Source organism: Mchenga conophoros, linkage group LG9 (assembly GCF_057382185.1).
Source record: "Mchenga conophoros isolate Kocher_MC1m ecotype Shallow Benthic linkage group LG9, M_conophoros_male_GT1.1, whole genome shotgun sequence".
NCBI lineage: Eukaryota > Metazoa > Chordata > Actinopteri > Cichliformes > Cichlidae > Mchenga > Mchenga conophoros.
Genome location: NC_140534.1, coordinates 35543015 through 35665248, shown reverse-complemented (window position 1 = coordinate 35665248; position 122234 = coordinate 35543015). Strand labels below are relative to the sequence as shown.

At 45.4% G+C, this 122234-nt stretch overlaps 5 protein-coding genes, 1 long non-coding RNA gene and 1 pseudogene across 16 annotated transcripts in view; 4 read left to right on the top strand and 3 right to left on the bottom strand.

The window, feature by feature from the left end:
• Positions 1-20163: 20163 nt before the first annotated feature.
• On the bottom strand, positions 20164-37280 carry eci2 (enoyl-CoA delta isomerase 2). Its single transcript, XM_085285770.1, has 11 exons — positions 37099-37280; positions 28407-28465; positions 26589-26692; positions 24856-24954; positions 24457-24648; positions 24304-24373; positions 23918-24020; positions 23531-23651; positions 21628-21717; positions 21131-21274; positions 20164-20684 (listed from the first exon to the last, which is right to left on the bottom strand). The coding sequence occupies exons 1-11, from the start codon at positions 37152-37154 to the stop codon at positions 20529-20531; spliced, it is 1194 nt and encodes a 397-aa protein (XP_085141896.1). The 5' UTR covers positions 37155-37280; the 3' UTR covers positions 20164-20528.
• LOC146567805 (E3 SUMO-protein ligase ZBED1-like) lies at positions 30191-32086 on the top strand (annotated as a pseudogene).
• An 8456-nt stretch (positions 37281-45736) lies between the features above and the next one.
• crygn2 (crystallin, gamma N2) lies at positions 45737-49047 on the top strand. The gene is made up of 5 exons (XM_085285796.1): positions 45737-45885; positions 46486-46577; positions 47530-47686; positions 47997-48142; positions 48799-49047. The coding sequence occupies exons 1-5, from the start codon at positions 45865-45867 to the stop codon at positions 48932-48934; spliced, it is 552 nt and encodes a 183-aa protein (XP_085141922.1). The 5' UTR covers positions 45737-45864; the 3' UTR covers positions 48935-49047.
• Positions 49048-54512: 5465 nt separating this feature from the next.
• nub1 (negative regulator of ubiquitin-like proteins 1) lies at positions 54513-62067 on the bottom strand. Of its 5 annotated transcripts, XM_085285730.1 has the most exons (16): positions 61773-62067; positions 61616-61674; positions 61267-61388; positions 60108-60275; positions 59907-59971; positions 58250-58314; positions 58017-58184; positions 57778-57866; positions 57586-57692; positions 57133-57319; positions 56553-56660; positions 56318-56470; positions 56090-56236; positions 55929-56009; positions 55485-55791; positions 54513-54953 (listed from the first exon to the last, which is right to left on the bottom strand). In XM_085285730.1, the coding sequence occupies exons 3-16, from the start codon at positions 61381-61383 to the stop codon at positions 54814-54816; spliced, it is 1902 nt and encodes a 633-aa protein (XP_085141856.1). In that variant the 5' UTR covers positions 61384-61388; positions 61616-61674; positions 61773-62067; the 3' UTR covers positions 54513-54813. The 5 variants fall into 5 exon arrangements, with proteins under 5 accessions (XP_085141856.1, XP_085141854.1, XP_085141855.1 ...); XM_085285728.1 differs by having other exon boundaries at positions 61616-62067; XM_085285729.1 differs by lacking the exon at positions 61616-61674.
• Positions 62068-63828: 1761 nt separating this feature from the next.
• On the top strand, positions 63829-106226 carry LOC146567800 (NACHT, LRR and PYD domains-containing protein 12-like). 7 transcript variants are annotated; one of them, XM_085285670.1, is made up of 15 exons: positions 63829-63889; positions 65244-65379; positions 65663-65767; positions 67309-67413; positions 68689-68930; positions 69031-70927; positions 81429-81602; positions 82863-83039; positions 90701-90880; positions 93467-93643; positions 96092-96268; positions 98717-98893; positions 100994-101167; positions 104166-104339; positions 105015-106226. In XM_085285670.1, exons 2-15 carry the CDS (start codon positions 65270-65272, stop codon positions 105031-105033), a joined length of 3888 nt encoding a protein of 1295 aa, XP_085141796.1. In that variant the 5' UTR covers positions 63829-63889; positions 65244-65269; the 3' UTR covers positions 105034-106226. The 7 variants fall into 7 exon arrangements, with proteins under 7 accessions (XP_085141796.1, XP_085141795.1, XP_085141798.1 ...); XM_085285669.1 differs by having other exon boundaries at positions 69028-70927; XM_085285672.1 differs by lacking the exon at positions 90701-90880 and having other exon boundaries at positions 69028-70927.
• LOC146567801 (uncharacterized) lies at positions 85906-88918 on the bottom strand. The gene is made up of 2 exons (XR_014893721.1): positions 86345-88918; positions 85906-86174 (listed from the first exon to the last, which is right to left on the bottom strand). It is a non-coding gene; the product is annotated as an uncharacterized LOC146567801 (long non-coding RNA).
• A 14553-nt stretch (positions 106227-120779) lies between the features above and the next one.
• Positions 120780-122234, top strand: part of dnah5l (dynein, axonemal, heavy chain 5 like) — a 56614-nt gene continuing 55159 nt past the window's right edge. Inside the window, exons 1-5 of the mRNA XM_085285800.1 lie at positions 120780-120873; positions 120940-121126; positions 121342-121507; positions 122056-122149; position 122234. The exon at position 122234 is cut by the window's right edge and continues 98 nt beyond it. Of these exons, the coding sequence (XP_085141926.1) occupies positions 120811-120873; positions 120940-121126; positions 121342-121507; positions 122056-122149; position 122234 (511 nt within the window). The 5' untranslated portion in view covers positions 120780-120810. The remainder of the gene's footprint in view (positions 120874-120939; positions 121127-121341; positions 121508-122055; positions 122150-122233) is intronic.

Here is a 122234-nt window from a genome sequence, read left to right as displayed (position 1 = left end):
ACCTGGTCTCAGCGAGCTGTCGACTGCGCTCACTTTCTTCGCTGACTCAGCAGAGATCAAACACTCGCTCTCAGCAGCGTCACACATGTGCCGCACGCTTTGATGACTCGACATCTCCACACTGCAGCACGCACACATGACATCACTTCCTGCCTCACATTATGAGGTCTTTCATGTCCACTTCTGAAAAAGTGAAAGCCCAGAGTGGATCTGACACGAAGCAAAGACGGTGTTTCTACAACCCTAAGACCACAGCAGACAGACCCACACTGAGTGAAACTCCAGCGACACGCCCACCTTCATAAAGGCACAAACCCAGAGGATGAGGAACAACGCCAACGATCAGCGTACAGAGGTGCTGACATCATCACAGAGACTTTCCTACCAGAGTGTGTGTGTGTGTGTGTGTGTGTGTGTGTGTGTGTGTGTGTGTGTGTGTGTGATGCAAACAGGTCCAACAACACCTCAGCAACAAAGACACAAATAAAAGCACCGAGTTCGTCCTCAGCTGACGGCAGAAACTCGACACTATTTTGAGATTTTACGTTTAAAAGATTTTTACAAATGATAAAAACGAATAAAGCTCAGGAAGAGCAGACATCACAATAACACACAGACAGAAAGGCTGATTCACAACGACTGAAACACATCGCACAATTCATGCAACAGGATGTAAACCGGCTTCTTCACTTCCTGGCTGACGGTTGCTCCGTCCTCCTCGCGCCTGTGTGGAGGTTAGCCTGACGCTGACCTGCTGTTGACCCCACTCAGGAAAGTCTCTGGTCTCAGTTTCACGGTGAGGTCGGTCACACACAGGCTGCTGCACCAAAATCCTCCATGCGCTCATTTAGGCAGATTTCAAAATAAAAGCTCTGTACTTTGAAATGTGCTGATGTAGCAGTTAGCACTTTTACTTTGAAGGCGAGTGTTCTCTGTTTCCTGCTGCGGCACACTTTGTTTAGCTGTACGCTTGGAGCAGGTGGCTCCACGGAAACTCTGTGGCAACCAGCAGGAGTCTGCAGTCCAGCAGCCTCCAGCAAACACCGTCCAATCAGCTGCCAGGGGTGACCTCAGCCCCCCACCCCCACCCCCCACAGGCAGACACAGCAGAGGTCTGCAGGACGTGACTCAGCAGATGCTTCTGTCTGATGTGGGCTGCTTCACCACAACACACACACATCTGGACACACACTCATTACCAGCACAGTCACACGCTTAGATAAGCGTCACACACCCACTCATGGGAGCACACACGCACACACACCTGTCCCAGCTGTGGTGGTGTGTGAAGCTCACCCAGCTCCCAGAGCTGCTCGTGAACCAAAGTGGCTGATGGAGACGCTTCGTCCTGCTCTGACCTGCAGCTCTGAGAGTGAAGCAGGTGAAGCGTGTGTGTAAATAAAGTCAGCTACACTTACACATCAGTAACACCTGCATGTGCTGAGGATGTGATCAGGACCTTTAAACGCGCCACAAACAACCATCTGCTTCCCTCCCAGGAGCTCAGGAAGCCCTCGACCCTCCAGAGCCTCCACGATCACCTGTGTGTGTGACAGTGTCACCTGTGAGACGCCCAACGTGTCCTCAGTGACAGGACAGACCATCAGACCATCCCTCAGCTCAACAATCCAGCAGATCTCTGTTACCTCACCAGTTACTGTTACTGACCTTTGACCTTTGAACAGGCAGAATGACCTCTCGCAGTAACCTCACAGGATAAAACATAACAACATGGATGGGAATGTTAGCTCCAGGCTCCGTCTTATTGAATCGTGGCAGGTTTGGAGAAGCAGCTGAACTGTAAAGACAAAAGGCTGCAGTTCCTCAGGACACCTCCACCCCCACAGAGGAGGATAAACATCTCGTATCTGTGTTTTTTTCTTGTCCAGCCTGTAATCACCACAGAGCGGCTGAAGTTAGCTAAAACACAAACTGACCCTCTGAAAGTCAAACAGACCAATCAGAGCCTTTAAATGAGACTGAATCGTCCACACTGAGACAAGAACACAGCAGTGATGCTCGGCTCGGTCGGAGACTCGTGACGTTCCCAAAAACTACAGAACAACAACGAGCTCACAGGGATGTTTGTGAGGAGATCCAGCAGAGCCAGACCCACAACAGAGACACACAATCACACAGACAGACACACACAGTGGAGACGTGCATGCATTAAACTAGCTCAGCATCACAGACAGAAACTCTCTAACGAGCAGCAACATAATGTTTCTCCTACTGAAAACATCCAGATGAACAGACTCGACGTTTGGGGATTTCCTCTCCTGGATGATGGAGCATCAGGACACTTCACTGCAGACCTTTGAGACTCTTTCTGGTTCTGATGGTTCCTGGTGGTTCTGGGTCTCCCTGAGTCTCTGTGGTCTTCAGCTTCTTTTCGATAGGTGGGAGAAGCTCTGAGGAGGAGTGTGACGGGTCTGCAGGTCTCCAGGTTTCATTCGGTTTCTCTTGGCTGACCTTCTCAGTCCTGGTCACTGTGGTCCTGAGCTGCTGACGCTCTGACAGGTTAGTGCTGCTGTTTGCTGAGACCTGTAAGCAGCTCCGCCCAGGTGTAGCTCGTCCTTCTTCAGCTGTCACAGTGTTTCGTTTACAGGGTTTTCCAGGCCATCACTCATCCTCTGAGCCTTTACTTCCTGCGTGGATCAGAGCTCTGAACATGCAGGTAAAGATGGACGCTCAGGTGTTCCAAAGCATTGGTCCGCCTCCTTTGGTTTTACCAGCAGGTGTAAAAGTTTGTGGTGTTGTTGCTTCACATGGTTCATGAAGCACTTTACGTTCCTCCACCTGTCCATATGTCTAACCTTGCTGCACAAGATCGCTTGTGATTGGATCACTTCTAAACTGCCCCGCCTTTCTACACAGCTTGATGATCTCTGATTGGACCTCGTCTCCCGGATGTATTTTTGTCTCTTTTTCATTTGTTGATGAAAGTGTTGATGTGTTTCTGTCCTCCTGCATCACGTTTTATTCAGTTATTGTCTCATTTTCATCAGAAAACAAACGTCATCCATGAAAACTGTGATGGAAGCTACAGGTGATAGAAACGAGCTCTGCTTGAGTGAAAGGACGAATCCAGTCTAAGAGCAGAGACGTCCTTCAAAAACAACTGACTGAGCTGCTTTTGGACTGCAGGACCAGAACCAGGACTGCTGCAGGTCTGAGCAGAGACCCAGAGCTGCCGATGGACGCCATGACCAGCAGGTTCACAGCCTTCACGCCATCACAGCGGCGAACATTTTAAACAAACGGCTCATTGAAGAGTTCTCGTGGTGTTTTTGTGCCTCTCATAAACACGTAACAGCAGCCTCAGTGTTATTGAAATCATCCTCAGCACTGTGCTCTGTACTGTAACCACACTCAGGACCTTCATCGATGAAGACCCCTCATCTGCACCTGCCTCCATCAGTGCTGCCTCAGACAGAAGCAGATGTGTAACCAGATGTGTGTGTGATCAGATAAGTAGGAGAGCACAGTTTTAACATTCCCCTCATTCCTTCCCCAAACTCAGAGGCAGCGGTCCGGGAGCTTTTATGAAGATGAATAATGGAAATGAGGCAGCTCTGTGACCCTCTGCCTCGCTTTAACGCACTTCCTGTGGCCAGCAGAGACAGCTGGAATGCATTATGGAGATGAAGCCAATGTTTTTGGATGTCATCCTCCCGCAGTTTGACTTTTATGTGCTTTTACCTCAATCAGGCAGGTCTGAGAGCTGCCGGGCGACCCGTGCAGGGCAGAGAGCAAACGAGCCGGTGGGCTTAAAAGCAGCTTCATTTGCATGTTCTCATCACGGCGCTGAATTAATCCTCAGTGACGCAGCGTGACTGAGAGCACAGCTCGCTCTCCACGCACCTGCCGATTGATCTGGACGGTTTATTGGTGACTTTCCACTTCCTAAACTTTTAAACGACTGCATGAAAAGCTGATTTTGTTTCATTTCACAGCAAGCAATTGACTCACATCCACCAGTAACAGACGCCTCATGAGTCCAGCTTTACTCATCTTTAGAAGCCTCTTTCTACAAGCATGAAACATCCAAACCATCAATGCACAGATTCAAGTTTGAAGCCGTGCACTGGCCTAAAGTTACCTCAGCTTTAGTACCTACATCCCCAAATGATTTGACCCTAATTTATTGCCTCGCCTGTCCTGACAGGGCGCCACTGCCGCACTGCGCCCAAAACACACAAGACTGAATGAATCTCCACCTGTGAGCTTTCTCTGCAGCTCTCTGTCTTCTGGGGTGGAGCTCGCTGGTCATCATGTGACCTGAGGACCCTGACCCTGTAGAGGCAAAAAACTAAACCATCAAGGAGTACGAGCGGCGAGGGAGGAGCAGAAGTCTTAAACGGAGGAGGCACCACCTTCAATAAAGTATGAGTCTGCTTATCCGGGGCTAGGTCACAGGGGCAGCAGCCTCTCCTCAGCCACCTCCTCCAGGGGAACTCTGAGGAGTTCTCCAGTGTGTCCTGGTCTGCCCCGGGGCCTCCACCTGCGACAACATGCCCAGAACACCTCCCTCTAAGGCTGTGTGATATGACCAAAGTCTCATATCCCGATATAAGACATCGTCCCGATAACGATATAAATCACACTGTCACGGTCCTGGGTCTCCTGACCCAGCGTTTTTAGTTCTTTGTGATTTTCGTATTATTGTACTTGTGTGATTCATTCTATGGCTTCTAGTTTTGATCCCTTGCCCTTCATGTCTCCCTGTGTGCCCCTCTATGTATTTATGAGCCCTCGTCCCCTTTCGTGTTTATTCCGTGTCTCCCCTGCCTGTTATGTTGGTGTTCTACTCGTGCTCTCTCTCCTCCTGTCTGAACCTCTGTGCTCCCTGTTTCACCTCTCCCGTCAGTGTTCAGTTCACCCCGCCCTGTCTCGTTATGGTTATCAGTGTCACCTGTGTTCCCCGTGTGTTCCCACTCCCCTCGTTAACCCTCTGTGTATTTCTGTCTGCGTCTCCCTCTGTTCAGCGTGACGTCGTCCCTCATGTTGTGTGGATCTCCCTGTGTCTCTGCGTATGTTAGTTTACTTTTCCCAGTTTAGTTTTGTATTTCCTATGTTCTGCCACTCCAGCATTAAAGCTGTGATTTTGAGTTCATCTCCGTGTCTGTGAGTTTTGCGTTTGGGTCCTCCTCCTGCCTGCCACACAGCCGCGCCTTGACAGTACGACGTCAACAGTAATGGACCCAGCAACTCACAACCCCTCCGCTGAGCTCCGGGAGGATTTGATCTATACGGTGGAGTACCACTGTCAGGAGTGGGAGGCGCTGCCAGGAGACGAACACCGGGAGGTCGTAGCCGCCCGTCTACAGCGGATGGTGTCCGGACTCCCGTGGCTGTTCGGCGCGCTGCACCCCCACATCCGGGACTTCCTTGTTTCCACCGTAGGCGTCCGCCCGGAGCTGCCTCTCCAGTGTGAGGGGTCGGAGGACGTTCGGCCCGGTCCGCTGGAGGATTCGCGGCCCGGCTCATCTCCTCCCCCCTCTCGGCGAAAACGGCGCTCACGCCGCCGCCGCCCTAACGTTTCTGAGCAAACTCCGGTGCCGCCTGTAGCCCAGACACCAACTCCACCACCACCATTTTCGCCCGAAGCTCTGTTAGCCGCCCGGCCCGAAGCTCTGTCAGCCGCCCGGCCCGAAGCTCTGTCAGCCGCCCGGCCCGAAGCTCAGTCGCCACCTCCACCACCTTCAGCCTCGCTTCCCATAGCACAGTCACATCCACAGCCTGACTTACTACAAACCTTATTTCAATCCTTAGCCCAATCAATAGCTCAGTTGGTAGAGGAATCATCAGCCTTATCGACAGCTCAGTTAGCTCCCTCGCAGCCCTTCACAGCTCAGTTAGCTCCCTCGCAGCCCTTCACAGCTCAGTTAGCTCCCTCGCCGCCACCCGCAGCTCAGTTAGCTCCCTCGCCGCCACCCGCAGCGCAGTCTCCAGTGTCCCCAGTGCAGTCTCCAGTGTCCCCAGTGCAGTCTCCAGTGTCCCCAGTGCAGTCTCCTGCAGCCCTGCTGTCCCCAGTGCAGCCTCCTTTAGCACAGTCACCCACTCAACCACCAGCACCACAACCGTCACTACCTCTAGTTCATTCCCCTGTGAAGTCAGTAACTCCACCACCTACTCCACTCTCACCACCACCGTTACTACAGACATCAGTTCAGTCCCCTGTGCAGTCATTTACTTCTCCACCGTTAGCAGCTCAGGTCCCCGTGTGTCCAGCAGCTCAGGTCCCCGTGTGTCCAGCAGCTCAGGTCCCCGTGTGTCCAGCAGCTCAGGTCCCCGTGTGTCCAGCAGCTCAGGTCCCCGTGTGTCCAGCAGCTCAGCTCGCACCCGAACCTTTGGCCCAGTTCCCCGTAGCAGTGCGGTTTTTTAGCCAGCTTAACATTGAGCCCGGGGTCCCTGTCCTCTCTGGCTCTACTTCAGCTCCTGCTGGAAGCTCGGATGAGCTCATCCAGGACTCCGCGGCTCCCACGCCGCCATCTACCTCGTCCGCTGGGGGTTCCAGTGAGCCCGGCCAGCACCTCCCTGTCTCCGCTGGAGGGTCCGAGAGGCCCGTTCAGCCTCCTGTCTCCGCTGGAGGGTCCGAGAGGCCCGTTCAGCCTCCTGTCTCCGCTGGAGGGTCCGAGGGGCCCGTTCAGCCTCCTGTCTCCGCTGGAGGGTCCGAGGGGCCCGTTCAGCCTCCTGTCTCCGCTGGAGGGTCCGAGGGGCCCGTTCAGCCTCACGCCGCATCAGCTGGAGGGCCCGAGGAGCCTGTCCAGCCGCCATCTGCGACCGCCTCGTCATCGCCTGGCCCGGCCTCCGAGTCTTCGTCTGCCGCAGCCTCCTCTTCAGAGCCTTCGTCTGCCGCAGCCTCCTCTTCAGAGCCTTCGTCTGCCGCAGCCTCCTCTTCAGAGCCTTCGTCTGCCGCAGCCTCCTCTTCAGCTGCCTCGTCTGGTCCAGCATCCTCATCAGCTGCCTCGTCTGGTCCAGCATCCTCATCAGCTGCCTCGTCTGGTCCAGCATCCTCATCAGCTGCCTCGTCTGGTCCAGCATCCTCATCAGCTGCCTCGTCTGGTCCAGCATCCTCATCAGCTGCCTCGTCTGGTCCAGCATCCTCATCAGCTGCCTCGTCTGGTCCAGCATCCTCATCAGCTGCCTCGTCTGGTCCAGCATCCTCATCAGCTGCCTCGTCTGGTCCAGCATCCTCATCAGCTGCCTCGTCTGGTCCAGCATCCTCATCAGCTGCCTCGTCTGGTCCAGCATCCTCATCAGCTGCCTCGTCTGGTCCAGCATCCTCATCAGCTGCCTCGTCTGGTCCAGCATCCTCATCAGCTGCCTCGTCTGGTCCAGCATCCTCATCAGCTGCCTCGTCTGGTCCAGCATCCTCATCAGCTGCCTCGTCTGGTCCAGCATCCTCATCAGCTGCCTCGTCTGGTCCAGCATCCTCATCAGCTGCCTCGTCTGGCCCAGCATCCTCATCAGCTGCCTCGTCTGGCCCAGCATCCTCATCAGCTGCCTCGTCTGGCCCAGCATCCTCATCAGCTGCCTCGTCTGGCCCAGCATCCTCATCAGCTGCCTCGTCTGGCCCAGCATCCTCATCAGCTGCCTCGTCTGGCCCAGCATCCTCATCAGCTGCCTCGTCTGGCCCAGCATCCTCATCAGCTGCCTCGTCTGGCCCTGCGCCCACCGGGCCATGGCCGGCACGCCTGGGACTGGAGGGCCGCCGCTGCCTTCCGCGCGGTCGGCCTCCTGAACTGCTCCGTCGTCTCCTTCGCCGCCGCCGCTGCCTTCCGCGCGGTCGGCCTCCTGAACTGCTCCGTCGTCTCCTTCGCCGCCGCCGCTGCCTTCCGCGCGGTCGGCCCCCTGAACTGCACCGTCATCGCCTGAGTGGCCGCCGTCGCCTTCCGCACGGCCGGCCCCCGGACCGCCTTCGCCTGAGTGGCCGCCGTCGCCTTCCGCACGGCCGGCCCCCGGACCGCCTTCGCCTGAGTGGCCGCCGTCGCCTTCCGCACGGCCGGCCCCCGGACCAGCGCTGTCATCGTCGCCGCCGCCTCCCGCGCGGTCGGCCTCCTGAACTGCTCCGTCGTCTCCTTCGTCGCCGCCGTTGCCTTGCGCACGGCCGGCCTCCTGAACTGTTTCCGCGTCGCCGCCGTTGCCTTGCGCACGGCCGGCCTCCTGAACTGTTTCCGCGTCGCCGCCGTTGCCTTGCGCACGGCCGGCCTCCTGAACTGCTCTGTGTTTGAGTTATTTTCTTGGGCTCCGGTGTTTGCTGTGCTCTTTGTTTTCTGTTCCGAGCCCTCCGTCCTGGGCCCCCGCCGCCCGCCCTGGGTTGTTTTCTGTTTGGTTTTGTTTTTCTGTGTTTGGGCTGTCTGGAGCCAGCCCTTGAGGGGGGGGGTACTGTCACGGTCCTGGGTCTCCTGACCCAGCGTTTTTAGTTCTTTGTGATTTTCGTATTATTGTACTTGTGTGATTCATTCTATGGCTTCTAGTTTTGATCCCTTGCCCTTCATGTCTCCCTGTGTGCCCCTCTATGTATTTATGAGCCCTCGTCCCCTTTCGTGTTTATTCCGTGTCTCCCCTGCCTGTTATGTTGGTGTTCTACTCGTGCTCTCTCTCCTCCTGTCTGAACCTCTGTGCTCCCTGTTTCACCTCTCCCGTCAGTGTTCAGTTCACCCCGCCCTGTCTCGTTATGGTTATCAGTGTCACCTGTGTTCCCCGTGTGTTCCCACTCCCCTCGTTAACCCTCTGTGTATTTCTGTCTGCGTCTCCCTCTGTTCAGCGTGACGTCGTCCCTCATGTTGTGTGGATCTCCCTGTGTCTCTGCGTATGTTAGTTTACTTTTCCCAGTTTAGTTTTGTATTTCCTATGTTCTGCCACTCCAGCATTAAAGCTGTGATTTTGAGTTCATCTCCGTGTCTGTGAGTTTTGCGTTTGGGTCCTCCTCCTGCCTGCCACACAGCCGCGCCTTGACACACACAAATGTAACATTTTCTGTAAAGTCTGTGAATCTCGGGCAGCTCGACTTGTGTGAAGTGTTTCCAGCTGAGCGTCGTGTAGCTGGAGTCGAGTGTTTTAACTGATGCATGAAACGACACATTTTTAGACACAAGTTGTAACGGCGCCGTTTTCTTTGTATTTATCACACGGCGTGCTGCGGGGAGAAGCCTGCTCTAACGTTTGAGTCTAAGGTTTATTTTTTAGCACCTGGCGTCTTTTTTACTTCTCATCTGTAAACACTCTGCATCTTTCACGTGATTCAGTTTATTTTGAAAAGTCTCAACAGGATCTTGAGCTTTATTGTGAAAGGTTTATGTGGAAAATAAATAAGCGGACACGCGGTGGTTTTACCGTCGTTGTTGCTAACGACAACGCATAAAAACAGGCGCTTGTCCGTCCGTAGTGTGGTTATATTAAATATAAGAGAAAGAGAGAACTTTAAGAAATTAATAATAACTACAGTGACATCAGAACATGAACAAATATTGCCGTAAACAGTTTATTTTGCGACATAACGAAACAAACGATAGCGTAAAATGAAACGACAGATGTTTTTATATCGTCATCCGATATATATCGTTATATCGAGCAGCCCTACCTCCCTAATGTTAATGTTTCAGAGGGAGAGAGACGCCCTTCAGACAAAACTCCTGGAGCCTGACTGCATTCATTAAGAGTCATAGAGTCAGTCGTTACATCACACACTCCAGGTGTACACAAGCATAGCAATGCTATAACGCCACGCCCACAGAGGGAAGAACAGCTGCTATAATGTTAGCTAAATGTTAGCAAGCTGCCGTTGTTATACGTAATAACGTTACAGCTTTGTGAGTTGTATAAATTCACCTCCAACACCACGATGCCTAAAAGCCACGTGAACATACAGGTAAACGATGTTTGAGAAGCTCTTTGGGTTTACAAACGTTGTCATCTTGTAACAAAGTGCTGCTAGAAACATCTTCACCATCTTCAGATGGACGCGTATCCATGCAGCTATTTTAAACCATCAGCTTAGTCAGATCTCAAACACTGGACTGACAGTTCATCAGCCAATCAGCTGTTAGCCTTTGTTGTTGTACTGACTCACAGTACGAAGATGATCAGGAGACAACAACGATCACACAAACCACAGCGTATGATCTCACAACAGCTCGGCTGTAATTCACCTTCTATTGACCAATCACGTTCCACCATGCAGGTAAACATTATGTTTGTACCTGCTGAAACATGACATCAGCCACACCCACAGCAGCAGTGGGTGGAGCTTCACTGTCGTCCCGAGTGTGAAAGCTGAAAACTGTAAACTCAGGAAGTGTTTCTGCTTTTGTGTCACAGAGCAGACGAGGGAGCGAGGAGGCTCAGATGGATGCTGCACGCCGCCCTGCTCGTGCTGCACCTACACGCTGCAGTACAGCAGCGCATTAATGTTTCACAGTCAGCCTACAGCGAGCTCCATCCATTACATTCAGTTTTCCTTTCTTTGCTTGTTTCAGCTTCCATCTCCTCCTCTGTGGCGTTCACACACCTCCCTCTCTCTGCAGTCTGTATGTAGGTCATGTAAATGTCGCTCACACGCTCAGAGCGGCGTCCCCGTGATGCAGGGACTGACTGACAGATAAAACGAAACTCCTCCGTCCTCTTCAAACGCTCAGAGAGAGTTCGTCTCCCGGGCGACCCCGCGAAGCTGCAGCCGCCCGCAGAGTCCACGTGAACTCGCTGAAGCCGCTTTGATGAAGGAGTCTGGGGGCGGGGTCACATCTGCACAGGTCAGTCAGGTCCACCTCGGCACAGGCGTCAGCGCTGGGACCGGAAAATGAAACAACCAGAATGAGCTTAACTGAGCCGAGTGGACGAACCACAGAGTCCACGAGCCGTGAAACGAACTGTCTCAGGTACAGCACGCTCCATCAGCGCTCTATCAGCCCTCCATCAGCGCTCCATCAGCCCTCCATCAGTGCTCCATCAGTGCTCCAACAGCCCTCCATCAGCGCTCCATCAGCCCTCCATCAGCGCTCCATCAGCACACTCCAACAGCCCTCCATCAGTGCTCCAACAGCCCTCCATCAGCGCTCCATCAGCCCTCCATCAGCGCGCCATCAGCCCTCCATCAGCGCTCCATCAGCGCTCCATCAGCCCTCCATCAGCGCTCCATCAGCCCTCCATCAGCGCTCCATCAGCTGACCACAGGAACATATTCATCACATACTCTGGATCCTTAAACTAAAGATGAGACCTCACTGGCCTCTCTGACACAGGTGGAATATTATCTGAGTGAAGGATCTGATCACTCAGGTGTCTCCTGTTCCTGCCACTACCTTTAATTAACCAGAGTCATAAACCTCAGTGGGAGTGGATCCTCCTCAGGTGGCAGCACACTCTCCCACTGTGGGACTGTGAGGAAGTGTGGAACGTCTGCCGGCAACAATTCAGTCACTTTGATCCGACACCAGGAAGGCAGCGAGTCCTTGTGATCTGTGGGCGGGACAGGAAGCACTCAGGTGTCACATGTGTAAAACGTTCAGGTTTCCGTGGTTACCTCGGGCGGTGACGGTCACAGCTGGAGGCTCATTGATGAGTGCGTCTCAGAGAGGAAGTGATCAGGAGGTTTATCTGTGTCGCAACAAGATTAGATTAATTTATTTCCATTCAGATGTGGGTCAGAGGGTCAGTGGCACAGGTCAAAGGTCATCGGGTGAATCAGCAGCATTTGCAGGATGTAGTGCTGAGCGGGAGTTTAACAGTGTGGAAAAGGAGCAGCAGTGAAAACGCCTCCAGCTCCTCCAGATTCTGAGTAACAGCTTTGATGCTGCGCCGCCAACCAAACCACAGCACAATGAAGCCAGCCAACCAGAAGAGCCGCCTCCCCCGCACGCCAGGGAGGAGGAGAATCCGTCGCTGCAGCGGGTCAGTGGGTTTGATCGCTGAGAGGAGTCACTCCGGGGCAAGCCGCGCCTCCTCCTGAATCTTAATGAGGGTCTGCACACAGAGCGAGCTCACACCTGCCGCCCTCACACAGTGAACTTCCTCCCGCCCTCTTACAGGCCTTATAGACACACCTGCTCAGGCTCATGTGCGACTGTGATGTGTTGCAGAGACATCAGCTGAAGCTCTACACAGCTGGCTGTACTCTCATGTAATACCTCTTTGAACCACACGATGGTGCAGCGAGTCGGTGCACTCGGGGAGGATGCTTTGATAAGTCACCTGTCTAAATCGTACTTAAAGTTTGCTTTATTAGGGGCGTGGCCTCTGTGACTGACAGGTGGCTGTAGCTGCTAGCTTCATCTGAACTGGACTCTCGTGTTTGTGCTGTTGGAGCCTTTTAATGATATCATGTGACCACTGATAAGAATGTGGCGACCAGGTCATCCTGTGTCCCGCCCACATGTTGGCTCTAAAAGTCTCACAAGCACAGAGCTGTGCCTGGATTTAAACCCAGAGAATAGATAAACAGGTTTAAAGGTAGCGAGCCATAAGAATAAACTTTATGTTCTATGTCTTTACTCAGCTGGAGCAGGAGAAAACTTACGTCAGACCTGGATCCTGAATCCTTTTATGAGTTATAGATCTGAGAGCTCGGGTCTCACAGTCATCAGGCTTTAATATCCTGTTAGTTTGCACTAATTAACAGACACACAAAGTGAAAACAAGCAGATATAAAATCAGTCATGTTGATGGTCAACATGGGATCCACAGAGGGTTTCAGGTCTTCTCTGGTCATTTGATTAAGAGCACACAGCTCAGCCCGTTAAACCAATAATAATGACACACAGAGAGCAGAGCTCCAGATGTTTGCACAGCAGCAGGAGCTGCAGCCTGATGCTATCCTGGAGAAAGGTCAGCAGGTCAGGAGATGACATCTATTTCCATCAGCTCACACTGCAGAGCTGCATGAATATTTAGATTTCCACACGGAGCAGATGTGATTAAATCCTGCTGATTAGACTTTCAGGCCAACTTGGAAATGTCATGTGAGGACAGGTGTGAGGCGGCGCTGTCACGTCCTCCCCCTCCCACCCGCACGAGTCCCCAGCTGATCTCTGAGGAAATTTTCATTCCAGCGGCTCGGCGCAGTCATCTGAATGTAAATGCTGAGCTGATTGCAGAGCGCGGCGAGGATCTCCGGCGGGAGGAGGCTCTCTGATGCGAGAACGCAGCCGGCGTGTCCTCGGCGAGGTCGCCGAAAACCTGTCTGACACCGAGACCCCAATCAGGTCTGCGAGGGAGGACGACGTGACGGGAATAATCAGGTGCTCCCGTCACAGACTCACAGAGCTGGATCACTGAAACACTCACAGACATGATGGGGACAGATTCATGAACCAATCACACACCTCCAAACACGCCCGTGTTAGAAACTGCACGAACAGTTCGTTTGTTATAAACGTTTGTTTTTCTTTCTCTATCGACGTGTTTGAGGCTCTCCTGGTAAAACGATGAGCTGAGACGCTCAGCTGGGAGCAGATACAGGAGACCCCGACTCCTCCTGAGGTTTCAGGTCCCCGAGCTGCTGAGTCCACGTTAACCGGGACACACTGCTTCACGTCCTTTGGTGGACGGGTTCCTCGTGGACGTGTTTATTATTATTTTTTATTATTTGATTGTAGTTTACTGTTGTTATTGTTTATCAGTGAAGCTCACGTCTGTTTAAACCTTTGAGAAGAAAATCTTTGATTTATTAGTTTTATGCCTCGTGACAACCTCGCCTCTCATTTTGTTTTCTTCCCTCCACCAAAACCATCTCTGCTTTCCCAGCTCGTTACCCCTCCCCCACCCTTTCTCTCGCTCTTCATCAATGGCTCTGTGTTATCTCCTCCTCTTCCTCCTCTCTGTCCTGACTTGATGCTCGGAGGTCACATCAGGTAAATCCAGCTCTGTCTTCGTTCGTCAGCTGTCAAGTTTAATCCTCTGCTCCATTAAACTCAACCTAGAAATGCATCGATCTGATTGGTTCAGTGAGCGAGCTCATGCTATAGACTCTGTGTGAGTCTCCGTGGATCAAACTTCCACCATCCTGTGGATGTGGACAGATTCAGAGTTAGGTCAGCACAGCAGAGGAGAAGCATCACAAAGTCTCACAGAGAGCAGCCGAGCACCTTCACTCTGCTGATGCTGAGGTCAAAGGTCAGGGAGATCAGCTGCCTTCTGCAGCAGTTTAACTTCATCTTCACATTTCTCTTTCAGACTGGCCGTGTTGTACTGTAACAGTTGGTAACAGACGGCGCTCAGGAGACCACGGCGCTTTTTATTTGTCTGTTACTGCACAGCTACAGCACACGCCTGCCCTCTGCTGGTGGAGGAGTCAACAGCACCCCAGCACAACAGTATATTACACCATCCATCCATCCATCCATCATCCATCCATCATCCATCCATCCATCATCCATCCATCCATCCATCCATCCATCATCCATCCATCCATCCAGCCATCATCCATCCATCCATCCATCATCCATCCATCCATCATCCATCCATCCATCCATCATCCATCCATCATCCATCCATCCATCCATCATCCATCCATCCATCCATCCATCCATCCATCCATCCATCCATCCATCATCCATCCATCCATCCATCATACATCCATCCATCCATCCATCCATCATCCATCCATCATCCATCCATCATCCATCCATCCATCCATCCATCATCCATCCATCATCCATCATCCATCCATCCATCATCCATCCATCATCCATCCATCATCCATCCATCCATCATCCATCCATCATCCATCATCCATCCATCATCCATCCATCCATCCACTCACAAACAACATTTTGGTATTTTGTCTAACTAAGGATTGTTACACAGACTGAAAAGTCTGCTTTCATGCTCTTTAACTATCAGTGCTGACTGAGCTCAGGTGGTTTCATCACTTCTGTCATTATCATTGAAGAACGTGGGTTCAGTCGACCTTCAGAGGTCGTCGTTTGTTTCAGAGCTGGTTTTGGAGAAAGTGTGAACAGTTTATGACGTTTGTCATCATAAACCTCCCTGATCCTCCCCCTCAACTCCAATGATGTGGGCTCAGACTTGGAGGTACAAACATCACCTCAGTGTAAGTCTGAGGTTATGAAGCCAACGTGATCACATGATCTAAACGGACACACTCTGCCCTGTGATTGGCCCAGAAAGCCCGTGACCTTACAGCCTCTGTGACATCATCGCTGTGCTTCTTGTTTTCAGCCCTCTGTGCTCGTGTATGTCTGTGTTTGCTGCTCCAGAAATGTGACTTCACTGATCCACCGAGTGAAACGTGGAGGAGGACGACTGTGGGTGAATGTGAGCTGAGTGGGAGACAAGCCGAGGGAAACCTGACCGGGTGGAGCTGCAGCCGGAGAACAAGAAGGGAAACACAAGACGTGGAAGGGAGGAGATGAGCGGATGCTGAAAGTGCAGACTGGCAGCTGGTTTTCCACCCGTCTTGTATTTCATGTGAAGGAAGTGTCCAAACCCTCAGCAGGCCACACACCGGCCGCTCCACGAGCACCAGCCCGTCTGCAGGAAGATTTAAAGGATCTGAGGTGCACATGATCAGATCCTGATGGAGTAAATGTTCCCAAACTATGATCTCACTCCAGCGTCCTCCCAGAATGAAAATGCTGTTGTGCAGGATTACATTACTTCCTGGATTCAATCAGCAGTTTGAGAAGCTCATTAAATCGAGTTTGACCAACTTTAGGTTAATAAATCTGACAAAAGATTAAAAATTAACATCTTTCCTGTGTTTTTACTCTCACTGCCGTTAACCTCCAGGCTCCAGTACTTCAATTCAATTCAATTCAATTCAATTTTATTTATATAGCGCCAAATCACAACAAAAGTCGCCTCAAGGCGCTTCATAGATACAGAGAAAAACCCAACAATCATATGACCCCCTATGAGCAAGCACTTTGGCGACAGTGGGAAGGAAAAACTCCCTTTTAACAGGAAGAAACCTCCGGCAGAACCAGGCTCAGGGAGGGGCAGCCATCTGCTGCGACCGGTTGGGGTGAGAGAAGGAAGACAGGATAAAGACATGCTGTGGAAGAGAGACAGAGGTTAATAACAGATATGATTCAATGCAGAGAGGTCTGTTAACACATAGTGAGTGAGAAAGGTGACTGGAAAGGAAAAACTCAATGCATCATGGGAATCCCCCGGCAGCCTACATCTATTGCAGCATAACAAAGGGAGGATTCAGGGTCACCTGGTCCAGCCCTAACTATATGCTTTAGAAAAAAGGAAAGTTTTAAGCCTAATCTTAAAAGTAGAGATAGTGTCTGTCTCCCGAATCCAAACTGGAAGCTGGTTCCACAGAAGAGGGGCCTGAAAACTGAAGGCTCTGCCTCCCATTCTACTTTTAAATACTCTAGGAACAACAAGTAGGCCTGCAGAGCGAGAGCGGAGCGCTCTAATAGGGTGATATGGTACTACAAGGTCATTAAGATAAGATGGGGCCTGATTATTTAAGACCTTGTATGTGAGGAGCAGGATTTTGAATTCAATTCTGGATTTAACAGGAAGCCAATGAAGGGAAGCCAAAACAGGAGAAATCTGCTCTCTCTTTCTAGTCCCTGTCAGGACTCTTGCTGCAGCATTTTGGATTAGCTGAAGGCTTTTCAGTGAGTTTTTAGGACTTCCTGATAATAATGAATTACAGTAGTCCAGCCTGGAAGTAATAAATGCATGAACTAGTTTTTCAGCGTCACTCTGAGACAGGATATTTCTAACTTTAGAGATGTTGCACAAATGGAAGAACGCAGTCTTACATATTTGTTTAATATGTGCGTTGAAGGACATGTCCTGGTCAAAAATGACTCCAAGGTTCCTCACAGCGTTACTGGAGGCCAAGGTAATGCCATCCAGGGTAAGAATCTGATTAGATACCATATTTCTAAGATTTTCAGGGCCGAGTACAATAACCTCAGTTTTATCTGAATTAAGAAGCAGAAAGTTAGCGGCCATCCAGGTCTTTATGTCTTTAAGACATTCCTGCAGTTTAACTCATTGGTGTGTGTTATCTGGCTTCATGGACAGATAGAGCTGGGTGTCATCAGCATAGCAGTGTAAATGTATGCTATGTCTTCTAATGATGCTGCCTAAGGGAAGCATGTATAATGTAAACAGAATTGGTCCTAGCACTGAACCCTGTGGAACTCCATAATTAACCTCATTGATGAAGACCTCAGTGACCACTCTGCTTCTTTAGCTAAGGGTTAGCCACCTCCCTCAGCACGAGGCCTTTAACACACCGTGGACGCTCTGTTACCACAGTGACCTCACAGCAGCCGTGTTATTGGTCACATGACGTCATTAAAAGGCTCCACCAGCACAAACACGTGCAGAGGTCCAGTTCAGGTGAAGCTAGCAGACAGCTAGCAGCTACAGCACACCTGTGTCACCATCCACCTGTCACTCACAGAGGCCACGCCCCTAATAAAGCTAACTTTAAGCCTGGTTATGATTTAATGTTGGACACAGGTTTATCTTCATGCTTTATGGGACAGATATCTGCTGAGTGTGACGCCTGTAACATTTCAGAACAAATAACGGACCAAAAACAATCAAAGTAAAACCATGTGAGGGATTTTTATTGCTTCTGTTAGAAACGAACAGCTCTGCGAGATTTCTGCACATTTTCATCCTCTGAGGCTCCGACAGTCCGATGATGATGTCTTCTTCTCCTGCATGCATCACTGAGGGAAATCAGTCACACCTGTGCAGCACAGGTGCAGCACCTGTGCAGCACTCTCATGGTCCCTCACATTATTATGTAAATGGACTCGACACAGTGAAAGTGATTCTGCAGAGAAGCTGCACTTGTGGACGTGGTTTCCTCCTCCTGCCCCGGTGCCATAGTTAAACACGACAACAACAGAATTTAAGCCACAGCTCAGAGAGATGGACCCCGCTTCCTGCTCAGGCTTCAGAGCAGAGCGGGGTTAAACGTGCGCCCAGATGTTCCAGATGCTCCACTTTTACTTTCACACAATCTGAAAGCCAAGCTCACCGACGACATCACAGCTGCTGCTGCCCACACAAGCACACTGCACTGTGGGCGCTGAGGTCACAGCTCGTGACCACCTGACTGCTCCATCAAACATCCGCCCGTCTGTCCGTCCAGCCTCTGCTCAAAGACCTGCTCCAGACTCACCTCCATGTGCCGGTCAAACCCGTGTCCACACTCTACACTCTGTAACTCTCATGTACACAATCACACACTTTAGTTTGCAGCAGGTGCATTGATTTGTAGGCGCACACATTTAGTTTACTTATGTATTTGTGACTGATCCTTGTTTCTTTTATGAGCCTGACATTTGTTATTTTTTAAATATAACTTCTTGGGTTAAATAAAGGAAAAGCCTTTTCTTCTAATAATTCCTGTGACTTGTCCTGCTGTTCAGCTCCATCGAGGTGTCCCAGAGCCAGTGAGGGATCTAATCTTCACAGCAGAACATTCATGAAACACTCAGATCCTGAACGTTGACTCTTTTGATGTGGAGGAGCAGCAGCTCTGCTCTGAGCTTCTCCTGAATGACCGTCGCCCTCTGTAGTGGAGAGCCCAGAGTTGGGCAGCCTACAAGAACAAAGAACCACAGCATGTTGTCCAGGCTGAGGATACTGGGGCTCTGCTCTGGAGATAGGTGATGTGGTTTGGTTGGAGGTCTGACCTCAGTCACAGTGACTCATGTGGGTCTGGGATCCTGGCGACCACAGAAGGGGCCGTAGGGGTCCAGAGGTTTGTGGGGGGGCGGGTCAAGGGGAACGATTCGGTCCAATCTCAAAGACGATGCTTTCACCGAGCAGCTCCATGAAGGAGACGGATCACTCCTGTGCTATCTGCTGAAAGTGACAGAGTGGGAGGACTTCCTGTCAGGTCACCGAGTGTACGACCTGTCCTCTGCTGTGGGATGAAGTCGCACCATTATCCAGTGAAGCGGCCCGTAAACATCACAGCTGAGGAACAATCAGACTTCCTGTTTGCTCCTCAGCATGAATCAGTGAAGCTGCAGGATCACCTGCTGCCCTCACAGCTGCTTCATGTGCAGGTGAGTGCTGCCACCTGCTGGACCGTCTCACCACCAAACAGCACAGAACCTTTCAAATCTCTCATTTCTAACAGCGTCTCATCTAAAACCAGCCCGATTCTGTCTGATGTTTAACTCCTGCTGCTTCTCATCAGCTGATGCAGTGTCCAGTGTATTACGTACAGCTGCTAAACTCTTCATTAAACTCACAGTCCAGCTGTTCTGACATTTACAGTAAATTATATAGAATAGAATCAGAGTCAATGGGCGGGGCTTAACCCACATTTTAGCCGTCACTGACAGGATGGCGGTGCAGACAGGAAATGACCGTTCGTCTTCAGCATCCCGCCTCCATTTGGTCCGAACCACAGGAGCGTGTCATGGGTCAAAGTCTGGGCTCATGTTTCTCATTTATGAATATCTGTACGAGTCTGGCTTCAGACAGCGCCCTCTGTTGGCAGTTAGAAGCACAGGGTCAGTCTCGTCCTGAACGAGTGAAAACTGGAGGATCCTGTTAGTCTGGTCTGTTTGTTGGAGTTCAGGTTTCCAGGCCTGGAGTCCTGCGTTAATATAAAACCTCTGGCAGAACAGCTGGATGAACTCCGGTGTACACAGGTGTTCATAGACAGCTACACCTTTCTTACCTCAAAGCACACCGTGTGCTGCACAACATTCAATATTTACTGTTATTTACATTTATTTAGGTTATTGCAGTGGTGCTGTGTTATTGTGTTGCTCTTGTTTTTCTCTCAACAGGTAACCAAGGAAATTTGTTATCTTTTTTTAGTGTCCTCTCTCACTGTCCCTCTTCCTGTCTTTCTTCCCCTCCCTTTTTTCTCCCTGTCCTATCCCCCACTCACGTCTGTCCCATCTGTGATAACTTGAAATGAAATAAATAAATAAATGAATAATAAAGGTCAATCAAATGGACCAATACGACAAGGCCGTGATGAAGTAAATCCGTTGGGCGTCTTTGTTGACCTTCACAGATCAACTCTGACGGCTAAAGAACCAAACAGGCAAAAACAAAGACGTTTGATTTAAAGAATAAAGGGTAGAGAAAATTATGACTGTCAGACAGATTTGATATTTTCGTAGATTATAAAGTGTCCTTTATAACACAAACACAGACTGAATATTTACAGAGAAGACGACCTCATCGAGTGATTGTGAATTTATTGGACAAACAGACGTCGGAGAACGCTGAGCAGCAGTTAGAGTGTTTAAGGCACTTTACCAGCAGTGAGCACACTGAAAGCATCACGGTGTGAAAACTGAAGCTCAGACTCACACGGACTCCTAAAGGATCAGCTGAGGACAGAAGCTCTGTGAGCTTTAAGCCTGCGAACATTCACTGAGACCTGCTGCCACAGCCTCAGAGCCTCTGCACCTCCCTACCCCGCCCACCAGGTGGCGCTCACACTACAGATTGGTCACGAAACATCCTACAGTCTGCTCTAAGTCACTCTACAACATTTACAATTAATAACCATCATCTTCATCATACACGCCTCCTCTTCCTCAGAGCTTGGCCTTGGCCTGGAAGAAGCTCATGACGGCGTTGAAACACTCGTCTGACATCCAGCGCTCCATCAGGCGCTCCACCTCGGCGTCGTTCACGGCGTGCAGGCGCTCCTTCTCCACCGAGCGGATCAGCTGTTTGGACAGAGCCAGAGACTGAAAGAGGGGCGGAGACAGAGAGGTCAGAGGTCAGATTAAGCTGATTCGGGGCCTGGACTCGTTTCCCTGCAGACACAGCCGTCAGCATCACTCTGAAGTCCTTCATACACAGAGACCAGTTTCACCTCAGAGCTAACAGGACAGTAAGTATTCAGTTCAGTTTTATTTATATAGCGCCAAATCACAACAAAAGTCGCCTCAAGGCGCTTCATAGATACAGAGAAAAGCCCAACAATCATATGACCCCCTATGAGCAGCACTTTGGCGACAGTGGGAAGGAAAAACTCCCTTTTAACAGGAAGAAACCTCCGGCAGAACCAGGCTCAGGGAGGGGCGGGGCCATCTGCTGTGATTGGTTGGGGTGAGAGAAGAAGACAGGATAAAGACATGCTGTGGGAGACTGTAAAGCAGTAGAGTACTCGAGTAAGTCTGTGTGTGATTACGTTGCGGGGCAGCTTGGCGTAGGCCTTCAGCCGAGTCCAGACCTCCGACTGGAAGCTGCTGTCGGGGAAAACCTCGGTGACCAGGCCGAGCTCACAGGCCTGAACCGCCGTCAGCTTCTTGTTGAACAGCAGCATCTCGCTGGCCTGAAGACAGGAGACAGTCAGAGAGCTCATGTCCTCTATGTCCAACCAGCAGATACTCATGTCACAGCAGTGTTACCATGGTTACAGTCATGTTTACTAACTGTGATGGTTTTAGGGACGATGGTTTAAATGCTGTGAAATGTAACTAAAAATGAGGCAGCTTGAAATCAAAGAGATGAACTCAGTGTTTTCCTTTCATGTCATCCACAGAGGAACACTGTCACCGTACGACCTCACACATACACACAGAACGAAAGGAAACGTCAGTCCTAACAGCTGCCTGCAGTGTGCACAGGTTACCAGCAGGGGGCAGCGTTCATATGAGCACTGCCTCTGTGACAGTGTGTGTGTACCTTAGCAGCACCCATGAGTTTAGGGAAGGTGTAGGAGGAGCATCCCTCGGCGCTCTGACCCAGCTGACTGAACGGAGTGTGGAAGGTGGCCTGAGACACACAGAGGCACAGCGTCACCACCTGGAGCAGGTCGCTGTCACGTGACCTGAAAAGGTGTCTTTCATGGAAACTGGACGTTAAATTGTTCATTAACAATAACAATGAAGCTCTGCATCAACACCCAGCATCAGATAAATGAGGATAACACAGGTCTCTTATTTTTACTCACTGAAACCAGGAAAAACATTAAATAAAAGGTTTTCTCGTAACTCTTTTTAGTTTAATTACGTGTAGTTTCCCTTTTAAACTGAGATCTGCTGTCCTATACCTGAGTCAAGACACATATCAATCATATCCTGATGCACGCTCGACCGTCCAGGTAAGTAAATCTCCAAAAGTTGATTCTGTTCATCTGGACGTGTTCAGTGGGAGAAACGTTTCGTCATCATCCAGGCGACGTCTTCAGTCTCAGCTGACTGCAGGTTTGCAGCCCACTGAAGGAACAATGGGCTGGGAGGTCAGTTCACTGATCATGGAAGCCTACATCCACATGAACAGACTCCAGAGAAATACAGATAGGAAATGGGAGCAATTGTGGGAGTCAGTAGGAGGGGGGAGGGCACGGTCAGATGATCGTGTCTCACAACAGTTATGCATAGTTAGTGTAAGAAAATGGCTGTTGTGCATTTCTAATGGCACTGTCCAAGAAATCACAGCAGCGTCTCTTCTTTCTCCGCAAACTAAGAAGAGCAGGAGCACCAGCCCCCATCATGTACACTTTCTACAGAGGCACCATCGAGAGCATCCTGTCGAGCTGCATCACTGTGTGGTTTGGAGCCTGCAATGCGTCCTGTCATAGAACCCTCCAACGCACAGTGAGAGCTGCAGAGAGGATCATTGGTGTCTCTCTCCCCTCCCTCCAGGACATTTACAGCACCCGTCTCACTAAAAAAGCCCTTTGCATAGCGGCTGATCCCACGCACCCAATGCAAAGCTTCTTCAAGCTGCTGCCGTCAGGGAGGAGACTGCGGAGTCTCCAGGCCAGGACCAGCAGGCTGAAGGACAGCTTCATCCATCAGGCTGTCAGGAAGCTTAACTCCCTCCCGATTCTGCCCCCTCTCCCCTCTCTCCTCCATGGTCTCACTGAACTCTGTCACACACACACACACACACACACACACACACACACACACACACACACACGCACACGCACACGCACACACACACGCACACGCACGCACACACACACTGGCCTGCACCAGTTACCAGTCACTTTGTGGAGCATTGGACTGCCATTACCTCATAAGACTTTGCTGTTACACTATCTCTTACCACATACTACTAAATCTCCATTTGCACTATCTGCCTATTTGCACTACTCTGCCTCCTTACTTGAATATTGTATATTGTATATTGCATAGCTTTTTTTTGTTATACGTAAAATTGTATTGTATTTATTTAAATTTTTTTAATTATTTTATTTGCATTTTTTAATCACTAGGGTTTGAGAGTAACGAAATTTCTATTCTCTGTATGTCCTGTACATGTGGCAGAATTGACAAATAAAGTTGACTTGACTTGTCTTTCAGCAAAAACCCTGTAGGTGATGGAGGGAGATGGTGTTTGCAGCACTGATAATCATGCTGCGCTGCAGCGCAGTCAGAATAAACACGCACAGCAGGTCCAGCTGTGACCACAGAGCCAAGATCATCATCCAGGTGAGGAAACACACCTGAGTCTGCACTCAAACATCCTGAGCCTACGAGTCAAAGGTTTCATCATCATCATGTGACGTCTTCTCTGTGTGTGTGTGTGTGTGTGTGTGTGTGTGTGTGTGTGTGTGTGTGTGTGTGTGTGCGCGCACCCTCTCTGTGGCGTAGACCAGGTCAAAGAGGCCCAGCACAGTGACAGACACGCCCACAGCCGGTCCGTTCACCACGGCAACCAGCGGCTTGGGGAAGTCTATGTAAGCGTTCACGTACTTCCTGCAGAGAGACAGAGGAGAGCTCAGGGTTTCAGGTTTGGCACCAAATAAAACATCCTGACTGTGCGAGGCGGGAATGATTCAGGCTGATCTCTCCTTCAGGTCAGTTTGAGGTTCAGAGGTCAACAAGGAGACGACCTCACATGATGCAGATGACGGCGTGCATGCAGAGCCACTGTGATCCACGCTATACTTAAGGACATGAATACTTTGGTACTTTTACTCGAGTACAGTGGGTTTCCTGCTGCTTCCATCATGAACACTCACCTGAGCAGATCTGCACCCCGTCTGGCCATCTCCTCCACCCCGTTCTCCGGGATCTTGGTGAAGTTGGTGAGGTCGTTTCCACTGCAGTAGAAATCGCCGGCGCCTGAAACGTGAGAACGAAGAGAACACGCGTTCACTTCAACACGAGCCTGAAGGTTTCAGTCGGAGTTTAGTCCCAGCGAGGACGGACCGCCGCGTTTCCTCAGACTCATTCTCACCACGAACAGCAACAATCATTCATGATGTTCAGTAACATCTGCAGGCCTGATGATGAACCAGAAACGTTCACACAGCAGCACAACTTTATTCATTTGACTCTTCTTCCTGTCAGTGGTTTGTTCTGGAAGCTCACAGGACCTGACACACAGCCCTGTGTGTGTGTGTACCTGTAACGACGGTGATGACAGAGTCGTCCGTGGCCGCCTGCTCCAGAGCGGCGATGATCTCGTTGTACATCTGACAGGAAACACAGATATAAGAAGAAAAGCAGGTGTACATGTTTTTGTTTCAGAGTAGCTTCAGTCTGAAGCGTGGCTGACCTCGGTCGTGATGGCGTTCTTCTTGGCCGGTCGGTTCAGTTTGATGGTGGTGATGTCATCCTCCTTGGTGACCAACAGCGTCTCGTAGGTCGCACCGCTCCCAGCTGGCTGTGCGCTCACCTGGGCGGAGCTTCCAGTCTCTTCCTCCACCAGGGAGCCAATCAGGTCGCAGTACTTCTGTCGGGCTTCATCCTAACAGATTCAAACCAAAGAGGAAAGAACACAGCAGAGCGGCCCGTTAGCATCAAGAAGCTAAAGGAGGAGCAGATCTGTGAGCTCCGAGCGCAGCGACGCTCTTTCAGGAAAGAGCGTTAACCTGAAGTCCCGAGAGAATAAAAGACTTCCTACAGACAGCTGAGCAACGACCCTTCATCATTTATCTCCCTGCTGTGTTTGTACCTGTGAGATGGAGCCCAGAGACTTCCACGCGTCCCACTTGGCCTTGTTGACAAAGTCCAGCATGCCGGGTTTGGGAGCGTTGCAGGGACCCTGGGTGGCCTGAGCGAGGAGGAAAAGGAGGAAGAGGAGCAGGTGAACTTATACTGAAGTCCTTCATGAACCCACACACCAGGAACATTTACACCGGGGCAGAGTTTTGAGCATCTCTGTCATATGTGTCGAGCTCGGCTTCATGTTAGCACTCCGACGAGACGAAGTCAAGTCAAGTCAAGTCAACTTTATTTGTCAATTCTGCCACATGTACAGGACATACAGAGAATAGAAATTTCGTTACTCTCAAACCCTAGTGATTAAAAAATGCAAATAAAATAATTAAAAAGTAAAAATTTAAATAAATACAATACAATTTTACGTATAACAAAAAAAAGCTATGCAATATACAATATTCAAGTAAGGAGGCAGAGTAGTGCAAATAGGCAGATAGTGCAAATGGAGATTTAGTAGTATGTGGTAAGAGATAGTGTAACAACAAAGTCTTATGAGGTAATGGCAGTCCAATGCTCCACAAAGTGACTGGTAACTGGTGCAGGCCAGTGTGTGTGTGCGTGCGTGTGCGTGTGTGTGAGACAGAGTTCAGTGAGACCGTGGAGGAGAGAGGGGAGAGGGGGCAGAATCGGGAGGGAGTTTAGCTTCCTGACAGCCTGATGGATGAAGCTGTCCTTCAGCCTGCTGGTCCTGGCCTGGAGACTCCGCAGTCTCCTCCCTGACGGCAGCAGCTTGAAGAAGCTTTGCATTGGGTGCGTGGGATCAGCCGCTATGCAAAGGGCTTTTTTTAGTGAGACGGGTGCTGTAAATGTCCTGGAGGGAGGGGAGAGAGACACCAATGATCCTCTCTGCAGCTCTCACTATGCGTTGGAGGGTTCTATGACAGGACGCATTGCAGGCTCCAAACCACACAGTGATGCAGCTCGACAGGATGCTCTCGATGGTGCCTCTGTAGAAAGTGTACATGATGGGGGCTGGTGCTCCTGCTCTTCTTAGTTTGCGGAGAAAGCAGCTGTTAGCGGCACACGCAAGACTCCAGCCAATGACAGGAGATCAGCACGCTCCCACATCTGAACGCTGAGCACAGTTTTACTCACGTCTCAAACCGGGACGACAGATTGCTGAAGAAGGAGCAGAAGCAGCTGCTGACCCCACAGCTGACCCCACAGCTGGCCTCTCAGCTGACCCCACAGCTGACCCCACAGCTGGCCCCACAGCTGGCCCCACAGCTGGCGTAAAAATCTGGCAGGTGGCAGCAGTGAAGCTCAGTAACAAGATGGAGCGACTTATATTTTCCTTCACTACCAAATCTAATCAGTCCCACAGTAACACCAATTAAATTAGTTTTTTTACACTGAGGTTACTGAAAATTAGACTCAGTTTTATGAAGTTTTCATAAGTATCATTTTTTTAAGCCAATACTTTTTTTTAAAGGAGGACATGATTTTTTTTTTTTTTTTTTTTTTTAAAAGGTTTGACAAATCTGGATTAACCAATTAAAAACCTGCTTTGAAAAGCTCCACGTGAGAAATTTCCAGAACACCAAATGTCTGAATGTGGAACATCTAGAACGTGTGGAACATCTAGAACGTGTGGAACATCTAGAACGTGTGGAACATCTAGAACGTGTGGAACATCTAGAACGTGTGGAACATGTGGAACATCTAGAACGTGTGGGGAACTGGCACCTGTTTGAAGAGAGCGTAGATCTTCAGTTTGACCTCGTTGCCCGGGTCGTCCTTCAGCGTCGACAGTTTGCTCTTCGCCTGCTCAAACTGCTCCACTGTCACACCTGAAAACACGCAATGACATCATCACCAAGAGTCCCCGATCATCATCATCATCATCATCAGTAGAGCAGGGCGATATGGCCAAAAATATTTATCACGATATATATTTGAAAATTTGCGATAACGATATAACTGACGATATAATTGATGCGAGACAAAATACAACTCCACAACATTACTAGCACAAAAAGACAACCTTCCATTTATTTTCACTTAAACAAGAAGCTGGTTTTTATGTACATTAAAGCTTTATAAAAATTTAACAGTGCGAATACAAATTCCTTGCTGAAAGTTTAACCAAAAGGCATTTCCAGTAGAAATGGGCTGACATATACTGAGCATAACCATGTATAATATCCACTGAAGTTAAAAAGAGGTGCTTTGCAACATTAAACTGCAGTGTGCAGTACGCATTTTTCGGACCATAAGGTGCACGGGATTATAAGGCACATTAAGCGAAACAAAGCAGTCAGATAAATCAAACTTTATTAAACTCATTCTTCTTGCTTCCTCCACTTCTGTACCATTGATTCATTAATGTTGAATTCTCTGGCAGCTGCTCTATTCCCATGTTGTTGCAGTATATTAATGACTAACCTCGTATTGTGGATGGATTATCTCAGTTGTTCTCATGACTGAAGTTTGGTCCGTTTACAGCATCCTGCCATGCGATTGCATTTGTCTCTAACCATGAGGAACCTTAACGTTAACTTTTATAAGTGGAAAAGTGTTAGTGTTCGTCCTCCAGCTTCACTGTTTATGTTATGCTAACATAGCTGTGTCGCTAGCAATCACGTAGCACATCATTATATACCAGCTAGCCCAACTTCAGTAACCCTACAAACGTCACTGCTGTTTAGTTTCCTGTCTTCATTTATGTTGGAAGTGATAGCAGAGCTGTACGTTTGAATTTATTCAGAAATCTCTCAGTCAGAACATGCTATATCATGCTTGGGTAACTAGCGAAACTAGCGAGCTAACTTCCGCTAGCTTCCTGCTAACTTCTAACTCCGTTAAATGTAATAACTTTTGTTTTCATGGATGCCTGGAAGCTAAACTTCATAGTTACACCTGGTAAAGCAGCAATGCTGATCGTTTTATTAAAGATGAAAGAATTTAGACAGTTTTTAACTCTCAGTGATGCTGCAGTGTTCGTTTGACCTGAAGGTACGGAGTTTAGGACCCAGATTACTCCCAGATTTAAGAGCATCTTAGCCCGACAAATACGACAATAACGATGGCCGCTTGCATGTTCTGCAAAAAAATGTGCTTTGTCGTGTATCTGACGGACAAACGCCAAACCAGTTCCACATCACGGAAGTTGCACCATTTTTACAAACCAATTCTGGTTCATCTGTTTCACTCAACAATCGGCCATGTGCGTATGAAAACAAAGGCACTGCGCATGCGCATTTTACTCCCATTCTATCGGGATATTTCATTTTCCTATCGTTGCCTAACATTATACCGGTATTACCGTGAACGGTATAATATGGCCCAGCCCTAATCATCAGTACATGTGCTGTTTGAGCTCCTCAGAGAACTTACTGTGAGATTCTAAAATCCCAGCAGAAATAAACATGATACAAACCTGTTCTGGGCTCTGTCCTCTCCGTCCCCATAATAACACCTGTTTATAACTCACTGTGCTTTGAAGGCTCTCCTGCTGCTGTGAACATCATGGATGATGATGATGATGATGATGATGATACTCACCCATCATGGGAGACGCTGTGGTGTGAAACTTCAGGCTGGGAATGTTGGATCGGACTGAGCTGGAAACAGAAGCACACACAGTGTTTACAGAGCCAATCATGACTAACCTGACTCACACTTTCACTACAGCTTCACCCAAACAGGCGCAGCTCAGTGATGAAGACTATTGCTGTGGCTTCTTCGTCATTTAAGAGCAGAACCTCCATCTTCAGTGTGAATATGAGCTATAACATGCTAGCCCACCTGTCTGCTCACCTGTGACTAGGGTTGCCAACTGTCCCTTAAAAAACGGAATCGTCCCGTATTGAGCTAATAAGGGACGCACTTTGTCCCGTAATACAGTGAGAATCAAAAGTAGTCTATAAATGTTAATGGAATTAACGCTTTGTTTGAAAACATAATTCCCAGCCCCTCTCCTGCTTTGTGACCAATGAGCTGACAGCACACTTATGACAATTCAGATTACCGCTCATCTCATTGGTCGAGGAAAGGTCGCTTACGGAGAAAATACCGGAAGACAACAGATGACCACAACAACAAGCATGGCCAACAGGGAAACAAACGCCGACACTGCGGTGCAAGTCTCGGACGACAGTACACCTAAAGCTGGGCAGACACTGTGCGATTTTTTCAGTCACGTTATTCAGCTCCTGCTCAAACTGCACGATTGACTCGCAGGGGTTAGAAGTTCGTAGGTCACGATGCTCTGATGCGACCTGAGTCAGGGCTCGCAAAATCGCTAGCCCGACGTCCCGGGGCTAGCGATTTTTCCAGTCGGGCTACCAAAACCTCTCTCTGCTCTGCCCGTCAGGCTATTGTAGGAAGGAAAAATATATGTCAATGCTTTTGCATTCTTTCGGAAATGTAGCTCGGTAATTATGTCATTGGCATCGGTGAGTAGGGCTGCCACGATTAGTCGACTAGTCACGATTACGTCGACTATCAAAATCGTCGACGCCTAATTTAATAGCCGACACATCGTTTAAATGCCGTAAAATCCTGAAAGGTGCAGGAATAACAGTAGGATTTAAGAGTGTAATAACGGACTGAAACAGAAGATGGCGGAAATGCACCTACAAGGATACCGTTAAACGCCAAAGATGAAGAAGAAGAAGAAGCAGCAGTCTCCGTTATCATGGCTACTCGGCAACGGAACTCGAAAGTCTGGGAGCATTTTGACCAAACAAAAGAAAAGAAAGTCCAATGCAAAATCTGCAAAATGGAACTTGCCTTCCATGGCAGTACAACGGCGATGCACGAGCATCTAAAAAGGAAGCACGTCGTGGCATCCGACGTCGAAGTGGTACAGTCGTCTCGGTAAGCTAATTGGCTAGTTAGCTGCTAACATTATTGTAAACAGCAAGCTGCTAATTATTTGTGCTGTCAGTGTTAATCTCGTTAGTATGATGTTAACGCCATAACCGCATTAACGCGGCAAATCCCCGTTAGTCAGTGCCATGCAGCCCTCGCACCGCGTTTTCGCGCTAACGGGGATTTGCCGCCTTAACATCGTATTGACGAGATTAACGCTGAGAGCACTACTTATTATTGCTTATGTTAATAGCTGTTAACATTACAGGACTGCTAAAAAAATACGTTCGTCTTCAATGGACGACTTTGTCACCAAGCCAACAACATGTACACCTCGGCAAGCAGATGTTCAAGATTGATTCAGTCAGGACATGTTGGTGACGGACATGAGACCCCTGTCTATGGTTGATGATCAAGGTTTCAAAGAGATGATCAAGCAGTTCAACCCACATTACCATGATAACTACCTACCAGGCCGATCCCACTTCACCAAATTGATGGAAAAGAAATATGATGCTACCTTTGAGAAGGTTGGTCTCTCTTTCTCTCCACTCTCTCACACCACAAACACAAAATAGCAATTTGTATTAGAATTTAATAAATTTCATGATGAAATAATATAGAGCTTGCTGACTGAGGAACCAATAAATTAATCTTGGTTAAAGCATGTAATGGAAAGTTGTTGTTGTTGTTTTTTTTTACTGATATGTTGAATGTTTATTGTTTAACATACGTAAGTGTATTTGATGTAACTGAATTATTTAATTGGTAAATTCAAATCTTAATGCATAAACTGACAAGCATTATTAATAATGAAAAAATATACTGTAATATATTTCCCTAATGCTTACTATTGTTCCAAATCATCTCATATCTTTAGGTAAAGCAGACCCTTGGTGGTGTCAAAGGTTTCTTCACCCTGACTGCTGATGTCTGGACCAGTCGTGCAACAGAGGCCTACCTTGGTGTCTTGCCATTTCCTGAGTGAAGATTGGAAGATGAAGAGCTTCATCCTTGATACCATGCCTCTTGAGGAGAGGCATACTGGTGCCAATATAATGACATGGATGGAAGAGGTGCTAACAAAGTTTGACATCTTGCCTGCCAAAATAAAAGCAGTAGTACATGACAGTGGTTCCAATATGGTGGCAGCAATGCGACTGCTTGAAGAAAAACATGGATGGGCCTCTATCCGCTGTGCTGGACACACACTCCAGCTCATAGTCAATACTGCTCTCAAAGAAACCACCATCAGCAGAGCACTAGGTGCTGCTAGGCAGCTAGTGGAGCACTTTAAGAGAAGCGAGCTGGCTAGTACAAGACTAAAAATGAAACAGGAGCAAATGAATGTGAAGAAAAATACACTGATCCAAGATGTCAGTACAAGATGGAATAGTACATTCCACATGATAGAAAGACTCCTCGAACAGCGCTGGCCTCTCACTGCCACTCTTTCAGATCCCGAGGTAACGCCAAGGGGGAAACACTTACTTCGACTTGAAGCCAGAGCAGTGGGTGCTGCTTGAAGAACTGAAGCAAGGTTTGGCACCTTTTGAGACTGCTACTGTTTACCTTAGTGGACAGAAGTACACAACGGTTTCAGGTCTTCCACAGGTGGTCAAAGGGCTGACACGGGCTGTACACCAAAGCCAACTGGAGACGAGCTCAGGAAAATCTTTCATTGCCAGTGCAGAAAAAGGCATAACACAGAGATGGGGGAGTATATGTACTTTCTCAGCAGACAAAGAAAACTCTGTTATTCTCGCAGCTGCCTTGGACACCAGATACAGAAAGTTGAAGTTTTTGGCTCCTGAAGATGTCATCAGAGTGCAGGGGACTGTTGAAGTGCTTGCTGTCAAAGAAGCAAATGCTGGGACACATGAGCATGCAAAAGTGCAGACAGCCAATGGTTCAGGGAGAACTGAAAAGACTGCTCTGGACAACCTCCTTGAGTCTGACACAGACAGTCAGGGTGACAATGAGGAAGAAGCATCTAAGGAGGACCAAGATGTCCAAGTTGTGAGAAGTGAAGTTCAGCTGTACTTTAAAGAAGCCACAGTTTCTAAAAAGGATGATCCTCTTAAATGGTGGAGCGAAAATGAGGGACGTTTCCCCACACTATCAAAGCTAGCTAAATCTTTTCTGTGCATTCCTGCAACCTCCACCCCATCGGAGCGGATCTTCTCCACAGCAGGGAACATCTGCTCTCAAAAGAGAGCAAGCCTTTCTGCAGAACATGTAGAAAAGCTAACTTTCCTGGCTATGAACAATAATCTCGTGTAGATTGCTATACTGACTATATAGTCCCAAAGTTCAATATAGTTGTGAGGACTGAGCACAAAATGCTATTTTGTTATATTTGTTTTCGGGTGGCTTCAAACTTGAAATTTCATTAAAAGTTTAATAAACTATCATCTTGTCTTTATTTTTAGTTTCACATACCTTAAACACTTAAAGCTGTAAGCTAATGATAGTTGTATATAGGGCTGCCACGATTAGTCGACTAGTCACGATTACGTCGACTATCAAAATAATCGTTTGTGGCAGCCCTAGTTGTATAAGAGCAGATGCTGCTGCTGCAATAATCTGTACGTTTTACGTCCAATGGATGCATAATCTGATTAGTCGACTAATCGCAAGAATAATCGGTGACTAGTCGACTATCAAAATAATCGTTTGTGGCAGCCCTATCGGTGAGCCACTGTCAATATGTGACATATTGAAATCGCGTTTGAATTTGCGCTTGTTTTTTTGCTTTCACTTTGCAATCGTGCGAACTGTGTATAGAGAGCGACAGCACTGATCTGTGAGTGATGATAATTTGCGCACCAATTCCTCTGACATCGTCTTATTAATCGTTAGCTTACTATGCAAACATGACAAGTGAAATCTCCCGCAGCTTAAACATGTGAGAGGTTGATCGCAGAGAATCGCTGAACTTATGTGAGTGCATGTGTAAAAGCAGCAGGATATATATTTTAGTTCTGCTGAGCCAAATAAGACAGGTCAGGGTGAAGAAGTGACAGCCAAAGAAAAGCTTACCACAAAACGGAAAAGTTATGACAAATCAGACTATAAGGCAAAAAGAAAGTGCAGCTTTACAAATGTCAGAAGGAGTCCGAACCACAAAAGAAGCGCGTATTCTCGGAAAAGTGGTTGCAGGAGGTGAGCTGGCTTCAAACAAATGATGAACGCACAGAGATGTGGTGCAGAATGTGCCGTGAAAATCCCACTCTAGGACAAAAACAGCTTTTTATATGGACGCAAACGCGCGCTGCAACTTCTTATCTGGTGCGTCTTTTATTTTGACAGCGAATGCGCACATGTGGACCACTTATATGCAGCCATGTAAATAACATAATGTTCTGCCGGGTGTGTTGTTGGTTTTCTCTCGATTTCTGAGTCGACAAGCGCCTTTGTTACTGGGACCAGTCATTTTAAGAAAGGCCCCCATTAGAAGCCATGAGAAATGCAAGAAATGCATTATTGCTCAGTCTGCAATATCTTTCCCAGAACAAACACCAATTGCAAATAACATACTAAAAATAAACCTGAAAAATCTGTTTAGAACAGCTACTATGTTGCAAAGAGTGAACTACCACTGGCACAATGTAGCAGTCTTTGCAAACTTCAAAAAGCAAACGGCCTCGATCTTGGTTCCACTCGTCTCTTACCGTGACTTCAGCGGAAATTTCAAAGTCAGGATCTGACACAGACTGATTCATGTCCTACACAGTTCTTACAAGTTCATAGACATTTCTGTTCAATTAGAACCAAGTATTTGAGTTGATGATTGTAATTTTTATACAATGTTGTAATTTGTGTTTCAACAATTTTTTGATTAATGTTTTGTTTCCTTTACAATATTATACTTTAATGTATAATATTGTAACAGAAACAAAACAGGAAACAAAAAATTGCTCTCTTTTTTATTCGGGCTACTTAAATTTATTTTGGGCTACCAAAAACTGAAGAGTCCCTGCCCGAAGGGCTACCAGGGATTTTGAAATTTTGCGAGCCCTGTGAGTGCTCACACTGTGCCTCCATAAAATGAAGGTTATAACAGAAAATCTGTCGCTCTCTCTGTCTTTCACTCACACAGACACACCACCATCAACTTTGCTAAATTGCTAATGAAAGACATGATCAGGCAGCTGTGATTGAGCAGCAGTGTAAATCCAACTATTTTCACGGTTGTTGTGGTCGTGATAATTTTGTGATGCCACATCGAAAAGGCTCGGATGAGCCAAAGTTCTACAAGTTGTGCCTCCATCGCTTGTGTCCAGATCACACGCTGCACAGCTGTGCTGCTCCGTCTTTTTCACTGACGTTTACGTGTTTGTGCGTGAGCAGTGTGAGCGGCTGTGGTGACACCCTCACGAGCGATTGATGATCGGGAGCTGGTCGTGAGGTGTTAATCGCTTCTCGTTACCCCACGTATACTACACGATGCACGATGAAGGCCAAAATCGGGCCGATCACCAAATCGGTCGCACGACTCAAAAATCGGCTCAAAATGGGCCAAAGATCGCACAGTGTGAGCCCAGCATTAGAGCAGCAATGTTTGTTCCCCTCAGAGAAAGAAAAAAAGGAGGAATGGGAAAAGAAAAACACCTGGCTGGGAAAATACACCATAACACCTATAAAGCGCACTGCACTGTGTGCCGGCGCACTTTTTCCATAGGCATGCTTCTAATGGTGGGCACATGAAGAACATGAGGGGCGTGAAAGCTCGGGGAACCCTTAACCAATTTCTTGTCCACCAGGCCACGGCAGAAGCAGATATGGTATGTAAACACTGGTTTGTTGTTTAAACCCTCTGGTTAAGGTTAATATGGGCATGTGCAGTGAATATCAGCGCTATGTGGCCAGAAGTGTGATAATTTATTTTGTGTAATAAACAACTGCAAGGATAGATGATTACAACAAATAGATGACTAATACATAAAAGTAATACATATTTTAATAATGATGATGAGTTATGATGCGTAATCATGGGAACAAGCGGGTTTACAAACAGGAGCAGCTGATTAGCTTTAGAAAAGCTGAAATAATACCTCAGCTGAAGCCAATTGTACTAAATGCACTATATGTGCACAGTTACAAGAATATTTTTGTTCTATTGTTTTCTATTAATTTATATAATTTTAAGTTAAGCAGGACAGAGTTCTTTTAAAGAAAGATTTACTTATATTCTCAAAAGTTAAGCATGACAGGCTTCTGTTTAAGAAAGAGACCTGTTTTATGTGTTAATGTTGTCATTGTGAGCTAAAAATAAATGGCTAAATGATCATTTGTTTCCTATACGGTCATATCACAAAGAATATGCATCTGCTTAAATCAAATTCAAGTCAAATGGTTAAAAAATAATTTCACACACAAAAAAGAGCTACCACACTGGGAAGGGTGAAGACAACTGGGTCGCCCGGCCCTGGCCACGAGGTGTCCCTTATTTATTTTTCAGGGAGTTGGCAACCCTAACTGTGACCCGGGGCCCGTTCTTCGTACGTCGCTTACTACATCCAAGATCAAATGACACATCCAAGATCAAATCATCGCGCTAACCGTGAGCTCGCTAATCCGGTTCCCCGAACACACCTGCTGTTGACGATTACTACAGCTGGACGCAGGAATGTGACATCACTGGGTGTCGTAAAAGGGGCTACGCATCGATAGTAGAAACATTGATCGGCAACCCGCTGATTGGTCGGCGAAAATGTCGAAGGGGCGTGCTCGGTATTTTCCGGCAGCAGAGCAAGAACTCATGAGTGAGGGATTTCAGGAGTTTCAGAGTTTAATTAAAACGCAAGGGAACACTGCAAAGGCTGCAAAAGCAAGGAGAGAGGGCTGGCAGAAAGTTGCTGACAAATCAAACTCGTAGGTAATTTAATAATAATAATAATAATGGATTGGATTGATATAGCGCTTTCCAAGGCACCCAAAGCGCTTTACGATACCACTATTCATTCACTCCCACATTCACACACTGGTGGAGGCAGCTACGGTTGTAGCCAGGCTGCCATATCGCGCCATCGGCCCCTCTGGCCAACACCAGTAGGCGGTAGGGTAGATCTATCATATGACACTATATTGTCCAATATCATATGGCATTATATTATATTATAATATGTTACATTATATCCCCTTTCACATTAGAGCCACAACAGGACCCACAAGAACATGGGAACAAGTAAAAGTGGAATACAGGAGTATTCTACAGAATGGTAATATTTATCTCTTAGATTGCTTTGCGTCTCTTGGCAAGGTAATACTGGCCTGTAATACTCTGTTAGTTTGTTCATAACAGCAACCAAGAAAAGGGCAGAGGAAAAAAAGACAGGTGGTGGTCCTGCACCCCCTCGTCAACAAGTTGGTTAAGTAAATAATATCCTCACGGGAATATCGATATCTCTCTATGAGCACACTGTCGCGCTGAGCTAAAGGATCCTGTCTGTCCCGCAATATATGCTGAATTCTGAGGACTCTCCTTATCAATCTTGCACCTTCCGCAATGGGTTGGTCGCGTATACGGACAGGACATGGCTGCGACAGACTTCCCAAATCCACCTTCGCTTTTATAGCCGTGGTCTCTCATCTTGATTACACGAAGTAATTTACAATTACTACTCTGAAATATGAATTACATCTGTAATAATCACATACATGTAATAGAATGTTAATAGTTCATTTCCCTTTTTTAGGAAATGACCTGTATGTATCTGTGTGACATCAATAAATGGATCAAGTGCTGCATTATCTTTAGTTACATTGATAATATTTATTTATGGTGAAACAGTGGTGGAATATCGCTGTTGCTTTCGTATAAATGAAGCGGACATACCTGCGTGGCCGCGATCTAATCCTGTTTACATAAAGTAAACCTGCTCCCGAGCAGGTTTACGCTTACGGCTCTGTTGCTATGACAGCAAGTCCCGGATGAGCTTCGGGGAACCGACTGATCCAGGATCACGCGAAATCGTCAACAATCTAATCCGGCTAACCTACTTAGCGAGGTACGAAGAACGGGCCCCTGCTCACTGAATGAACAGAGGATGAAGCTGAGCCTCATCTTCAGGTCATGTCTCAATGTGGAGCAAAGGTCGTGGCTAGCTGCAGCCATGCTATATAAGCAGCTAGCTGCTTATATAACAGCTGATATTTCTCCGCTTTGAGCGCGAGCAGCGCACCTGTCAGCTTCAGCCCGTCTCTGTGTGACACCTGAGTCTGACAGGTGTCGTTAGCGGTCAGGTAACCACAGACCCCCGACACTCAGTGCTAACAGCCATGCTAACTGTTAGCTTCCTCCAGACTTTTCTAACTACAGTTAGCATCTAAACTTCTGATTCCGCCTGAAACACCCCGCGGGCCTCACCGGTCATACCTTGTTAATGTGACACGGCGCCAGACAGCGGAGCACCTCAGCGCGACGCCGGCCATTAAAGCGCAGATCCGGGGGGTCCAAGGTTCGGGAGGACGGGCTAAGGCGGTGAAGGGTTAACTAGCGTCGCCACAGTGGAGCTAATCAGCGGCTAACATGTTTACATCGCTGCTCCCGCCCACGCCGTCATCTCCTGTTTTCCCATTGGTTAAAGAGAACTGCTGCATGTCTTCCTCTCTCTCTGTTTCCTGTCAGTCCTGACTGTATAATAATAATAATAATAAACTTTATTTATAAAGCACACTTAAAAACCAAGGGTATGCCAAGGTGCTTAACAAGTAAGATAGAGTATAGGAGGAGGATAATAGAAATAGGACCAAAGCAAGTACTAAATATGCAAGCAGAAAACTGTCACTAATACATAGGAAAGCAACAGGTACAGAGCAAACAAGAATTTAAATGAGCATAAAAGTGCGTGATATAAAATCATAAAAGAAATATTAACTAGAGGGAAAGGCAAGATTGAATAAGTGGGTTTTTAATCGTGATTTGAACAGTGCAATGGAATCAGATGCGCGGAGGTCGAGAGGAAGGGTGTTCCACAGTACCGGGGCAGCCGGAGCAAACGCACGGTCACCCCGGGACTTCAGTCAAGATCTGGGTTGGGTCAGAAGTAGTTGAGTGGCAGATCTGAGTGTTCTAGCAGGAGTATGTGGTTTGAGAAGTTCACTAAGATAACTTGGCGCTAATTTATTAATAGTTTTGAAAGTAAGAAGTAATATTTTAAATTGAATACGGTACTTTATGGGCAGCCAGTGCAAGCTAGCTAGGACAGGAGTAATATGGCAAAATGTCCTGGTACCAGTCAAAAGGCGGGCTGCTGCATTTTGGACTGTTTGCAGTCTAAGAAGAAGAGAAGAGGGAAGACCATAGTACAAGGAGTTACAATAATCCAACCTGTATCTATGGAATAACGCCAAAAAATAAATAAAGTCAGCTTCAACACAGACTGAGCTCACGTGATTTGATTTGATTAGTAACAGAAACTAATAAAATGGACAGACTGTATATAAAAGATGGCTGTAGCGCAGTTGTGGAGCCTCTTGCTGCCGCCATGTTGCTTTCTGTGTCCAGAAGTGACCATATTTAAGAGGTTATCAGCTGATGTCAGCATCACACAGACACAGGTACCTTCTTATTGAGTAACACCCAATCAAAGTCCTCAAATTTCACTAGGGCTGAACGATTATGGAAAATAATCTAATTGCGATTTTTTGCCCCAATATTGCGATTGCGATGCGATATGCGATTATTTTTTAAGGTCTTTGTCTTCTGTATTATTAAACAAAGACAAGCAATACATCTTATAGTATGGCCAATACTATATTACATTAATTTTAAACTGTTCTTTCCTGGAAGACAGACCTCTGTTATGATGACATGAGGTGATGCATGAATTGATGACTGACATTTTTATTTAACTTCTTCAATCACAACAGTATATTTGAACATACACAATAGTTTATTTTCAGCTTACAAACATCTGAGCATAAAGTGCTGACAAGGAACCCTGGTGTAAACATTAAAATGAAAGTCAGTACAATGTGCAGATTGCAGAAATATACATAAACAAAATCAGTGGCTTTACCACACTCAGTTTTTCGACATCTGTGAACTACTAGACAGTCATTCAATTAAAAAATAATATTAAATAAATAAAACTAATAAATAAAAAATACACACATCTTACTGATCTCTGCAGTCAGTAACATTACACATAAAGTGCAAACATAATAGCAATTGTATAAACACACACACAAACACGCCTTTAAAGTTTAAAGGCGTGAAATTGGACGGTCTAGTTCTGATTAGCGTCACCGCTGTCTCGGTGGAGTTTAATAAACTCGGCCGTCTGCTTCTTGCTATCTAAAATATAACCAGACACTGGTGTAAATTCTCGACTGTCTCATACTTCTGTTTAATAAGTTTTCTGTTTGACGTTTAGTCAGCTGTGTGAAAACCAAGGAGGAACCCACCCGGGGGATTAATAAAGTTTTATTTTATCTAATCTAATAACTTTAATCTCAGCCAAACCGATTTACTCACGAACAAACAAAACACTGAAAAAAGCCCAACAATAACATTTTTAGGTTGTCTAAGTGACTTATATATCACGTTTAATCCGAGCAGCGAAACTCCGCGGTGATCTGAAAATGATGTGCCGGGAGTTGTGCCGTTCTCGGCCGTATCAGTAACCCTCGAGCTCCCGGCTAGCTGTCGAGCTGGTGGGTAGCAGACGCCTCTGAAAACGTCGAAGCACTTTTGCAAATATGGGATATCTTGATAAACCGAGCAGATATTTGATGTTTACACAACTACTTTCTCGCCTGAAAATATGTTAAAAGTTTATTTTGTGACCCAGAAAGATTAGTATGAGTAATTTTAAAACTTAGTAGCGGCTGCCATTGCTGGAAACTGGAGTTTGGCTGGGCCGCGCTATGAATTCTGGGATATGGTAGGCCACGAAGGACACACCCGACCCATCCTTCAAATTCGGGGAAAAGGAGGACGCATTTGTCGGCTACATTCGGAGGAGTCTATGAATTTGGACAGCCTTCGGCGCGTCGCTGTGACGTAATCGGTCTACAAATGCGTCCTCAGGAGGATGCAGCCCATGAATTTGGACATGTCCAGAGTATAATCGCAGCCTTTGCGGTTAGAAAATTGCACTTGATCATGTCGCGATATTATGCAAATGCGATATATCGTTCAGCCCTAAATTTCACTGTGCACAAAACCTGGAGCTCCACATTGTTGGATGCTCTGTTACCACAGTAACCTCACAGCAGCCATGTTATTGTTCACATGATGTCATTAAACGCTCCAACAGCCCAAACACGGTCCAGAGGTGCAGTTCAGGTGAAGCTAGCAGACAGCTAGCAGCTACAACCACCTGTGTCACCATCCACCTCTCAGTCAAAGAGGCCACGCCCCTAATAATGCAAACTTCAAGCCTTAATACGATTTAAACAGGTGAGTTAGAAACAGGTGTTATGAATGCAGATATTATCTCTGGACATCAAACAGTCTGTGAGCATGATTTTTTAACCTTTATTGGAAGAAATGATCAAATCCAAGTCAAACAGACCAGAATTGTAACAATTTACATTATAAAGATGGTGAAGCAAGTCTTTGACTTCAAAGGGAGAAAATAAAGTATCTGGGGTTTAATATTAAGGAACATAGACCTTTTGACAGAGGCAGGAACATTAGAATAACAAGTACTTTGTGGTTTTACTGCATAGTACAGCAGTTTTTTTATTCACATTTGAAATAAGCTTAAGTGACTTAAAATATTGACAAAATGGTAAATGGCCTGTATTTATTAGAGATGAACCGATCCGATATTACGTATCGGTATCGGTCCGATACTGACCTAAATTACTGGATCGGATATCGGAGAAAAATAAAAAATGTAATCCGATCCATTAAATATCACGAAAGCACCTCACAAAACTTGCAACACGCTGTAACTCACCTCAGAACGTTAGCAGTCGGAGCAGTATGCATCACGTGATAGAGCGGCTGTGGCATGCGGGACCTGTCGGTGGTCTGGATAGCATTTGGAGCTTCGCTAGCAACCCGGCATTTCATCTCCGACAAAGTTATCCCCGAGAGAAGTAAAGCAAGTGTGTAAGTTCATCTCTGAATGTTTGTAGAGCATTCCTGCGTTAAGCTTAACAAACGACTGCCTCTCCTGCTGCTACTTCAATCGTGAAACTGCTTAATGATCAGCTGATCGGCTTTTCTGTCGTGAGTCCGTGTCTCTTGTTTGTTTTTGGTCCACTTTGCACCAGAAAGAGGAAACCAGCGGCTGAACAACAGCAGCACGTTTAAGCTTGATCAGCTGTTGTTAGAATTTATTTAATATTACTTTCTACTCGAGGATCTTTTTCTACGTAGCTGACGCTGGTAACTGTGCAGGGGCGGATCTAGCAAAGTTTAGCCAGGGGGGCCGATAGGGCATTAACAGGGAGAAGGGGCACAAAGACATACTTTTCTTTCTTATTCTCATTTAAAATGTCGAGCTTTTAATAAATAATTATCTGACACCCAAAGTTTTAATTTGATGTAAAATAAATAGAAGTCAATTACTGTATATAGTGACTATTAAGTCTAATATATATACCCTAGTAAGCTATAGTACTTTTTCCTTTGGGAAGGTACCATCTGTGCAGTCTGCAATTTTGTTGAAGAAAGATGTTGAATCTATTTAATATTTCTTGAAAAAAATTGATTTCTGTGCATTTTTTTTTCACACTGCATCAAATTAAGGTTGATTACGTCGATTAAGCATCATGAGGTGGAGCGTGAGGGGTGGTTCCCTATTTTTTATTTATTTATTTTTGTTGTTGCTGGGAGTTGGAACCCTATTAGTTAGGTTTCTTAATATTTACACTAAGTACTCTTTAAAATACCAGAATAGGGAGGATGGTGTAGGTTTAAGTTTATTAGATTGATCAGTATTGCTGAACTATGAAACATTTTTTTTTGCATACAGGTATAACAGAATAGCTTTAGTGTAGTTGTTGTTTTAAACTTGAGTATGAACTTATACAAAATGCAGCAAGATATTTAAAAAACAGTTGTGTTGATTAAAAAACACTATATCGGATTCATATCGGTATCGGCAGATATCCAAATTTATGATATCCGTATCGGACATAAAAAAGTGGTATCGTGCCATCTCTACTATTTATACAGCACTTCAAAGGGAGAAAATAAAGTATCTGGGGTTTAATATTAAGGAACATAGACCTTTTGACACAGGCAGGAACATTAGAATAACAAGTACTTTGTGGTTTTACAGCATAGTACAGCAGTTTTTTTATTCACATTTGAAATAAGCTTAAGTGACTTAAAATATTGACAAAATGGTAAATGGCCTGTATTTATACAGCACTTTTCTAGTCCCTAAGGACCCCAAAGCGCTTTACATATCCAGTCATCCACCCATCCACACACTGGTGATGGCAGCTACATTGTAGCCACAGCCACCCTGGGGCGCACTGACAGAGGCGAGGCTGCCGGACACTGGCGCCACCGGGCCCTCTGACCACCACCAGTAGGCAACAGGTGAAGTGTCTTGCCCAAGGACACAACGACCGAGACTGTTGGAGCCGGGGCTCGAACCGGCAACCTTCCGATTACAAGGTGAACTCCCAACTCTTGAGCCACGATCGCCCCCATAAAAAAGTAATTGAAGAAGACTGTAAACAGAGGAGAGGCATCTTCCACTTACATGAATGAATAAAACACTTACACAGCACTATTACAAAACTGACAACATCTGAGATTTCAGAGTCCAGGTTGTCCATAAAGTAAAGAACATCCTTACATGTGAAGGCAGGTATATTGGAAATTCTGAGTGAAAGCCAGCAGAGTATTTCAAACCAAACTGCATCAACGTGCTGACATTTGAAAAATAGATGCTCTAGTGTTTCTGGATGAGAAGAACAGAAAAGAGTCGGACTCGAACTTAAACCTTTTATACAGGATAAACGTCAGATATGATTCTGAAGTGTTTCTTTCATTTTAGGCACAGGTGGCTATTTTAGGTAAGAAAATGACTTTTCTTTCAACATGTTATCAAGGTGATGTCTGACATTGACATTATAGTTACAGAATACAGTTTGCTTACAGGTATTAGAGATTAACTTATTACTAAATTGTCCTTTATTGAGGTGTCATTGTCAGTGAAGGTGAGCTTGTTCTTGTTAGTGAACACTTTAAAGTGTTTACGATGGTATCGCTTTACAAACCTTATAATTATTAAATGAAACGTCTATTTTATACTTATCAATAAATTCTTCGTAAGATAGCAAGTTTCTGTTTTTATCAAGCAGATCAAAAACAAACACACACCGCTATCATACCAGTCTGATTTAAATAAGGAGTCTTATTGATGACTATGACCCTGCTATTCCACAGCACAGGATTGTGGGTGAAAATTAGTTTCCCAACATTCAAAGCTTGCTTATAGAAACTAGACAATTTAAGAGGAATCTCAGATATTTCAAAATCACATCTGAGCAGAAAATCTACCCTCGAGCTTATTAAAGAGTTTGTTTGGAATATGGCACCACATAGACTGAGGGAAATGCAGTCGTTCATCCATCTGAGCCTGAACGCAGCAATAATGGATTCAAAGTCTAAAGCTTTCAAGCCCCCGTTTTCATAGTCTTTAATTGTGATTTGCGTATATGATGTGTTTTATTCTTCCAGATAAAGCTGAATAAAATAGAATTGGACAGTTTGATCATTTTGGGAGATGTAAAAATTGAATAACAGGGATATGTGAGTCTTGAAAGTCCTTCTGCTTTAGACAGTAAGATACGACCTAATATGGATAAATCACGTGTTAGCCAGTGATTAAATTTTTTTTTTTAACTACATTTAATCTAGAAGTTATGTTATTATTCTCTCCATCATTAATATTCTTACTGATTATTGAACCAAGGTATTTTACTTCCTCTTTTACTGGAATATTGTTAACAGTACTTTGATTACAGCTGTGCAGCTAAGATTTCACATTTTCTAAGGTTTAGTGTTAAGACGGATGCTTTGAAACTGAAAGGATTTTATTAATTGCAGTAGAGACCATATTTACATTCCTTAGAAATAAGGCAGTGTCGTCAGCACATTGACTAATTTTAAATTCTTTATCAAGAATGTTTATTCCTTCCACATCTGGAGAGAGTTTGATATAAATGGCATTTCTGCTGCAACAATAAACAATAACGGGCTAATAGGGCATCCCTGCTGAATGCCACGATTAATTTTAAAACTATTAGAAAACCCTTGATTGAGAGCAGTTCTACTTGTTATATCTCTGTACAACATTTTCACTACACTAACAGATCTGGGACCAAAACCCACAGCCTCCAGAGCTTTAAATAACAAATTATGCTCCAAAGAATCAAAAGCTTTAAAGAAATCAAGAAATAAAATAAGGCTATCATGAGGAATTAAATGATTGTAATCCAACATATCTAATACTAAACGGGTATGATGATGGATGTGACGTCCTTTTATAAAGGCTGACTGTGTCTCATCTATTATTTGAGTTATTCCTATTTTTAATCTGTTGGCATAGAGATGAGCTAACAATTCATAATCACAGCAAAGAAGTGTGATACGTCTCCAGTTATCTAAAAGGACAGAGTCCTTGTTTGGTTTAGGAAGTAAAGAAATTATTCCTCGTTTCACAGTTGGAGAGAGCATCTGATCATTAACACATTCATTGAATACCTCTAATAACAAATCTTTAATGTCACTCCAGAAATATCTGTAAAATTCAATCGTGGCTCCACTCGCCATCTGGGAAACAGCAGCATCCAAATCTGTGAACATGATTATTTAAACACGTCTCTGCGGCTGACTCACTGCTGCCTCTGCTGGACATCAGGGGAACTGCAGATGCTGCCTGTGTAGAAGCCTGTAAACCCCGTCGAGCAGAGCACGATCAAAAGTCTGTGACTGTGGAGTCTGAGTGCAGTGAACTCATCGGCGTGTTCAGGAAACCAGCCTGAGACCATCTGAGCTCTGACACGGAGCTTTGGCAGCCTGAGCCCAGGAGGCTGTCCTGACAAACAGCTGACTGCGATCATGTGACCACAGTCAGAGCTGCAGGTGGTTAATGTGCTTTCATTCTGCCTGTGTTCAGCCTGATCCTCAGAAAACCTGCAAACACACCTCAGAGAAACATTTATAATGTTTCATGTTTTAAACATTATAAATAATATTTAATGTTGCTTCAGGTTGAAGGTTTCAGCTCAGAGAACAGAACAAAGCTTTGATTCGGTGCTTCCTGTCTCGTCTCAGCTTGGTGCAGTGTTTCCATCAGCTGAGAGCACCTGACAGGTACGTCCTTTGACTGTCCACCTGTGTGCTGACAGGACACATACATCAACTGTAACCACACAGGTGAGGACGCGGCGGGAAACCTACCAGCAATAAAAACAGGAAGCACAACAGCAGTTACCAAAATAAAACAGGAAGCGGAAACACAGGAGACACGAGGAGGATAAAAACCAGAAAAAGAACCACACACAGGAAGTAGAAACCCAAACTGTGGTGGTAAAAGTCACCTGTTCACCTGCCGAGAGTAGCTTTACCTCAGCCTGAGGTTCACTGCTGCTGCTGTTGGTGCTCAGAGAGATGAAGACGTCACATCAAAGCAGGACTGAAGCTCAGCTCCTGGAAAAGTTTAAATAGTCAAAGAAAGACTGAACGAAACCTAACAGCTGCATCAGTGCAGGCAGTGTCAGTGACGCAGTATTAGTACTGTACTTTTAGGAATACTTTTACTGCAGTAAAGGATGGCAGTACTTCCTCCTGACCACAGCCTGTTTGTGTAGAAACGTGACGTGTGCAAGATCATTGAGCTGCAAAGCTGCGGCCAAGCACTTTCTATTCACACACACACACACACACTCACACACACACACACACACACTCACACACACACACACACACACACACACACACACACACACACAGCAGAATCAGCAGACAGGTCTGGATGAACTGAAAGCGTCGAGGCAGCAGAAACCTTTGAAGCCGACTCTTTTGTCCGGGGGCCTCGGCCCTCGGCCCGCCGCGCCCCTCGGTCGCCCCCCTTCCGTATAAATTGGGGTGTCCAACTTTTTCTCTGTTACACTGTGTGTGTGGTTGCGGGCCAGGTTGGACGACATCCAGCGGGACAAAATGTCACAGTACTCTGGAAAGGTGAGTGAGACCGACGAGGATCGCTTTGAGCTCTGTTTCAGTCTGAGCTCTGAAGCTGAAGATCAGGCTGCTTAAAATAGTCAATTTTTGAATGGAGTTTGGTGTGAAGCTCTTCACAGCAGCAGGACATTTAGTTTTTAAAGACAAGAACAGAAAAAATAAATCATCATCTGAGTTTCACTTCACATTCATGTGAAACATTAAAACGACAGTTTCTGTTTTTGTTAAAACTTCACTGTTTGCTGTTGATGATGTCACTTTAATAAAGCAGCTGGGGTCATGTTTAAGACCAAACAGACGTCGCTGCACGCTCGATCGTCCTCTAAGCCCAGGATCAGGTTACAGAGCAGTAAAAATACTCAGTTACTTTCCAGCCTAGATTCAGAAATGTCATTCATTGTTATTTATTCGTGTTATTCCATGTTAGAGACATCAAAGACTAACAACCTGGTGAAGGATGGAGATGATTCACATGACAGAGTCATGATAAATTCAGACCTGTGAGACTGGAGGCTTCAGATTACAGCAGGAACTTCGTCCTGTCAATCATTTTTAAATAAAGTTTTATTGAATGAAAGCACGTGACCGTTTGTCCTGCAGATTACTTTTTATGAGGGGAAGTGCTTCACCGGCAGGAAGCTGGAGGTCAGAGGTGACTGTGATAACTTCCAGGACCGCGGCTTCATGAACAGGTAACTTCCTGTTTTCAGGTGTTTGCTTTCTCTTTTTTTCTTTACTGAAGACGTTTGAACCTGAACTGAGTCAGAGCAGATCTTCAGTCGCACCTTCAGTTTCTCTGAGCTCAGAAACCAGAGTCTGACTGATCAGCTGATCAGAGGAAACGTAACAGCTGGTTTTATGTAATACCGCTCTGAGCCACGAGGGGGCGCAGCCTGTCAGTGTAACTGTAAGCAGGTCATGAAGTCATGACAAGTACAACAAATGTCAGAAACTGAGAGACCTGCAGCGCACATCTGGAAACACATGTGTGGAATCGCTGCCCCCTGGTGGTCACATTTATATTCAAACCGTGTGGACGAAACTGTTTCTGCTTTCAGCTTCTGAAATTCAGGCGAGAGCTGATATTTCTGACGAGCCTCTGAATACTGATACGAGGTCAGTGTTTCAGTTACTCTTAAGATTTTTCTAATGACATCAATGAAAACACAGAAGAACAGAAGCTTTGTGATTTCTGGCCGTACAGGAAGTCTAAACGTTTCCTTTTTAGTGACAAATAGAAACACATATCAAAGATCTGACGTTCTGCAAACTCAAAGATGTGAATTTGATGACCAACAGTTTTCACTAACAGCACAAACTCAGACTGAAGTCCGTCCACACAGAAACCATATTCAGCACTTTTTTTTCTGACCTTATCAAACATTCAGCCGCTCTTCATCAGAGGAGAGCACGAGGCCGACATCATCATCATCATGGTCAGGATAAACTGGAGTTCTTGGTGTAAGTGCTTCCTGTTTCCTTCAGCTGATCATCACCTGAACTCCATGACTGCGTCTGAGCAGCAGATGATCGTGCTGGGACGGAGGATGAAAAAGTTCTGACCAGTTAAACCTGCTGATGGTTTCAACATGTGACTGAGCACCTCTGCAGGGTAACATCTGGAGCCTGTCTTTGTCTCTTCAGGGTGAACTCGATCCGTGTGGAGAGCGGAGCCTGGATCTGCTACGACCACCCTGACTTCAAGGGCCAGCAGTACATCCTGGAGCACGGCGAGTACCCAGAATTCCAGAGGTGGAACTCCCACAACGACCACATGGGATCCTGCAAACCCATCCGCATGGTGAGCACCTCTGACGGAGTCGTGATTGTTTAAAGAGCACGGATGAGGTGATCTGACAGATCTGAGATTTTACTGCTGTTAGGAAACACAATTTCATCTTCTTTTTAATTCACACTTTTAAAAATGTCAGAGTTTGTTTTTCATGTGTTAGTGAGAGACTGACTCTGTGAGTCTTTTCCACTGAGGGGAAACCATCTTTTCTTGCTTTGGGGTGAAGCACCTTCATCCTGAAGCTACAGCTGCTCCGTCCGGTCTGTGATGTAGGTTTTGTTGTTGGATTCTGACCTAATCGTGTCCGTCTGTCCGGCAGCACGGCGAGCACTACCGCATCGAGCTGTTCGAGGGCTGTAACTTCTCCGGTCAGTGCGTGGACATCTGCGACGACTGCCCCTTCCTGCAGAGCCGCGGCTTCTCCAAGAACTGCATCAACTCTGTGAAGGTCTACGGAGACGGAGCGTGAGTTTCTCCTTTACCAGAAACCTTAACGCTGATGTTCCTACTCCCCAGGGGATAGACTTTGGTGACCTTTAACCTGAGATTAGTATTAGGACAATATTCCTAACATGCTAACAGGAAATATTTATCATTCACATTCAAAGTAAAGGTCGGTTGTTGACATATTCCTGCTCTGCAGAGGATGAACTCTGTAGACTTTATTGCTGCTGGCAGCTTAGACTGTGGGGCTCATTATTTATTATCCCCAGATGATGAAATGTGACACAGTAATGTTCTTGTTCTTGGAAGTTTTGGCTGATGATTGATTTGATTGATTGAGTTCAAACTTTAGCTTTCAGGATTTTTCACGCTCATGTCCCCCTGAGGATGAACCCCACCAGGCTTATCTTATTATTAGACTTCTCACCTGGAGACCAGTAGAACTGTTTTTCATCCTCAGCTTAATTTTTCTATTTAGTGCTAATGTTAGCATGCTAACAACCTAAGGTTGGATGTGTTAGCATGACTTAACTTAATTGAAAAAAGTCTAAAGATGTTTTAAGGCGGAATATATTTAAACATCATTCTGAATCCTCCTTAACAAAAGTGTGACAGGTTAATAAAAGCATGTTCCTCACTTTAACCCCGCCTCTCTTCCCTCCTTGCTCCACCTCCAGCTGGGTGATGTACGAGGAGCCAAACTTCCGTGGCCGCATGTACATTGTTGAGCGTGGAGACTACTGCAGCCATAACGAGTGGCAGGCCCAGAACCCCAACATCCAGTCCATCCGCAGAGTCGTCAACTACTTCTAAACCCCTCTGACCTCTGACCCCCAACCCTGACCAGCCCCCCTCACCTGTGACTGTAATCATGTACGATAAATAAACTCGGACTAAAATAAGAAAACAGGTTTTTTATCAAACAGTCTGTGTGTGTGTTGATTTGTGTGGCCACACCGACACCATCACATAAACAGGTTTTCATTCCTGCTGTGACAAAAGAAATTATAATCTGGATTAATACAGATAACAGAAAATATCTGTTTCTGACAGGTGGAGAGTTAATTGAAACTTCTGACAAAGTTTTAAAGATGTATTGTGGTGAATCCCACTGATGATATAAAAGACTCACAAAAATTCATGTATTCATATGATGCACTAAGTGTTAGAGGGTTAGAAGAGTCCAGGACCTTTAAATATGTCTGTGAAGGTTTGCAGTCATCCAGGTCAGAGTAATCTAAGGAGCTTGGCAGAGAATCCCAGAATTTTAAGCCCTATGGGAGTGTCCCTAAGAGGGTCATGGACCCACTACTGACCCTCTTAGGGACACTCCCATAGGGCTTATAAATCTGGACTCTCTACCAGTTGCTCTTAGAACTGAAGATGTTCTCAGATGAGAGGCCAAAAGTCTTCAAGAAACTTAAAGTCCAGATGCTTTTCTCTCCAAGATCCTTAGACTAGGATTTTTCAACCATCAATCATTTAGATATAAGGAGTAACAGGACATGTGAAGGAATAATAAGTTGGTCTAATTATGAGCTGCGTGAATGCATCGATCTTTAAAGCACTTTTTGGCTCTAGGTTATATTCCTGGAGAATTTACATCAAGTTAGTACTCAGAGGCCCCTCCGTGAATCGCTACCTCATTGTGGTGGAAGGTTTGTGTGTCCCAGGGATCCTGTGTTGTTGGGGGGCTTTTGCACTCTGGTAGGGTCTCCTGTGGCAAATCAGTCCTTGGTGAGGGACCAGACAAGAGTGATTCAAAAATCACCAATTAGAAGTAGATCCAGATTGTCTGCACTTAGCATCAGTTCAGAGTACCCGGCCTTCTTGAAGTCCTTGGGTGTGGTGCTTGAGGGTGCTCCACCTCGGGACTCGTCTTACTGGGAGACTTCAACACTCGGGCAATGACAGTGTGACCTGGAGGGGCGTGATTTGGAGGAAAGGAGCGTCTGTTCGTTAGTCGAACCTCGGATACAGGAGGAACAATGCAATTTCCATCCTGGTCGTGGAACACTAGACCAGCTCTCTATCCTGTCAAGGATACCTGAGGGAGCATGGGAAATTGCCCAACCAGTCTGCATGTACACAGCAAATTCAAAAGTGTTAAATTTTTTGGTGTTAATAGTCTCCTTGCAAAAGTAGAGTTAATTTTACTCTAAGCAGAGTCACATTCTTTTAATGTAACTCTGAGGTGTAAAATGATAGTAGTTAAAATCAAGTGTTAAAAATGAGTGTTTCTCTGTCAAATCTGGATGTGTTACAATGGAAACATTAACTCTTGACCTCTTAACTCTGAACTCCTACAGGGGCTATGACACCAACAGAGTAAATTCACAGACTCCGCCCCCAGCACGGCTCCAATCGAAGCTGAAGTGAAGCCGTTTCAGAACATTTTGCTCTACATATTTGAGTTGTTTGCCATGCTTGGTAAGTCATTTTTTCAAAGATTGTTTCAATTATTATTATGAGCTTTTACTTCTGTGGCTCTTTGGAGTTGAGACAAAGCTGTGTGAAAGGCATTAGCCATGTTGCTCGGTGATAGCATAATATTCTGTTTTAGCTAGCTGAAAGGTATTGTTTGCGGGCAAATACCACAGCCTTGAAAAAAAGCTTGCATGTGAATTTTCAGTCAAACGTTTGGTCAAATACACCTAAAACAATGTGTAGAATGTGAAATGTTGGTATAATGGTGCTACTTGAAGCCTGAAAACGATCGCCCATAAAAAAAACGAGCAAACAGCAGTAGCTGACGTCCTGACTGGGTTCTACGTTAGCATAGATCCCTCCAGAGTTTTGTGCACACGGTTTAGGTAAAAATGAAAAAGGTTGAGGTTTTACATTTAGTTCAGTATTACCTGTTGCCTGTGTCTTTGTCTTTTGGGAAAATACTTTACACAAGTAATGGCTCAAAGAGGATTCCTTTTTTTTTTTACTGTGCTGCAATTGTTTACTGGATTATTTGTGCCATTAATTAGTGTCAACTAATTTTTATTCAATCTCCGCACAGGATATGCTTGTGAAGATGGAATATGGGGGAGAGCAGAAGTGCGCTGAAGTTCCACAAAGGGATGAATGAAGGACATGCATATTGTATTGAAGAAATAAGTGATGAGATGCTGTTATTTGCATTTACCATGTCAGACCTTTTGATAAACAAAATTCTAATGAAAGTGAGAACATGTATACTGTTACATCTTTCAGAAAATGTTTTGAAATTGTGGTGCACAGTTCAGAATAAATGTTTTTCAAAAACCATTGCATCTTTTTAGTAAATGTTTATTTCCAAAAGAAATTTCTAGAAGTTCAGAACAGTAAAATTCCCGCTTTTTAGAATGAATTGGAAGATAACTCTTACATAGTTAAACTAAAATACTCTTTGAGAGTTAATATATAAACTCTTAACACCAAGTGTTAAATTATCAACTCCAGACAGATTTGGTGTTTAACACTAAATCAGAGTTAACGTACCAACTCTCCAAAAAGAGTTAAATTAACACTCTCTGGTGTGGACCCATATAGACACTTTAATAGTGTTGAAATCAAATCCGACAGTGTTAATTTGGACATGCTGGATTTGCTGTGTATTTTGTGGACTTGGAGAAGGCACTCGACCGTGTCCCTCATGGTGTTCTGTAGGAGGTGCTGCGGGAGTATGGGGAGTCTTTGCTACGGGCTATCTGAACCTTACACAACTGCTGCAAGAGCTTGGTCCACATAGCTGGCAATAAGTCAGACTCGCTCCCAGTGGGTTATGGACCCCACCAAGGCTGCACTTTGTCACTGATTCTGTTCATAATCTTTATGGAGGAGTTTGGCCATCCAGGAGGGGCTCATACAGCGCAGGAATATATTAATCAGTATTAGAGTTACAGTGGTTGCAAAAGTATTCGGCCCCCTTGAACTTTCCCACATTACGTCACATTACAGCCACAAACATGAATCAATGTTATTGGAATTCCAGGTGAAAGACCAACACAAAGTGGTGCACACGTGAGAAGTGGAACCAAAATCATACATGACTCCAAACATTTGTTACAAATAAATAACTACAAAGTGGGGTGTTCGTAATTATTCAGCCCCTTTGGTCTGAGTGCAGTCAGTTGCCCATAGACGTTGCCTGATGAGTGCTAATGACTAAATAGAGTGCACCTGTGTGTAATCGAACAAGGCCGAACAAGGAGAGCGCTGATCAGAAATGCAGCCGAGAGGCCCATGGTGACTCTGGACGAGCTGCAGAGATCTACAGCTCAGGTGGGGGAATCTGTCCATAGGACAACTATTAGTCGTGCACTGCACAAAGTTGGCCTTTATGGAAGAGTGGCAAGAAGAAAGCCATTGTTAACAGAAAACCATAAGAAGTCCCGTTTGCAGTTTGCCACAAGCCATGTGGGGGACACAGCAAACATGTGGAAGAAGCTGCTCTGGTCAGATGAGACCAAAATGCAAAACGCTGTGTGTGGAAAACTAACACTGCACATCACTCTGAACACACCATCCCCACTGTCAGATATGGTGGTGGCAGCATCATGCTCTGGGGGGGCTTCTCTTCATCTGGGACAGGGAAGCTGGTCAGAGTTGATGGGAAGATGGATGGAGCCAAATACAGGGCAGTCTTGGAAGAAAACCTCTTGGAGTCTGCAAAAGACTTGAGACTGGGGCGGACCTTCAACTTCCAGCAGGACAACGACCCTAAACATAAAGCCAGGGCAACAATGGGATGGTTTAAAACAAAACATATCCATGTGTTAGACTGGCCCAGTCAAAGTCCAGATCTAAATCCAGTCGAGAATCTGTGGCAAGATCTGAAAACTGCTGTTCACAAACACTGTCCATCTAATCTGACTGAGCTGGAGCTGTTTCAAAGAAGAATGGGCAAAGATTCAGTCTGTAGATGTGCAAAGCTGGTAGAGACAGACCCTAAAAGACTGGCAGCTGTAACTGCAGCAAAAGCTGGTTCTACAAAGTGTTGACTCAGGGGCTGAATAATTACGCACACCCCACTTTGCAGTTATTTATTTGTAAAACATGTTTGGAATCATCAGTGTTGGGGAGTAACGGAATACATGTACCGCCGTTACGTATTTAAAATACAAAATATGAGTAACTGTATTCCGTTACAGTTACCGTTTAAAAAGGTGGTATTCAGAATACAGTTACTTTGTTGAAATAAATGGATTACACTGCGGTACTTTCCTGTTTCATGTTGTCGCGGGTCAGGACTGTTTGGGTTTGTTTGACAGCTACGTTCTGTTGTTCCAGGCGGCAGCGTTACGGTTGCCATGGTTACAGGGCGACGCTCTCTCTCTCTGCGACTGTGTGTTTCCTGGGTGAGAGAGCGCCTTTTCGTTGTTGTTGTTGTGCTAAGCTAACAGGCAGAATGCTACAAGCATAGCTCTAAAGAATGTAGCATCATGGGCAGTGTAGTCCGTGCTGCAGGGAGAATGGACTGCCATACACGTTATGGGTCTGTGAGCGCGAGGAGGGAGAAAAAGGGGAGTGGAAAGGTACGAGTTGTCCTCGAGCAAAAACAGGAGCTGGAAGCATGTAAATATAATAATAACCACTGCAGCCAAGAAGAGAGCCTGACGAGCCCAGCTGTAAGTAAGCTATTAAGACTCGACTGTACACCGTGTTCGTGTTTTCCTCCGAAAACAATAAGTTCCGTTGGAGCAGCCTTTCAACGCCTCTCTCTGTCTCTCGCAAGAAAAGTTGACCCACACAACAAAGTAAAGCTATTTTTCGGCTACGAGCCGACAGGGACCCCGCCGTATTAGTCAGAGGTCCCTTTACTACAGTTCGGAGTCGCGGACCTTCAGTAACAGTAATAAATCACACAGCAATAGTACATTCAGCATGATGATATATTAAGTAATCCAAAGTATTCAGAATACGTTACTGTCATTGAGTAACGTAACGGAATACGTTACAGAATACATTTTGGGGCATGTATTCTGTATTCTGTAATGGAATACATTTTAAAAGTAACCTTCCCAACACTGGGAATCATGTATGATTCTCGTTCCACTTCTCACGTGTGCACCACTTTGTGTTGGTCTTTCACCTGGAATTCCAATAACATTGATTCATGTTTGTGGCTGTAATGTGACAAAATGTGGAAAAGTTCAAGGGGGCTGAATACTTTTGTAAGCCACTGTAGCAGCCTTTCCTGCTCAGACTCAGCTTTGTCTCACAGTTCTTCTGGAAGGTTCTGAGGGTTCGAGCCTGAAGTGCAGAGTGAGACTCAGAGTGAAGACTGAGTCTGTTGATGCACCACCCTAACCCCCATGCTACACCTCCTCCACCACCAATCAGCTTCAGTCTCTGTTCTTCTCACTGACCTGGTGTTTTTGCTTTTGTGTTTTTGTGTTTTCAGACAGACAGACAGAAACACTTTGTGTCATCTTTATTGGCTCCATCACAACCAAAGAATCAACAGGAAACCGCTCAGACACAAACTGAGACTCCGCTTTGATCCAACATCACCAACAATGATGTCATTGATGATGTCACTGATTAAACTGATACACCTGTGCGGTTTGAGCGGCAGGACTCTGAATTATTGCTGAACAGATGATCGTCACTGTCTCCACATTGGCACGCCGCTCTGAACTCCCCGACTGCAGGACGATCTGTGTGTGCGCGTGTTTGTTCTACACAGCGACAACACTCGACCCGGCCCGAGCGTGTCACTAGGTGTGGGCGGGCTCACGGTGCAGGTACGCCTTCATGGCAGAGATGAGCTCGCTCTCCTCCTCCAGCGTGAGGTCCAGGTAGTCCTCCTCGTGGGGGGCGATGTCCTCGAGCACCTCGCTCACCAGCTCGCTGTCCTCTGGAGGGTCACACAAGCAGACTTTAGATCATGTGACTTTTTTCTTTTCTGTTTTTGTCTTTAAGGGTTTTTATTGATTCTATTTTAAACATTTAATCTCCGACTGACAGTCTGTGTGAAATCACAACTACACCTCTGAGGTACATTCCTCAGCTCGTCGGGTCACTCAGGCTTTCTATTGGACGATGATGGGTTTCTAAACCACATGACCGTCCTCACTGAAGCCCCATTGGCTGGTTTGGTTAGCATGTTTTCACAGTGCCTGATGAGATGAAGATGAACCTGCTCTAAACGAGTTTCACCCTGTGAGCTCTCAGTTTCAGAGAAAAGCAAAGAGACGTCTGTAGAAGTTTCCATGCTCGTCAGGTAAAACGAGTCACAGAGACTGAGGAAGACGAAAGGTCTAATCTGGCAGCTCAGGTCCTTACAAAGGATGAGATCTGCTGAAATCTGCCTCGTTCAAACATCGACACTTCCTGTTCTGTAACTTTGTTTTGTTTATGCTGGATAAACGAAGAGCGGTTCTGTTACCTGGGGAGCTGGAGGCGGAGCTGGGCTCCTCTGAGGATGGTGTGGAGGAGGAGGAGGATGTGGAGGGCGGGGTCAGCAGCTCCGGGGAGAGGACGCCCTGGTTGTCCAACAGCAGCTGTGTCGCTGATTGGACGTCTCCACCTGTCAGTCTGAGCGCCGCTTCAGCCGAATCCCGCTCGAATCCCAAATACAACAGCTGGAGGGACAGAAAGAGAACAGCTGGAGGGAAGGAAAGAGAACAGCTGGAGGAGAACAGCTGGAGGGACAGAAAGAGAACAGCTGGAGGAGAACAGCTGGAGGAGAACAGCTGGAGGGACAGAAAGAGAACAGCTGGAGGAGACATAGCTATAGGAGAACAGAGAGAAGCCCCGCCCCCAGCTTTCCTCTGCTCGTCTTGTCACTGTTCAATAAAGTTTGAATGTTGAACGTGACCTCTGAGCGTACCTGCTCCACCATCTCTGGGCTAGCTCCGCCCTCTGTGTTGTTATTGGTCGCCTGGGCATCCTGGCTCGAGTCCAGCAGGATCTGGGGATGGCACAGAGGAGAACATGGAGTCAGTCACGGCTCCACCTGTGAGACCTGTACGAGGAGGCGGGGCCACTGACAGCGTAAGCTCTGTCTACGTTCCCGTCGGCGTGGTGCAGGGCGCGGGCGGCGTCTCTCTGGGAGAACCCCAGCTCCATCAGGGCGGAGATGGCCTCCATCCTCGTCCTCCTCTTCTGTCTCTCCCTCTGCTTCAGCTCCTCCCGCTCCTGATAAATAGAGATAAAACTTTATTAAACACTCAAACGGGACGACGACAGGCGGTGAACTGACTTCCTGTCAGGTGTTACCTGTCGGCGGGTGCTGATGTGGATGGCGGCCTCCTGCAGGTCGCCCCGGGAGGCTCTGAGGCCGAGCCGAGCTTCTCTCTCGCTGAAACCCAGCGCCATCAGCTGAGCCATCTTCTCCGAGTCGGGACGCAGGCGCGCGTACAGAGACTCCACCTGACACACACAGCAGCTCAGTGAGCCACTCACACACAGCTGGATTATTGTGGACTGTCACTCATGCTAAGCCGAGTCTCACCCTGGAGAGCTGCAGCCGCGCCTCAGAGTCGCTTCCTTCGATGTAGGAGAGGAGGCTCTGCAGGAGGTACAGACGCAGGAACAGCACCTCCTCTCTGCCCGTGTTACCCTGGCAACACACACATTAAGTCAATGACAGGCTGAAGGTTACAGATTCACTGCAATAACTTAAGCATAGCTCATCAGCATGTGTTACCATGGTGATACATCCCAGTAAGAAGTAAACAGTGGACATCTGCAGTGAGACTGTTCAGCTTCACATTGTTTACAACATTAACATTAAAACTTTATTTACACAGGTCGTCCCACTGAGACTCATTGTGTCACATACATGCTCACTCTCAGCATCGTCTAAGAAGCTGACCAATCAGAGTGCAGTCTGTCTTCACCTCCACTCAGCCTGCTCAAACCTGATTGGTCAATGATTCTCAGACTACAGGAAATGGACTACAAATATGGACTACAAATACAAACCAGAAAGTTTATTCCCTCATGTTGGTCACAAACATGAACACGTTCCCTGATGATGGTTTCACCCTCAGCATCAACACACAGTGTGTGTGTGTGTGTGTGTGTCTGACCTTGATCATCAGCAGTCTCTCCTGCTGTTCTCCGTAGCAACGCAGGAAACAGTCCTCGGCTCTCTGCAGGCGGCTCCGCCCATCCTCCAGGCAGGACAGCGCCTCCAGAGCGCGGTAACACCACACGATGTCCAGCTGCAGCACGGCGTAGTTATCCACGGAGCTGAGCAGCGCCGAGCCGCACTTCCTGCACGCACGCACACACACACACAGGACTTTAACCCTCATTAATGACACACAGCACGCTGGATGTGCTGGAAAACCTCCTCACTCTGGAGGTTTATTTTGAAAAGCTGGTGCACGTTGCGCTCACACACAGGGACTTCCTGTCTCATGAACACAGTTTCAGACGTTTACAGTGGCGGTGGATGAAGAGTCTCTGATCTCAGGCTGAAGGCTGATAAACTCGTGGTGAGCTGTGACGCGGCTCAGAGCCAATCAGCTCGCTCGTACCTGAACTGCTGGTCGGCCTGCAGCAGGTGACACAGAGCGTTATCGTGCTGCTTCCTCTTCATCAGAGCGCGACCTTTCTCATGGAAGCCCATGGCCAGGATCAGAGCCTGCACACACATACACACACACAGAGGTTACACAGCAGCGCCCCCTGGTGCCGACCTCCACACTGCGTCCTATCTCAAACTCCACCTTCTTCTCCGTGGGGGGAATCTTCAGAGGGTTTCCTTTCTGGTCGGCGATCTCCAGGAACGGTGTGGTGTGTGGGTCCTCGCTGCCGTCTGATGGAGAGGAGCAGACGTTTAAAAACAAACAGCTGTGCCCCTCCCACTGCCACGCCCACATGGTCACCTGTTAGCCTGGGACACCACCCTGCTGTGGTCACCTGTGGGCTGAACAAAGGTGTGTTGGAGGCGTGGTTGTTTCCTCACCTCTCTCTGACAGGATCTGGAAGCCTTTCTGGGTCCTCTGGACGCTCTCCTCCTGGCTCCTCCTCTCCTCCTCCTCCTCCGTCAGCTGCTGCTTCAGCTCGCCGTCGCTCACCCTCAGCACCATCACCTTGCTGTGGTTCTTCACGCCCTGCTCGTCCAGACGCCGCTCTGCACACACACACACGCTCAGCTCTGACAGATCACATGACTACTGCAGCTGTGAGGTCACTGACCTGCAGACAGAGTCCTCCCACTCAGGATCAGCTTGATGCTCCTGAGGCCGTGCTCCTCAGCGACCCTGCACACACACACACACGCACACACACACACACACACACACACACACACACACGCACACTTTACTACAGTATTGAATGGAGAACTGGTTCTTCTGCTTCCCAGTTTTCCAGCTGCTTGGAATCATTTGTCCTGTTGATCCCACTTCTTGTCCTCACACTACGATCAGCTGATTCCAGCTTGGATGTCAGAGGAGGAAAACAGTGACCATGTGTGTCCAAATGTATTTTTTATTGCACAAAAGAAGAAGATGAATGTAAATGTAAATAAGTGAAACGTGCATCCAGGACAGAAACACTCACAGTGCTGCTAACACAACCTCACTTCTTTACATCTGCACTGACAGCATGCTAACGCTAAGCTAGCCCAGAGTGAAAGCTGAGCGTGTGCAGACTCCACCCCTCGGCTCAGCAGCCAGAGCCTGAACTTCAACAGGTAACAAACTGATGAGCAGTCAGGCTGCAGCCTCGTTACTACCTGTTCCTGTTTCTACAGTCGAATCACCGTGGCAACCATTTTTTGTGTGTCTTCATCTTTGATTTGTGCGGTCAGCTTTGTGCTATGTTGGAGGTGTGTGTCCTCATTACAGGTGTGTTGGTGCCTCAGGTTTAAACAGTGATTATGAGACAGTGAGCTGCAGCTGTTTTACAGGGTAACATGAAAGTAATGCAACGAGTAGTGTAACTAGTTACCTTTTCCCAGGAGTAATTAAGTATTGCATTACTTTTACACCACGTTCCAAATTATTAATAAAATTGTATTTAAGTGTCACAAAGATTAAATGTGTTGTTTTTCAATCAAACTCATGGTTGGCATTGAGTCTCAGAGCTGTTTGGATCACCGACATCAGCCTCAGACACCTGCGATCATTCCTTTTCTACTGAAGAAGCATGCGCCACATTATTAAGCACACCACCACTTACAAGCAACATGGGAAAGAAAAAGGCTCTCTCTGCTGAAGAGTGTGAAACAGTTGAATGCCTTGGACACATAATGAAAACCTTTCATATTTCATCCATCCATCCATTCACTTCCGCTTATCCTTTTCAGGGTCGCGGGGGGCGCTGGAGCCTATCCCAGCTGTCATAGGGCGAGAGGCGGGGTACACCCTGGACAGGTCGCCAGTCTGTCGCAGGGCCAACACACAGGGACAGACAACCATTCACACTCACATTCACACCTAGTGGCAATTTGGATTATCCAATTAACCTATCCCCACAAGCTGCATGTCTTTGGACGGTGGGAGGAAGCCGGAGTACCCGGAGAGAACCCACGCAAACACGGGGAGAACATGCAAACTCCACACAGAAAGACCCCGGCCTGGTGGTGGAATTGAACTCAGGACCTTCTTGCTGTGCGGCAACAGTGCTAACCACCGTGCTTAGTAAACATAATTAATGTAATTAATATGTATCAGTGTGACGTCTTTATTGTTGCTTAGCGATGGAGGTGACTCTCACATCGCAGCCAATGGCAATCGATGAACATCTGAATCAATTAGAGATATCAATAATAGAATCTGATTGGCTAAAATCTTATCAGTTTCCATAGCCACACACACACACACACTCAGCCTGCGATGTAATCGAGTACCTGTCCACCACCTGCTGCGCCGACACGTCCAGCCTCGTCTCCAGGTACGTCCTGACCTTTGGATCCTGGAAGCAAACACTGAGGTCATTCTCCTCCGTCACAGGAGAGCAAAGCATTGTGGGTCGGTGTGTGTCATGTGATGAGTGTGTGGCGTGAGGTACACCGTCAGGTAGCTTCCTCTGTCCTCGCCGCCTTCGTTACCTTCTTGGCGTCTCGCGGCAGCAGCAGCTCCAGCGTCGCCACGCTCGTCTCCCTGAACGTTTGGTTTCCTCTGCCTCGCTTCACCGCCTGAGCTCGGATCGACTCCAGAGCGCCCCCTACCTCCGACATGGGCAGGCGCAGCAGGGGGGCGTAGCGCTCCGCCAGCTCCTGATGGAAGAAGAACAGCACTGAGCGCGCTCAGAACAGAATCCAACGGCGCTGCACATGGGCTGAACTTTGCTGTGATGCTGAGACAAAAACCTCACTGATGCTTGAATCTCAGTGAAACAGAATCAGTCAGTCCTCATCCAGGGGCGATTTTAGCCCCTTTTTGGGGGCGCTTCCCCCAAACCTGCCTGGGTGCTTCAGCAGCCCCAAAGATTTCTGTTTTTGACAATATTGGCTGTTTGTGTGACACTACTAAAAATATAAAAAGCATGCAGTACTTAATTGACAACATTTAACAACAAAAGTATAGATAGCCCCTCCCCCTGCTCTGGGGGGACAAAAGGACCCCCTGATGATCCTCTAATCGCCTGAGCCAAGGTGTGAAACTGGGTGTGGGTCCCAATCAGCCAGAGTTTCGGGTGAGTTCATTGTGAAACCTGGTCCCACCCTATCATGTGACTTCCTGAGGTCAGATGGCCCAGGATGTGAGTGGGCGTTAAGGCGTCTGGGAAGGATCTCAAAACTGGGAGGAACAGGGGCTTAAATGCACCAAGGAGACAGTCAGAGACAACTCGGGACAACTGGAGACATTTAAGGATGCAGGGACTGACAGAGACGGGGAAGACGTCTCATCGTGACGAGTAAAGTGTATCTTGGCTGGATGGGCAGCTCTCTGCATGCTCAGCACCCCAAAGCTCTGATCCTAGAAGCGCCCTGCTCTCATGTGTTTCCTCTATAATCTGTTTCACTGGGTCAGTAAGTTGTTTAACTGAGGTTTCCTCTGACAGGAAAGAAAAACTGAACTCTTTAATGATGGTTTTATTTTTTTTGTTTTAGCAGATTTATTATTTTATTGGATTCATGTGAATGATTAATTTGTTAAACAGCGTCACAAAGTGACCTTCATAGACCTGGCTGAACGTTATATCCTCATACTTTGATCTCAGTAGGAAGGTGTGTGTGGCCACGCCTCCTCAGGCGGGTCACCCACCTGCATGTGCTGCTGGCCCTGCTGCTGGCCCTGCTCGGTGTACGGCGGGTTCCACAGCTGGATCTTCTCCTGCTTCAGGAGGTTCTTCAGCTTGGCCTCCAAGTTCTGCTCCGCCATCGTCTCTGAGAGGATACAAGATAAAAACTGTGACGTCAGCATCTCAGGTCCACGAAGACCTTTTTAAAACCCCTGGACCGGGTCAGAGGACAGCAGCTGCTCACATCTGGAAGCGTTTCAGTGAAGCTCCGCCCCCTGATGGTGGCCAGCGATCACTACAGGAAGTGCAGCTGTAATAATCTGTTTCCTGACTTTGAGTTAAAGCTGAGGTTAGTCATCATAAATCACTCACTCCTGTCACACACAGCTCCAGCTGCATGAAGGGAAATGTAGGATCCACACAGCAGCCTCCTTGTATAAAGTCCAGAGGTCAAACGACAGTTCAGAGGTCAAACGACAGTTCAGAGGTCAAACTACAGTTCAGAGGTCTCGGTGACTTCAGCACAAACCTGTGGTGTGTCTTCAGCTGCTCCAAACTCTGCTCCCGGCGGATTTACGACACAACAGCCTCAAACACGACACTTAATCAGAGAAATGACGCCACCGGGCTGACGTCAGCAGCTAACAGCTGCAGGTGAGCACAGCTGCTCTGACAGGTAGCTCACTGTCACAGGACCCGACGGCGACCAGCAGCTCGATCCGAGAGCCGGTAAAACTGCGGTAAAGCTCCGCGGCGGCAGCTGTCTGCTGTTGTTTACGCGAACCAGGCTTTTCTGGGAGGGAGGCGAGCGCTCACTCTGCGCATGCTCCAGGATCAGCTGATCGCTCCAACGACGTCTGCCGAACACAGGCCGACGCTCCAGGACCACGTCACAGCAGACACGAGTCTTCACGAATATAGACGATCTTTGATCCTGCCGTACGGCTGCCCACGAGGGTCAAAACGAACAAACGCTACCTTAATGACACAAAGGGAAATGTATTAAAAATGTAAATACTAGTAAGTGCAGCAAAAGATATTTTGTTTGAAATGTATTGAAAATAAAATAAATAAGCAAATGATAAAAAAGAAAACCAGAAACTATAACAGTGAGTGATGCAACATGTTAGAAAAGGCAAAATAATAATTCAAAATAAAGTAAGACCGATTTTAAAGCTAAGACAACCCAGCAGGATCAAATTCAATCATAAATAATAAAAAACAATTTAAAAAAGTATAAGAACACTAACAGAGCCAAATCCAAAATCTGCGGTTATACATTTATTCTATCTCTGTGTTTGTTCTTTCCATTTGTTTTCTACATACTGTTTCTTAATAAAGTTTAATATTTGAAAAAAAACCCCAAAAACCCAAAAACCATCCAAACAGCGGTGGCTTTCTGAAACATCGGATATGTATTGGATTCAGCACCACATACGAAAGTGACCCCAATCGGATTTGAAAATATCGCATTTGTGCCGTTCACACTTTCACACCATGATCGGATATGAGTCGCATAGGGTCAAAAAAATCGGATTTGATGCGCTTTCGCCTGCAGTGTGAACGTAGCCTAAGTTGTAGTGATGGGATTTCCGGCTCTTTGTAGAGAACCGGCTCTTTCAGCTCCGAACCGGCTCTTCAGGTTGTTTTGTTGCTTTAATTGATTTATTATTAACAATAATATAAAATTATGCACAAAAGGAATTACTAAAGTAAAAAAAAAAAAGTGGTTTTATTTATATATGTTTATATGTAAATATATGTGGTGGCCCCTAGAGACAAAACACGTACAAACTCCAAAACACATTTCTAGCGTTAACTGAACTTCAAAACAGAGCTACCTAGATCATTTAAATTACACAATTGAAAGCATGTGTGTGTTGTTTGTGTATTAGTGTGTGAATGTGTGTGTGAATGGGTGGATGACTGGATGTGTAAAGCGCCTTGGGGTCTTTAGGGACTAGTAAAGCGCTATACAAATACAGGCCATTTACCATATTTATACACAAGCACTCATATATATTCAAATAATTCAAAAAAATGTTCATTTAAGGGCCACAGAATATTTCTTTTTCTTTTTTTTTTGGGGGGGGGGGGGGGCAGTGAAATACATTCTTTAAAGGGTTGCTTATTTCAATTACAAATCTAAAAGGGGAGGAATGTAATGGAGTGAATTGATGCCACCCAGTGGTAAGATACAGAAGTGCCTGTTACAGAGCTAGTTCTTGGTTGACCAACACATAACAAAAAAGGGTAGCTTGTGCACCGCTAACAAAGCAACAAGTTAGTGTGTGATGTCCTGCTGTTCAATAAAGCACCTATCCACGTCCTCCTGATCTTTTCAAAGAGCCTAATCCAGAATATCACAATAAGAAAACAATTTCTTTTCAGTAAAGTGGTTTAAAAAGTGTTTGCAGAGAGTCGGGGAAGCCTCTCAGAACATCAGGGCGAGATTTATCCACTGAGTGAATGGGTTAAATGCATAATTTACCTACAGGGGATTAATAAAGTATACACAAAAAACAAGATAAAAACTTTAAGTCTTAAGTTAAAAACTACAAGTCCCAGCATCCTTTGTGTTTAGGGCGGAGAAGTGAAAGTGTTGATCCTCAGAGCAGCAGGAGGAGGAAGGTGGAGCTGCGGCAGGTGAGTGTTAACGTGAATGTTTCTTCTTATGACATAAAATAATTCCACGCTGTTCGTGTTTGTGGGTGAAACGTGAGGCCGGTGGGCTCCTCTCAGCACTTTCCGTCCACTCCGTTGATTTCCTGTAAGTAGAGAGGAAGTGAAGCGAAGTGCGCAGTTTAGCTGAGCCTCCGTTTAGTGTGAGAGAGCAGGAGGAGAGTGAGAGCTGTGCTGAGGCAGCTGAGTGTAAACACCGCTCTGACATTACTGTGTCTCTGTGGCGGGAACAACAGGCTCCGTCAGTGGAGGCAAAAATAATCAGACTTTGGTTTTTCAAAGGAAACTACTTTATGTCGGAAGAGGCCGCGCGCTCATTGGATAACGACCTGTCAATCTGAAGTTATTAGCCAATTAGCGCGCAGGTTCACAGTAAGACCCGCCCCTATCACGGCATTTTTAAAAACTAAAATGGCGACAGAAACTCCGTCAGAGGAGTTCAGGCTGATTTTATGAAAGTGCGACGTTTGAGCCACTTCCTGTTCTCAGTCCCGGCGTCCTGATCACCGAGGTTTCTGTTGCTCTGATGTCTGATATTGATTATATCAGTAAACAGGCTGTAGGCAGAAACATCAGGTCTGATCTGAAACAAACTTTAAGAGTTTTATGTCCGTGTGAGGCCGCACGCTGATTGGATAACCACCTGTCAGTCTCAGGGTATTAGCCAATGAGCGCTTAGATTCACAGTAAGACCTTATCACGTCATTCTTTTAAACTAACACATCGACAGTAAAACTGTAACGTGTCCTGTGATCTATAAACACTCTGTGATGAATAATCTGAAGTCATTTTGAGCCTGACAGTAGTTTCCTGTCACAGAGCTGAAGCTGCAGGCAGTTTTTGGCACCTTTATATTTAATTTATTCCAAAATAAATCAATAAAGGTAGAAAAGAACTCAGTGACATTAAAATCTATTTTAAAGACAGATGTGACCAAGTGCAACAAATATAAGATGAGATGTTTACAGATATTTGAAGTATTGATCATGTGTAGAACACAGAGCAGGTCCAATAACAGAGTCATCCTGCTCACAAACAGCACTTTGGTTTCATGAGCTCACTTCCTGCAGTGATCCTCAGCTTCTCTCCAAAGGAGCCGTAACATGTGGGCTCCTCACCATGATGATGATCCAAACACACTGAGTTCCTTCATCATCATGTACTTATTAAATAATGTGATGGTTTTGGTGTTTTTAAAGACTTTGAGCCTCTAAACTAACTGGTTTGGACTTTAGGGCCAAAGCTCCAACATTAGAAAGCCGTCAGTGTGATGCTTCCAGTACAACAGCACCTCTGAGTGTGTGTGTTTGCCTCTCAGACTAACTCCACCCTGACATCAAGAAGATGGAGGAAGAGGACGGAGCAGCATCTGCAGCATCCAGCTGTGTGTCTGTGAGGAGTGACTGGTCCAAAGAAAGACCTCCAAACTTCAGTCATGGAGCTCAGCTGACCATGTAAGAGAGCTGCTAAAGCCATAGAAGTTATGATGTAGACTGGAATAATCTGACATGTTGTTCACAGCAGAAATGTGTCTGATCAGATCAATAATCCGTGTTTGTGCTGATTTGTGGCGGCTGCAGCCATGTTGGTACCAACAGAACAATCAGCTGTTTGTGATGATGTCACATTTCTGTAAAGGAGCTCACAGTCTGATAGAAATCTGTGAGTGATGGACAATCGGCTGTTTATATGGTGTTCATGTCAGAATCTATCAGTAACTGATGTTTGTGTTTGCAGGGGTCAGAGGTCACAGTCTCCAGCATCCAGCTGTGTGTCTGTGAGGAGTGACTGGTCCAAAGAAAGAGATCCTCCAAACTTCAGTCATGAACCTGCAGCAACAATGTAAGGAAGCTATTATTCTGACTGTGTTTAGATCCTGTAATCCAGGAGAATCGAGTCTGCTGGCTTCATGATCCTGTCAGCATGTGTGGCAGAGAAGGACCCAAATTCAAGGCTCAGGAAACACGATGGAAAACTCAAACACAGCTTTATTACTGAAATCCTGAAAATTAATCAAACATGAGCCAGACTGAAAGTATCATGAGGAGGAACACAACAAAGAACCGATAGAGACTGATTAGCACACACGGGATGATGAGGGAACAGAGCTGAAACTAATGAGACAGGGGAAGCAAAACTGAACACAGTGCACACAGGATGAGAGAATGTCAAAATAAAACAGGAAATGACTGACACTGACTAAAGCTGTGTCCCAAAACATCGGCTGCATCCTCCGGAGGCCGCGTTTGAAGGCCGACTACGTCACAGCCAGGCGGCGAAGGCTGTCCCAATCCGTCGACTCCTTCAAATGCGTCCTTCATTTCCTCGAATTTGAAGGATGGGTCGGGTGTGTCCTTCGTGGCCCACCATATCCCAGAATTCATAGCGCGGCCCAGCCAATTCCAGTTTCCAACAGTGGCAGCAGCTACTTAGTTTTTAATATTACTCTTATTAATCTTAGTGGGTCACAAAATCAAGTTTTCAGATATTTTCAGGCAGGAACAGGAATCCAACCCATCAGCTAAGCAAACAGGGAGCGAACGACACAGAATCACCACAGGGATGTAAATAAAACTCTCTAACCAGAAGACGACATGATGCAGACATGATGATCCAACAACAGGCATACAAAACCCAAACATGCCCAAACTCAGAACCATCAGCACCTGATTTGACCTCGAGGAAGAGGTCAGAGTAACGTGGTAATTAGACCCTACAGGTCTGTATGTTGGCAGTAAGGAACAGAGTCTTAAACAGCTCTATAGTGTTATTATCAGTTTGACCTCCAGATCAACCTGTGACCTCTTGGTCTCTTCTTCCCTCTCCGTGTTCACTCGTCTCTCTGTGTTTAACCAGCAGTTATTATTAACCTCTGTCTCTCTTCCACAGCATGTCTTTATCCTGCCGCCCTCCTCTCACATGGCCCCGCCCCTCCCTGAGCCTGGTTCTGTCGGAGGTTTCTTCCTGTTAAAAGGGAGTTTTTCTTTCCCGCTGTCGCCAAAGTGCTGCTCATAGGGGGTCATATGATTGTTGGGTTTTTCTCTGTATGTGTTATTGTAGCATCTCCCTATGAAGCGCCTTGAGGCGACTGCTGTTGTGATTTAATGCTGTATAAATAAAACTGAATTGAACTGAAACTGAAGGAGAGGTCAGAGGTCAAATGTGACATGACATTTTAACATGTACATGTTGCTTTCTGTACTAACGTGCAGACAGAAGGACACAAAGTCATATCCTCCTTGTTTTCCTGTGAACGTCTCTGCAGCTGTTTGTAATCTAATCTCAGATTACTGACACAAACCCTCACATTATCCAGTTTGTGTGTTTAGAGTTACTTCAAAGATTTTAACCAGAGAATTTATCAGTAATTGATGTGTTTGCAGGGGTCAGAGGTCACAGTCTCCAGCATCCAGCTGTGTGTCTGTGAGGAGTGACTGGTCCAAAGAAAGAGATCCTCCAAACTTCAGTCAAGGAGCTCAGCTGACCATGTAAGAGAGCTGCTGACTGTAATTCTACCAGTGACATCATAGTTTATTCCTGTTATTTATTTATTTATTTTTTTGCCTGTCCCGTTTGGCTCTGTTGCATCAGAATTGTTGTCTAAAGGCAAAGAAAGATGCCCAACGGATTTACTTTACCAAACTGACCATCCCAGCCTTGCCGTAATGGTCCATTTGATTCACCTTTTATTGTTTATTTTATTTTCACTTGCTGAATATGGGACAGACTTGACTGGAGGAAAGAAAGAGAAAGAGCTGAGAAGAGGGACGGGGAGAAGGGCAAAAAACAAAAACCAACAGAACGGGCAGAAAAAGAAAATGCATCTATGGATCACCTGGATCACCTGCTGAGAAAGAAAAAAGAAAACAAGCAGAAGAGAACGAGAGTAATAGAATAAACAACATCATAGTTTATTCCTAATGGTGGTCTGTGTACGATAATGCTAGTTTTTAATAAATTGTGTGTTTGTGACATTTGTCAAACACTCGGTGAAGACTCAAACACAGACTCACATGCAAAAAGCAAATCTTTATTTATGCCTGTTTCACAGTCTAGAGTTTAAAAGTAGAGTTTGTCCCAGTCCAGCCCTGGCTGCACACGTCTTCTTTACAAACATCTGCACATAGAAAATCTGGATCATGGCAGTGAATGAACACGTTTCTGTCATTTGTTTCATTGGCTGCTTTTTCTGCCTGTGTTCATGTGATTCATGTCTAACACATGAACAGGTTTGTAATCAAACATCACATCATCAGGAGGCATCAAGAAACAAAGTTACTGCTGGAGGCTGAACTCAATTTGGTGGCAATGTTCAGAAATCTCACTCAGATCATTTCAAAGCTTTTACTTCTTCTTCACTTCTGTAAAATAAGAGAAAGAAAATCAGAACCCAGAAGTTCACTTCCTGCTGACTGAACTCTTTCAAAATAAAGCTGAAAGCTCTGAATGTGACACCGCTGCTCGTCCACAGTTTTTAGAGGAGGTCAAAGGTCAGTTCAAAGTGATGGATCCCAAACTTCCAGTACATCCAGTGAAGGACATAATCAGCTCTGTGATGAAGGCTTTTGCTGTGGAGTTTGTAGGCTGATCACTCTGTGTTTAATAAGACAGGAACAGCAAAGGAAGCTTGAACTGAACTCAAACAGAAGTTTGTCCACTTTGACTTTTCTCTGTGACCATCAGAGCTTCTGCACAGTGTCATCAAATCTGCATGTTTGTCACTGACAGTCGATGATTTTAGTGATAAAGAAATGTGTTCACAGGGGGAGGAAGAGGAAGAGGAGCGGTGTCTGTGAGGAGGAGCAGCTGTCCAGCTGTGCTTTGTGTCAGGACATCCTGAAGGATCCAGTCTCTACCAGCTGTGGACACTGGTTCTGCAGACAGTGCATCTCCTCATACTGGGACCAGTCTGCTTCATCGGGAGACTCGTCCTGTCCCCAGTGTGGAAAAAGATCCAGAAGCAGAGCTGGACTGCAGACAGCCAGTCAGAGCAGCTGTGTACAAAGTAAGACTGAACATCTGTCTGCTGATGGACTCATTTCTGAAAACTGGACTTCTTGTTGTTCAGACATTGAAGAGTTTTCTTTCTGTTTTTCTTTCAGCAGATGTTGGTCTGCAGGAGGTTTTAGATGAACATAAGATCAGTCTGAGGAGGAGATGTGAACGTGTGACTGAAGGAAGTGATGAAACAGGAAGTAGAACTCTCCTCAACACCATCTACACTGAGCTCTACATCACAGAGGGACAGAGTGAAGAGGTTCATACCCAACATGAGGTGAGGCAGCTGGAGACAGCTTCCAAGATGGACGCCCTCCATGACGCTCCAATCAGGTGCCAGGACATCTTTAAAGCCTTACCTGACCAACAGAGACCCATCAGAGTGGTTCTGACCAACGGCGTGGCTGGTGTTGGAAAAACCTTCTCAGTGCAGAAGTTCACTCTGGACTGGGCAGAGGGCTTGGAGAACCAACATGTCAGTGTGGTGGTTCTGCTTTCATTCAGGGAGCTGAACCTGATCAGAGATGAGCAGTACAGTCTTCTGGAGCTGCTCCATGTTTTCCATCCAACATTACAGAAGGTCTCAGCAGAGAAGCTGGCTGTCTCTCAGCTTTTGTTCATCTTTGACGGCCTGGATGAAAGCAGACTTTCATTGGATTTCACCAACAGGAAGCTGCTGTCTGATGTCACACAGAAGTCATCAGTCAGCCAGCTGCTGACAAACCTCATCCAGGGGAATCTGCTTCCCTCGGCTCTCGTCTGGATAACTTCCCGACCTGCAGCAGCCAATCAGATCCCTCCTACATGTGTCGACAGGCTAACAGAAGTACGAGGCTTCACCGACGCCCAGAAGGAGGAGTACTTCAGGAGGAGATTCAGTGATGAAGAGCTGTCCAGCAGAATCATCTCCCACATGAAGACATCCAGGAGCCTCCACATCATGTGTAGTATCCCAGTCTTCTGCTGGATCACTGCTACAGTTCTGGAGCACATGTTGACTACAGAGCAGAGAGGAGAGCTGCCCAAGACCCTGACTGACATGTACTCACACTTCCTGCTGGTTCAGACAAAGAGGAAGAAGAACAAGTACCACGAGGGACATGAGACGAGTCCACAGGAGCTGACGGAGGCTGACAGGGAAGTTCTTCTGAAGCTGGGGAGGCTGGCGTTTGAACATCTGGAGAAAGGAAACATCATGTTCTACCAAGAAGACCTGGAGCAGTGTGGCCTGGATGTGACAGAGGCCTCGGTGTACTCAGGAGTTTGTACAGAGATCTTCAAAAGAGAGTGTGTGATCTTCCAGAAACCAGTCTACTGCTTTGTTCATCTGAGCATCCAGGAGTTTCTGGCTGCAGTCTACATGTTCCACTGTTTCACCAGCAGGAAGACAAAGGTGTTGGAGGACTTTTTGAGCATAGACTGGAATGAGGAGGAGTATGTTTATGATGCAGGCAATTCTTGGAATGAGCTGAATAACTTAGAGTTAGGTGGTGTTTTTGATTTTGATGGGTTTGGTCGTAGAAATGGAAGAAATTTCAAATCTCTGGATGATTTCCTGAGCAGAGCCATGGAGAAATCCCTCCAGAGTAAAAATGGCCACCTGGACCTGTTTGTCCGCTTCCTTCATGGCCTCTGTCTGGAGTCCAACCAGAGACTCTTAGGAGGTCTGCTGGGTCAGACAGAGAGCAGTCCAGGAACCATTCAGAGAGTCATTAACAATCTTAAGGAGATGAACAGTGATGAAATCTCTCCTGACAGAAGCATCAACATCTTCCACTGTCTGATGGAGATGAACGACCTCTCAGTACATCAGGAGATCCAAGAGTTCCTGAAGTCAGAGAACAGATCAGAGAAGGAACTCTCTGAGATCCAGTGCTCAGCTCTGGCCTTCATGCTGCAGATGTCAGAGGAGGTTCTGGATGAGTTGGACCTGCAGAAGTACAACACATCAGAGGACGGACGACTGAGACTGATTCCAGCTGTGAGGAACTGCAGAAAGGCTGGGTGAGTCCAGATGTGCTCATTAACATGAGTGTAGGTTAGTAGTTGAGTTCTTCAGATACACACAGCACTAAACGACTCTCATTAGTTTGTTTCTCAAATGAAATCATATTTTCTGTTGATCACTTAGTGATAGGTTTGTAGCTTGAACCTATTCGCTGGAACGTTGAAGACAATATAATTACACAGCAAGCAAGACACGAGTAGGCAAAGTTCTTCATGTTTCTCGTGCACGGGAGAGAACCGGACAAACGCCGTTCCTTCGCTTGACCCCAGTTGCTCTCGTCCGCTCCCCCGTAACACTGCTCTTTTATTGAGGTTACATGAATATGCATAGGTTCATTAACATATGACATCTTACATAGGTATACATGTGAACAAAGAATACTGTGTGTGTGTGTGTGGCACTGCTGATCAAAGGGTCATATAACATAAAAGCACAAAAGGTACATCCTTGGTCATAAAGAGGGTAGTCTCACCCTAGATGCTTCACCCTAGATAACACGGTGAGGAAGTCCAGCAGTTCATCTAAACAAAAGGCACTTAGCCTAAAACAGATATAGCCACGTTAATCCTACAATAAAACGACCTCTCTCGTGCTCCCAGAGTGCTCTCTAATACACACAAGTTTGCAGACTATCACTACACAATTGATTATACACCTCTAAGCATATATGGTTAAATATTTCTAAGCATAAATGACAATCAACAATACAAAACCTAACACTTAGCATGATCCTGCATTGGTCATCGTACGCTGTGTGTTGTAGACTCACATCTACATGTAGTACCTGTGTTGTGTCATTAGGGGGCGGTGTTTTAAATCTGCTGCTGCTGTTGGTCATTCAGACGTTCCTGTTAGACAGAAATAAGAGTCTATGAAGAGCTTCTTTGTAGTGAAGTCTGATGCCTGGACTTGTATGAAAACCATAGCAGGGTTTGAAATAGGGCTGGGCAAAACGATAATCGATGAATTTTTCAGTCTGAAGCAGAAGCTGCTCCTGGATGCCGTCGTTTGAGGTGCTGGTGCATAGCCGTCGTGCTTTTCTGATAGGCCATTTCCACCTTACAAAGCCGGGAAACGCCTGCATCACTTCCTTTTCTGTTCAAATATCCCCGTACTGTAGAACTGCGTGTTCGGGTGGAGTGATTTAAGTTGGCTGCGGCTGCCTCACTCATGTTGCCGCTACTCGCTGCCGCCGTGTCTGTTTTGAAAGTGATGACGCATCGACGCACATTTTTTTTTTAGGTCAACGTACTTCACATGTCGACGTAATCGATGACGTCGACGCGTCGTCCCAGCCCTAGTTTGAACATCCTCAGAGCAGCAGTCAGATCATTTTAGATGATCAGACAAAGATTTTGGAAACACTTGAATGTGTTTTATGCTCGTTTCAGTTCTTCTGATGTTAGCGAGGATATTTTGGACCTGAAACTGAGAGACACTCAGCACTTTATCATTGAACTCAGCGATGTCCAAAAGGCCTTTCATGCAGTTAATGTGAACAAGAGCCAGGGTCCTGATAACATTAGTGCAGCATGTGTCCTCTCTTTGCAAAGAAGCTGTCGTGGTTCCTAGGGCTGGGCCATATTATACCGTTCACGGTAATACCGGTATAATGTTAGGCAACGATAGGAAAATGAAATATCGCGATAGAATGGGAGTAAAACGCGCATGCGCAGTGCCTTTGTTTTCATACGCACATGGCCGATTGTTGAGTGAAACAGATGAACCAGAATTGGTTTGTAAAAATGGTGCAACTTCCGTGATGTGGAACTGGTTTGGTGTTTGTCCGTCAGATACACAACAAAGCACATTTTTTTTGCAGAACATGCAAGCGGCCGTCGTTATTGTCGTATTTGTCGGACTAAGATGCTCTTAAATCTGGGAGTAATCTGGGTCCTAAACTCCGTATTCTTCAGGTCAAACAACACTGCAGCATCACTGAGAGTTAAAAACTGTCTAAATTCTTTCATCTGTAATAAAACGATCAGCATTGCTGCTTTACCAGGTGTAACTATAAAGTTTAACTTCCAGGCATCCATGAAAACAAAATGTATTACATTTAACGGAGTTAGAAGTTAGCAGGAAGCTAGCGGAAGTTAGCTCGCTAGTTTCGCTAGTTACCTAAGCATGATATAGCATGTTCTGACTGAGAGATTTCTGAAAAAAATCAAACGTACAGCTCTGCTATCACTTCCAACATAAATGAAGACAGGAAACTAAACAGCAGTGACGTTTGTAGGGTTACTGAAGTTGGGCTAGCTGGTATATAATGATGTGCTACGTGATCGCTAGCGACACAGCTATGTTAGCATAACATAAACAGTGAAGCTGGAGGACGAACACTAACACTTTTCCACTTATAAAAGTTAACGTGAAGGTTCCTCATGGTTAGAGACAAATGCAATCGCATGGCAGGATGCTGTAAACGGACCAAACTTCAGTCAGGAGAACAACTGAGATAATCCATCCACAATACGAGGTTAGTCATTAATATACTGCAACAACATGGGAATAGAGCAGCTGCCAGAGAATTCAACATTAATGAATCAATGGTACAGAAGTGGAGGAAGCAAGAAGAATGAGTTTAATAAAGTTTGATTTATCTGACTGCTTTGTTTCGCTTAATGTGCCATATAATCCCGTGCACCTTATGGTCCAAAAAATACGTACTGCACACTGCAGTTTAATGTTGCAAAGCACCTCTTTTTAACTTCAGTGGATATTATACATGGTTATGCTCAGGATATGTCAGCCCATTTCTGCTGGAAATGCCTTTTGGTTAAACTTTCAGCAAGGAATTTGCATTTGCACTGTTACATTTTTATAAAGCTTTAATGTACATAAAAACCAGCTTCTTGTTTAAGTGAAAATAAATGGAAGGTTGTCTTTTTGCGCTAGTAATGTTGTGGAGTTGTATTTTGTCTCGCATCAATTATATCGTCGGTTATATCGTTATCGCAAATTTTCAAATATATATCGTGATAAATATTTTTGGCCATATCGCCCTGCTCTAGTGGTTCCTGTCCCTAAATCTAGTCGTCCAAAACTTCTAAACAACTTCAGGCCTGTTGCCCTCACCTCAGTTGTGTTGAAAGTCTCTGAAAAACTCATCAGAAATGTGATTATGAAGAGACTGAAGGTCAGCTGGATCCAATGCAGTTTGCATACAGGCCCAACAGAGGAGGACGCACTTTGACTAAATCTGATTCTTAAACATGTAGAGAGTGAAGGGACTTCTGCAAGACTTCAGTTCATCAATTTTTCTGCAGCTTTTAATACAACACAGCCCATATTTTAATTAAAAGACTTTTAGAACAGTTTGAAATCAGGGAGAACCTGGTGGGCTGGATTTGAGATTTTCTAACTGACAGGTCACAAACAGAATAAATGGGGTTCTGTCTGACCCAGTGTTCTCCTCCACAGGTTCTCCTCAAGGCTGCGTCTTATCACCCTTATTATTCACTCTCTATACAAACATGTGTCAGAGCAGATATGAAAACAGGGTCATTATTAAATATGCAGATGACTCTGTTATTGTCAGCTTACTGAAAGAGGGTGAAACCAGCCACGGTCCAGTCACTGAGGATTTGTTCAGTGGTGGGAGGAGCAACGTTCCCTCTAATGTTTCATGTGTCTGAGCGAACGCACAAAACTCCCTCCTTGGACCACTGTGGTCACGCCAGCATCACGTCCATCCAAGTTACATGTTTATTAAAGTAATCAAATTACAGCATTTATGTTAGACTACTTTTAAGTAACTGCTTTATCCCACTTACAATGAAAATTAAAAACAATCTTGTTCCTGACCTGTAGTATGTTAACACTATTGGAAGGAAAAATAACTTGAACTCCAATTTTGAAAACACAACTTTCTTTTTTCTTTTTATAAAGCTCTGACTGTATTCTGAGTCTGTGGTCTGGGAGAGAGTCTGTAACTCTGTCTGCAAGTACAGTAAATAAAGACCAATGTTGGGCAGTTAATTATATAGTTCTTCAAAAAAGTTACTGAGTTATGCAGAAAAAGTTTTTTGCAGCTGTTTATCTAAAAATGCAGCCAAGGCGGTTTTTTGGGTTTTTTAGATGTTTATTTAGTCATTTTTGGGGTAATAAACAAATAAACAAACAAACAACATGTTAACATTCTCTGTCATGAGACCATTTAAGACAGGAAAGGAAACAAAAACAGACCAAGATTAATATGATAGCATGTCGTATAGAGATTTATAGCTTCATATTAGTAATGTTCCAAAGGTCTTGTTCATTCAGGATCTGGCCACACAGTTCCTGGTAGAAGATCTCCATCTTTAGTTGCAAGCTTGCTGTCATTCGTTCCATTGTATGAACTCTTTTCAGTCTCTGTTTCAAGATGTTGTTTAAACAAACATTTCAAACTATTTACAGAACAATCAGCTGTTCTGCATCAAATCTGATGCCACACAAATTATTTGTGCAGCTCCAAAAAATAATTTCTGTCCACTATGAGATGAAGGAGAACAACAGCCTGATACCTGCAGGCCTGACAGCAGCAGATGTATCACTGCTGTCTGTGAAGGTTCTCAGTCATCCAGGTCATCGTGGTCAAAGGAGTTTGCAAAGAAGAGCGTCTGGACTTCTTTAAGTTACTTGAAGACGTTTCACCTCTCATCCGAGAAGCTTCTTCAGTTCTAAGGTCAAATGGTGGAGAGTCCCAGATATAAACCTAGTGGGAGTTTCCCCCCACAGAGGGACAAAGGACCCCCTGATGATCCTCTAAACGTCTGAGCCAAGGTGTGAAACTGGGTGTGGGTCCCAATCAGCCAGAGTTTCGGGTGTGTTCATTGTGAAACCTGGCCCCACCTTATCATGTGATGTCCTGAGGTCAGATGGCCCAGGATGTGAGTGGGCGTTAAGGCGTCTGGGAAGGATCTCAAAACTGGATTATAGATGGCAGACAGCTGGTGTCGTAAGCCCCGCCTCTGTTCAAAGATGGTCGCTCACAGTGGACATAGATGCTTCTTTCACTCCTCTTTCAAACCATCTGTCCTCTCTGTCCAACATGTGAACATTGGCATCCTCAAAGAGTGACCTTTGACCTTTAGATGCAGATGGACTGCTGAGTCTTGTCCTGTGGAGGTGGCTCTTCTGTGTTGTGCCATGCGCTTGTGAAGTGGTTGTTTGGTCTCTCCAATGTAGAGGTCTGAGCATTCCTCGCTGCACTGTACAGCATACACCACATTGTTAAGTCTGTGTTTTGGAGTTTTGTCTTTCGGGTGAACCAGTTTGTGTTTGAGCATGTTGCTGGGTCTGAAATGCACTGGGATGTTGTGCTTGGAGAAAACTCTCCTGAGTTTTTCTGATACAACGGCTACATAGGGGATGACAATGTTGTTGCGTCTGTTCTTCTTATCCTCCCTCGCTGGTGTCTGATCTTCTTTCCTGGACCCTACACCACCGGGCAGAACATGTTTGTCGAAGCCTGAAGGGAAAAAGAAGGAACACACACATGTAAGGGAAGCACTCAAAACGTGCGGCTATCCTAAATGGGCGTTTATAAAGTCAGCAAAGAGGCACAGAAAAGAAGACCAGACACCAGCGAGGGAGGATTTTTTTTTATTGAGTCCATTTTATCTTTTGGTTCGGTCAGAGAAAAACTCACTGAGTCAGATAGTGAGACGGTCCAGTCGTCTGATAGGTGAGTCACAGTCCTGTTTGACCTCCCTGTACTCTAAACAGGTACAGAGGATGTCTGTGAAGGTTCTCAGTCATCCAGGTCATCGTAGTCAAAGGAGCTTGCAAAGAAAAGCGTCTGGACTTCTTTAAGTTACTTGAAGACGTTTCACCTCTCATCTGAGAAGCTTCTTCAGTTCTAAGGTCAAATGGTGGAGAGTCCCAGATTTAAACCTAGTGGGAGTTTCCCCCCACAGAGGGACAAAAGGACCCCCTGATGATCCTCTAATCGCCTGAGCCAAGGTGTGAAACTGGGTGTGGGTCCCAATCAGCCAGAGTTTCGGGTGAGTTCATTGTGAAACCTGGCCCCACCTTATCATGCGAATTCCTGAGGTCAGATGGCCCAGGATGTGAGTGGGCGTTCAGGCGTCTGGGGAGGATCTCAAAACTGGATTATAGATGGCAGAGAGTTGGTGTCGTAAACCCCGCCTCTGTTCAAAGATGGTCGCTCACAGTGGACATAGATGCTTCTTTCACTCCTCTTTCAAACCATCTGTCCTCTCTGTCCAAAATGTGAACATTGGCATCCTCGAAAGAGTGACCTTTGACCTTTAGATGCAGATGGACTGCTGAGTCTTGTCCTGTGGAGGTGGCTCTTCTGTGTTGTGCCATGCGCTTGTGAAGTGGTTGTTTGGTCTCTCCAATGTAGAGGTCTGGGCATTCCTCGCTGCACTGTACAGCATACACCACATTGTTAAGTCTGTGTTTTGGCATTTTGTCTTTCAGGTGAACCAGTTTTTGTCTGAGCGTGTTGCTGGGTCTGAAATGCACCGGGATGTTGTGCTTGGAGAAAACTCGCCTGAGTTTCTCTGATACACCGGCTACATAGGGGATGACAATGTTGTTGCGTCTGTCCTTCTTATCCTCCCTCGCTGGTGTCTGATCTTCTTTTCTGTGCCTCTTTGCTGACTTTAAGAACGCCCATTTAGGATAGCCGCACGTTTTGAGTGCTTCCTTTACATGTGTGTGTTCCTTCTTTTTCCTTCAGGCTTAGAGGGAACATGTTCTGCCCGGTGGTGTAGGGTCCTGATTACTCCAAGTTTGTGTTCCAGAGGGTGATGGGAGTCAAAGAGGAGGTACTGGTCCGTGTGTGTGGGCTTCCGGTAAACTTCGATGTTGAGGTTGCCGTTCTCTTCAATGTGCACAGCGCAGTCCAGGAAAGGCAAACAGTCGTCCTTTGTGTCTTCCCTGGTGAACTTGATGTTCTTATCCACAGCGTTAATGTGCGCAGTGAAGGATTCCACTTCTTGTGTCTTGATTTTGACCCAGGTGTCGTCTACATATCTGTACCAGTGGCTGGGTACTCTTCCTTTGAAAGAGCCAAGAGCCTTCCTTTCCACTTCCTCCATGTAAAGGTTGGCTACAATAGGTGACACAGGGGAGCCCATGGCACAGCCATGTTTTTGTCTGTAAAAGCCTTCGTTGTACTTGAAATATGTAGTGGTGAGGCAGAGGTCTAACAGTGTGCAGATCTGATCGGGTGTGAAGTTGGTCCTGTCCTCCAAGGAGCTGTCTTCTTGTAGTCGTTTTCTGACAGTCTCCACGGCCTCCGTGGTGGGTATGCAAGTGAAGAGAGAGACTACATCAAAGGACACCATGGTTTCATCTGGATCCAGGGTAAGTTTCTGGACCTTGTCGGTGAAGTCGGTGGAGTTCTTGATGTGGTGTGGGGTGTTCCCCACGAGAGGAGCAAGGATGGTAGCAAGGTGTTTAGCAATGTTATAAGTGGCTGAGTTTATGCTACTGACTATGGGTCTGAGTGGGACAGCTTCCTTGTGGATTTTAGGAAGTCTGTAAATGCAGGGTATGGCATCCCCTGGGTAAAGGCAGTGATATCTAAGGCGGTCAATGATTTTGTCCTTTTCAAAGTCTTGAAGGCAAGCTATAACTTTCTTTTTGTGGCTGCTTGTAGGGTCTCGCTTTAGGGCTTTGTAGGTATTTTTGTCACTGAGGAGAGTAGTGATCTTTGTATGGTAATCTGTAGTGTTTAGGACCACGGTGCATCTTCCCTTATCAGCTGGTAAAACAGTGATGTTGTGGTCTTTGCTCAGGGAAGCGACGGCCTTCTTTTCCTGTATCCTGGGCTATCTGATCTCAGGAATTCACATGATAAGGTGGGGCCAGGTTTCACAATGAACTCACCCGAAACTCTGGCTGATTGGGACCCACACCCAGTTTACACCTTGGCTCAGGCGATTAGAGGATCATCAGGGGTCCTTTTGTCCCTCTGTGGGGGGTCATTCCCACTAGGTTTATATCTGGGACTCTCCACCATTTGACCTTAGAACTGAAGAAGCTTCTCGGATGAGAGGTGAAACGTCTTCAAGCAACTTAAAGAAGTCCAGACGCTTTTTTCTTTGCAAGCTCCTTTGAGGTACAGAGGATGGCTTTATCAGCTAGAGCAGGGCGATATGACCAAAAATATTTATCACGATATACATTTGAAAATTTGCGATAACGATATAACTGACGACATAATTGACACTAGACAAAATACTTTACAACTCCACAACTTTATTAGTGCAAAAACCATCAATGTATTTTCACTTAAACAAGCAGCTGTTTTTTAATGTGCTTTAAAGTTATATAAAAATGTAACAGTGCAAATGCAAAATCCTCGCTGACAGTTTAACCAAAAGGCGTTTCCAGTGGCCGACACATCCTCAGCATTACCATGTATAACATCCACAACACTTAAAAAGAGGTTATACACACACAATACGGTAATATTATGTTGAAGAACAGCACGTATCACTCCGCGAGGCTCCGCCTACGACAGCCGTAATGCTCCCACAATCCATCAAGCGGTGCGGCTTCGTAGCTCAGCAAAGTCGTACTGAAACATTTCGAGCGCCGTGCACATAAAATCGTTTCGAGGTCAGTAAACACAACCAGAGTTCATACATAAGGCACACGGGATTATAAGGGGCTCTGTCGACTTTCAGAAAAATCAAAGGATGATTTTAAGTGCGCCGTATTTTCCAAACAACACGGTAATAACGACGGCCCGCTAGCATGCGCTACCAAAAATAGTGCTTTGTTGTGTGTCTGACGGACCAACATTATACCGGTGTTACCGTGAACAGTATGAGACGGCCCAGCCCTATTATCAATTCTTAAAAATGGCTCCCATCCTCTACGGGGTGAATTTCAGCTTCTTTCCTGAGAACAGAGGTTTGTATTTCAAGATGCAGGACAAAGCATTGTAGAAACAGCTTTGTCCTGCTGCTGTCACTGAACTCAATAAGAAGAAGAATGATTTTTGATTTGAGCCGAAATGTTCAAGTATGTTATTGTGAGGCGTTTTCATTGTGTGTTTGAAGGGATGATATCATTTTTCTGTAAAGTAAATTTACCTGTGGGTATAAATAAAGTAACCTTAAAAACAACAACAAATATCCAGAGCAGTCACCATCTGAGCTTCTCCTCTTTGATCTGTGATGCTTTTCCTGACTCCACCATCGCTCTGTGTCTGTTTCCTCTTTAAGCAATTTATCAGCTAGTGAACAACTGTGGGCTGTTATTGTAGAGTGTGTGTGTGTGTGTGTGTGTGTGTGTGTGTGTGTGTGTGTGTGTGTGTGTGTGTGTGTGTGTGTGTGTGTGTGTGTGTGTGTGTGTGTGTGTGCGTCATTAAGTCTCCTTCAGCTCTGTGAGTTCATCATCTCTGTGGTTAATGAGGAAATAGTCAGATACACAAACATGGTGAGTGAGGATGAGGGTGCTGAGGAAGACTCTGGTTCAGTGTGGTTAAAGTGTGATGTACTGATGAGTGACAGTGCTGTGGTTCAGAGTGGGGGTCAGAGGTGAACCAGCTGTGCTCTCTTACTGCCAACAGTGGGACAAACTGAGTGAGAAGACACTGCTGACATCTGGACTGAACATGTGTCAGATATGTGAGCTAACGCTGAAGTCCCAGCAGCACATGGAGTCACTTTCATTCCTGCTGCTCCTAATGAGGAATGTCTGACTTCATGTCCTCATTAATCACAGAGCTGATTGTTTAGTTTTTACGCCGTTACCTCACAGTGTTTGTGTCCGTACGCTGCGACCTTCCACACCATTCCTTTGTTGACACAGAGCAGCTCCGTGGATCCCAAATCCAAGAGTGAAGAGCAGATTTGAAGTGTGTCACATCCATGCAGTCACAGCTGTTTCCATCATGTTTGCACTGATAGTAATCCTGTTCAATGACACGTTTCATATCAGTGAATATGTTCTTTAGGACGTCCACTGTCATGTTTAAGTGTCCTGCTGGAAATCAAACCATCCATGAAAACCCTTAAAAACCATTAAAAAATGACACTAGAGTCTTCCTCTGCACCTTCATGCTCACTCACCATGTTTATTATGGCAGTCGTACCTGACAGCAGGTAGCAAACAGAGATCATCTTTCCAGCTGGAACTCTTCACTGAGCTGAGCTCATTCAAAATGTCCTGGAGTCAGATTCAAGACAGGAAACAGTCCAAATGTGTGTCTTCACTCTGACTCTGGATCAGATCTCAGGGACAGACTGTGGACATTATGGAAGCCTAAATGTGACACAATCTTCCTCCTTCATCTGCAGATTAAAGCCAAACAAAGATTCTCATTAAAAGTCTGCAGGTCTGAGAGAGACTCAGTCGTTGTGTCATGTCAAACACAGTAAGAGGAGCTGAAGCACAGATGTGAAGAGCAGATGTTCATCAGATTATGACTTCACTCTGTTTTGTCTTCATGTACATTCAGTCTGTGTTTATAATGCAGATTTGCTGCTTTTATAATAACACATTTTATATTTTCTATCATCACAGACTGACTCAGTGTGGACTCTCAGAGTCTCACTGTGAAGTTGTGGCCTCAGCTCTGAAGTCCAACCCCTCCCATCTGACAGAGCTGGACATGAGCGAGAACAACCTGCAGGATTCATGGATGAAGCTTCTGTGTGCTGGACTGGAGAGTCCAAACTGTCGGCTGGAGACTCTGAGGTGAGTTCACTGACTACAGCTGTTGTTGTTTTTCTATATTTCAGGTCTTTGAGGTTTGAAACTTTCTTTAGTTCCTAAATGTTCAGGATGTGTCTGAAGACAAACATGAAGAAGTTTGAGTGCTTTCAGAAATGTTGTCTTTCCAGAGTGAGCAACAGTTTTTCCTTTTGGCTCCAAACAGAAGTGACAGACTTGAGCAGGGTTCATTTAAAGGCTGACAGAAGTGCAGTGGTGACGGGGAGATGTTTGACAGGACAGTGTCTCAGCCTCCACAGGTTCATGTTGGGCTCCATCAGTCAGTGAAGATGAAGTCAGTGCTGATGAGGCTGTAGAGTGTGTGAGGGATGTGAATGAGGATGATGAAGATCTGATGGTAGCAAATAAAAACAGGCTGCAGAGACTTTGAGCTTGTGTGGAAACAGAGAGAAAAGAAAGACATGAATGTCAAAGCTAATGAAGGTGAAGTTAGGATGATGTTCATGTATCAGAAGCTGATCTGGCTGCTACAGAGACGACCCACACAGCTGCTGTGGTGAGGTGTGTGTTAAAGCAGAGGAACACACAGCAGCCCAACACAGGCCCAAACGTGACAGCAAAGCAGGATTCAGGCTCTGTGAGAGGATTTCAAACAGAAGCTGGAGAAGAGAAAGGACTCTGTTGGAATGACTCAGGAAGAAGGCAGCTGAGACCAAGTGTGTGCATGGAGCCCAGTCTAACATTCATTTATACACTAATGTACAGAAGTGAACGGGAAAATGAATCCATAGTTTCAAATGTAGAAATAGTTCTGTTCATTTACAGAGTTTAACACAGTTCATGAGGAAATGTTCAAAACAGCAGCTGAGAAGAAATCTGCTTCACAAAGTTGGATCCAATTCTGATAGTTTGTGATGCACTTGAACGCAGCGTGAGCAGTTCACTGCCTAACCCCACAGAGACTGTCAGTCTGGACTTTTCTTTATTTCTATTGGCTGTCAGTGAGATTTCAGAGCAATCAGAGACTGTGAGTCTGTGTATGAAGTTTAATTCATGTCTTTGTCCTGTTTTTATGAGAAATGTACGACTTTAATGTGAAACATTCAGAGTTTTTTCTCTTGTTGTGTTTGTTTGAAGCTGCTTCCTGTTGGCTTCAGCTGTTTGGAGTTTCCATTTTCTAAACTTCTACATTCTGAACCTTCTTCAGCTCTGAACAGATGATGAAACACTGAATGATTTCAAGCTCTTTGTCTAATAAACTTACATCTTTCATTCTTTATACAGATTGAAGGACTGTGGTTTGTCAGAGATCAGCTGTGATTATCTGGCAGCAGCACTGAAGTCCAACCCCTCCCATCTGAGAGACCTGGACCTGAGCGACAACAACAAGCTGCAGGATCCAGGAGTGAAGCATCTGTGTGGTTTCCTGGAGAGTCCAGGATGTGGACTTGAAACTCTGAGGTCAGTCAGCATGTTTTAGTTGTGCTGAGATGAATATGATGTGAAAGTTGTGCTGACACTAAACTGCAGACATCAGGCTGATATTATACTGATCCACACTGAGGATCTTCATGGTAAAGTCTGTTTTCTTCTTCTCTGGTTTAGTCCATTGACTGCAGCAGAACAATGTTCACATTTCAAACAGTGAGACTCAACGTATGGCCCGCGGCCCACACGCGGCCTGCCCACCTTTCCTGATTCAGAGAGAGGGGACCCTGATTAACTGTGTAGCTTCTTCCTCACAGTTCTAAGTATCAGACACAACAATGAATCATCCACAGCTGACTGTCTTTAGCAGGTCAAAGGTCACGGCAGGAATTCTTGCACATTTACAAACTGACACTGCTGCATGGCATGCTGGGTAATGCTAGCTGCTCAGGTATGGGCGTGCTAATGGCTGTGAGGCTCCGTGGCTGCAGAAACTGAAGAAGAGAAAAGAGAGGTGGAGGATGAAGAAAAGAGGCGGAGATGAAGCAGAAGTTTAGCTCCAGAGAGGAGCTTTCTGTGTGGGCGGGGCTCAGGCAGCTCCGCCCACACAGTGACAGTGAAGCAGGTGAAGAGAGAAATGAAGACAGCAGACAGGATTTGATCAGCTGATGTACAAACATGTAGAATGATGGTGGCAGCTACAGAAACAGGTCCATACAGACTGAAGCGTGTCTCCTTTGCATCGTCCATATTTGATACTGAGAGTTTCCAGAAGAGCAAACATCAAACACGCCTCCAAACATGTGACGAGTCAGACTGACATCATTTCTACAGAGAACAGTGTGAGCTCTCAGCAGGTCACTTCAATAAGAAGGACAAACAGTGCAGCAGGAATCACTCAACCCACTAACAGTGTGTTCACACTGAACGCGATAGACGCGAACAAAACGCCCCTAATTTGACGCATCACATTCGCACCTCTACGCGTGTCCAAGAAAAATCCTTCGCGCCTCAAAATATCATATTTTGACGCGCGTGAACCGGAAATGTGGGAGGGATGTGGGAGGAAGTTTTGCCAGACGGTATCTTTGCAAGATGGCAGCTATCGAGCTAGCGCTTGAAGAGAGAGTCTCCCTTCTCTATGTACTGTGGAGAGCAGAGTAGCGGCGTAAAAGACGTCCTCGCCGTACCTGGGTCCATCAGGTCCTCCAGAGGCATGAGCAGTTTGGTGAGTTTCACCATTTGCTCCAGGAGCTGCGCCTGGATGACGGCCGATTCCAGCGCTATCACCGTCGTTCACTCGGCCAGTTTGAGGACCTGCTTTCCCTCGTCGGTCCCAGCATTGCCCGCCTAGACACCAACTACAGGCGCTCAATCCCACCTGCAGAGCGCCTGTCCGTCTGCCTGAGGTTAGTAAAACTATTTAATACGGTAGTCCTTTATTGATATCTGTGCTAATATGCTAAACCATCCATCTATACACTGCTAACATGGATGTGCTATGCTAACAGTGAATGCTGTCGGTGTTTACTGAAAGCAAACTGTGGTACAGAGACGACTCTTTATAATATTTCTAGTGATACTCAGAAGCTCTCATTAAGTCCCGATTTAATTCGATTTATGCTGTTATCAGTGTTTGAATGATAGCATGGCTGTGGTGTCACATCAATGTATGCGCTCGGTGTTTGCTGATATCAAACTGTAGCATTAGGACCACTGAGTTAACCTTGTAGTGATACTCACTCCTTTTTATTTAGACCTGGTTTAATTCTGGGATAGTTGAATATTTGTATATAATCCCTGCAGCTGTCAGACTCTATAGCAGGGGTCACAGCCTTTATTAAAACAGAGTTAGATAAAACTGTGAACAGTTTGGTTCATCTCTAGTTACATGGTTCTATCTTGATAAGCTGTCTTATCACAGATTAATTTTTCAAAAATATTAATGATTTAAGCAAGGAAAGGGCTACATGTCAACACACAACTCTTTATTTCTATTAATGTCTCACTTCATTCCTACCTGATTGACATGTTTAGGAATTGTGAGTGATTGGCTCACTGTAGAGGCAAAAGTTGCTACCAATCAAATTATGATATGTTAAAGTTAAAACAAAACACAACTGTTTTAGATATTATCTAATATACATTTTGTAATTATCCTTATAATTACAAAAGGTTTTATGTAAGATTCATGTTTTGTGATTTATATCTGACATCACAAAAGTGTTTTGGAATTTGAATAATGTATTTTGTAACTGCAGTACACATAATACTGATTTTGAACAATTTTGTCCAGGTTCCTTGTCACCGCGGACTCCTTCAGCACCAAGCATTCAGTTACAGAGTCGGTGTGTCCACGGTGAGCCAGATCACCCCCCAGGCAGCGACGTCCATCTGGGACTGTCTAGTGGACGACTTCATGGCTGTGCCTTCACCTGGAGACTGGCGGTCCATCACAGAGGGATTCCAGGAGCGCTGGAACTTTCCTCTGTGCTGTGCAGCTCTGGATGGGAAGCACGTCCAGACAAAGGCACCCCATATATCATATAGGAGACACACACATTGATATACACTAAATATTCATTTCATTTCTTTTTTGTGGTGCCCAAATTGATGCACCTGCTTGATTTTGTTTAAACAATTATTGCACACTTTCTGTAAATCCAGTAAACTTCTTTTCACTTCTCAAATATCACTGTGTGTCTCCTGTATGATATTTAACTGACATTTTTTATTGTAACAACCAACGATTTATACAGGAAAATAATGTCTATTAACAAGGTTGCCCAAACCTTTGCATCCCACTGTATCAGTATATTTTGTCATTAGTATAATATGAAATAAATTCTACATGTGTCAAGTCGTGTGCCAACATTTGCTGTGTAGTAGAACTGAGACATTAGTCATTATAAACATTTATTTGAAATAATATTAAAAGTCTCAAACAGAAAAACATTAAACATAAATATATAAAATATAAGAATTTACAGAGAGACAGGAATAAAAAGGACCAGCTGCTCTCCAGAGCAGGAACAAGGCTGAGGAGGAAATGCTCCATTGGAGACTGGTGTGGACTCTTCAGGGACTCCAGGGTGGCCAGCTCCACCGCCGATGGACCATCCTGGGACCCGTCCCTCATCTGCCTCGGAGCCGTTCTCCCCTGTGGGCCTGTAAAACAGCACAAAACACAAAGAAATGAGAAGGCTGCTACTAGATTTTAATTTCAACATTGAAAAAAAACAAAAACAGGATATAATCAGATTGGTTGTAGATATTTAGTAAAGGTGATCACAAGGAAATCCCACCGAGTAAAAAGCTATCAGTGCTGCTGTACATACCTGTGGGTGCAGCAGTAGGGGCTCAGGGACTGGGGATGCTCTGCTGCAGAATCAGTTGGTTCTATCAATACAGTATTAAATGTTAACAGGTTGAAAACAATAATCGTAGAGTAGACAGTGGTCCCTCATTTATTGCAGCAGGGGTTCTCAGAATCAGTGGCGTGTCCAGCGGGGTGGCCTGGGGGGGCACAGGCCACCCCCCCCAACCAGACTGGCCACCCCAGGTGCCACCCCAAAGGCAAAACAATAAACTTCAATCAAATATCAAATGTCCGATTATGTTTTCACGGTGAAGCTCAGATATCCGAGTGTAAGTGAATGCAGCACCGGCTTCTGCGCTATGTGCATCATGTTAGCAAAGGTAGGAGAGCCAAGCACAAAGACGGCACCGCAGGAAACAATTTTTCGGTGAAAGAAAATGAGGACAGAATAAATGTCCCGGTAAGTAATATTAAGTTTGTTGAGTTTAGTAAACTTCGGTGAAATTAGAATACCAAGGAAAAAATAACACTTAAAGAATTATTGCAGCCGTGGAATATTTCAGACAGTATGCTACTGAGGGCAGCTAACATAAGAGTTATGAGTTATAAGATGTAATCTAAGTCGTAACATTGCTGTATGGAGCTGCAGATTTGGTTGCAGGTTAACATCGCTGGACTGGCCATCGGGCTTATTTGACTTATTTTTTATTTTTTTTGTAATGGCATGAACAATGAGAGGTGGTGGATTGGCCAGATGCAGGTCGATGTGTAGAAATAACTCAGTTGTTTGGTGGTGGCTATGACGGGGCTTCCACAGAGGCAACAGGTGGATGAGGGAAGGGGAGGCAGGAGGAGAGCCCCGAGGCAGCCGCCGGTCCGAGTGTCAGGTGAACTGAACTTCAGGTAAGAAGTTATGACCTGCAGTCTCTCTGGGTCAGATATAAACCAAGTTTAGGTGGAGTTTATTTTCGTTGTGCTGACTTTTTACTGTCAGTTACAATAACTCATACTGCGTTCTAGCCAGCTTGATGGAGTTTTTATACAGCTGGGTGGGTGCTATGATGTTACTGATAGTGAACTTTATTTTATTCATAAGGTTAGTTAGTAGAGTTGCCAACGGCTCCTTAAAAAAATGGAATGGTCCCTCATTCAGAGAAAATATTACACGTTTCGTATTGAGCTGAGAAGAGACGCAGTTTGTCCCGGACTTTAGCTAGAATGAAAAAAAGACACAAAGCTGGAGTTATTCTGTCGTTACGCTGCACAGCTGCCTCTTCTTCTCTCATTCTCTCACCCTCCCTCTCCTGTTTCTACTTCAATCATGAATCTGATCAATGATCAGCTGATCGGCTTTTCTCTCTTGTTTATCGCCCACTTTGCGCCAGAAAGAAGAAACCAGCGGATGTCGCGCTAAACAACAGCAGCACGTTTAAGCTTGATCAGCTGTTGTTAGAATGTATTTAATATTAATTTCTAGTATCAGCTGATGTTTGCTGGAGCCACAGCTGTAAAGCTGCTGGTCATGATGGTTTGGATATGTGGTGAGAGGGAAACATGAAGATGAAACCAGGAGATGTCCTTACTGAACCATCAGAGCTGTGATGGAGAAACAGGTTTACCTTTTAGGTGACATGAATGAGTTGAAGTTATGAACTGTTTCTGAGAGATAAATAACACCAGGATCCTTTTTTATGTAGCTGACAGCTGGTAACTGTGCAGGGGCGGGTCTAGCAAAGTTTTGCCAGGGGGCCAGGTAGGGCATTAACAGGGAGAGGGGGGCACAAAGAAATACTTTTCTTTCTTATTCTCATTTAAAATATCTAGCTTTTATTAAATAATTATCTAAATCTTACAACCAAAGTTTTTATCTGACGTAAAATGTATAGAAATCATAAATATACCAACAAGACTGTACATCACTGTCACAACAGGGTTTGTTTTCAGTCAAAGTCTTTATGGCTTTAATACCTGGTGGGTCGGTCTGTAGTAAAAATGCCCGATTTTCTGTCCCAGTCCAGCCCTGCAGGTTATACTGGCAGTGTCACCATGCCAGCTGACTGTATTTCATCATCAGCCAGTGTTGTTCTTGATCAATATTACCAAAGTTTACCATAAGGCAGCATAGAAAGTATTTACTTGCTTTCAGGTTTCATTCAAATGTTAGTCTTTTCAGTTGTTTCCCCACTTTTTTCCTGTTTCAAAATCAAACACCAGTTTGTGAGAAGATTATCTTCTTTTTTTAACAGGCAGATAAAGTTTTGCATTGGCTAATTTGTCAATTGTATGTTTAAAATGTTCATATTTTAATATTAAAAAATGTTTTTGCCCAAAACATATGTGCACTATATGTCAGTAAAAATACTATGCAAATATTGATGTCCTTGAATGCTGAGTAAACACTGACAAAGCACTGATTGTATCTCTTGTACTTTATCAACGCAGTATCTAAAAACTTTGCACCGTAGTGGTTAAAATCTCATTCTAATAAGAGTTAAAAGCACATTCGGTTATTAGGTTTATAGGATTATTGAATTATGGTTAATGGTTGGTAGAATTTTTTTTAAACATTATCTGCCAATTACATCTGCCACCCCTCTCCAAATCTGTGCCCCTACCTGGCCCCCCCAACAAAAATTTTCTAGACACGCCACTGCTCAGAATAACTAGCCCCTGGTCACGCACTTTATACACTGTGAACATTGGTCACAGTTCTCACAATTGATTCTCAAAGTGCAAACCTTTGTAGATTGCAAAACGTAAAAGTATTATTATGCCGCGGTTTGTCTTCATCTGCCCGCCACTTTCATGCGCCTTTTCCCCTCGCGGTGCAGGTGTCTATTTCCGAATGAGGCTCATAGTTATGGGTGTTTTTGTGCTGTTTTTTCTATTGGACGTGATGGTTATCAAAACCAAACATGACAAATTTGGCAAGCGCAGGAGACACGGCACGGAGCAGATTTGTCAATCAGGCTGCAGAATGCAATGCTGTACTGTGCAATAAAAAATCAGCGAAAAAGCAAAGCAGTGACGGATGAACAGCGGGACCACTGTGTGCTGTTTATTAATAAACAATAAAATATATTCCTAAATGACAACATGCATAAAAGCAGAACGGTATTTGTACGTCAGTGGGAAAATAGCGGTGGCTTGCTAGCTTTTGTGCGGCTTCCCCGGGTCAGTAAAAACTTTCAAAAGAGAAATGAATGAACTTACCAGGTTGCCCGATCTCTTCACATATCTTCCTCCAAGCTCGGTCCTTTTTATTCCTGTCTGGGTACTGAAAGCAGCTGGTGTCGTACAGCTCCAGGTTGTTTGCTACGGCGTTGATTAGCCTTCCCACCATTGAAGTATGAAGGGCTTTGGCTGGACCTGCCCCTTTGACCTAGGTTACAGCCACGTCACCAGGCTCCTGATTGGTTGTCGCGGCGCGATTTGACGCTGGAGTTCAGATTTTTCCAACTTGAGCGGTAGATGCGAAACGCGTGTGTGCACAAAATGCAACACAAAAACTCACACGCGTGGTTTTTTTCGCGAGTCAAACGCCTGAAACGCGCTACACTGACGCGCGTTTCAGGCGTTTTGGCGCCGCAAATCTGCTTCCGAATTTTCGCGGGAGCCACAATCGAGTTTGATCCCTCCTAGTAGGACAGGAAACATACTGATAAGAGTTTCAAAGTGTCTTTGTAAGCAGACATGATTGAAATGAGCCAGTCTGAGTTTGGTTGCTGCAGTTTGTGCTTCATAAACAGAGCTGAAGCAGAGGCAGCGTGTGCCTGCAGGTGAATGTACACTGCTGTTATAAGAGCTGTGGAAACTCAGGTCAAAAGGACGTAACCACACTGCTGATCCAGGACAGTCACAGAGTTACAGCATCATTTGTGACCATAAAGACAGAAAGCTCATCCAAATCCTGGGATTAAAAGTCTGTCCTGGTGGTGTCCAGTCAAACACGTCTCTGTGAAAGCTTCAATCCAACAGGCTCCAAAATCCTTCTGCTCATTTCCTCGCCGGGCTCTTGATGTTCCTGTACCATCTCTGTGTCATCCTCCTCGCTCCCTCTTTGCACTCACAGTCTTTGTGCATCATTAACACTCACATGTGGAAAACCAAAGTTTTACTGGGCAGAAGATGATCATCAGTGACGCTGTCTTTAAAATACTCTTGTTAGAAATGTACGACTTTATTGTGAAAGATTCAGAGTTTTTTCTCTTGTTGTGTTTGTTTGAAGCTGCTTCCTGTTGGCTTCAGCTGTTTGGAGTTTCCATTTTCTAAACTTCTACGTTCTGAACCTTCTTCAGCTCTGAACAGATGATGAAACACTGAATGATTTCAAGCACTTTGTCTAATAAACTTACATCTTTCATTCTTTATACAGATTGGAGGACTGTGATTTGTCAGATATTGGCCTTGATTATCTGGCAGCAGCGCTGAAGTCCAACCCCTCGTATCCCACAGAAGTCGACCTGAGTGGAACCTACAGCAACCTGAAGGATCCAGGAGTGAAGCATCTGTGTGGTTTCCTGGAGAATCGACGATGTCGATTTGAAACTCTGAGGTCAGTCAGCATGTTTTAGTTGTGCTGAGATGAATATGATGTGAAAGTTGTGCTGACACTAAACTGCAGACATCAGGCTGATATTATACTGATCCACACTGAGGATCTTCATGGTAAAGTCTGTTTTCTTCTTCTCTGGTTTAGTCCATTGACTGCAGCAGAACAATGTTCACATTCAAACAGTGAGACTCAACGTATGGCCCGCGGCCCACACGCGGCCTGCCCACCTTTCCTGATTCAGAGAGAGGGGACCCTGATTAACTGTGTAGCTTCTTCCTCACAGTTCTAAGGTTCAAAGGTCACGACACACAGCAATCTGTGAAACAGTTTGTAACAGGAATTATTGCACATTTACAAACTAACACTGCTGCACGGCATGCTGGGTAATGCTAGCTGCTCATGTAGTCGTATGCTTTGATGTGAGCTGGAGGCGGAGACATTCCCTGATGACATCACACTGAGTGTTGGTGAATATGAAGTTTCCTTGTGAATGATTTCCAGCTTTGACTGTAACAGTGTGAAGGCAGTGATCACAGCAAAAACTGCATGAAGTATTTGGACTGACAGAAACATGTGGACAGCTTTTGTTCTGAGGGTTTAGACAGAGTCTGCCTCTGTGTGTGCTCACTGTGTTTAATCCTTTAAGACCGGTCGGGGCGGGCACGCTCCGTTGTGCATAACTGTTTTTAAATCTCTGTACAACTGGAACCACATAAGCTAGCGCAATAATTTTAGTTGCATATGGAACCGGAGGAGTTGTACTTACATGTTATGCCATCAGCTTGTCCTCGGTCACGGTTTCCTTCCACTTATAGCTTTGCAAATATTGCATCAAAAGCACTTGCAGCAACAAAAGCATAATATGTCAGAAACAAGCTTTGCCGATCCGATCAGCTGTTTGCAACCCTTCCTAGGTTGGAATAGACGTCAGCGCGAACTATCACATGTCCGCCATTACCTGCCCGAAACCGGAAGTGATGTCATTTTCGTGGAAAATTTAGGCGTTTTTTTTTTAACTTTCAGGGCCTTATAAACCTACACTGGTGTTTTTAAAAGTCATGTTTGACTTTATGCTTTTCTGTGTCGTTTCTGGGATGCTTAGAACTCATATTGCACTGCTGGAAATCGTTTATTTTGATGCACATTCTGTTTGTTTGCAAATTTGCAGTATAATATTTATTTTCGTTTTTCCTGCAGTATATAAAAATTGGTCTATCTCAAAAATGAAACTATGAAGACACTCAAAATAAATTTCCTGTGGTGGGAAACTATTTTGTGAAACTTTTTGTATTTACAGTTTTGAGGGATAAACCTCTTGAATTTCTCTAACTAGAAATATATGTAAAAACACAAAAACGTAGTTTATTGCACTTTTTTGTAATTCATGTAGTTTCTATGGACTTAATGTATACATATTATTAAAATTTAGGCTATAATGGTTGTATTGATGTATAGCAACTTGAAATACTCCCAAAAATGGCACTACAGCATGTAAAAATATAAAGATAAGCTCTGGCGGACTAAAAAACGACATTTTCCGCGAAAATGTCACTTCCGGTTTCGGGCAGGTAATGGCGGACACGTGATAGTTCGCGCTGACGTCTATTCCAACCTAGGAAGTGTTGCAAACAGCTGATCGGATCGGCAAAGCTTGTTTCTGACATATTATGCTTTTGTTGCTGCAAGTGCTTTTGATGCAATATTTGCAAAGCTATAAGTGGAAGGAAACCGTGACCGAGGACAAGCTGATGGCATAACATGTAAGTACAACTCCTCCGGTTCCATATGCAAAACAAATTATTGCGCTAGCTTATGTGGTTCCAGTTCTACAGAGATTTAAAAATAGTTACGCAAAATGGAGCGTGCCCGCCCCAACCGGTCTTAAAGAGTTAATAACAATCAGCTCATATTAGACAATAAGCTATATACCAGGAACTGATCACAGTCAGGTCAACCAGCTCTGAGCATGCTCAGTCTGAGTTATGGATATTACGGTTCAAAATGGCAACGGGTAAATAACGACCAGAAGCTCCGTGTGAATCCAGAGGAGCAGGAACATGAATGATGACAGTAGATGTTTGTGTGCTGGAAGCAAATGAGTGTGTGATGTTCTTTCAGTGTTGCACTTTGTAGACGCTCCCTGAGCACTGGTCTCACAGCCAGCTGCACATAGAGACCAGTGTTGTTAGTCCAGGTCAGAAGATGACTTGTTGGAATGAAAATGAGCTTGTAGTTTGTCTGCTTTAATAATGTGACTGGAAAAAGGTGTTGGACTTCAAATATGTCCATTTCTGTCACACTTCACCTTTAAAAGTGAAGCCATGTGGTTCCTGGAAGGAAAAACACGACTTTTTCAAGGCTTTGTCCTGTTTTTATGAGAAATGTTCGACTTTAATGTGAAACATTCAGAGTTTTTTCTCTTGTTGTGTTTGTTTGAAGCTGCTTCCTGTTGGCTTCAGCTGTTTGGAGTTTCCATTTTCTAAACTTCTACATTCTGAACCTTCTTCAGCTCTGAACAGATGATGAAACACTGAATGATTTCAAGCTCTTTGTCTAATAAACTTACATCTTTCATTCTTTATACAGATTGGTGGACTGTGGTTTGTCAGAGATCAGCTGTGATTATCTGGCAGCAGCACTGAAGTCCAACCCCTCCCATCTGAGAGAGCTGGAGCTGAGCTCCAACAACAACCTGCAGGATCCAGGAGTGAAGCATCTGTGTGGTTTCCTGGAGAGTCCAGGATGTAAACTTGAAACTCTGAGGTCAGTCAGCATGTTTTAGTTGTGCTGAGATGAATATGATGTGAAAGTTGTGCTGACACTAAACTGCAGACATCAGGCTGATATTATACTGATCCACACTGAGGATCTTCATGGTAAAGTCTGTTTTCTTCTTCTCTGGTTTAGTCCATTGACTGCAGCAGAACAATGTTCACATTTCAAAAGCTTACATGAATGAATGAGTGGACAGAAGTGGACAGAGATCATCTGAAGCCCTTCAAAGGCTTTAAATCAGCACATTTCTTTTTATTCTTTATCAACTCTGTTAGTTTCTCTCTGTTTTCTGTGGAATGAAGCTAACAGCAGGCTAATAAGATGCTGACCAATAGGTTTCTATTAAAGGTTGTAATTTGTATATGAAAAAGGTGTGGTCCACCTGCACAGGTGAGCAGTCCATCACAGGGCCAACAGAGAGAGACAGAGAAGCACTCTCTCACATCCACACCTACAGCCAATGTAGAAGCACCAATGAACCTAAGCAGCATTTCATTGGACTGTGGGAGAACATCCTGTCAGGGCTCTGTGTGCGGGCAGGCGGAGAGGAGGATCCAAACGCAGGACTCAGACACTAACTTGAAACTCAAAAACCTCAGCTTTATTGCTGGTACAAAAACAAAACATGAATTGAACACGGAATAAGGAGAACCGAAACACACAGGCATAATCTGATGGTACGACGCGACACAGAGCATGGGAAAACACAGGGCTTAAATACAAAGGGTAGTAATGAGGGAATGGGCAACAGAAGGGAGACACAGCTGGAGGAGATCAGGGCTAACGAGACGGGGGAGCTAAGCTGCACACACTAACATAAGACAAAGACTTTCACAATAAAACAGGAAACAAGAATTACTAAACCAGATGCAGACATGACACTGAGAGACAGACTAGACACTGAACAGAAACTGTAATACACATGAGAACCCAAAACCTAAGAACTGATCCCTCACCAAGAATAGAAACAGATCCATAATGATAATAATAAACAAAGCACCAGAACATCAGAAAACAATCCATAATGCAAAAATAAACCAAAACATAATAAACTCAAAATACTGGGTCCAACGGACCCAGAACCGTGACACATCCAACCTCCACAGAAAGGCCAACAAGCTTCAACCTACAACCTTCTTGCTTTAAGGCACTAGTGCGAACCACTTTTCCCCATTTCAGCCCAAATCCTGCATCTTCCTGTTTCTGACTCCAGGCCAGCTCCACTAACACTGTCTCATCAGACACTGCCACCTAGTGGAGGAAGTCTTAGTTCCATTTGAAGCTTCAGATTACAGTTAGTTCCTTTACAAAGAGGTGGAGGTGGTGGGGCCACAGCACCATCATCACTGAGTGCCAGAGGACACTTAACCTTTGTTTCCATATGCTGGGAACTTCCTGTTGTTCCAAGGAGGACTGGAAAATGTTCCTCACAGCACACTTCAATCATCTCCCTCCCACAGCATCAGGACCAGGGCTTTTTCTCTCTTTGGTCCCACTAAGAGATTTCCACACAAACACCTCATCAGTGGGACTCTCAGAGCTACCAGCCCTTTGCTACAATCACAAAGCTCTTCATTGAAATCAATGATATCAAAGCTGGAATCAAACGAGTCCAAGTCTTCTGCTGATTCAGCATCACATTCATCTTTGCTCCTTGTTCTGCATCCCCACCATGGACTTCATTCCTTTCCAAGCCAGCCTTGAGTGTCCTTTATTCAGCTCATCCTCTGCTTTACTTTTACACCTGATTTTAGCTGCTTTATCTCTCTTTCAACAAGTTTCTGTGCCTCAATCTTTTTCTTCTCTCCCTCATAACAAGACAGCTTCTTCTGCCTGAGAACATGTTGGAGTGATTTACTAATCCAGGGCTGCTTATTGGGGAAAATACTTCCTGTTTCCAAAGTAATCCCCATTTTCCCCAGAAAGAAATCTCAGTAGAAATCGATGATCTAAGTGAGAACATGAGCCTTTAAAAAGTCCCAGTGGGAGCAGTCAGAGCAGTCCCTCAGTCCCAGTATAGAGTCTTTGGTCCAGACTGGAACAACTGTGTGCCCAGTTTGAGCTCTCTTCAGTGCTGTGACCTGACAGACCCAGAGGGGCCATCACATCACATTTAGAAGCTCCCCTGATGGAGCCACAACACATGTCCAACACTTAGTCTGTCTTGTTGGACCAACTGGAAGAAATGATTCAAGGACTTAGTCACAGAACAGAGATTCAAATCTCCAAAATCCAACTGGCTGCATCAGGACATATAGTCTGAAACTCTGCACAGTTTCCTGTTTGAAGCTGCTTCCTGTTGGCTTCAGCTGTTTGGAGTTTCCATTTTCTAAACTTCTACATTCTGAACCTTCTTCAGCTCTGAACAGATGATGAAACACTGAATGATTTCAAGCACTTTGTCTAATAAACTTACATCTTTCATTCTTTATACAGATTGGAGGACTGTGGTTTGTCAGAGATCAGCTGTGATTATCTGGCAGCAGCACTGAAGTCCAACCCCTCCCATCTGAGAGAGCTGGACCTGAGCGACAACTACAACCTGCAGGATCCAGGAGTGAAGCATCTGTGTGGTTTCCTGGAGAGTCCAGGATGTGGACTTGAAACTCTGAGGTCAGTCAGCATGTTTTAGTTGTGCTGAGATGAATATGATGTGAAAGTTGTGCTGACACTAAACTGCAGACATCAGGCTGATATTATACTGATCCACACTGAGGATCTTCATGGTAAAGTCTGTTTTCTTCTTCTCTGGTTTAGTCCATTGACTGCAGCAGAACAATGTTCACATTTCAAAAGCTTACATGAATGAATGAGTGGACAGAAGTGGACAGAGATCATCTGAAGCCCTTCAAAGGCTTTAAATCAGCACATTTCTCTTTATTCTTTATCAACTCTGTTAGTTTCTCTCTGTTTTCTGTGGAATGAAGCTAACAGCAGGCTAATAAGATGCTGACCAATAGGTTTCTATTAAAGGTTGTAATTTGTATATGAAAAAGGTGTGGTCCACCTGCACAGGTGAGCAGTCCATCACAGGGCCAACAGAGAGAGACAGAGAAGCACTCTCTCACATCCACACCTACAGCCAATGTAGAAGCACCAATGAACCTAAGCAGCATTTCATTGGACTGTGGGAGAACATCCTGTCAGGGCTCTGTGTGCGGGCAGGCGGAGAGGAGGATCCAAACGCAGGACTCAGACACTAACTTGAAACTCAAAAACCTCAGCTTTATTGCTGGTACAAAAACAAAACATGAATTGAACACGGAATAAGGAGAACCGAAACACACAGGCATAATCTGATGGTACGACGCGACACAGAGCATGGGAAAACACAGGGCTTAAATACAAAGGGTAGTAATGAGGGAATGGGCAACAGAAGGGAGACACAGCTGGAGGAGATCAGGGCTAACGAGACGGGGGAGCTAAGCTGCACACACTAACATAAGACAGAGACTTTCACAATAAAACAGGAAACAAGAATTACTAAACCAGATGCAGACATGACACTGAGAGACAGACTAGACACTGAACAGAAACTGTAATACACATGAGAACCCAAAACCTAAGAACTGATCCCTCACCAAGAATAGAAACAGATGTATAATGATAATAATAAACAAAGCACCAGAACATCAGAAAACAATCCATAATGCAAAAATAAACCAAAACATAATAAACTCAAAATACTGGGTCCAACGGACCCAGAACCGTGACACATCCAACCTCCACAGAAAGGCCAACAAGCTTCAACCTACAACCTTCTTGCTCTAAGGCACTAGTGCGAACCACTTTTCCCCATTTCAGCCCAAATCCTGCATCTTCCTGTTTCTGACTCCAGGCCAGCTCCACTAACACTGTCTCATCAGACACTGCCACCTAGTGGAGGAAGTCTTAGTTCCATTTGAAGCTTCAGATTACAGTTAGTTCCTTTACAAAGAGGTGGAGGTGGTGGGGCCACAGCACCATCATCACTGAGTGCCAGAGGACACTTAACCTTTGTTTCCATATGCTGGGAACTTCCTGTTGTTCCAAGGAGGACTGGAAAATGTTCCTCACAGCACACTTCAATCATTTCCCTCCCACAGCATCAGGACCAGGGCTTTTTCTCTCTTTGGTCCCACTAAGAGATTTCCACACAAACACCTCATCAGTGGGACTCTCAGAGCTACCAGCCCTTTGCTACAATCACAAAGCTCTTCATTGAAATCAATGATATCAAAGCTGGAATCAAATGAGTCCAAGTCTTCTGCTGATTCAGCATCACATTCATCTTTGCTCCTTGTCCTGCATCCCCACCATGGACTTCATTCCTTTCCAAGCCAGCCTTGAGTGTCCTTTATTCAGCTCATCCTCTGCTTTACTTTTACACCTGATTTTAGCTGCTTTATCTCTCTTTCAACAAGTTTCTGTGCCTCAATCTTTTTCTTCTCTCCCTCATAACAAGACAGCTTCTTCTGCCTGAGAACATGTTGGAGTGATTTACTAATCCAGGGCTGCTTATTGGGGAAAATACTTCCTGTTTCCAAAGTAATCCCCATTTTCCCCAGAAAGAAATCTCAGTAGAAATCGATGATCTAAGTGAGAACATGAGCCTTTAAAAAGTCCCAGTGGGAGCAGTCAAAGCAGTCCCTCAGTCCCAGTATAGAGTCTTTGGTTCAGACTGGAACAGCTGTGTGCCCAGTTTGAGCTCTCTTCAGTGCTGTGACCTGACAGACCCAGAGGGGCCATCACATCACATTTAGAAGCTCCCCTAATGGAGCCACAACACATGTCCAACACTTAGTCTGTCTTGTTGGACCAACTGGAAGAAATGATTCAAGGACTTAGTCACAGAACAGAGATTCAAATCTCCAAAATCCAACTGGCTGCATCAGGACATATAGTCTGAAACTCTGCACAGTTTCCTGTTTGAAGCTGCTTCCTGTTGGCTTCAGCTGTTTGGAGTTTCCATTTTCTAAACTTCTACATTCTGAACCTTCTTCAGCTCTGAACAGATGATGAAACACTGAATGATTTCAAGCACTTTGTCTAATAAACTTACATCTTTCATTCTTTATACAGATTGAAGAGCTGTGGTTTGTCAGAGATCAGCTGTGATTATCTGGCAGCAGCACTGAAGTCCAACCCCTCCCATCTGAGACAGCTGGACCTGAGCGACAACTACAACCTGCAGGATCCAGGAGTGAAGCATCTGTGTGGTTTCCTGGAGAGTCCAGGATGTGGACTTGAAACTCTGAGGTCAGTCAGCATGTTTTAGTTGTGCTGAGATGAATATGATTGTTGTGCTGACACTAAACTGCAGACATCAGGCTGATATTATACTGATCCACACTGAGGATCTTCATGGTAAAGTCTGTTTTCTTCTTCTCTGGTTTAGTCCATTGACTGCAGCAGAACAATGTTCACATTTCAAACAGTGAGACTCAACGTATGGCCCGCGGCCCACACGCGGCCTGCCCACCTTTCCTGATTCAGAGAGAGGGGACCCTGATTAACTGTGTAGCTTCTTCCTCACAGTTCTAAGTATCAGACACAACAATGAATCATCCACAGCTGACTGTCTTTAGCAGGTCAAAGGTCACGGCACACAGCAGACAGTCAGAAATATTCTAACTCTGATCATTGATCAGTTGTGACACTGTGAGACTTGATCAGAGGTGTGATCATCACAGCAGAGGCCTTTGTGTCAAAGTCACTGAGGATCAAACAGAAACACATGAAGCAGATTTTCCTCTTCTGGCTTTTTATAGCAGATAACCTTCAAAATCTTCTGCAGTCCATCAACAACTGAAGCAAACCATGAATCAACATGTGAACATGAGCTGATGCTGCTGAAGTGAAGCAAAGTTACAGAGGTTTGATTACAGACACAGCTGAGAGTTTGTAATCTGTCATCATTTTAAAAAGTTTCCATGGAACAGCAGAAATGAGGCTTTACTGTCAGAGGCCGACAGCACTGAACACAACAGCAGACTGGTGGCTAATAAACAGTGAATGATGCAGAAACAGATGTTTGAAGCTGTTCTTGGAGTACACTGAGAGAGAGAGAGCTGTGCAGGCAGCAACAGCCAAAGTCAGAGAGAATTCATGAGCATATTGATCAAACGTGAAGCAGAGTTTGGATCTTCTTCTGCTGCTGCTTCACTCAGTTTTGGTTGGAGACAGATGAAACCTGCAGCTTCAGGATCTGTGAGCTGTCCACTGTCAGCCCCGACGGCGTGTCCGTGTACGTGCCGTCGAGTGAACGATCCACGCTCTGTGTTTCCATCTTTGTGTGTTTAGCTGCTCTCATTTACTGTTTTAGCTGTTCGCTGCTTGTTGAAATAGTTTGTGAGCTTTAAGCTGAGATTCTGGCAAAATACATTTATATTAAACATCGATTCAGGATTGAATGAATCAACATCGTTTTATTCAAATTAAAACCATTTAAATGGGAACATGAATTTTTTACAGCCGCCTCTAATGCTGGGTGATGTCAGCTGGTCCATGTGCAGCTGGCTGTGAGGCTCAGGGAGCGTCTACAAAGTGCAACACTGAAAGAACATCATCCATAAATATTGAGTAATAACTGGACTCTCATACAGCGAGACTCAAATGCCTTTAAACATCAGCTTATCCTGCTGATCCAAGTCCAACACTGAGTTTGTAAAAACATGTTTGTCAATCATTTTGTTTGGTTTCTGAGGAAAAAGATTCAATAAGTTGCTGCTAATACACAACATTTCATCATATTTCCTCATAACCCTCTTTTGTCTGACCATTTGATCCCATTTGAATTTGCAATAAAGGATCCACAGAGTTTGGTGACAATGATGACAGTAGATGTTTGTGTGAAAGTGCTGGAAGCAAATGAGTGTGTGATGTTCTTTCAGTGTTGCACTTTGTAGACGCTCCCTGAGCACTGGTCTCACAGCCAGCTGCACATAGAGACCAGTGTTGTTAGTCCAGGTCAGAAGATGACTTGTTGCAATGAAAATGAGCTTGTAGTTTGTCTGCTTTAATAATGTGACTGGAAAAAGGTGTTGGACTTCAAATATGTCCGTTTCTGTCACACTTCACCTTTAAAAGTGAAGCCATGTGGTTCCTGGAAGGAAAAACACGACTTTTTCAAGTCTTTGTCCTGTTTTTATGAGAAATGTACGACTTTAATGTGAAACATTCAGTTTTTTCTCTTGTTGTGTTTGTTTGAAGCTGCTTCCTGTTGGCTTCAGCTGTTTGGAGTTTCCATTTTCTAAACTTCTACATTCTGAACCTTCTTCAGCTCTGAACAGATGATGAAACACTGAATGATTTCAAGCTCTTTGTCTAATAAACTTACATCTTTCATTCTTTATACAGATTGGAGAGCTGTGGTTTGTCAGAGATCAGCTGTGATTATCTGGCAGCAGCACTGAAGTCCAACCCCTCCCATCTGAGAGAGCTGGAGCTGTACAACAACAAGCTGCAGGATCCAGGAGTGAAGCATCTGTGTGGTTTCCTGGAGAGTCCAGGATGTAAACTTGAAACTCTGAGGTCAGTCAGCATGTTTTAGTTGTGCTGAGATGAATATGATGTGAAAGTTGTGCTGACACTAAACTGCAGACATCAGGCTGATAGAATAGAATAGAATAGAATAGAATAGCCTTTATTGTCATTGTACAGAGTACAACGAAATTGGAGTGCCACTCCCTTGGTGCAAGATTCAATAATAAATATAAATGTAAAATATAAAAAGTACAATAAAACAATCGCAAGTACTCAAACAGTAGTAAGTACGATATATACAGGATAGCAGCATTAATATAATGACAGTATGAATAGCAGCATAATATAATGGCAGTGACGGTATGGAATAGGTTCAATTGTTTTTGTGCTTATTTACTACGGTGATAGCTCTGGGAAAGAAGCTATCCCTGAATCTGTTTGTCCTGGTTTTATGTGACCTGTACCGTCGGCCTGACGGTAATAGTTCAAACAGTTGGTTGCTGGGGTGAGAGTGGTCCTTGATGATATTGCCAGCTCTGCTGAGGTACCGAGAGTTTGCAGTGACCTCCAGGCTGGGCAGAGAGCAGCCAGTGATCTTCTGGGCTGTGTTGATGACCCTCTGCAGTACTTTCCTGTCCGCAGCTGAGCACCCTGCATACCATGTTGTTATGCTGTAGGTTAGGATGCTCTCTATGGTGGCTCTGTAAACTGTCACCAGCAGCCTCTCCTCCAGGTTGTTCCTCCTGAGCACTCTCAGAAAGTGGAGACGCTGCTGGGCCTTTTTTTAACTGATCCACACTGAGGATCTTCATGGTAAAGTCTGTTTTCTTCTTCTCTGGTTTAGTCCATTGACTGCAGCAGAACAATGTTCACATTTCAAACCTTCAAAGAAGAAAAAAAAATCCTCCACTGGATGATTCACTGTGAAACTCTCCAACTCTTCATTCCACCTTAAAGTCTGTCTGACACTGAAATCCAAAGCAAAATGTACGTTTGCTTTACAGACAGCAGTCCAACACAAACATACACACATCATCCAAACACAGTCCAACATCCAAATCTCCTCCACTGCCAGCATGAATGATGGGAAAGAGAAGCAGGAACACTCTGACATTCAGGGTTAGAATGAGTTTCATGAAGCAGACTGTGAAGATCAAAGCTGCATTAGAAAGCTTACATGAATGAATGAGTGGACAGAAGTGGACAGAGATCATCTGAAGCACTTCAAAGGCTTTAAATCAGCACATTTCTCTTTATTCTTTATCAACTCTGTTAGTTTCTCTCAGTTTTCTGTGGAATGAAGCTAACAGCAGGCTAATAAGATGCTGACCAATAGGTTTCTATTAAAGGTTGTAATTTGTATATGAAAAAGTGCTTTGGCTCAGCAGGGATCAGCTTACAGGTAGAATACAGCTGCTGGATGGGATCAGCATGTCATAGCTATCTACCAAACTGCTAACTGGGGGATTTCAGGCCATCTATGGATCATTTTTGCTAACTGTTTATTCAGCTTAGGCTCACAGGGCTGCAGCCTGTGCCCTAGCTGTCATAGGGCAAGAGGCGTGGTCCACCTGCACAGGTGAGCAGTCCATCACAGGGCCAACAGACAGAGACAGAGAAGCACTCCCTCACATCCACACCTACAGCCAATGTAGAAGCACCAATGAACCTAAGCAGCATTTCATTGGACTGTGGGAGAACATCCAACCTCCACAGAAAGGCCAACAAGCTTCAACCTACAACCTTCTTGCTTTAAGGCACTAGTGCGAACCACTTTTCCCCATTTCAGCCCAAATCCTGCATCTTCCTGTTTCTGACTCCAGGCCAGCTACACTAACACTGTCTCATCAGACACTGCCACCTAGTGGAGGAAGTCTTAGTTCCATTTGAAGCTTCAGATTACAGTTAGTTCCTTTACAAAGAGGTGGAGGTGGTGGGGCCACAGCACCATCATCACTGAGTGCCATAGGACACTTAACCTTTGTTTCCATATGCTGGGAACTTCCTGTTGTTCCAAGGAGGACTGGAAAATGTTCCTCACAGCACACTTCAATCATCTCCCTCCCACAGCATCAGGACCAGGGCTTTTTCTCTCTTTGGTCCCACTAAGAGATTTCCACACAAACACCTCATCAGTGGGACTCTCAGAGCTACCAGCCCTTTGCTACAATCACAAAGCTCTTCATTGAAATCAATGATATCAAAGCTGGAATCAAATGAGTCCAAGTCTTCTGCTGATTCAGCATCACATTCATCTTTGCTCCTTGTTCTGCATCCCCACCATGGACTTCATTCCTTTCCAAGCCAGCCTTGAGTGTCCTTTATTCAGCTCATCCTCTGCTTTACTTTTACACCTGATTTTAGCTGCTTTATCTCTCTTTCAACAAGTTTCTGTGCCTCAATCTTTTTCTTCTCTCCCTCATAACAAGACAGCTTCTTCTGCCTGAGAACATGTTGGAGTGATTTACTAATCCAGGGCTGCTTATTGGGGAAAATACTTCCTGTTTCCAAAGTAATCCCCATTTTCCCCAGAAAGAAATCTCAGTAGAAATCGATGATCTAAGTGAGAACATGAGCCTTTAAAAAGTCCCAGTGGGAGCAGTCAAAGCAGTCCCTCAGTCCCAGTATAGAGTCTTTGGTCCAGACTGGAACAACTGTGTGCCCAGTTTGAGCTCTCTTCAGTCCTGTGACCTGACAGACCCAGAGGGGCCATCACATCACATTTAGAAGCTCCCCTGATGGAGCCACAACACATGTCCAACACTTAGTCTGTCTTGTTGGACCAACTGGAAGAAATGATTCAAGGACTTAGTCACAGAACAGAGATTCAAATCTCCAAAATCCAACTGGCTGCATCAGGACATATAGTCTGAAACTCTGCACAGTTTCCTGTTTGAAGCTGTTTCCTGTTGGCTTCAGCTGTTTGGAGTTTCCATTTTCTAAACTTCTACATTCTGAACCTTCTTCAGCTCTGAACAGATGATGAAACACTGAATGATTTCAAGCACTTTGTCTAATAAACTTACATCTTTCATTCTTTATACAGATTGGAGAGATGTGGTTTGTCAAAGCGCAGCTGTATTTATCTGGCAGCAGCACTGAAGTCCAACCCCTCCCATCTGAGAGAGCTGGACCTGTGGGAAAACAACCTGAAGGATCCAGATGTGAAGCAGCTGTCTGATCTTCAGCAGAGTCCAGACTGCAAACTGGAGACTCTGAGGTCAGTAGAGTGATGGAGTGAGTGGGTGGTGCTGTCAGCAGTATTGTACTAAACACAGTCAGTATGAAACAAAGATCCAGTGTTTCCTGTAAAGCTGCAGCTTCTCAGTGAAGCTGTGAGAGGAGAACGGTGACAGGCTTCAGGATTGGACACAAACACTTCCTGTTTCTCACCTTTATGGTCACCATAGTAACGGCTGACACGCTCTGATCAAACGCTGTCAACAGCCAATCAGCTCTCTGAACAAAGCAGCACGCAGACCAATGACTGCATTCATTTCCAGGTTTAAAGCAGTGAAGAACACAGTCTGTAGGTGAGGAAGAGTTTAGTGAGAGCAGATGTTTGGATGGAATTCCTCCAGTTAACAGCTGGAACCGTCCTTCTGGATTGTTGGGCTTGTTGTTGGGGTTCCTACAGAGCTCAGAGTGGACACACCAAGGTTCTTCTAATGAATGAAAGTCCAAACTCAGACTAGGAGGGAAAAACATTTTCAGCAACTTCAATAAAAATCCAAAGATTAGAAAAAGTGAAGCAACAATGAGTCCTAGTACAGTCCCAGCACTGAAGTCCCTGCTGCTCTTTATACTGGATGTGCTGCATCACTGACTGACAGCTGATGAAGAGTCTCTGGAAACACTCGTTTATCTCCTCTGCTCTTCCTCCTTCTCTCTGCAGGTGGTGGTCATGGCAATAAACAGGACGGTGTGTGTGCTGAGAGGAGCAGCTGTGTCCTGATGATCCAGAGAGGTTGAAGCAGCAGCAGCTTGTGTGTAGAGACGCTCTGACTGGGCCATGTTACTGGGAGGTGGAGAGGAGAGCTTCATCCAGCAGTGACTGACAGAGGAATGAAGTGCAGATGACTGTCAGTGCTGCAGAGTGAACTGCTCTGAGAACAGCTCCACTGTCAGACACAATGTAGAGTCCAGCATCAGCCCTGTGTGTCCCTCTGGATCTGACAGGATCATCTTTTTTTTTTCCTTTTTTTTTTTGCCTGTCCCGTTTGGCTCTTTTGCATCAGAATTGTTGTCTAAAGGCAAAGAAAGATGCCCAGCGGATTTACTTTACCAAACTGACCATCCCAGCCTTGCCATAATGGTCCATTTGATTCACCTTTTATTGTTTATTTTATTTTCACTTGCTGAATACGGGACAGACTTGACTGGGGGAAAGAAGGGGAGAAAGAAAGAGGGAAAGAGAAACAACTGAGAAGAGGGACGGGGGAGAAGGGCAAAAGACAAAAACCAACAGAACGGGCAGAGAAAAAAAAAATGCATATATCGATCACCTGGATCACCTGCTGAGAAAGAAAAAAGAAAAACAAGCAGAAGAGAACAAGAGTAATAGAATAAACAACATCACAATGATATATGGGAATATGACAGTAAATACTAAATATTAAACATTATTGTGCAGCACATAAGATCAACAGAACACAGTGTGCTTTGAGGTAGGAGCCAAAAAGGGTGTAGTTTGTGGGTGTGATCACCCGTGTGTACACCTGTGAGCATGGACGCGCTTGTTGTTTTTAAAAGGTTCCTTCATGTAATGATCTGCTAGAGGGTGTGGGGGGGCCACAGCCCCGTCCTCCAGGGCATGAAGCAGGTGTGGAGGAGATCAAAACTCCAGACATCCAGAGGCCCCCAGAACACAAGAGACCAAGGAAGACCTGGTCTTCCTGTCAGGAAGATCTGACAGAGGATCATGAGTGTATCTGGACTGCTCTGCTGCTGCTCTGTCCTTCTACCGTCTCTGCACAGTCTCTGTCTCACTCTGGAAAGATTTTACAACTTGTGTATTACAGAACATTAATATGATATTCAAACATGTGATCTTCTCTTTATTTCTGAGTCTTTACCAAATAAAGAAAAACCAAACTAACAAACAGAACCTGTCGTGTCCTTTTTCACCACATCTGTGAATCTTTTCTGTTTCCCTCTTTTCCTCCTTCCTGCAGCTCCATCTTCATCATTCTGTGTCCAGTATATGTGAACACGTCCAAAGCATCTGAGCCTCATGTTGCCCGTTTGTGTGAGTTACGCCTGTCGTTGTGTTGTGGTGTATAAATCAGGGGCAGGAGACAGCGCTGGATCTCTGAGTTCTTTACTGTCAATTTCTGCAACATCTGCAACATCTAGAAATGCAAACCTGTGAGCTGTGTGTGTTGTGCGTCTGCTCGGCCACCTCTCCTCCGGCCGTGCTGGAAGCAGCTGTGTTTGACAGTTTTATCCACTCGACAATAATCGAACAAATTAAATGTTCAAAAATATCAACTTAAGCACTTCAAAGTCAACAAAAAGCTTAAAACAATGAAATAATATTTCAGTGAAAAAACAACAGCTCATAAGAGCGATACACAAAATAATACAGAAACCAACAAACACAACTTATTAAGCAGGATCCATGTTTTTGTCACAAACACTGAATCAGCTGATTCACTCTTTATGTCTCTGAGTTTTGTGATTATAGTTCTGGTTTGTGTGTCTTCACTGTGTCCCACGTCTCCTTACTTTGGACTCTGTGTTTCCTGTTTTACTTTGACAGTCCTGTGTTACTGTTTCCTGTCTCGTGTGTGTAATTGGTCCCAGCTGTGTCTCCCTCCTGTCTCCCGTTCCCTGATTACTAAACTGCGTCCACGCCGCCGGCGCTCCTCTCCACAGCTGGATTCCAGGATTTCAGAGCATCCAGCTGTGGAGAGTGATGGAGACACTTTCTCTGCTCCCTCAGTAATCAGGACAGTTTATTGAACATCAGAGGACATAAAGGACTGTTTTTCACCTGCCCGTCCTGAAGCTGGACATTAAAGACTGCTGGCTTCAAGGACATTAATCCCAGTGTCAGCCAGCCAATAACAGCCTGTGTTTTTCAGCTCTTTAGGAGTCAGAAATGAGAAAGACACAGACTGCTAACCTCTCCCTGCAGGAAATAAGCTCCGCCTCTTCCTTTCCTGTATATGAGTGATTCTGACACGAGACACAATGAGTTTCCTGTTTATTGTGACTTAAAGCGAGCAGCAAAGACACTAAACTGTGTGTTTCCAGCTGAAGCTGCTGTTTGTGTTGCTCCCACAATCCTGTCTAAAACAGTCAGTGAGGAAAACTCAGTTTCTGCTTCCAAGCTCATTGTGAGAGGACACATTGTGTTCCTGCAAGTGCTGATTTTGTCTGCATCCCTGAGTTTAGTGAGCTGCCTCCAAGGACGTGTGAAGCCCAGTGTGTTAAGGCTGCATCTCCCAGATGTTTCCACCTTTCCAGCACAGACGATAAATGTTCCCACAAAGGCTCAAAGACTGTTTGACTTTCTGAGTGTTGGCCTCAGGAGATTGCTCAGTGAGCACTTGAGTGTTTCTGGGACATCGGACACTAACTGGAACTTCAAGTCTGGTTCTGAAGCTGCACATGCAAAGACTGTTTCTGGTTGTAGAGACCTGGCTGTTCCAGGGATTGTAACCTCCCCAGAGGCTGAGCTGCTGACCTCAGCTGACTCTGGAGCCTTGAAGGTAACTAAGTTTGCACCGCTCGGGTGAGTCAGCTGCAACAGCCTCCACAGAGAGCTCACGCAAGCTTACCCAGGCTGCTGAGGAGTTTATGCTGCTGCAGCCCAAAAGGCATCCTGAGCTGGCTGACAGCCACCCACAGCTTCAGCTGCCTCAGCCAGGGGTCTCCACACCTGCTGGCCCTTCATCTGCTCCGACTGGGGGCTCCGGAGAGCCGCGCCAGCCATCCATCTCTGCTGGGGCTCCTGTTTGAGAATGTAGGAGTGTAAACTTCAAATATCTGCTCGGTTTGTCAAGACATCACACATTTGCAAAAGTGCTCCGACGTTTTTGGAGACGTTGTAACGTTGGGTTGTGTTGCGTGGTGGAGAGGAGGCGGCAAAACACCTAGCAGGCTAGTCGGAAGAACACACACCCACGCTGGTATCGATAATCCACGGTGGTTCTTTAATACGCCTTCTTCAACAACCATATACAGTGGGGCAAAAAAGTATTTAGTCAGCCACCGATTGTGCAAGTTCCCCCACTTAAAATGATGACAGAGGTCAGTAATTTGCACCAGAGGTACACTTCAACTGTGAGAGACAGAATGTGAAAAAAAAATCCATGAATCCACATGGTAGGATTTGTAAAGAATTTATTGGTAAATCAGGGTGGAAAATAAGTATTTGGTCACCTCAAACATGGAAAATCTCTGGCTCTCACAGACCTGTAATGTCTTCTGTAAGAAGCTTTTCTGTCCCCCACTCGTTACCTGTATGAATGGCACCTGTTTGAACTCATCATCTGTATAAAAGACACCTGTCCACAGCCTCAAACAGTCAGACTCCAAACTCCGCCATGGCCAAGACCAAAGAGCTTTCGAAGGACACCAGGAAAAGTATTGTAGACCTGCACCAGACTGGGAAGAGTGAATCTACAATAGGCAAGCAGCTTGGTGTGAAAAAATCAACTGTGGGAGCAATCATCAGAAAATGGAAGACATACAAGACCACTGATAATCTCCCTCGATCTGGGGCTCCACGCAAGATCTCATCCCGTGGGGTCAAAATGATCATGAGAACGGTGAGCAAAGATCCCAGAACCACACGGGGGGACCTGGTGAATGACCTGCAGAGAGCTGGGACCAAAGTAACAAAGGTCACCATCAGTAACACACTACAACGGCAGGGAATCAAATCCCGCAGTGCCAGACGTGTTCCGCTGCTGAAGCCAGTGCATGTCCAGGCCCGTCTGAAGTTTGCCAGAGAGCACATGGATGATACAGCAGAGGATTGGGAGAATGTCATGTGGTCAGATGAAACCAAAGTAGAACTTTTTGGTATAAACTCAACTCGTCGTGTTTGGAGGAAGAAGAATACTGAGTTGCATCCCAAGAACACCATACCTACTGTGAAGCATGGGGGTGGAAACATCATGCTATGGGGCTGTTTTTCTGCCAAGGGGACAGGACGACTGATCCGTGTTAAGGACAGAATGAATGGGGCCATGTATCGTGAGATTTTGAGCCAAAACCTCCTTCCATCAGTGAGAACTTTGAAGATGAAACGAGGCTGGGTCTTCCAACATGATCCAAAACACACCGCCCGGGCAACAAAGGAGTGGCTCCGTAAGAAGCATTTGAAAGTCCTGGAGTGGCCTAGCCAGTCTCCAGACCTCAACCCCATAGAAAATCTGTGGCGGGAGTTGAAAGTCCGTGTTGCTCGGCGACAGCCCCAAAACATCACTGCTCTCGAGAAGATCTGCATGGAGGAATGGGCCAAAATACCAGCTACTGTGTGTGCAAACCTGGTAAAGACCTATAGTAAACGTTTGACCTCTGTTATTGCCAACAAAGGTTATGTTACAAAGTATTGAGTTGTATTTTTGTTATTGACCAAATACTTATTTTCCACCCTGATTTACCAATAAATTCTTTACAAATCCTACCATGTGGATTCATGGATTTTTTTTCACATTCTGTCTCTCACAGTTGAAGTGTACCTCTGGTGCAAATTACTGACCTCTGTCATCATTTTAGGTGGGGGAACTTGCACAATCGGTGGCTGACTAAATACTTTTTTGCCCCACTGTAAGTCACTTAGATAACTTAAAAATGTTGTTGTTTGACCTTTTTCAGTATTTTATTTGTATACATAAGATAAGATAAGATAAGATAGAACTTTATTAATCCCTCGGGTGGGTTCCTCTGGGAAATTCGATTTCCAAAAAAGCACAGCAACGACCGAAGTTACAGTTACAGAACTGTTATATATATATATATATATATATATATATATATATATATATATATATACATATACATACACACACACACACACAGAGACAAATATAAATAAAATATACAAAGGGGATAAATAGAATAAATAGGAATAAAAAATAAAAATACAAGTGAATTGCACATTTCAAGTATTGAGTCTATTGCACTGTTGACTATTTACAAAAAGTATTGCACAAGGTATTGTACAGTGAGGTGAAGAGGCACTACAGCTTAGTTGTTCCCCCCTCCTTTGTCCTCCTGTTTCTCCTCCCTCTCCCCTCCAGAGAGGAGTTAAACAGTCTGATGGCGTGTGGGACAAAGGAGTTTTTAAGTCTGTTAGTTCTTGTCTTTGGGAGAAGCAACCTGTCACTGAACAGACTCTTCTGGTTGTTTATGGCCGTGTGCAGAGGATGCCCAGCATTGTCCATAATGTCCAGCAGTTTCTTTAATGTCCTTTTCTCTGCCACTGTCACCAGAGTGTCCAGCTTCATGCCGACCACAGAGCTAGCCTTCCTGATCAGTTTCTCCAGCCTGGATGAGTCCCTCTTTGCTGTGCTGCTCCCCCAGCACACCACAGCATAGAAAAGTACTCCAGCAACCACCGACTGGTAAAACATCCTCAGGAGCTTCCTGCAGATGTTAAAAGACCTCAGCCTCCTGAGGAAGTACAGTCGGCTTTGGGCTTTTTTATACAGGTGCTCTGTGTTGCATGACCAGTCCAGTTTGTTGTCCACCCACAGCCCGAGGTACTTGTACTTGTTGACCACCTCCACCTCCTCCCCCTCTATCTGAACTGGCAGTGGACCTTCTCTGGACCTCCCGAAGTCCACAACCAGTTCCTTAGTCTTTGAGGTGTTGAGTTGCAGGTGGTTTGTGTGACTCCATGCGACAAAGTTCCTCACCAGACTTCTGTACTCCTCTTCCTGATCCTCCCAGATACACCCCATGATGGCCGTGTCGTCTGCAAACTTCTGAATGTGGCATAATTCAGAGTTGTAGCAGAAGTCAGAGGTGTACAGGGTGAAGAGAAGAGGGGACAGCACAGTTCCCTGTGGTGCTCCTGTGCTGCTGACCACAGTGTCAGACGTGATGTCCTTCAGCCTGACGTACTGTGGTCTGTCGGTGAGGTAGTCGGAGATCCAAGCCACCAGGCAGGGGTCCACCTCCATCCTGTTCAGTTTTTCCTGAAGCATACAGGGCCGGATGGTATTAAAGGCACTGGAAAAGTCAAGAAACAGGATCCTGACCGTGCCTTTTCCCCCATCCAGGTGTGAGTGGGCTCTGTGTAGGAGGTACAGGATGGCATCCTCCACTCCGACACCCGCCTTGTATGCAAACTGTAGTGGGTCCTGGGCATGTTGTACCTGTGGTCGGAGGAGGTTGAGGAAGAGCCGCTCTAGAGTCTTCATAAGATGTGACGTCAGTGCCACCGGTCGGAAGTCATTCAGCTCATTGGGCCGGTTCTTTTTGGGGACCGGGACGATGCAGGATGTCTTCCATAGGGCGGGCACTCTCCCCAGTCGCAGACTGAGGTTGAAGACTCGTTGTAGCGGCTCCCCAAGTTCAGCAGCACACGCCTTTAGCATCCTAGGACACACCTTGTCTGGGCCTGCTGCCTTTCTGGGGCGAAGCTTCCTCAGTTGTCTCCTGACCTGATCCACTGTGACACTGGGAGATGTTTGGGAGGAGGGGAGGGGGGGAGATGTCTTGCTGCTGAGAGAGGGATTGGAGGAGGGGGGTGTCATGGTGTCAGGAAGGGGGGGAAGCGAGGGAGGCAGGAGAGTGGGGAGAGGACTCTGTAGTGAAGGTGAGGGTGAGGGTGAGGTATACATATATATAAATATATATACTGTGTATTTTTATGTCTTTTTGAATCTTCGACATCATTGTAAATGATTTCAGTGGCTGAAATAAATGAATTAACACCCACAGAGGAGGCAGCTTTGTTGTGTGTTTGGTTGCAGAGTCACTAAGAAACACACACAATCCCCCAGCCTGGGTTACCATGGAGACAGTCAAACTTTCATTCACTTCCTGTTTCCACTGTTAGTCTGACTTCACTGGTTGGTCCCAGAGTATCAGAGACTCGTCCTCAGACAGACGCACACAGGTGAGTCAGCACAGGTCTTATAACCCTGCTGGTTTCTGATCTGATGAAACATCGTCTCATTATTATTACTGAGTCTTGTTTTTATTTGGGAGCTTTATTAACACCACATTTATCTTTATCTGTGGTCTTATGGATAGATGATGATGGCAGCACAGTTTCACAGAAAGATGACACCATCAGTCAAAAAAGGAAATTATTGAAATGAAATGTTTATATTAAACATTAAAAAGAGAAAAAGCTTTGTGTAAAATCTCTTCTTATTTAAAAACTAGCAGCTTTCATTGGTAGCAGGTGAGAAACACGTGGCTGTGTGAATAAAGGAGTTCAGCACATGTGCATCAGAGCGCACAGCAGGGGTAACCTGGACATCTGTGACGGTTATTAATGCACAACTATAGCTGCAGGTTTAAGAGCAGCGCATGCTGCAGTCAGAACTGTTACCCAATGAAAAGATCTGCAGCTTCATGAAGCAGCTGAAAGATCAAACAGTCCAACATTTACAAAGTGCTGTTAGAGGTCCAGCTGAAGCAGTACAGATGTGCTGCTGTCCCACACTCGGTCCAAATGAATGAGCTTTAAAAATTACTGAGAATATTTGAATTGTGACTCAGATGGCAGATCCAGGCTCTCAGCCTCCAGCTGAAACTTCCAGTCCTCCCCCAGCCAGAAGCTCTGATGCTGGGCTGAGAGACTTTGATCCTTCCCTGGATCCAGAAGTCCAGGAGGGAGAAGGAGAACAGGACCTCCTTCCTGATCTGGAGAGGCCTGAGGGAAAGAAAGATGGAGCAGACAGAGCTTTGAACAAATCCAAACCTCCTGAGCTTCACCTCCACAAAGGTGCAGACACTGATGCACAGATTCACATGTGACACCTGCAGCGTCCAGCTTGTGCCGCTGACATTATCTCCACTCTGATACAAGCCTCATTCACTCGCTCACACACGTTCATACAATCACCTTTTCCTCACAGTCACACACATGAATGTAATGAGGGGAACTCGGGTTCACTGTCGTTCCTCAGGATCCTTTGATATGCAGGCTGGAGGCTCTGTGGATGAAACACCGACTGTCTGAAGCACTCTGAAGTGTTCATGATGGACTTCATCCTGATTGACACTACAATACTTGTTACAGGCCTTTTATATGGAATAATATTCTTTTCCATTAAAGCTCTGAACATTCTCACTCTTTCTGGACCAGGTGTGACAGGTGAAGGACACCGGCCAATAGGAGGACAGAACCTGAGAACCATTAGTCACATGACTTCAGCTGCTGCTGCCTCACCAACCACTGGCCCCTCGGTGAGTCTAGAGTTCCAGCAGTGACCACAGGAAGTGCACACGTGTGATCTAAAGCTACATGTGGGCCTGTGACGATCAGTCTTCTCACTGTGGTAGACGGGTTTGTGAGTCCCTGTGATGCTGGGAGTGTCCAGGACAGGCGCTCCTGATCGGGTCTCTCATGGAAAGCTGGTCCCAGGAATTCCTGGAAAATTCCTCCACAAAAGAGAACTGGGAACATAAGTGCAGAGTGACAGAGGTGCTCAGCAACCCTGCTGTTATATGGCAATAGAACCAGAATAGTCGGCAACCACTTGAGTTAAGTTAGCCAAAGAGATGCGACTCAGACTGACTTCATCATGTTGGCAACGTGTCTGCATTGATAAATTCCAGTTATTGACAAATCAGAGAATAATTCCAGTCGTTCAGAGACAGATTGTGATTGTTTGGAGGATGTAATCGTTTCCCTTCAGGGAGCGTGTTGGACGCTCAGTGTCCGGGTGATTAGCTGATGCAACTACTTAGAATCAGTTTGTGAATATGAAGACAATCAGTGCAGTCACTGGACAAACTCTGATTCTTCCTAGTTTCACTCTTGTTTCAGTCCAGTGTGACTGAGGTGGTAAAAACTGATCTGACTTTTAGCCACACAGCTGTCTGCTAGAGAAAAAGCCTTTGTGCACAACTTTCTTAAAGGCAAACGGCACCATGTTCACTGCAGCTGCAGCAAACGCAGCAAAGAGTGAAAGTTGGACTGAGAATGTTGTGACTGTTTCATGAGAAAGAGCAGGAAAACAAGCATCACACACCCAGACACAGTGCTGGGATTAGAATTAGACTTTAGAGCCAAATGTAGGACAAAAGCTTTAATGTGAAAGAGGAAAACCCAACAACAGCCAGAGCATGAAGCTCAAAACTGTACCAAGCACCAAGAAAGCTGACAGGCCTGTGACACGTCAGAGACGCCGTTCAGATCAGAAAGAAGTTGGTTTATTGACAACATGTAAAAAACCAAAAGAATCAACCTTCAGTTTAGAGCGAGTCGACCAATCAGGCACAGCAGCAGCTCTAGAATAAGCAACAGTTTGATGTATTACAAACAACCTTTCATATACACACATACATGTGGCTCATATGCTGTTTAAAAAGGCCTCAAAGACCCAACAGATTACACAAAGTATAAAAATACTTTCATTCAGCTGTGCATGAGACAGAGAGCCGACTACAGTTAGTAACATGGACTCACTTTGTTTCAGACACGACACAAAGTAACACAAAGTAACACAAAGAGCAGAAACATCAACAAGGAGGCAGAGCAGCAGCAACTCTCCATGAGCTGTGAGGCTAACAGCCACCCACACTTCCTGTGATGCATAATGAAAACAACATTAACCTGAAGGATGATAACAACAGAAAGAAGTGTAAGCTAACGTTACACAGCGCTCACACAGCGCTGACTGTACAGGCCTCACACAGCTACGACCTGCATCCACAACACCTGATCCTACTGAACACAAACAAGTTAATGATATATGAGCGATCCAGGGAAGGCTTCCAGGAAGGTGAGGATCCACAGACAGCTCTACAACAGCATCAGTCAGCAACAATGTTACTGATCACCGACTCTTTCATCCTTTATACTCAATCAGAAAGTGCTGTGTTCACATTTGTTTCTGCTGAAATCCAGACACTGAAAATGTTTTAAAGTTTGAATAAACTGACTGAACTTCTCACGAGTCCAACCGTGAGGAACACTTCCCCCCATGACACATCACAGGAGAACGTCTCAGTGGAGGGGGGGCAGGAGCTCAGTTTAGGCCGTCGCACTCAGAATCGATGCTCCAGTCAGGGTCAAACGTGGTCCTCAGAAACCTGCAGATGTTTGGCTCTCACTGGTCTCTGCGTCTGTAGACTGAGCTGATGTTTCTCCAGGTGTCTGGTAAAAGGACGATGCTGCTGTCCAATGAGGCGAGGAGAGAAGTAGCCAAACAGGCGAGAGCCGTGAAGGAGGAACGGCGGGCAGCTCTGGATGCCCGACATAAATACCTGATGAGCAGGCTGGCAGACGCCGGCAGCCTGGAGGAGGCGGCGGTGGAAGACGCCATCGTCTCTGATGACAGAGTAAGTTCAGAGACGTGATCCTTCCTCAGAGTTGAACCTTTGAGTCATTAATGTCTGATTCTTCCAGTTCAGTCTGATCCATGAATTCTTTGCTGCAAACGGATCCAAGAAGCTGATTTTCTTCTATCAGGATGTCAAACAGGTAACTTTGACCACATTTCAATGACGGACACATGAAGGTCTAACCGCTCTTCATAATCTGCTGGTTGTTGCACCGTACTTTGTATTCATATCTTTTAATATCTGCCTTTCTCCCAGAGTCCGTCCTCCCGTCAGTCTTCCTTTGTGGACGCATCAAACTCAGCTGTGGCTCAGAGGAAACTCTTCCTCACTACGGGGAACTCTGAGGTTGGCTTCAGCTTTTTATGCTTCGTTAATGTGAGAATCACAGAAAAATGCTGATATGAGTGGAAGGTTCTGCTGGGAAATTGGCAAAGAGCAGATTATTGAACAGCGAGGCAGACAGTTCGTTTCAGTGATGCCAGTTTATTAGAAACGAGGACTGTGGGGCTGCTGGAAGTCAGGACGGCCGTTCTCTGGGTAAACCTGACAGCTGAGGTGGAGAGCAGCATTTATCCACAGACGGCTTCTTCCAATCAAATGTCCTGAACACACCTGAGCTGTTACACAGAAACATGTCTTAAAGCACGAGCCTGGATCAGACTCCAGGACTCAGAGCTGTGTGACGTCACATTGATCCACCTCTCGGGGTTTTTGTGTTCTGATGTATCTGATTTCTCTTTAAGCTCCAAACAATCCCGAGCCTACGATTCATCATCGTCCTGTTCAGAGACGATGAGCCTGAGCGTGTTTGTGTTTCCATGGATCAAACTGTGCTGCTTTGTTTGGTTAACGAGGTGATTAAAGTCTTTGAGCAAACACTGGATGACTGACAGCTGCAGGCTGAACATCAGGAGGTCGAGAGGCCGAAGTCTGAGGAGCTCCACAAACACTTATTCACAGAAAAAAGGACTACAAACATGGAGGAGCAGCAACATGAGCTACAGGCTACATGCTAATAACACTTCCCCTGGATGTGGTTTTAACAGGATCATGAATGATGAAGCATTTAAAGTCAGTTCCAGCCTGAGTCGGTGCCGTGTTGGCAGCTCTGATATGCAGAAACGTTCAAACATGGCACAGGAATAAAAACACTCCTGTGACGTCAGAGTTTATGAATGATGACAAACTGCTGCTTGTTTTTAGAAACGTTGTTGATGCTTCAAATGATCAGGAAATAAAAGCTGAATAGATCCACTTCAAACAGGAGAAGCTTCCCAGTTTGCATCAGCTGGGAAACTCGCTCATATCCAGTGTTGGGCCAGTTACTTTCAAACAGTCATTAAACATTCATTAAGTCATTAATTATAGTTACTAATTACTTCTTCAAAAAAGTAACTTAGTAACTGAGCTACAAGGTTGTAGATGTAATTAATTACTTGAAAAGTAACTATTGTGTTACTTTAAAAGTAGCCTCTGGGCTCCAGGGTATAATCGGCCATCGTGAACTCCTTTTGTCAGCGTCCTGGGTCGCAGCGTTTTGTGTTTCCTTTTGGTTTCATCTTGTGTTTGCTGTTTATTCTGAGTCTGTGTTCGTTCTTAGGGTTTGGTTCTTATGTTTAGTGCTTCGTGTTTCCTCAGCCCTGCCTGTGTCTGTCCTCTGTGCTCTGTTCCTGTCCTTGTGTTGTAAAACAGTCTGTGTGTTTCCTGTTTTACTTTGAAGGTTTGTGTGTCGTCTTGTGGTTCAGCTGTGCTCCCCTCCTGTGTGTCATCCCCTCATTACCTGCTGTGTATTTATAGTGTGTGTCTGCATGACTGTGTGTCTCCACGTCTCTCTGCCTTCTTCGTGTCATCTCTGTGTTTCCCTGCTGCCCTCATGTTTCCTGCTTTGTCTGTTAGTTTGTCCCAGTTTAGCTTGATGTTCGCTTCTTTCCTCACCTTTGTTATTGTCACTGTAAATAAATCTCCACTCGCATCTCCACCGCCGTCTGCATCTCGGGTCCTCGTTCATTCCACCGCACGACTGCTGCCCCAGCCGTGACAGCTGCTGATGTTTCCTCCACATTTACCTTTAAAAACTATTTACTTTGCCTTGTTGGGTCTCATTGTTTTCAGCACAACCTCACGTGTCTGAATCTACACGTATGTTTTCATTTTGACAAACTGTGTTAACACAACTGATCTAAAATCAGACAGAAAACATAAAAAGTTATTTTTACTGTAACAACCACGAACATGTTGAACGAATCATTTTCATAACTTTAAATATAAATGTGAAAATTATGCACAAGTTTTGCAAACAACAAAGTTATTTGCAGCCATTTACCTTTTTTTTAATAACCATTAAACTATTTCCAGAACAATCAGCTGTTCTTCAATAAGACGCCACAAATTATTTGTGCGACTCCAAAATAATCCTTTGTGTCCAGTATAAAGCAGAAGATGACAGCCTGATAGCTGCAGGTCTGACAGCAGCTCATAAGCAGAGAGGTCTCGCTGCTGTCCTCAGACAGTCAACATGAAACTATTGAGGAACAAACACGTTTATATTGTTTATCATGACTCTGGTTTTACTGGCCCATCAACACAGTTTATAAACTGGTATATGTCACCTTGTTGCTTTGTCTGTAAGTGGTCATGTGATTGACCACGACTCCTTTATTCTTCCTCAGTCAAACAGCAGCACTCGTGCCATTGTTTTGCCCCCTGAGCTCCAGCTGTTGTGCCAAAAAGTGATGGTCTGTCTGCAGGAGCACAGCTGCTTAAAGCTGCAGCGCCCAGATTACTTACAGCTACTTCCTGCAGCTGATATAAGCTGCTGGAAGCTGAACACAGCTTCAACCGTCTGTTTGCTGAAACATAGTAACAGACCATATTTTCTTGTTAGTAACTGTAACGGCGTTGTAGCGATAGGAGTAGTAATTAGATTACTCGTTACTGAAAAAAGTAGCGCCGTTACTCCCATCACTGGTAACGAGCAGCCTGCAGAGCTCTCCCCGTCTTTAAAGCCCATGAAAGGTTTTCCTTTGCATGGTGAACTCTGGTGACAGAGTGCAGAGGAAGTGCTCTGTCTGCGTCACGTTAAAGGAACCTGAACTCCATCACGTTCTGTGTTTCCAGCCTTTACTGGGGAAATGTCTGTTCTTCCTGAGAACCACTGAGAAGGCCATAACCACCGCTAACGTGCAGCAGGTCAGTAACTGGTCTGGGTCACCTCCTCACCTGCAACTTTAACAAACTGCACAGACCTCATTGGTTGACTGTGACGTGGATGCAGCCAATCATTCTAATCTTCTGGTGCAACCTGATGTTTCCAGGAAGTGAACTTTGGCGTGTTGGACTGCAGCGGCGCCGGCGGCGTCCTGAACAGTCTGGAAACTCTGCTGACTCACATCATGTTACCTGCTCTCAGGTCGCAGCAGGTAAAACACCTCCATCCATTCAGGCTTTCACTGAGCACAAGAAGGGAGATGTTTTAAGCTTCCAGTGATCACATGACGCCATATATGAAGACTTTGTTGATGGTGGGAAGGAAGAACTCTCTTTAAACAGGAAGAGACTGAAAGCAAAGAAAGGGGAGGGAGGGGCAGCCATGAGGGGTCAATCCTGTGAAGAGAAGCTAGTGTAGGAGAAATCTGCTGTTTCTAGTCCCTGTCAGGACTCTTGCTGCAGCATTTTGGATCAGCTGAAGGCTTTTCAGCGAGTTTTTAGGACTTCCTGATAATAATGAATCACAGTCGTCCAGCCTGGAAGTAATAAATGCATGAACTAGTTTTTCAGCGTCACTCTGAGACAGGATATTTCTAACTGTAGCCCTCATTTACTCAATACCATTAAATAAATGGGCTTTGGGTTCTTTTCCTAGTGTACTCTCGTACGATATTTTTTAAATTAATCTCTTGTTTCTGGGATCAATGAAGCTTATTCCTTAACAGCAGCACTACACGCAAAAATGAACACTAGTGTCTATAGTGCAGTAAATCATGTCATACACCATGTAAAGTAGAGCCTTGCAACCCTCCTTTAATTTACCAAACAATGAAAACACAGCAATTTACCCACTGTACACAGGATCTCCACATATACAGTGTAAACCACCAGTGATAAAACAATTATAGTCCCAAACTAAACCTAAAGCCGGCAGAGATAAACCCTACGCTGCAGGCCTGTACTGCTCCAGTGTAAATCCAAAAGATCTCCCAACCGGAAGTTCTTCACTCAACGAGCAAAACATAAATAAATAAACTCAGTACCTTGTGAAACGTGCAATTCCCACCAGATTAATCCAGGTAACAAGTTGTCTTCAGCTCCTTCAGAAACACTCCGCTCTGAATGCAGCAGCACAAAGATGAGGAAGGTCCGTGATCTCCACCTGCTCCACCTGCTACCTGTTTTAGCTTCCCACGTTGCCAGAGGTACTCAGAGTGACTATCTGGGGTGTGTCCGTCGTTATCCAGTTCGCTAACGATCCTCTGCAGCCTGTTAGGCTCCACAACTTTAGCGAAACAGCAGCCTACAGTAGTCCTTATTAGCGAACGGCTGGGTTAGCCTCACTTTAACTCAATGCGTGCACGGCAGCAAGAAACAAAGCACACAGTCCAGACTCACGCTGAAACTTTACGTGTTGTGTCACTAGCTTACCGACACTGACTTATCTGTCCGAAAAGTCACAACACACTTACTACTAGTAGATAAAAACAAGCTAACTTCTCCGGATGCTCCGTGTAACTCACGCGCCACCGCCCTCTCTCCTCGCGCTCTCTTTTTCCTTCTCCACCCTGTGTTACCTTCACAGACCATATCCCCGTAGGAGATTACAGTTCCCACAAGCAATTCACAATAAAACAAAGATAACTTATTCTAAACAATGCAAACATGTTTTTAATCAGTTGACATGAACTTTGATCTTTTTAATAAACAAGAAAATGTAAATAAATGAACTTTACTCTTTGATATTTATATTCTAAGACTTCACTCTTATTTTACTATTTATGCATCTTTTTAACCCGGGTTACGTAACTTTAGAGATGTTGCACAAATGGAAGAAAGCAGTCTTACATATTCGTTTAATATGTGCGTTGAAGGACATGTCCTGGTCAAACATGACTCCAAGGTTCCTCACAGTGTTACTGGAGGCCACACCTTGGGCTTATCTGTAGCTGCTGGTTTCTCTTTGTGGGGTTTGACTGTAGGGCAGCTGTTACATAATGATCCATGAAAAGTCTTATTTGTGTGCAGTGCTCCTCCTGATGCTTTTGGCTGTGAATAAGGTAAAAGGTGAAACAGGAAACACATTAACCTTTGTTGTTATTGCTGACCTTTGACCCTGTGCCCAGTCGTGGGGCTCTGTGCAGGACGGCGCCTCGTGTCCACACGTCCGGTCCTTCCTGTCCTCGGTGGATCAGTTCGTCAGTAATCTGAGCTCAGCCCGACTGAACATGGAGAGAAAGTTCCAGCTGCAGCACGTGGAGCTTCCTGACGCCATCAGCCAGCTGAGCAGCCCTGCAGACTACAGAGCAGCAGGTATGAAGCTCAAGCTGTTCACATCTCACACAAACAATAAGACTGTTGGAAATACAGGAAACATCGTTTAAAGCTTTAAAAATCAGCTCTCAGGTAAATCAAACCAGTTTATCTGTGGAAGCTGAAGGAAGCATCTGACCGGAGATGATGGCTTCTTTGACATAATGAGTCCGTGTTCACGTGTGTTCAGAGGAACTCGTGTGTTTCGCTCTCAGCCAATAACAGTGAGCTGGTGGAGCGTCTGGAGGAGGCGTTGACCCTGTGGACCAATCAAATCAAGCAGGTGCTGACGGAGAGCGAGCAGATGAGGAAAGAGGCCGACGACGCCGGGCCGTCGGCCGAGCTGGAGCACTGGAAGAGCTGCACGGTGACCTTCAACAGGTAGACGCGTCCTCTCAGCTGGATCTCACTTTAAACTCCGTTTATCAAACATGATCTGACGTCTGTGGACAGAAGCTCCTCAGACCTGCAACAGTTTAGTCTCCACTCTGACACTTCAGGACAAAACCACTTTTACACAATATAACTTTCTGTTCTTTCTCTTTCTGCTCTTCGAAGTCGAAATGTTCCAAAATATTCACGTGTTTGTTTGTTTGTTTAATAGTTTTTAACCCTTTCATGCATGAATTATGACGACATCAATCAGGATTCTTTCTTTAGTATTTTTATTCATCTTTAGGGATGAAAAAAGATTTTTGAACTTCATTTTTTTAAACGTATTTTTCCATCTTGGTTTGAAGAAATGTTTTGTGCACTTACACTGGCTGACCAGTAGGTGGCAGGTACGGAGCGACACATCAGAGTTCAATGTAGAGTTTATGTGCAAGTACGACATCAACACTGACACGAATACAAGCAAACAGCCTTTGAACAGCTGTAACTGTGTGTGTGTGTGTGTGTGTGTGTGTGTGTGTGTGTGTGTGTGTCAGTCTGCTGGAGGAGGTGAAGGGCTCTCAGGTGAAGAGGACTCTGGGGGTCCTGCAGGTGGCTCAGTCTCGCTGCCTGCGTGCCTGGAGAGATCTGGTCAGCAGTTTATTTCCTGTTCAGTTCACAGCTGTTGTCTCGACGACGCTGACGTCATCACTGATCGATTTATTGATTTACCAGG

Excerpts from the sequence above, each read along its gene's own strand:
- eci2 (XM_085285770.1), bottom strand. The coding sequence starts at position 37,154 with ATGGCCGGCGTCGCGCTGAGGTGCTCCGCTGTCTGGCGCCGTGTCACA. Across the intron at positions 24,021-24,303 it reads TGTCATCACCGTCGTTACAG|GCGCCGGCGATTTCTACTGC; the intron begins GTACACACACAC and ends CTCACGTTTCAG. Across the intron at positions 21,275-21,627 it reads AACTCATGGGTGCTGCTAAG|GCCAGCGAGATGCTGCTGTT; the intron begins GTACACACACAC and ends TCCTGTCTTCAG.
- crygn2 (XM_085285796.1), top strand. The coding sequence starts at position 45,865 with ATGTCACAGTACTCTGGAAAG. Across the intron at positions 46,578-47,529 it reads GACCGCGGCTTCATGAACAG|GGTGAACTCGATCCGTGTGG; the intron begins GTAACTTCCTGT and ends TTGTCTCTTCAG. Across the intron at positions 48,143-48,798 it reads AAGGTCTACGGAGACGGAGC|CTGGGTGATGTACGAGGAGC; the intron begins GTGAGTTTCTCC and ends CTCCACCTCCAG.
- nub1 (XM_085285728.1), bottom strand. The coding sequence starts at position 61,383 with ATGGCGGAGCAGAACTTGGAGGCCAAGCTGAAGAACCTCCTGAAGCAG. Across the intron at positions 59,972-60,107 it reads TGCCGCGAGACGCCAAGAAG|GATCCAAAGGTCAGGACGTA; the intron begins GTAACGAAGGCG and ends GTTTGCTTCCAG. Across the intron at positions 58,315-59,906 it reads GCGCAGCAGGTGGTGGACAG|GGTCGCTGAGGAGCACGGCC; the intron begins GTACTCGATTAC and ends GTGTGTGTGCAG.
- LOC146567800 (XM_085285669.1), top strand. The coding sequence starts at position 65,270 with ATGGAGGAAGAGGACGGAGCAGCATCTGCAGCATCCAGCTGTGTGTCT. Across the intron at positions 68,931-69,027 it reads TCAGAGCAGCTGTGTACAAA|CAGATGTTGGTCTGCAGGAG; the intron begins GTAAGACTGAAC and ends TTTTTCTTTCAG. Across the intron at positions 81,603-82,862 it reads TGTCGGCTGGAGACTCTGAG|ATTGAAGGACTGTGGTTTGT; the intron begins GTGAGTTCACTG and ends TTCTTTATACAG.